This window comes from Passer montanus, unplaced genomic scaffold, assembly GCF_014805655.1.
Source record: "Passer montanus isolate IOZ18808 unplaced genomic scaffold, ASM1480565v1 scaffold17, whole genome shotgun sequence".
Taxonomy (NCBI): domain Eukaryota; kingdom Metazoa; phylum Chordata; class Aves; order Passeriformes; family Passeridae; genus Passer; species Passer montanus.
This window is the reverse complement of record NW_024364270.1, coordinates 9,851,937-9,996,115: the sequence shown is the minus strand read 5'-3', so window position 1 is coordinate 9,996,115 and position 144,179 is coordinate 9,851,937. Positions and strand designations below refer to the sequence as shown.

The 144,179-nt window shown below is 38.5% G+C and overlaps 1 protein-coding gene across 10 annotated transcripts; it reads left to right on the top strand.

Annotated features, from left to right (window-relative positions):
• Positions 1-70,991: 70,991 nt before the first annotated feature.
• On the top strand, positions 70,992-131,682 carry ATP2B1 (ATPase plasma membrane Ca2+ transporting 1). 10 transcript variants are annotated; one of them, XM_039703839.1, is made up of 22 exons: positions 70,992-71,120; positions 97,170-97,581; positions 102,318-102,515; positions 103,335-103,589; positions 103,670-103,795; positions 104,174-104,317; positions 106,780-106,818; positions 107,161-107,322; positions 108,672-108,886; positions 110,087-110,329; positions 112,894-113,135; positions 115,801-116,038; positions 116,914-117,093; positions 117,182-117,269; positions 117,598-117,704; positions 119,236-119,427; positions 119,629-119,842; positions 119,975-120,186; positions 122,069-122,176; positions 123,996-124,178; positions 124,410-124,568; positions 128,764-131,682. In XM_039703839.1, exons 2-22 carry the CDS (start codon positions 97,377-97,379, stop codon positions 129,073-129,075), a joined length of 3,822 nt encoding a protein of 1,273 aa, XP_039559773.1. In that variant the 5' UTR covers positions 70,992-71,120; positions 97,170-97,376; the 3' UTR covers positions 129,076-131,682. The 10 variants fall into 10 exon arrangements, with proteins under 10 accessions (XP_039559773.1, XP_039559774.1, XP_039559780.1 ...); XM_039703840.1 differs by lacking the exon at positions 70,992-71,120 and adding an exon at positions 71,149-71,268; XM_039703846.1 differs by lacking the exon at positions 70,992-71,120 and adding an exon at positions 71,166-71,363 and having other exon boundaries at positions 124,410-124,633.
• Positions 131,683-144,179: the final 12,497 nt, after the last annotated feature.

The window sequence follows — 144,179 nt, the reverse complement described above, 5'->3', positions numbered from 1 at the left end:
TGAGCATTTTCCATCCTTAAGGGGATGTCAGAAAATATAATTGTTAAATGAATATTTTTTCCTAATGCTCTATATTTCCAAGGTGATCAGAGATTCTAGAGAATATTATGGACGTGTCCAGAGCAATGCCAGCAGCATCACACAAAGAAGAACTTTGTCCAAACCAGTGGAGACCTTTAACCAAACACTTGAGTCTCTTAACTGTGAGGAATAAAGAGCTAGAGGCATGATAGAGGCATGATACTGGAGGTGAGAAGGCTACTGAAGTAGTTCTTGGAGATGATCTTTTATATTCTCCTAGAAAATAAAAGGCTTCCAGTGGGGGGAAACAAAAGACCTGAACAGCAGGAATATTTTGGGACTGGAGCCAGGAAAAAGAGTCAGTAACAAAGACTGGTAATTTTGCATGAATTGCTGTTTTGTGTTGTTGAGCACCAGGACACAGCTGGTGTACTGGCGAACCTGAGGTTTTGTATTAACTGTATTGAAATGATAATGAAGTTTTTATTTTATGATTGCAGATGTTAGTGGATTATTGTTATTAAGCCTATTAGTGTAATAGTACAAATATGAGTTTCTTTTTCCTACAGTCTTATTTGTTGTAGGTTAAATTAAATTTAGATAGGTATTAAATATTTTAAAACAACATAAAGGTCAGTTAAGGAGATAAAAAACACAGAGGAGAAGGTAGTTTGTTTCAAATTCTTGCTAATTTGGAGTGAACTTACTGCTTTCTGCTATTAGACTCCAGGCATGCACTTAGTGATTCTGTATGGTGATCCCAGCTATGGTTCATACAAGAAGATTGCTTCTTGAAACATTGAAAGAACAATGGTCTGTTTTGCAAATTGGTTTCTCCCTGTGCTTCGTTCGAAAAAAAAAGAAAACAAAACCCAAAACAACTAGAACTGCAAAGTATCTGACTTCCTGGGACGTCTAGATTTCTGCCTGCCTAAGGTGGAGCATCTCAGAGCTGCTCCATTTGTAGAGAGGACAGTCTTCCTGTTCACATTTTCAGTGAATTAGCCTTTTTTTTCTGAGTATCTCAGCTGAACACCCAACAGGCTAACCATGATTGTCAATATTAGCTTATTCCATAAGTGAATGCATTTTTAAGTTAATTCAGAATAGAATCATAGAATTATTAAGGTTCGAAAGGACTTCTAAGATCATTGAGTTGAACCATCAAAATACATCACTTATTATTCCAATTATTTATTGGCATAATGATACGTAACTCATTAGTCACCATGGGTATAACATAAAACACATCAAATGGGTGTACCATGACATTGGACTCTCTGTATGCCTTAGGTATGCATTACTTACATTAAGGCAATTCACTGCCCTTGTGAACTTGCAATCTCTGTGTCTGTTAGAGAACAGTTAGGGATTTTCCCTGTAAGACCCAGTGGGTGCTCCACCCTAGGCAGTGGGACTTTTTCAAACAATACTTTCTGCCAAGTCACACTTACAAACATGAAGCTCTGTTTTTCAATACACCTTTCCAGGCTGTTATAGGGGCCTTTGGCAGCTAACCCACCAGGCAGTGACAGGTGGTGGGGCAGCAGAAGAAAATCATGCTGCAATACAGGTGAGCACTGCATTCGAACATAAGAATCTAGTATATGAGTCCTCAATTGTGTTCAGAGCAAAGAAAATTGCAAAAGGATCATTTCACCCCCCTGTTTGGCTACAGTCATTTGGCTGTGGATGATCCAGTGTCTGCTGATGCCCCTGAAGCCTTACCTAGGGCACAACAACCAGACAATGTGTAAGTGTTACAGGGAGCCTCTCTCTTTTCTCATGTGTGCAATTAGCCAGATCAACCACAAAATCATAGTAACTGATTTCTCCCAGAAAGTGCTATTGTTTACTCTTCCTCTGAGCTGTGAGTAAAGCCTCCTTTCAAAAGGAGGAATAAACTCTTGGCTTTGAAGATCTTGGGAAAGAACTTAAAACTCTTGTCTGTCTATGTGTGTGCTTTGAGACATATAAACAAAAAAAACCAGTCATTGAAAACTCAGTTCTTAGAAATCATAAAATAAATATTTTTCACTTCCTTTTAACTATAGGAATTTATTAGATGTACTTTGTACAGCACTCTCACATGAAGAAAATTCATAATGATAAATATTTTGAAAAACATCTGGTTAGACACAAGGTTTACAATTCTTAATCTTCCTATTTGTTTTTAGCTGCTCTTAATTAGTTATATTCACTTTGCAAAAAAATGTTATCCCGAAAAAAAAAAAAAGGAAAAATGTTGATTGAGAGGTGATAGCTGTAAGATGCAGAGAAAGATTGGTGAGACTTTTGTTTATTTTCTTGTAAATCCCCTTAGGAGCAGAGCCATTTATGAGAGTCTGTATGTGTGTACTGTGCACATGTGTGCATGCATTTTATATATAATTGAGCATTTGTACAGATATGCACACACAAACATTTATCCATTCTTAAAGAAGCTGTAGCAGTTTCCTACTTGAAGTCAGTCAGAATAAAATAACCATTAATCTTACAGCACAGCATAGGCAGTGACAGGGTAAGCTCCCACATTACGCTGCCAACAAGCTTCCTGCACTGAGAAGACCTTTCCTTTTTTGTCCTCTTGGCTGAGCCTACCTATAGACATGCCAACAAGCCTTAAGAGTTATAGTGCTTTCTGTTATGACACCTGACTCATCAAGGTACTAAACCACCTGCTTGATTTTGAGCATGGGAAACATTTCATTATTCAGACACATTCTCAACTCTCGTAGCTGAGCAGGCATGGGATTAGTCAGAAAACATAACTGGCAGGACTTACTCTCTCATTTCACATAGATTAACAAACAGTGACAACAAATAGTCGCTGCTTTCCTGATTTATATGTAAATTGTTGCATTGGAGTCAACAGGCAAATAAACATTTTCTGTAAGTCCTGGACTCTCAGATTTTTTTAGTTCATTTTAATTCAGGACAAATTTCTGTATCCAGTATGTTCAGGCAGTTCCCATTGCTTTATAAGAGACTGTATTTACAAACATGGAATGGACATATTTTTCACCTCTTACTATCAGCAATGTTGAAGCTGCACTTTACAGTACCAAAGTTTATGGCTTTTTAGCAGGTCAAAGCCTAACAGTAAAGTGCTATAACCTTAGTTAGAAGAGAATTTTAAAATGCAAGTGGAAATGGGAATGATCCTTTCCTTCAAAGTACGGAAAGTAATATAAAGATTAGTGATTTCAAAAATGTGGACAGCATTGATCTTCCCCTGAAGCATGTATCTGTCAAGAGGCAAGGCTGAAAAGGATTACATCAATTTATTTCTTTCATACAACTTAGTACTGAGAAGCAGGGTACTGCTCAAAATGGTTCAACAACAAACAGAGTAGCTTAGAATACCCACACTGCAGAAGACAAAAGTAAAACAAAAGTTGTGATATGACCTCTAAGGTCACATGAAGAGATTCTGTTCAGTATTTAGGGTGCTCTTGCATTTGTATCAATGGAGCCTTGTTGATTTAGTATGATTATACTGATGCATAAATTAGTTGATGGTAGCTTGGAGCTAAAAGTGCCTTGTGATTTCAATGCATATCAAAGTATTGAAGTAAAACCAACAGAAGATTCACACAGCAAGCACTTCTGCAGGATCAAGTTATGTTGGTTCATTTTGGAAGTCCAGAAGACAATCAGTGAAAATATAAGGACTGCTTTCTGAAGCTCATGTTACATGACTAGAAACAGCATGTATCTACCTTAATATCGAACCCACACAAACGTTCTCTGTCACCATTTAAATTATACTTAAAAGCTTAAAAATTAAAATCTTACAAACAAGTCAAAGTAAATCCTCGACATTAAGTATACAGCTATTTCACTCTTCAGTTGTTTTGGTTATGGATGGTGGGACAAGAACATGCATCTGACTAACTAGAAATAAGTGGATTTCTTATTAAAACATATTCACAAAAAGTTCTGCAAGGAGCAAAACCTGCCCAAATGCAATCTTGACTTGGGCACATATGCACTAATAATTCAATTCAACAAGAAAATTATTTATACAAGAAATTAACCTTCATGGAACAATCTTTGAAAGCAAAATTTCCAGTTTCACACTATGGCAACATAAACCGAGAGACCACCCCTCAGTTATACCTGTAATGACAGTGCTGCTCTACCTTTTTCCTTAGCAATGACTTCTCTTCTGCACAGGGTTTAGGTTTCAGGGGGCTTGCTTCTGGCAGAGTTCACTGCCTAGCTAGAAGTACTATCTTTCATAACAAGGATGATGCACATCAGACTGTGCATTGCTCACTACTCATTGCCCTCAAAAGACCTGCTCAAAGTTTTCAGATTGATATTACATCTTTGTCTGATTTCTACTAATTATAGTAGAATAATTTCCTTTACTAGCACTGCAAAATTAGTCTTATATTTGAAAGAAGAAATATTACATATTCAAACAGATGCAAAAGAATATTCTGTGTCACATACAGCTAACAAACTTATCAAACAAATACATGTTAATTATCTTTTAAAAACTGCTTGAATCATAATTTTAAGCAAGTACAAAGGAGAAAATTAATGAACAGCAGCATCAACAACCATTAGGAACTGGGGAAAAAAATACTTTCATTTTGTTTTCTCCTAAATTAGCATAAAAATATAATCCAGCTTTAAAGAGCAAGCCAGAAAATACCCAGTGTATGGTCTTCTTCAAGACCCAGGATTCCTCAGAACAGCAGCCAGCTAAAAGAGATATTACAGCACCCTGAAATGCCACAGAGTTCTGTATTTACTTCTCTTTCTGAATAGAATTTTCACACTGGATACAAGTTGCCCTCTTAGCAAACCCTTTTCTCAAAAGAAATGCATTTTATTTAATTTTTTCTATCTTGATAATCTAGTATTTTCCAGTTTTAAAGCATTCCACTTACCTCTCTGCAGTTCAGAACAGTTTCTTATAAGCCATTCCATCACAATGCCAAAAAACCAATCAAACAGGTGGCCACCACATCAACATGGCACCAGACCAACAATCCTCAGGCCAAACTCCAGCCATCAGCTTAGCTGAAGTCACTGTGGCATTGAACATGAAAAATCACCTTTTCTTGTTAAAATAGAAAAGGTAATATACTACCCAATTTTCAAAAACTTGGCAATGACACTGCTTTGAAAATTTAATTCCTAAGTTTTTGTATAAGCATCTTCAAATCTCCAGCTCTCTGGGAAATTTTAATTTATTTTGAAGTAATCTATAAATTTTCTTCTATTTCTTCCAGAGCTGATGATACCATAAGAGCTACTGGATATGTGTGAATTTTTACAGTTTTCTTTGAGCAGTTTCTGAAGGTTGAGTTTATTTTGTTGACAAGAGACTGAGCATGTGCAGATGTTCCTGTTTTATATGAGTAGCAGCTTTGGAGTGTTAAGGCTAAATCCAGTTGTGTGAAGGATACAGGCAAAGCAAAACAAAAATGCATTTTTTTTTAATTCACTGCAGACAAATTGCTACTGACCTTGAGGAAACTGTAAGAAAAGTGAGTTTGTGGGAAATAATTTTTCTGAAGCACCATGTGTAATTCTGCTTATACTACTACAGAACCCTGTGAGGAAATCAATATGAACTAAAATTTAAGACAATCTGAGAACTATTAACATTTAATTTGGGATTATTTTGTATAGATTAATTTTGTATCAACAGTAACGAGTGGATTTTTTCAGCATGTGGCAGTGTTTATTCTTCACTGTACACTGACTGTAGGCTGATTGACAACTTCAAACTAAATACCAGTAGCCCAAAATAATGTACTCCCTCTCTCAGCTTGTGCTTGAATATTCAAAACTGCAGATGTAGGAGTAAAATACAAGACAGAAAAGTGCAAAAAGATTCAAGTCTTACTGAGATTCAAGGTGCTGGATGTTTGACATAGGCTCACCTCACTGCACTGTCTCTCCTTGGATAATTGCAACTGAACATTGTCATGCCCACAGAGAGGTTTCAAATTTAAGACTCTAGGCTTGCAAATTCTGTTCAGTAATCATTCTCATAGAGTAGACCAATGAACTACTAAGCTTTTCTCACCCAGTATGGATTTGCTGGATTAAATCCTGAACATGCATTTTTAAGAGATTCATAATAAATTAATTAATTGATTAATTTATTAATCATCTGATTCCTTAAATCAGAGAACTCAGTGAGGCTGATTTCTTTTCAATGTGAGGATTTTGACCAGAACTGTATCAGTAAGGTACATTGTGCATGTGCTTCTGCACATGTTCAATGGGCTGCAACCACAGCCTTTAGTCTGTGCTAGTATGTTAATATTAGGCAACATTAATCTCTGCAAAATGAGTTTAAGGTCCTATATCTTCCTTGCATAAGCAAAGTATTTGCTTGTGCAACAGTTTAGCATCTGGTTTTACAGCAATTATAAATTATTCATGTTCATTACTGCACTACTGCTATGGATAAAAAAGGAAAACCCACCTCAAAATGAAGGCAGTCTGCAGTTACATCTTAACAGCCTTACACTTAGCGCAGAATAATCTGTGATACTTACCACTCCTGTTGAGTAAAATGGAGGCTACCCAAAATGAAAGACAAAATGCTCCCCCACCCTCTATCATGGCTGATAACCTGGACAAAAGGCTTATCAGGCTTAAATTTTAGTCATTCATGAATGTGGGGCATCAGTCAAAAGCCTCCCCCACTGAAAATTAACTAACAGATATTTTTGCACATATTCAGGCTGTTAAGTTTTGCAGAAGATTGCAGAAATAGTATCAAGTGACTTCAGAGAGTCTGTAGACTCCATGGTCATGCAGCAAATATGGAATATTTGAGTCTTTCCATTTCTTAGTTAACATCTCCAGGAAATAAACGTCAGCCCATAAAGAAAGGATAGAAACAGGGAAGTACAGTGAGGGTGCCATGGATTCCTTTTCTGAATTGCTTTATCATGTTATGAAGACTAATAAGGCATTGTGAGAACCATAAAAATAACTTCCATCAATATATTTTTTCACTGCCATGAAATATTTCACCTTTATGCCTTCACCACAAAGAAAAAAAAGATTAAAATGCTGACCTGAAACAGATTTACTGGTTTCTTTGACATAGCACTATGTGAGTGGAATAAGAATTGTTTTGCACAGTAAGAAAAATGCCAGACTGCCTCCTTCCCACTTCTGTATTTCATCCTCCGGGTAGGGTGAGTGAATGTTCAGTACACAGAGAACATGCAAATTACAGGTCAGATTATCAATATATGTTATCTGGCCACAGCCCAGCACAATCAAAAGTTATTCGAATTTACACTAAGTTAAAAATATGTCCTAAAAGTAGAACTATCTAAAAGATTGAAATCTGTGTCAGTGGCAGAGCAGAAAACAAATAACAGATGCAAAATGGATAAAGTTTGTTCAGACTTTTTCTGTCATGTAAAAATTTAGTGAACAAAAGCAAAAGGTTTCAAAATGGGGATTTTTTCATATTTCAGGGCATCTTTAATGCAGAATTAAGTAAAATTTGGAAACCAGGCTAGAATTACAACAGAATAAAGGAGAAACTCAGAAGAGGGAGGTGGCAGAAGTGTGGACACTGTGATAGCTCCTCCTCTGGAGCCATGATGAGGGTCTAAAAACCAATCAAGCAGGAAGTGGTAAGTGTTCAATGCACTAGATAGCCCTATGGAAACCTTATGTAAATTAATTTTTCTCTCTATAGTGAGCACTGCTAGAGCTTTTTTATTCACAGGTAGGCCATGATTTGGGTGATAAAAATACCCGTAACCATGCTAGAAAAACTGGAGACCAGGCAGGTTGATTTTTTTCAGGAAGAAATTGTGCGAAACAAAGAGATATAAAAAAAAACAAGTAGTAGTGTTGCCATAGAAAATGCCTAACTAACAGAAAGTTAAGCATGAGTCATAACGTGGTACAGAGTGCTTTATATTTACATTTGCAGGGGTACATTCCAACCCTTGCAAACCCACCTAGTGTAATTTTAAATTTTATTACAGTCCTAATCTCTTTGGTAGAAGAGGCAGCCAACAGCCTGAAGAATGCTGCAAAATATGCCCCAAAAGTAGACAAATAAAAGGGCAGGTAGCTTGAGATGTCATGATGATGGTGTTAGCAGGTCCCAAATTAGCCACATAATTTCAGATTATTAGATATGTTTACCGTAGCAAACATATCTAATAATCTGAAAAGGCCAATGTAGCGGTAACTCAAAATCCACCAGGCTACAAAACAATCCCTCTCTCAACTAAGTACTGTTTTCACATTTTTTTCAGTTGTTGTGTGTATGAGGAAAAGGGAAAAAAAAGGTCATCTTGAGGAGGTAGCCAGTTTTGAAGGATTAAAGACTTGATCCTGTAAATTTTTAAGTTCAAAATGTTTGCTTTTTTGGGTTTCTTTGAGCAGCAGTTCCTAGGCATGTGAGTTAGCATGTACCTTTGCCCTGTGCAGTCCTGTATCTCAGTGTCTCCAGGACAAATGGCAGAACAATGGCAAGGCAAATGATCTGCAGTTGTTCCATAGGTGTACCAGGCACAAGGAGCCAAAGAGATTCAATTCCATATGGTATGGCAATGCAGAATTTCTGCATCTTCTAAGCCTTACGCCAGATCTGGGCCAGTATGAAAAGACAGCTGGAGACTGAGTGCTGTCCTATACTGTTAAGTTTGTTCTGAAAAACATTAAATTACCTATGTTTCCAAAATTAAGAAAAACAACAACAACAAACAAACAAACCAAAAAACCAAACAACAAACAAACATCACAAAGTGCTGAGATACAGAAAGAGAGCATGCATGTCTCAGGAATGATCAGTTTACAAACAGGAAGAGCAAAGAACCAGTGTCTTACATATACAGCTTTAAGTAGACTCCAGTTCTCATAGTTAATCTAGACTTGTCAGTATACTTTAATTCTTCAACAGAAGTGTGTATCAGCTCTCTAGAAGCACATGTCCTGATTCAGTGGGCTTGAAAATTAACACTAAAGCACTCAGCTAGCCTTCTTTTTTCTGTTTTAAGAAACTTTCAATTCTGCATCTCCAGGATATGTGACCAACTATCTTGAAATAAACATAATTCTTAATTATTGCACTGACAGGTTGATATTTTTAATGAGCATGATATTTCATTTCCATTAGCCCGATGCACTGAGAGAGGCTATGTCTCATCTTTATTTCAGAGAACAAGGGTCATCATCCAATCACCAATACATCCCACACATAGTTAAATAAGTCCACCACAGATCTTTCTCCTATAATTATAATGCAAGGTAACTATGGTAACGATAGTTGGCAAATCTTGCCTTTTAAATGGCTTCTGTTGCACAGGTTTTTATATCTTCTTCCCCCTCCCCCTTCCTACACACATTTTCTTATTATAACAAGAAGATATGGGTAACTCTTATGAGAGCTATGGATTCCTTTCCTCAGCATTACTGAATATCATGGCTTCATCAAGAATGGCAATCACATTTAACCCAGTCAGTTTATATTGCCTTCATATTTTATGTTCTCAAGAATCCTACAATCCAAGATTCCTGCTCACTAGTACCTTTACTACATCAATTTATTATTCCCCTTTTTCACCAAATTCTGACATTACTGAGCTGAATCAGCTTCAAACAAGATTAAAATCATGACATTTCATGAATGCTTGACATCTACATCTTAGAATTAGAATGCACAGAAACTTTCCTCCTTATAATTTATATAATTATGGCTGCTCATATTCTGTCTGAGCTAAGAAGAAATTAAAAGAAGGCTACTCAATTTCTGTGGTGTTGTTACTTACTAGCACTTGTACCTGAAGGGAGGACTGTGGTAAGAAGTTGCTGCACTCAAAGGTCTGTGTTGCCTGTGAGCTCACTGGCTGCATCTCCCATCTCAACTTTTTTTCCATTGACTCACCTGTGATTTTTGGCAGATTCTGAACACATTATTCATTACAACACTGGTGATGTGATCATAGAATAGATGGCACTACTTGCTTTTTAGAACAAAACAGTACTTTGTTCTTTTGACTAGTCTAAGATGCATTATGCTTCTTCCATCCATCAAATCACTTCGTTTTAATCCTGAACAGGGTGTCAAATTGTGCTTAAAAACTTTAGCTGTACATTACTTATAGCCAAAAGTACAAAAATTCAAGGGCAGAATCAAAGGGCTAAGAAAATATATTTATATTCTAATTATAATATGCAATGCTATCACTTATCAGTACAATGTTATCAGTTGCTTGATTATTGAAAGAGTAAAGCTTAAAAACATAAAAATAAAAATAGAATTTCAGTATGCAAAGAGATATGGAAAAGAAAATAGGTACACAACCTGATCTATTGAATTATCTTTATATTTGGCATTTTAAAAGGCTTAAATCACAGTGATAAAATTCCAGTGGGTTAAAAAAACGAAATCTATGGACTAAATTCAGCTGTGATATAAATCTAGGCTAATTCAACTGTAAGCAGTGATGATGTTCCAGATTTACACCAGTGTAATTGAAACCAGAATCAGCATCATTTATTAAACTCCAGAGGCCATGTTCGTCTCTCAGTATGTTTATTTAAGTCTCATTAGCTACTGAGAGGGAACTGTATACCTAATGGCATGCAATGGATAGCAGGCATAGAAGCAGGGAAGGCAAAGGGATTTTCAGGGCTCAAGAAAGGCAGTCTGCTCCCCAGGACCAAGGGACAGTTGTCCCTCACATACTCAATTACATTATTTACTGCTATGGTTCTGTTTGGAATAGAGATAAAGCTGGTATCATGTGGTGATTTGGATTTAGTGTGTATATTTAGTTCCCAAGCAGTGTTTAGACTAAGTCAAGGACTTTTTAGCTTCTCATGCCCTACCTGTGAGAAGGCTGGAGTGGCACAAGACTCTGGGAGGGGACGTGGCCAGGACAAGTGACCCAAACTGGCCAGAGGGATATTCCATGGCATATGGCATCATGCTCACCATGTAAACTGGGGGGTAAAGCTGGGTGAGAGCCACTGCTGCTTGGGAACTGGCAGGTCAGTCGGTGGTGAGCAATTGTGTTGTGCACCACTAGTTTTGTATATTACTATTATTAGTAATTTTATCAATATTATTATCTTCTTCCCCTTCTGTCCCATTAAACTATCTTTATCTCAATCCACACATTTTCTCACATTTGCCCTTCCAGTTCCCTCCACCATCCCACTGGGGAGGGCAGTGACTGAGTGGCTGTTTGGGAATTAGTTGCCAGCTGGGCTTAAACCACAACAGTTACAGAGCCACAGGAAAATAGCAATAACCACAGACAGGGAGATTATAAAGTTACAGTCGTTATATCTGCATGTTCAGGCCAGTTATGACATTAAAGTGTAGCTAAATAGTTCTAGTTTACTTTGATGGGACACTGCCAGTAAATGGTGCAGATTTTTTCAGAGAACTTTGGTCTCTTCTCCTACCTACACCTCTTTTATTCAGACCTGTAGACACCTGTGTTTCAGTGCCTATGTTGAGAACAACTTCTGGGAACAGGACAAAAAATATAATATAACAGTTGCTAGATAGACTCTGTACTCTTGGGTCTTGCTGCTATAGTCACGGCTCTTAATAAAAGAAATAGAAGTCATTTGAAACCTGTACTAGATACAAATACAGCTATGGTAAAAAGTAGGCTTCCTTCTTTTTGGAGAGAACCCAGGGAAATGTAAAATTAACAAACCTATGTGGCTAAAGAAAGACTCAAATTTATCATGAAAAATAGTGCAGAGCAATTTCAGAACTTCTTATTTTATGTACACAGAGACCTGAATTCCTGTATTTATGATGTAGGTCTCCATACATTGAAAATCATTCTCTGAATTTTGTAAATATGCATACATTTTATAGCATAACCTGAGCACTAAACTGGGGAGATAGAGAAGCCTTGTATACCCATTTCCTTCTTCATCCTGAGATCGTCTTGTTGTCAGTCTGAGTTAACCTAAAGATCCCCAGATGCTGTGGCAGAAGATAGGTCAGCCTTGCTCTTTCTATTACACTAGCCAAAAGATCACTCTTATCTGAAGATCTGGAAACCTCTGAGGACAAAGTTTTTCGTTTGCTTTGTATGAAACTCCATGGTTCATGGTAACAAAAATCACAAGCAATAGATGTGCCTCAGCAATGCACTTTCCCTTCCTTGGCTTAGGTTACTTTCATCTTCCTAGTACTCGGCATTCAAGAAGACTCCTAGTTTTTCACTCTCAGTCAATTTGCATGACCAAACTAAGGGGTTTGATATATATATATTTTTCTGAGCACATACAATTCCTTATGCACAAAAATTAAATTCAGTCACAGAAGCCAAAATAAAGTCCTGCAGAATGTACATACTTTAAGGAGGGCATTTTACTTCACTTTTTGTACAGGCATCAGAAATCAAAGCCCCCGATCTGCTATGAACTACTCATATTGGTGAAACGTCTCAGAAATTATAAAATATACATACATACATATATATATATAAATATATGTGTATATATAGATGTATGTCTGTATGTGTATATAAATATATACACACACATACATAAAAAGATATTTTTAATTTTTCCTTTCCTCCACCCTCTCTGAAAATTATGTTTCTGGGCAGTTAAGACTTGTTGGCCAGTGTGGAAGAGCTGCATTTCGAATTGCCTTCTAGCAAGGCCCAATGAGCAGAGAAATTCTACAAAGACCATCTTAATTGGCCCAGCTCAGGAAAGCCTTTGGTTCATTCTAAGTCCTGAGCTCAATAGAAAATTTCTTTAATTTCAGTTTCTGCAACAGGTATAATTCATCTAAAATGAGAGTCTGGCCAAGCAAGAAAAATAAAGGCTTTTAAAAATACAACTCCTCTAACAAATGTTTTGTCAGAGAAAAAATAATTTTATGAGATTCAGAATCAGAATCACATTTAATCCAAGATTCTTTCTAAATTTTTAAAGCTGAAATAATGTATAATAAGGAGAAAGACTATGGATCTCTGTACAACATGTAAAAATGTCAAAGCTGGTATTTCAGTTTTGAAATAACAGCATAATATCTTAGCATAAAGCTGGTGAGTCATCCACATGCTAAACATTTGGAAAGTCCAGATGCTCTTGGCAAATTTGTTTTTAATAACAGGAAAGATTTTGTTTTCTTTAATTTTTTTTTAAAGTGGAAGTAAAATTTTTATTTTTTTTCCTCCAGGTTCTGGACCTGGTTCACTGAGTTGTTAATTTTTTTCCTAAGGTATCCTAAGCACCTTGTACCAACACTTGAACAGAAACTGAAGTCATGCTGAAGTCTGCCTACGAAATGGATTTTTTTGCATTCGCTTTGACAAGAATAGCATCAGCATCCAGATAGAACTAGAAAAACATAATTGTTTTGTTGTTCTTTAGACAGTATTCCCACTTAATAATGGGGGGTCCTGAAAACAAAATTATTCCTGGGGAATGGATCTTTTGGTGCTACCTGCAACACTCTTGCTTCAGCAATCACTTTGATGACTTACCACACATCTTTCATATTGCCAGAAATGTAACTGGAATATTGCAGGACTCATAGGCTTTGGATTATACTTCCCCAATTCTTGATTAGGCAATTTATCCAATTAATAACAGAGATGTACAGATAAAGAATGGTGAGAAATAAGATAAACTTGTTAACCTCAGTACCTACACTGTACTTCTGTTACAGTCATCATTAATTATTTCTGCCTTCATTAATTAATTACTTGAGACAGAAACATAACATCCAGTATTTCTAGTGCTTAGACGTCATGCAGGAAGGTATGCACAGCCTCTCTGGGCTCTGCTCAAGGCCTGACAGGACCAGCCCAAGGCTGCCATGAGTGACTCCCATCCTGCTGCATGGCATGACACTATGTCATGTTACATGGCTGGTGTGTGCCTGGCATCACCAGAAAGACAAATAGATTTGGAACTTAAACATTTTCCTATTGCATTTATCATGGAAAGCTTATTGTCTCCATTTCTTAGATTACAAGGGAGTAGAAAATAATCAAGGAAGGAGATACCTTCTCAGTGACATGGACGCAAGACACAAGCTGTCTAGATTAAGGAGATATACTGGCTTGTAAATCAGGCATGTTTTTCACTCACTCATAACCAAGCCTTTGTTAACATTAACTTTTAAAACGAATGCCTTGCAACCATAGGTCCAAGAAGTGCTTCAAATGGTATGTCAGGATATACAGGCATTTTATACTATAGGAGAACTAACATACCACACATGAAGAGTTTCTCCAATCCATTTTGGGGGGAAAAATATGCACAAGTCTTTCAAACAACCTCCAGATTTTCTCACATCCTAACAACTATTTTGGTTAATGCTCCAGGACTTAACCAACTATTTATTAGGAAGTCAAGCCAATATTTTCTACTAATGGTAGATCAACTAACTACTTTCAGAAGTTCATCATCATTCACCTTTTGCATTTCCAAATCAGAAGAAAGCATCATTTTTATACAGTGTCATTAGACTTAGCATCTTTAAATGCCAAAGATGAAAATGAAACCTTATCTACCAGAATACACTGTAAATGATATCAGTATCTCTCCCATACCCTTAGGATACAGATAGAGGGAATTGTTTTCCCTGTTAAGTGAAACACAGTAAAGGTTAAATTGGTTAGTGGCTTGAGGTGACACATTTTTCAGATGTTCTGGATGACATCATCCCTGAAATTCTATTCTAGAGGTCAAAGTCTCTTTTTTCCTTATGGTAAATAGTCAGTGACTAACTGAAGAACAGGCATAACACTCAGGTTTATTAGGTGTTCCACAACTACGTGGAAAATGTTTACATCTTTACTTTAAGTGAGTTTGATGGTGACTGAAGCCAGTGATCAAGGAGAGGATCTGGCAATGCAGAGTGCACTCTGGAGGAAGAACAGCACTGACTGGAACATAAGTGATCACTTGTGATTCTAGCAGAGGAACTGCTAGAATCATCATTTAGGTCATGTCATAATTTAGGCAATGATGTTTATTATTAACTGTGAAGAATGAGCTTTAGGCAGCAGAGTGGGAAATCACTGTGGGTGCAGTGGAAGTAAATGAAGATTTTTGTCCACTCAAGATAGGTTCTTAGCTGTTTCGGTTAATATTAATTTTTATCCTGAAAAAATAAATCGTATTAATTTAATTCTGGCTTCTGTAAATATAGCTGCTGTGCAGTTCTGGTTTTTTTCCTTCACCAGCCATTTATTGCTCACAAACCTACTGGCAAAATAGGATTGATAAATGTAGTGTAATAATTATGAAACAGTACAATGGGAAAAAATTTCCTTAATTACACTGTTAAGGTAAGAAAACACAAGATGGTCTCTGCTTTGGTGAGTTATGTTATTTACTATAACATAAACAAGTTTTGGGAAGGTAGCTTTGTTTTTTGCATCTTTGTTGAGCCATATACTATTTGCATCTAGTCCACTCAAGTGCAATCCATGAGTGGAGGACTTCCAGACTCCAGAAGGTAAAAGCAAACCAACAAAGATGATGCACATTTTCCCTGAGCCTCTGTCCTTAGGAAGCATGAAAGTCAACTTGTGCCTGTGCCTTATTCAGAATCATTTTTCTTTTATGCTCCACTGTACTCTGAACAATTTCAGTTATAATGTGATACATTTTCTCAAAGTCAAGGGGACATAAAACAGTGAGTGTGTTTCTTAACAGATAAATCCTGTCCACTATAATGTCATATTAACATTTTGGTTATCTACCCAAAGTTCAGGGACCTATTTAAATTGAAATTATCCACCAACAAGATATTAATCAGTGGAGAAGAGATACCACGATCTAATATCATTCAAATGCTTTAGTGCTTTTATGTTATAGCAGCTTTATTGCAATAAATATTTTAACTGTAAAAGTTATGCACTCAGCTGAAATTTTGTATAAAAGTTTTCCTGTTTATGTTTCAAATATCACAAATAAATAAACATTATAAACAGTATCATTCATTTTACAACAAAAGTGATTGTTGTCGTTATAGCTTCACAATTACTAAGCTGCCATGGTGGTAGATATTCTATAGCTATATAAAAACTACAGAAATGGAAAAAATTATAAGATTCAGCCTCAATATTTCTCAATTATTCATCAAAAAAATCAAAGCTACTTCCACTTCAGGTTTGTGTAAAGAAATACTGCCCTAATGGGAGTCACAGAGTTTGCTGTGGAGCACTTTAAGTATAAATTAAATCAGATGGCTTCTCTAAGTTGCACCCAAAATCATATGAGTTCTCACACTGGCGTGTGATTCTCTCACAAAAGAACAAAGATGGATATTTATACAAAACTTGGGAATTACTTAAGGTCTACAGTCTCAGGACTTAACAAATCTCAGTCATTATGCCAAGCACATGATCCGAATAAAAATATATCAGATGTTTCCTAAGCACGTGGTTGACAGGCACCATATGGGAAGTGGGCTTGCCCATGTTCCCATTAGTTCCCATGGGCGTTTTGTCCCTTGGTTTAACTGCAGCAGGGGGAGAGCCTGCTCCAACAAGCGTGAGGAGCACGGCACAGCACATGTCCTTGGGACCCTTGTGGATGCTGCCTGGAGTTATGTCAGAAGCTGGAGCCTAAGGTTTCTCAGCCCCTGCGGCTGCTGATGAAGCCACAGAGAAGTGATGGCGGTGAGCCATGGCCGCCTCCGGCAGACACACCTCACTTCACACACAAGGTTTGCAGCATGATCCGCGCTGTTCGGTTTATGCAGCACAAAGCCAAGGTCTCCATCCCACTCCAACACTCTGTGCTACTGCTGGTCAGTCTGGTCTGTGGCTGCTGACCAGCCGCTGGCATCACTGAGCAGAAGCAGACATGCTGACCAGTAGATGCATACCTATGAAATTCAACAGGGTCAAGCGCAAGTTCTGCATGTGGCTTGGGGAAATCCCAAGCACAAATACAGGCTGGGCAGAGAATAGATTGAGAGCAGTCCTGAAGAGAAGGACTCGATGAGAAGCTCAGCATGACCTGTCAATGTGCACTGGCAGTCCAGAAAGCCAACCGTGTCCTGGCCTGGCAGTGTGAACAAAAGGTTGAGGGAGGTGTTTTTCCCCTTCTACTTTTCTCCCATGACTCCCTGCTTGGAGTACTGCATCCAGCTCTGCTGCCTCCAACATAAGAGAGATGCCAACCTGTTGGAGCAAGTCCAGAGGAGGGCCTGAAGATAATCAGAGGGCTAGAGAACCTCTTCTATGAAAACAGGTTGATGAAGTTGGGGTTCCAACCCCTGGAACAGGGGTCATTGGGTCTAGAAAGGAAAAAGCTCCAAGATAACCTCATAGCAGTATTACAGCACCTAAAGGGGCCTACAAGAAGGCTAGAGAAGGAGATTTGACAAGAGCATGTAGCAACAAGACAAAGGGAAATAGATTTACACTGAAAGGGGACAGGTTTATATTAGATATTAGGGAGAAATTCATGACTGTGAGGGTGGTAAAGCACTGGAACAGGTTGCACAGAGAAATTGTGGATGCCCCATCCCTGGAAATGCTCATGACAAGTTGAGTGGAGCTTTGAGCAATCTGGGCTTGTGGACAGCATTCCTGCTCATGGCAGAGGGATTGGAACTAGGTGATCCTTAAGGTCCCTTCCAACCCAAACCATTCTATGGTTTGTGCCTGGACACCTGCCTAGAGTGTCTAGCAGGCAGCTGTGTGGATGCCACTTTACCTTTGGCTGCCCATTTATTATAGCTGAGGTTTTCCATACCATTGAGGCAGAAACAATTTTTTTTCAGGATGTACCAGTCTGCCAAGAACCATGGATGCAAACTCTTGAAATGTGCCTTGAAATGCCAGCTTTCACTCCATCCGTCAAAACTGTATATATAAACAAATTCATGTTTGTTCAAGATGCATAGCTGCAGCGAGCAGAACTTGCTCAATTTGCCAGGAAACAGCTCAAAGCAATGAGAGCAAATGTGACAAAATATGTCTGGCATGAAGAGCAAAGTCAAAGACTAGAGACCCTGCAGCACACCTACCCCTTTTTTCTCAAAGTGATTGTAAACCACTTTGCCTTGTTTTATAAATTCATTCAAGTACCAGAAATGTTTTTTTCTTTCCAGAAACAATGCTGTTGAACATATAGCTGTTGAGCATGTTTTTGCCTTCAGTGTGATTTCTGAGAAATACTGTTTTAAATATGAAGCCTAGACTAAAAAGACATTTGTATAGGAGCTATTTCTTCTCTCCATCTTTTAAAGAATTGCCTGTTGAAAATATGTTGGGCCTCTATTTACTTGTACCTTGAGTACTTAATCATAAAGGAAGCTCAGGTTTTATTGGACAGCTTCATGGAGGAAATATATTGGCACAACAGAGGCAGTAGGCAATAGTAGGAGAGGGACAGATTTTATAGAATTTTAAGAGAACTGAGACAGACAGAGTGAATATCAGATACTTCCACTGGCAGGTTCATTTCCACCATTGCCAACTCACGTTAAAAGTCCTTCTGAAGCTGAACTCCCTCAGTTTCTCATCTGCCCTTCTACTCTCCTTTCTTGATGTCCTACGATTGTGATGTCTGGTGAGGGGATGTTTGGCCTGCAGGCTGTTCTGACACATCTGAGTGGGATGAGTCAAGGCACATGAGCCAGGCAGCAGCCACATCACTCTTCAACCTCATCTGCGTTTTACTAGAAGTAAAGAAGCAAACTAGAAGGCAGAGCTTCTGCTCATCTACAGTTGTCTGCATATCATGTGGCTTCAAGCCTGAAGCAGGAGAAAAGAAGATTATCTAAGCCTTTCTGGGTTTGGGTCCTTTCTTAAGGATGCTAAGGTAGGTACCACCATGGTCCACTGGAGCTGATCTCTTCAGCACAGGGAGATTCCTCAGGAGACTGACAGCAGTGATTCTTACCAGCACATTTTTCATTCACAACATGTGGCATCCTCACAACACACACATGTGCATCTCATGCTTCACTGGCTTAAATAATTTTTATCATTTTTACCATTTGGCAATAATGTACAATGTCTATACTCTGAGGTCCCTGTAGGGCTGGAAGAAAATCGCTAGCCAAATGGCAAACTCCATGGGTAGCAGACAAGCATTTACAGTGCAAAGGAGGTTTCTAGAAGGCTGCCAGCAAAATAACACTGAGGCTTCTTCCTCTGCATGTGCTTAGATTTGCTTCCCACAAGGCAGTACAAGCAGTGGTGGAGTGGGCTGGATTAAGAATGAGCAACAGTGAGTCACTAATCATTGTCAATTCACTGATAATCACCAGAGCACCACTCCACAATGACAACCTGGCATTGCCATTGATGTTTCGCTGTTGTTGAGGGGATCCTTCACAGGATTTCAAGCAGTTTTGCAGCAAAAATCAGGTAGCTGCAAAGTAAGATTAAAAAAAAAAAAAAAAAAACCAAAAAAAACCACAACGGCACTTTTCCTAGCCAAATACAATTCAATTATAATGAGTTCACTTTGTGTGCCATTGCTAAAGGAAAGAACAGTCTGCAGTGTGATACATGCTGTATGTATCCTACTTAGTAGCAGCCTAAGATTTCTGGTTGGTCTCCCCTTCTGATTTTTTTTTTTTTTTTTTTTTTCTGTTGTTTACTCTGGTTTTACACTAAGTGCATGATGAATATACCCCCAATTAAGAGCTCTTTAACTAACCCCCAAAAAATCTTTTAAAAATACTTTCATGCGATCCTAGCCTTTGTCCATTCTGAATTTAATATAAACTCCAGTCTCTCTGATGTCATCTACTAAACAGTGTCAGACTGGGGCAATGCTTTAGTGAGAAACTTCCAAGAAAAATCTAAGTGCTGCAGTGACTCATTCTTTTCCCTCTGACTCAGTACTAGATTGCTCTCCTAAGATGCTCTCCTGGAGGTGTTATCTTTCAGATGAGATAAAAAACTCTGATTCTGACCACATACAGCAATTTTTTTAAACAGGGGGAGGAGATGCATGCTGCATTTTGCTATATATCCCCCATACCCCAACGGAAATTAACTCAGAAAGTGTCTGGAGTGGATAGGACACTCTCACCTCAGATGTTTGTCCACTCCCCCGATGGAGGGTTAGAGGACAGAGAGATAGCTCACATACTGCTTAATCTCCTTCAGCCAGAGGCAATTTTAAAAAACAAGAGTAGGTGATTGTTAGCTATTCCAGCTTCCTTCGGGTGAGTCAGATAGGGAGAGAATTCACAAGTCCTCCCACAAAGGGAAACCGGGGCAGAATGACCCCCAGTGTTACTGAGCCCTGATAAGGGTGCAGAACAGCGATGTGAGAGATGTGGGGATGAAAGTCGCTCTGGAGCCTCCTAGGTGTATCCCAGAGGAGAGTTTCTATTTCTACTGGCTTTGATTTCTTTGTGACAGTACCTCACACCATTCACATAATTTCTTTCCACAGGCAATCTGTGAGTGAGGAGTTGCCCGATCAGCTAAATCATAATAACTAAATAGATTTCATTTTTGCCCTCTCAACCCATTGCCTTTCTTCTTTACCATTTCTAATTTGCACTTCACCCAAGGCCTTACAAAGTATCTTTACTCAAAGCTTAAGGCTTCCAAACCAGGCCTAATGGGCCAGATCACAAAATATCAATGAGTTGTTGTTCAATGAAGCTTCCATTCCATGATCCCAGATATTTTCCTTAAAAAAAAAAAAATAAAAAAAAAAATAAAATAAAAAAAAAGCAGCAAGCTTTTCTCCTCCACCATCCCAGAGAAACCGAATAAACTCCAACCCTCAGGGTTATGTAAAAAAAAACAACAAACCCTAGTGGTCGTTTTAGATAAACGGATACTTTTAATTGCTGCTAATAGGCTGAAAAAAAACCCACTCTGAAAATGGAATGAGCCACTCTAGCCATTACAATAGGTGATGATGATGATAATGTCTTGACTTTTCAGTCTCTGTTTGCTAATCATTGTACATCCATGTGGGAAGAAAAAAAAGAGAAAAACAAACCTCACAGGTATCTACAGGTTCTAGCCCTTCCCAGAATTTTTCTGCTTAGGCAAGCATTACTATTTTCCTTTACTGCCCTAAACTTTTACCCAGGGCAGCAATGCAGGAGAAGAGCCATGGGTGCTGCGGCACTCTAGGAAAAGGAACAATACTGATGAATCCCCTTCCCCATCAGTGCCTCAGGGATTAATCTCTGCCCTTCTGAAAAGCAGCCAGAGCATCTATTCATCCCGCTGTGTGTGACTCCTCAAACAGGCAGAAAAGAAAGAACAAGCAGAGTTTGGCAGGGTAACCCTGCATTTGCACCTCTCCCAGTTCAAACTTAGTAACTACGAATGCTGCATTTCTGCAATGAGTAATGAGGAATGTGCTGTGCACGATGATTCATTTCTTGAGTCTGCCTGCAGCTTTGAAGTCTTTCATTAACTGTGTGATATGCATTCAACAGATTAGCTAAATGATCTAAGTATTATGTAATTAATCAGCAGAGTGTAGGATACCCCATCTGACATTTAGTTGGGAGCATTGAGGTGTTTGTATTTTCTGGCCTTGCACAGGCAACTCAAAGCAAATATTCACTAAGTGAATAAAATACCTTCCCTAATTAAAACAGCTCTGGTAGAACTCCTAAGTATCACATTGCATCAGTCTGATGTCAAGCACAAGGCTAATGTGATGTAATGGTATGCCACAGAACACCTTAGGTACAAAATAATTAATTGTATCCAAGGCAAATAATAGGAATACTTTCAGATAAATACAGCTACACTGTGTGGGTAGGCAGAGCCCTTTTCCAGTTCTGCATTAAAGCAAGCTACTAGCAGCTTCACTGGTCTCCAAGGAGCCTGGGGGAAAAGTGTTTCTCTCATCTGCCTCCAGTTTTTCTAAGTACAATTTTATGAATAATGGCCTTTTAGGTTTCATGAAAAAGATTGGTTCAAACTGGCTCGGAACACAAATATGTTTATGCCCTTGTTTGTGGAATCTCTTTTCTTTGAATGAAGAAATCTTTAAAATAAAAAAAATAATTGCAAAGTGCAAAGATTTACAGACTAGAAAGGCATACATAATTCTTTAACTACTGAAACAAGTATTTTGGGGTTTTCTGTCCCCTCTAAGACTCTTCTGTGAATTTGACACATAATTTATTTCCCACAAACATTCCCACTGTGGGTTTGGTTTTTTTTTTTTTTTCATAGACATACAAAATAGTAATAATTCTAAATTCCCTCTGTGGTTTTTTTTTTTTTTTTTTGGTTTTTTCTTTTTTTGTCATACACATACAAAATAGTAATAATTCCTCTCCTGCATTGGTTTTGTGAGACTTAATATGACCTCTAAAAATTATATAGTCCTTAATATTCACTATTATATTAGATTCAGGCATCTTTGAGAGAGTGAAAGGGAGATGGAGGAAGAGAGAACCATGAAGGACTTACTCTTCATAAGGAGCAAGTGGCAGTCAGGAATTAACTGTTCCCATAACCCTCAAGCCACATCCCTCCTCCTGAGATTAGTTGTTGAAATGACAGGAAGGCCTTTAAATAGAATTAAGTTTCTAAGGGAAGCAAATTCCTTCACAATATTTTGTTGCCTTCATTCCTAAGAGAGCAGATGCCTGCTTGTACTATCTTCTACTAATTGCTACTTATCACACTTTCAAGTAAGTGGCAAATAAAAACTGCAGCTGGACAGATGAACGAGGAAAGAGGAGTTATCCTTAAGAACACCTGGTCTGAAAGCAGGCGTTCCTCTTCTCATCTCAAGTCAAATCTAGCTCATGTCAGAGACACCAGAAGCAGCAATCAGCAGAGGTGTCAGAAAGGCCACGGGGCTCAGAGCATGGATACCCTGTGCCAGAGGGCTGGAGACCAGGCTGCCTGCTGCAGCCAAGGGAGGTGTCAGAGCATGGGGTGAGAGCTGTGAGGATTAAGCCAAGTCCTCTAAATTTTCCAGCCTTGCTCTGTTCCTTCTTGCTGCAGACCCTGCTCTGACTGTCCTTCCCACTGCACAGAAATTTTCAGTTTTGCCTCAAACCCAGAAGCTGTGACTCAGCTCTGGTCCAAGCCTGGCATGCACAGAAGGAGCAATTTATACATATTGAGGGAGGCCTCTCAGAAGGTGCATTTTCTTCAATCCTTACAGATCTGACACTAAGAAAAAGGACTGAGTTGACAAAATACAAATATCTATCATGCAAACCTCCCCATCTGAGCTTGTAGGCAAATGAGCCTTTAGAGCTAAGAGGGAGAAGCAAGCACTCTGAGGGTGTAACCTCTCTCATCTGAAAGGAAATGGCTAAGATAGGGCAGTTCTTTCCATTGACTCTAAAAGGAGTAGCATAATTTGGTCAAAGGAGTTATCTACAGTGTGGGTGTTTACAGTTGGGTGAGATGTCTCATATCTCCATCTAATAAAGAAAGATAGCAGAATATCATAGATTTGAGTTGCAAAAATCATCCATACTTCCATTCCCTTTCCATGTGAATGAGTACTCTAGAATTTCAAATTTATGTGTTTCTTTAATGGTATTGCCCAGATTAAAGCTTTCCAACAGAATTTTGCAGTCAGGAGAACAGTAGCAACCACTGGCATGAACACAAAGCAACCAAAATCATCTCTGACATCTCACAACCCATATAAAACCCTAACAAAAAGCCGTTATTTCTGTATGAAAGTTGTGTCCTCTGTAAAGCTACAAACATAGATGCTAACAAGAATGAAAAGAAAAAACAAACAAACAAACAAACAAAGCAAAAACACTGAAAAATTAACTACCTTGCCACCACAAAATTACATTGCAAATTTGCAGTATTCTTGTTTTTAACTATTCCCTCATGTGGTATATTATCTTAAACATGAATCAAATTGCTTGATATGCTTCTTTTATAATTTCTGTCTTCAGTTCTGCAAGGACACAATTTGCCATATTAGAAAAATACTTTTTTGCTTATTTCCATGATAATATTTAACTATTGTTAAAAAGGTATATTTTGTATGGAAAAGAAGTGGGTGAAAATTAAATAGCGGGATTGCACTGAAGCATTGTTCATAATGAGTATTCTGGTCTCTTTTGCTTTGTTTGTATTGGTAGGACCTAGGAAAGACAATTTGTCATTAAGAACAGGCACACTTTTACAATACTGGTCTTAATTGAAATGCCTTTCTTATTATGGTAATGCCCGAGGACAAACCAAGATTTAGTCTCCATTATTTGTACAGCACTTAGCTGCAAACACTGCTCAGAGTATACAGTCCAAGTAGACAATACAAAGGAGAGGAAAAGCATGAGGTATGTGAGCAGAGCTGGCAGCAATAGCAACATCAGGTCAGGTGGTTTTCTGGGTTTTTTTTGTTTGGTCAGCTGGGTTTTTGGAGGGGGGGTTTGGTTTGTCTTTTTTGTTTTGTTTTGGGTTTTTTTTTGGTGGGGTTTGTGGATTTTTTGTTTCTTTGTTTGTCTTTTTTGTTTTGTTTTGTTTGTGGTTTTGGTTTGTTTTGGGTTTTTTGTTGTTTTTTTTTTTTTCTGGTAAGAGTAAACAAAATGGAAATTTGTTCAGTAACTGAAGAGACCAAGGAAATATGGCAGATCAAGAAGGCAAAACTAAAGAACTGCGAGGATAATAGTGAGGGAAGTTTGGATCATAACATTCAGCACAGGGCACAGCAGGACAAGGTCTCAGCAGGCCTTCAGCTTCCTTCTTCAATTGCTCCTACTGCACATTGCTGGCATCTAGAGCACTCTGCCTTCACATTTCCATCTGAGGCTTTGCTGGCAGGGGGACCCTAACGCCGCTGGTGGTGGAGGGAGAGATGGACTTGAACTGTGTAGCCTTTCCACATCGAATGGACTGTCTGCTGCTTTAATTGTTTCTGAGCAATTCCAGCAGGTTAAACATACCTCTTTAACCAGGTGCCTGTTGGCAGGTTCGAGTACATTAGCAAGCATAAATTAGCATAGCCTTACTGACATTAACAAGATGGGACTGATTTACAGTCACTAAGCAGCCTCAGCTTTGTATCCAGGTAGCCAGTAACATTCCTGAACCTTTCCATAGGAAAAGAGGGCTTCTCTGCAGGAACTCCTTCAGACAGCATTTGTCAGGAAAGAATTGTTTTGAATGTTAAAAAGTCTAATTTGTTGTTCAGAGCTGCAGGGAAGAGTGATTAAGCAAGGAGACGTACAGCATTTTTTATCCTCGTTGTTCTGTTGGCTCACTTTGTATGAAATATGTAGTTGAGGAGTTACAATATCTTCATTGTCATGTGGGTTTGAATTAAAGCTATTTCAAATTTTATCTGAACCTATGGTTCTTTTTTCATAGTTCTTGGGAACACTCTAAAACAATAGCAATTTCTGTCCCTCCACTCACCCTCTCACCCTACATTTAGCACAAAGAAGAGCTGCAGCATGTCTCTGCCTGTGTGTGTATTCCAACAGACGAAGTGTAATAACAGGTCAGTTGCACAGCCAATTTACTCTTGCCAGGATAAATGCAATGCTTTCATTCCCGTGGGGTGGTGAGGCTCAAGGAGCAGGTAGCCATCTATTGGTACAACACAGGGGGCCTTGTACCAGCACCCCTGTGCTAACCTGCAGCAGCTGCCCAACGTGGACTGGGAAGCAATGTCTCTGGAAGGAGACAAACGCTATCAGACAAGGATTCCCTTCTTGCGTTTTGCACAGGTATGTGGGTAATTAATTCTGCATTATCATAAAAACAAAAGAAGAAAAAGGCTTCCTGGATTTATGGCTAAGACTATTAGCTTATTGTTTCCACTAACACTTTACTTTTGTACTTAGTGGACAACATGTAAACAGTGATTTTTGTTCTTTCATAGCAGCAAAACCAAATATTCAGAGAAGTCCTGTACAGATATTACATTTCATAAAACAATCATGGCAACTTATTAAAAAAAGACATTTAATCCATTACTGTTGGTACCGTTAACCAAATAAAAAAGCAACATGTGTTTGAGGTTTTAAAGATTAAAACCTCAAACACTGAAGGAGTTAAAAGGCAGAATGGTGATCCCTGAGAGTGGATAGCAAAGAAGCTAGGTGAGCATGAAGCATGTGTTTTCCTACTCACCCTCAGGAGTTTGTGTGGGTGTGTATGCCACTTAGTAGTTTGCAAGTCCCAGAGATAAGCTAAAGCCGGGACATTTTAGGATCTATTGCTATTATTGTGTCATTGTTATTTATTTGACAGTCACGGCAGCTTCCTATCTCTTTGTAAATTAGTAGTTAGCATCTGAAAAACTCTTGAACACTGAGTGTCTGTAAGATTCTTAAGAGACAGGAATGGGACTGTCATTGTCAGACTCTGATTCCTCTTTATTCATTCCTGGGAGCTAATGGGTTCCTGCGGTTATGGATAGGAGGGGTGAGCATTAAAGTTACGGCAGCCACGCCGTGTGTCAGAGCCCACCTTGTGCCTCTGTACTGCCAGTTATCAGTCTAGCCCGTAATCCTTCGGCTCTTTTATCACAGCAAACATGAGTTCCTCTCACTTTGGAGTCCATCCAAGTTATCTAAGGGTGCTCTGTGCTATGGATGCACATGTTCTTGGTCTCACACTGCTCCAATTTTATCTCGGGTACTGGGAGAGGCATCGCATATGTGAGCACAAAACGGATCAGAGCAGCCCTGCGACTGAAGCACAAAATTGTGTGGTTCACACATACCTCAAGCACATCGCTGCTCGGAGGTCTTGGCAGGCAGCCTTCACTCCTTCCTTCCCCGGCAGCCCCACGTCCCGCAGCTGCCTTCGCTCCTGACATCTGCCATTCAGAACTTGTCTTATCTCGCTCGGGTGAGCTTGGCCAGTCACTGCAGAGTCTTAGCCAAGACTGCTGCTTGAGAAAAGGCATTCATGTTTATAGGCGATTCATGCAGGAAGAAGCGAAATTCTTTTACCAGACCTTCATCATTAAACAAGTTCTGTGCAAACATGACATTTCACAGCCTGTAACAAAATAGATGCGTAAGTATTTTATTTTGCAGTCAGTAGCCTAAAGTAGTGTTGGAAAGCTCATTCAGTTCACTGGATGGTTTTGCAAAATACTCTCTTATTGATTTACTCACAAAAAGAAAGGGAGAGTTTCTTCTCAACTTCCATCCCTTTAACCCTTCCCACTTTTTCTGTAATGATGAACATTTTATACATATATAAAATATGTAATTTCTTTCTTCCTACCTATAGAATAAGTTATTCTTGTATGTTTGTACTTCCTAAGGGACATTTTTACATATTTTAAGACACTTCTGTGGTTGAGACTCCTGAACCACATAGAATTTATTGCCAGAGACCTCTAAGTGGTCAGTCAGTACTCACTCAACTGCATTTGGAATATAATGTGTTTGTGATTTCTTGCATCAGCCATTCATTATTTGCAATTTTTACAGCCCATATTAGTCAAACATGACTGTGTATCCGTACCTTTTCAAATTAAAGGGGGAACTGTATTTAAGACTGCCACTATTTATCTGATTGGGATAAACCATGGAAACTTTTTATCTCTATATATCAATGTTCTCCAGTAGACTGATAATATTATACAGCAACAACAAACTGCCAAGTAGCCGTAAAAGAGAAAATTGACAATTTATACCAACCCACAACATTTTGCTTCATTAGAGGATCCTTCACTACATAGTCCTGAGTGATATATTTTGAATAATCATTTTGTCCACCTGCTCATCACCTTTTTTTAAGGTGTCCATTGATGGGAAAATAGGTTTCAGTGACCTGAAACATTATAAGGAGAGTTCTCAGCTATCACTTTGCTAATAGCAAAGGGAAAGTTTTATCTCCCAGGCGATCCCAGGCTATCCCAGGCAGGAGTGATGTGTGATTACAGTTCAGACAATTCCATGACATTACCAACAGTGATCTCTCTGTATCTAGAAGGCCTTTCCTATGTGAAGATATCTACCCCAATGAAGTGTCAATCCATGTTCTTCCCTACCCTCCACATCCATCTTGTCTGGAAGAGTGTTAGGGCTACTTGTACTCCATGTGAGAATTCCAAAAGTAGTTTTCTACTACCTCTTTCACTACAGAAAAATTCAAGCACCACGGGGTTAGACCTTGATTATTTGCTACACCAGGTGCTTGATGCCTGTGCAAAAAGTCCAGTATAGAATACAGGATAAAATTTCACTAGGGCTAGTAAATATCTAAAATCTACTTTACTGTCAGCTTTCAGTGTCACAGGTTGTCATTTAGTCATAGTGAGGCCTAAGAAATACCGTGTTGTCAACACTGAGTTTGATTTGTTCATTCATTTTGTAACAGTGCCCATCTTTTGGAATAAGCTGCACAGCATTTCAAACTGAAAAAGACAGCAAAGATCTCTCAGCTAATGAAGGAAAAAAAATATGGTTTAGAAAGGAGCTTAGTCTGGATATAGTTTAGGAAAGTTTTAACCTTCTATATCTACTATCCTCCTTAATGCTTAGCTTATCTTTTGACTTAATTACAAATGGATCCATTATCTACAGATTTTAGCTCCCAGACTGACTGTCAGGGATTGCAGTTTTGGTTTGCAGACATCGAGGCAAAGGTATATTAATAATTTTGGCTTTCAAAGTGTATGCTTTATCACAAATATAATATTGTCATCACATGAACCCATGAAAATAAGATTCCCAAGATTTCACTCCATTTCCCTGGATTTCTTCAGTAGGCTCTTAGTAGCCCAGAATCCAAGTCTGAGTTGCAGATATTGCAGTAGAATGAAGATACATTTAATTCAAATAAAATTGTAAAAGACATGTTTCTAAATCCAGCATCCATCTGACATCCGTTCTTGACTATGTCTCATGTATGCACCAGGTACGAATACATTGGTGCACCATTGGTCTTACCTTGGAAGGAAAAGTGGGTTTGTAGGCCTTCCTAGGCAGCTTTTGAACCATTCCTCGTGAAAGCACACCAATTAACACTATCTAATCTTCAAATGGTACAAGAAAGTTCTTCCAGATGTTCAGTGTTGGTTAAATGGCTTTTTCCTTTTAGCTGTACTTAAGTATTATTTGTGAAATAAGACCTCAAAAGGTAGGGGATTATTCTTTAGTCATGCTAGATCAGAACAGATATTGAAATCCTGGCATATCATTCAATAACTGCAACATTAAATACATTACATTCCATATTTATAGAAAGGGACAATCACACAGATCTCTTTTGTAAAATGCTTTGAGGACAACTTTGTGTAAGCATCCGGTATTATGTCTTTAGTAAGAGATAGCCTGTGTAACAGGTAACCATATGAAACAAAAGAAATTAGACCACCTCACTGAAAAACTTGACAAACCACATGTTGATTACGCACCAGTGTTTTACTTGGTGCCCAGTAGTTCTTTCTCTATGTCAAGGATTTTCAGTTTCCCTTGCCCTGACAGTGAGCAGGTGCATAGGATGGCAGGAGGGAGCATGGTCAGGACAGCTGGCCTGAACGAGCCAGAGAGCACCACACTCAGCATATGAACTGCAGGAAGCTGGCAGGAGGGGCTGATCACTGCTCGGGCACTGGCTGGGTATCAGTCAGCAGGCAGTGACAAATTGTACTGTGCATCATTTGTTTTTCCTGGGTTTTATTCCTCTCTTTTTTATCTCCCTTTTCCTTACTATTATTACTAGTATTAATAGTATTATTTTTGTTGTTATCATCAGTATTATCAGTATTAGTATTATTTTGATATATATATATACTATTTTATGTAAATTTTTAAGCTGTTCTTAACTGACAGATTTTACCTTTTCCCAATTCTCCTCCCCATCCCACTGTGAGGTAGGGGAGTGAGCACATAGCTGTGCAGTACTTCACTTCCAGCTGGAGTTAAGCATGACACCACATTTTATTAATATTATTATAAGAAATACATACTTTTGCTGCAAAAATAATTTCTTTCATGATATCTGCCATCTCAAAAAGCACAGGGCTATTTAAATCATCTAATCATCTTGTCATACTTTTCAAACTGAAGCATTAGTAGCTTGATCAAGAGTTTGAATGCAGCTGAGACCTTCAGCCTTGATTTAATCTGACTCCCTGCTGACACTGAATGGAAACACATAAATCTTATTAGGCTTAGAGTGATTTCCTTCAATCATGAATTTAATAAAGAAGGTTGGTTTCTTTTAGTGTGCCAAAAACTGTAAAGTTCCAAAAGCTAAGCACCATTCTATTAAGTAAACAGGAAGTCAGTATGAAGTTACCTACTACGAAGTTAACTTCTTGAAGGGAAATACTTGTGTAATGGCAATGAAATCCTGTTATCAAATCTGGAAAGATGTTCATTTTTTATTAACTGTGCAAAATTAGGTTAATATTAAAATATAATCTAACCTACACAATTGTGTGCAACATTAGAACAGGCACAAAAGTGTTTCATACTCATCTGTAATGTACCAAATAGAAGGACAAGTTGAGCATTGAGGGATCCCAATTCACTCTGGTATAGTGTGGGACAGGTTTTCCCTTAACTCTTGGCCCCTGATGTCTATGCCTGTGTAACTTAGGAGGTCATATAAAGGCACAAGATGCTGGCTTGACTGGAGCTGAATTTTTTAATGGAAAACAAAAGCCAACCTTCTCACAAACACAGAAGTGAGGAGATAGAGAAATTAGGTTTAATATCTTTTCCCCTTTAACTTCAGCAGACAGTTGCCACTCGTGTATTTGTGAGTACTGTACCAGGTGACAAGAGACTGATGCCTTTCTGCTGCTTGGTCTGTTACTATAAATGGCTCTGTGTCTGCACTTTTAACTGGAACAATTAAAGTTAATCTAAAAATCCTTACAATTAATTATTAGAGGACTCATTTAAACCTCAGGTGAACTTCATAAGCCCCACTGAAATCAGACAAAGTGGTATGTGTGTGTCCCAGAGGAAAGCTGTATCCTTAGCTAAGTACTGCTTTTATTTTCCAGAAGAGCAGACCTACTGACAGCCAGAAGGAACAAATTCTTCACAGTTCATGACCTCAGAAAAAATGTCTGATAGATTTACCATTAAAACTTCTGACCTATTTGAATAGATGCTTTAGCAGAAGTTTTATCAAATCTGACATAAACGCCCTGAGCAGTTTTCTTCATCATGATTTGCTGCAGCCACTGTGGATCTAAGCGGGTGAATCCTATGATGTCTAGTCAGATTAGAAGATTGCTTCCATATTCTGGCTGCATCAAAAGGGCCGTGGTCAGCAGGTCTAGGAAGGTGATTATGCCCCTCTATTCTGCTCTCCTGAGATTGCACCTGGGCTATTGCAACCAGCTCTGGGTGCTAAGAGAAGGAAGGCAGTGGATTCACAAAAATGATCAGAGAGATGGAGCACCTCTCCTATAAAGTAAAGTCTGGTGGAGTTTGGGTTGCTCAGCCTGGGGATGAGGAGGTTCCAGGGAGATCTCATTGCAGCCTGCCAATACTTAAAGGGGGCACATAAGAAGGATGGGTGCAGACATTTCAGTAGGGCCTGTGGCAATAGGACAAGGGATAATGGTTTTAAACTAAAGGAGGGTTGGTGCAGACTAGATATCAGTAAGAAATTTTATTTTATGAGGGAGGTGAAACACTGGAACAGGTTGCCCAGAGAGGCAGATCTATCCTAAACTTTTTTCCTTTAGAAGATATATTTATTAACAAACATGTAAAAGCAGGACTGCATAAATGTGAGAACACATATTTGTGAGTGCTGAAAGCTTGAATTCAATATAGAGTGCATTACATGCATTTAAAATGACTACATATATTACATTGGAACATGATTTTTAAAACCTTGCACATGGTTAAGTGTATACAAAAGTATGACTCCATTGTTAAAATGGAGGTACTATGCTATTGATGACCAGTTATTGTCATCAGTTACTTGTTATTTTTAATGGCATTTTCAGTGAAGAGAAGGGGCACATATTGCAGAAGCTATCTATGACATGGATAGGACCTGATGAAAAATATTAGCTAAAAAAATCAATAGAACTCTTTAAAAGCCAAAATATTTTTGAAATTTTTATTTTGGAAGGGTCATAATTTTTCTTTCCTTTCTATGCTTCCAAATTAGAAGAATTTATTGGTAGATTAAATGAGGAAGAAGGGGGTTAAAAGTCTTAAATAGCCCACAACCAAATTATCTTTTATATTAAGGTTTTTTTGACTGATATGAAAATGAAGCAGCATGGGATTTCCTTTAATTTTGCAGATATCCTCCTTTATCATGCAAAGTTTATTTTGCCTTGAACTGGCTTAATTTTTTCAATGTTGAGGGTTCAATAACTGCATTTATTTATATATAGCAGTAAGTTATATCACAACATTAGCATTACAAGACAACTGTAAATTTAATATCTTTGAGAGTCTAAAGATTAAGGAACTACATATTCTTCATTCTCTCTTTCTACTGAGTGTTTGCCTTGGACTACAGAGATTTGCCTTTTGTTTTATTTGCCGTTTTATAACATAAGTGAGAAATAAGTAGCTCAGACACTTCTTCAGAACCTTATCCATTTTAAAATAAATATGTATTAGTTTTCATGATGTGCTAAGCCCACTGCCATGAGCCAGAAATAGTTGAATGCTGTTCCAAGGTGCTCAAAATCTAACAGCCAAGAAGACAGAGAGAAGGATGGGAAAAAGAAATGCCACTTTAAAAGGAAAATTAGTGGACATACTTAAAGTGAAAATATAAAGTGCATCATATAGACTTCCTCACTTTATATACAAATGTCAGAACGTCTAAAGTGTCAGTGAAAAGGTATCACCGAACACAGATGTCAAACATCTCAAGATGTTACACAGGCAAAACAGCCCTCAAGTTGCAACAAAGCAAAATAAGAATAATCTCACTATTCTGCTGTGGGGACTGTGCAAGTTGTACTGTTAGACAGCTACAACCAGATTCAGGCCCACGGGTCCTCTGGCAGAATTTGACAGACTGAGGAAAAGAAGTAGCAAGTGAGTTAAATGGGAGCTGTGTTTGTGAGCATGAGCAGATACAATGCCTCAGTGATTCACCTGAACTCCACATGCACACACACACACACACAGAGCATGTAAGCCCCAGGCCAGATCTGACTGCAGCAGCCACGTGCATGCCAGCAGTCGCCACACCATTTTATTCCCAAGGCATTTCACAAACTGTGCCCATCAGATCTGTGTGGGTAGTACATGTGGAGGAGGTTCTTTTTCTTCCTAGTTATTGGTATGGCAACAGCAACAGTTAGTTATATCTTGGTTGCATTCACAAAATGATAGAAATTCTTTGGCTGGATCACAAACAGGCAAAAAATGTGACAAATGTTAAAAAGTGTTTTTATCAGATCATTTTTAATTGGATAATAACCTACTGCATTATGGCAGGGAACTAGTTTTTTCCCCAACTGTGTTTAACTGCTTGCTAAATAGTGTCAACCCTGTGACATAAAAAGACATCTCAACCATGTACTGTCCTAGAGCTCCTATTGATACAGAAGGTTTACGCCATACAGATAGCTTCTTTCTAAGACTCGCAGAAAAACAAAATTAGATAACTTTTCCACTTTGAACTTAGGCACCTCTTGGAAACCATGAAAGAGATCATCCAAGCAGAGCGAAACCTGAGTTTCCCCTCCTCATGCAATGCTAATGAATCAAAGCAGATCCAAACGTTCCAATGTTATAAGAAACTGAGCATATTTTTATGCTAGAAGTAGCATAAAAATCCTCACAGAATCATAGCAGATATGTGATTTACGAATAAGGTCTCATAAAGAACTCTGTTTTACACCTTGCTTTCTGCAGATTCCGTTTTCTGAAACATCTCTGCTGAAGACGTTTCTTGACCAGCCCAGTCTGAGATAACAATCTGCTGAAGACGTTTCTTGACCAGCCCAGTAGTTGAAACACACGACTGTCATCAGCCCTGATGGAATTGAAACAGAACATCCATGAACTCTGTGGAGGGTTGGATCCAGGTATAAATTCTATCACTGAGAGGCAGCTGTGCTAATTATTGCCTAGCCAAGCACTGATAGCCACACTGCTGTAAAGTGCAAAGCTTGTGCACGGCTACCTTTCCTTGACCATCAGGGCATTTATTTACTTCCATTTATAACACTTTGGGGAAGCTGAATCTTTTCTAGTGCTTACATCCTAGATCTTGGGATATATCCAAGATGCATGAGCATGTATGTGTGTATAAGACATTTAATCTTAGTCCCACAAGCTGTTCCAAAAATCCTTTCTTAAGAGCATGTTCTATCTGCAAGGAATCATCCTGCTTTCTGATTCATTCTGTGAAATTGGCTAATCAAACTGTAGATTTTTATTCTGTTATTAAGGAAGCAGTCCCTTGTTATTTATGCCTAATAACACCCTTTTTAGATGACGCCGTAAAGTCTACCCTAAGAATGAATCAGGAAAGAATGAAGAAAATACCTCATATCTTCTGCAATGAAAATTCTTGTTCTGAAACAAGATGTTTATGGCATTATACATCTTTTTAACTGTATGACCTTCAGAAACAAACACAGATTTATCTTCTTCTCCAAAAGCATCCAGCACTCCACATCACTGAGTGAATTCGAGGCTTACTGGTGCAGTTTCTAGGACCACTTCTGCACTGGAAAACATATTTTTGTAATATTATTTCCTAGAGAAAATGGTGCTTATCTGCTAGAACCAAGCCAAAATCATAAACTATGACATAATTTGTTGGATTCACAAGTTTTGCTGATTAATCTCCCCAAAATATGTGAGATGGATGTATTATTTTTAGAGAAACACTTTTCTGCATATCTAGATATTCAGAACATCAGAGACTAAAACTGAAGTGAAAAATACTCTCATATTACTGGGAGCCAGATAGTGAGGTCTAGATAGCAGTGATCATGACAAGTAAAATCCATGTTTAGAGAATCCTTTATTTCCTACAGAATTCTTGATCATCTCTAGCTATAATAGTAATTCAACTAGCCATCTGCAATGTTCTTCAGGTATGGTTTACAATTTTTGGTTGAGTAGATCACTGGTTGTAATAGATGATAGAGGGTGGCTGTGAAGGGAATAAAATTTATTTCCTAAGAAAAATGGAAATCAAGAGAGAGGTCATTCCTCAGGTATGATTTTTCAGATTGTTAGATCCTTGACTACACATACTAACAAATACAATTTCATAAAACAAGAAAAAGAAATCAGACTAATGGGCATTAATCATGCAGGATGGCATTAGTTTGGTAATAAAAAGGGTTGGTGAGGTCTTTAAACCCTTTAAACATGGAAAGATTGTCCCCAACTCTCACAGACATATAGTGACAGACCTGAAGAAGGTTTCTGAAGTGATTCAAAACCAGATATTTTCTGCAGTGTTTGTCTGTGTAACCCAGACAAAGGAAAATCTAAAACAGCTTTCCATGTGTAGTGTTACTTGTAAGGGTAGTCTGAGGAGCACAAACTCTGAGGTACATCACATCTGATAATGACATTGTTTTCTCCTGATCTATTTCAAAAACAGCTTGGATGACCAGTCAGGTAACTGTAACTGACATTCCTAGATTTATGAAGTATTCCTCCCTTATTCCTGTAGAAAATCTTAGACTGGTTGGTCTCTTGCAGAACTGGTTGGGAAACAAAATTTTGTTCCATAGAAAATTAGTTTCTACTTCAAGACAGGATGAAAAATTCAGGTATCAAAAAAAAAAAAAAGACACCAACACAAAACCAAAAAACTAGGATGAAAACTATAAGAAGTTTCAAAATGAAAATGTCAAAGTGAAAAGTTACCAGACCTCTCATTGGAATAATAGTTCCTGGGCAACTTGACTTGTTATTTTGTTTGTTTGTTTTAATTCAAGCAATTATTTGGAATAGAAAAGTATCTTTGTTTCAAACTGTCACTTTGAAACATGGAGGGCTTTGTTTTGATTACCCAAATTGTAATGTAAAAAAATATGCATTGAAATTGACATTTTCTCACAGAAAGTTCTTATTTCAGCAAAGCCACATTTTCCAAGAGGAAAATTTTTCAACCTGCTTTACTTGCTTGCCAGGAAATATGAAGCTGTCTAAAACCAGCATCTTACTAAAATTTTTCCAACATGAAAGCTGCTGCAATTTTTCAGTTGAAACTTTTAAAATGTTCTGTTGATGAAGAGAATTTGGCCATGAAGCAGAACGGTGCTTATTATAGCACCAATGCTCAGAAGTCAGCTAGCACACTTCATGGCTATCACATGTTCAATTACAGTGGCAAATTCTAAGCATGGGTCAAACGCAAATAAACCCAAGCATTTACATTTCTGCTCCTTTAAACTTTCCAGATGTAGGAGTTTTCCATTTGCTTCACCTCAGTCAGTAGAGTTCGGAGTGGTGGGATAATTAATTCCCTCAAGTGTTCTACAAATATTTCAGCCCAGATATAGCTTTACCTTTTTGTGAGTGTGGATATACTTTCTAACAAAGGTACAAGAATAAAGTGATCTAAATCCGATTGACAGATTAGAATCAATACAAAATCTTACCAAAAAGTCTGTAAAAAAGCAGAACATAAATAACATGCTTTAGAAATGTTTGCTGTTACTACAAAAATGCAATGCTGCATAAGCAAGATACAATCTTATTTGCAATAAGACAGTCTTATTTGCAATAATTTTCTGGGTGCTAATATGTAATCAAGCATAACCTGATTTATGCTTTCATATACCCCAGTGTTTTGATATCCACACTGAAAGGTTTTACATATGTTAGTTTTCCATAAAGTGATGAAGATCTACTCTCAAAAAGTAGGTCTATTTAAGGATCTGAAAATAGTTACCTCAAAATTACAAACAGCATCATTCTTCCAATTTTAAAGTTTTGTTTCTTCTTTGTACTTTAGCTCCATAAAAGACTGACCAATACTATCACAAAGAACTTAGTTTTAAAAACTAGGCTAGTATTGGGAAGTTTAAACTCTGAATTTAACATTCCAGTAGTTACTGAGATACGTTGAAATCCTTTTTTAGCCTCCTTTGTATCAATGTTTATAATTCCACCACTACTGAAAAGTTAATATCTTAATATGCACATACACACATTTACAAACAATTCTGCCAGTATGAATTCCATCCAGAACTTAAGACACCAGTATAGGAAAGAAATACATATTTCAAAATAAAGCTTTGACATTTCTGGATAGAAGCTCACGTGTCTTCTACATTGAAAAGCTGCCTTGGTGCTGTGTTAACATACAAGGTTAAAGAAGAGCTTCTCAGTCACTTAACATACTTTCTGTGGTCAGAGCACAATTACATGGCCAATTCAATAATATGTTCCTGGGAACACTATGTGTTGAAGCCTTGGAAGAGATCTTAAAACAAGAATCCTATGCAGTATGGAATATGAGGAATCCTTTTCGTCTCCAGGATACTGAGATTTCTCACTCTGAACCAATTCTTCGCACACAGTTACCTTAATTCTTTCTCCCATGAAGTCATTAGGCTAACCTTTACAACATGAATAGAGGAAGAGGGATCTTTGTTTGTCAGCAATAATAAGCAGAGACCCTTAATTTCAATTATGTGGAGAAAACCATAGAAACAGAAGGAATGGAGCAACATTAGCCTAGGTAATATCAAGGTCAGTTGGTACCAAAAGCATTCAGTTTCTGCTTACATAATATTACAAACCTCCTGAGGAAAAAGCAGAAGCAATGGAATATGGCATACTAGGGGGTTATTGACTACTTTCTCAACTGGTCTAGAATTATTTAAAGAATTATAATATATTCAATAGCACCATAATTGGGGCAAGTTCTATATACAGGTAAAGGAGTAAGTTGTCCACAGTAATAGAGCCAGGGACAACAAATGCGTATTAAAAGTCATAGAAATCCAGATCTGCAGGTCTTGCTAAGAAGGAAGTATCAGAGGATGCTTTCAGCTGTGGCTCCAGTCATGAAGGGATGGGAGAACCTGGGATTAGGAACAGAAATGTAAGTGGCACCATTTCCAGGCAGAAGACGACACTGACAAAACTGATACTTTATAATACTCCTTGCATTAAAATGGTGCACCAGCTTCAAAGCTCTCCTCTGGAATCTTGTCTTTACATGGATGAACTGTCCAAGTTTGAATGCTTCCAGGGGAAGCAATTCAGATATTTCCACATTCCTGAAGATCTTTGAGCTATTTGTGATTGTGGTTTACACAGGAACAGGCTCTTAAATCACCTTTTTTGTCTTCCTCAGTCTGGGATCACCTTGGGCAGCCAGTTTCTCTGGCTGCCCAAGACTACAACAGATTCATGAGGACCACTCCACCAGCCCAGAAGAGGATGAATCCATAAGGCCAGAACTCAGATTTCCTCATAATCCAAATCTTCAATTAAGACAGCTCTCTCAGGCAGAATCATGGATATGAGCGCTGTAGAAGCTGTCTATTCCCAATTTAGTATTTTCTGGCTGTAAGGAGAAGGGAGTAGGAGTCTGTAACAACAGGGATTAGATTGTACTAAGAGCAGGTTCCTCATTGTCTTGCACTGCTTGAAAACCTTAAGGTGACTGGACAAGAGGCCAGGGACCTGACCTTTAAGCAAGATGGAAAATCACATAATTACTGCTCTGTGTAAATCCACTGCTTCTCCTCTCACAGCTTTTTCACAAGCTTGGCTGGCTAAGGATCTACTTTGAGATTTAACACATGTTAAAAATATTGTATTGTACCTTACACAGAAGTTGATTTACTCACTTTGACTAACTCATGTTCACATAATCACTTTGCAGGTCTCAAGCCATCCTCTAGCTGGACTGCTTTTTAGGAATCACATGTTTCCAGTTGGAGTATAAACTAGTTTTTAATTACTAAATAATGATTATATATCTATATAGATATGAAAGTAATGGTACAAAACAAATTGTTCAGATTTTGCTAGCTCTGACCATACAACTATATACAACTCTGAGAGTATCAAGTCATAACCTACCCACAATGGACAAGAATCAAAAATATCGGCTCAAATAAAACAAGCATGTATATAACTTCAAAACATTCAGAAAAACATCTGGAAATTAACAAGTAGAGAAAGTAAAATCTAATTAAATTGCTATCCCTGCCTAAAATAAATTCTTTGAATTGTCTTTAAGTTTTTTTATTACATATTTACGATACAAAGATAATATAGAGAAATAAATAAACAGCAATATATGAAATTATTATGAGTTATACAGCATTAAAACTCAGTAAGTTACGATACAGAATATCTTCTCTAAGAACAATAGCAAAATACCAAAGTACTTGTGGTTCAGGGGTCATCATTGGTTTATCTTACAATTAATTAAGTGACACTATTAATTGACACGTACACCTCATAGGCCCCTAACTCATTGGAGGAGCCTACATTCTGAAGGAATGGCTCCATGTTAAATTACTAAACAGCCTTAGGAAGCCATTGCCTTAGTTTATGAGTCCAGGTTGGAGCATAAGAAGCAAAGAAGCAGTGAATATTTTTGGAGCCAGTCAGACGTAATGAGGCCTGCCACTTAAGCTTTTATTGCAAGTCCTTGGTGAAGCCCACGCCATTAAGGACAGAACGAGGTGTAAGGCAGCGGGCAGTGCTGGAAGGAGCCAGTCCCTTCTGTGAGAATGTCTCATTAAAAAATTAAAAAAAAAAAAAACAAAACCCACAACAAAACAACTCCCAAAACCCCCCTCTACCAAGAATCTGAAGTGATTTCAGTATTAAAGACTACTTTGTTGAGCCACAGCAACATCTTGCTCACATGATCTAAGCTGGGTGGCATCTGTTTTTTTCTGCGCTCTCTACAGATGAAGAAACATCTGTCTAGCACCCAGATCAGTGTATTAATCAAGTGTGTTAGTGACAGCATTACCAACCTCAAGCATGTAAAATTTATGAATCACTTATCTCAAAAAAATGCCGCAACTATTTTTTAAATTATGTATGTGCATACTTTTATCTATCACTTTCTTAGCCTTCAGGGTGAAACTGCATTGTTTTCAAGTGTCTCTTTGAAAGCAGGTTAGGAAGATATTGGTTTTTCTGTTTTAAGAAAAGTTGAAAATTCCAGTTATTGGTTTACAAGAATTATGCTCTGAGAAAAATACATGCAATGTCACTTAGACCCATGATGAAATATTGATACTTGCCATTGCTTTTGTAGCAATAGAAATTAAGGGCTGATGTCTCTTATTCTTCAGTTCTATCATCCCTGTGAGCTGAGTAGGAACAGGATTAGCATCCTTCTCTACTCCCACATTTCTCCTTAGTATAATAAGAAGTTATGCAAGCTAGGAATTGTCTAGCAGTCCGCCAAGTGTAATGACTGATATTTCTGATCCCTGATAGGCTACAGGACTTTTCCTAAGTTGTTCCTGGTTTAATTACAGCATGTCTAAAAACAAAACCAAAACCAAACAAACTATCTCATAAACTATTTTCTATTTAAGCTTTAGTGATGAAGAAAACACCTTGGTAAATAACTCTGATATCTAATTATCTTATCTGAAAAAAAAAAGCAGAACAGAAAAACAAAGCAAACAAACAAACAAACAAAACAAAAAACCAAAACAAACAAACAAACAAAAAAAAACCACAAACCCCAAAGCTGACATGGTCATTAATTGAGAACTGAACATGTTTTACTTCAAATGCAGACAAGATGTCTACTGAAAACTGCCTTGCACAGGCAACACATTTATCATTCTCCCAATAACTGTTCCTTTCACTCGTTCTCAGTTTCCAATACTTCTCTTGACTTCTGGACACATGAAATGGTTACATTATTCCAGTAGATGTTGCTTGCACGAGCACCAAGGTGATAGAGCCTCCATGGCAATGAGATCTATTTCTACTGTTAAGGGCCACACCAGAGTTTTTACCTACACTGTCACAATGGGGGCTCATCTTCAATGCCTATAATTCTGTGTAAACAAAGCCATCAATCCCTCTTCTACATCCTTCCCCTTCCTCCACGCAGGTTATCAAAGTAATCTCCAGGACGATTCTAATAATTTCTTAATTTACTTAGTCCTTAAACATAGTATGATTCTGTTACATATTTTCTTTAATTTTAATTTCTTTAAATTTAATTAAGTGTAGGTCTTCAATTACAAAAACAAGACAACAATATCACTCCTGTCATGAAGAAGTCCATGTACACAAAAAAGCACCTCTAAATAGCAAGTTTTATTTGTGTAAATACTTGTTGCATGAGTGGTTAATCATATGGTTAATAATTTTACGTATAAAATTGCAAATTTGACCTTATTTTGCACTTAAAACAAAGTACATGGTGAAATTCTTTGGCATAGCACTTCATAATGATTTTGTAAATTTCTAAGACAGAAGCCATAAAGTGTCATAACAAAAGTAATTATTACCACAGTTCTCTTCACTTTAGGTAGCAGCCATTCTTGAAATTGAAAAAGAAAAGAAAGATCACGTCAGGTATTTTGGAAGTTGAATGATATAACATATATTAGCAGAGCACCTCTATTACACTGTAAAAACTTGTGTTTAAGCCAGCATTAACCTACTACCTATTTTAGTTGACAGTAGTCACCTCAATAGAATAGCATGGGACACTTGATAAGGTAATTAGATTATTCTGAGCTCTGTGCTTCTGTGATAGGTTTTAAAAGAATAGGAGCGAATACCTGATGAGGTAAATAGAAGAAAACTCATTCTGTAGCAATGGACAAGACAATAGCATAGAAGGTGTTCTGGATCAGCTGTAATAAGAGGAAGAAGAAACAATGACAGAAGAAGAAGAAACAATGACAAACTGGTTTTCTTCATCTCAGCAGGCCAACCATTTGGGAGGAGGAGGTTCTACAGATTCCAGGCAGAATAGAAATGGTCAAAATTTCCCTGGTGAAAGTAAAATGACCAGGAACAGTTGTCAGGTAATCAGGTGCTGACATGAGGACAGCTGAAGGAAGAAACTAATTCCATACCAGAATGGGTAAATTGCAAGACTGTAGAGTATTACTGGAGATCTAGTGAAGAGACAGATGGTTCACATCATTGAAGAGGACTCAGTTAGCAAACAAGGAACTATTGCTCTTCTGTTTTGTTCATTTGTTACATATGGCTTTCAGTGGATTTTAAAACTGAACAGAGGTTAGCATGTATGAACCCAAAGACCCCTGTGTAGAGACATCTCTAAGGAATGTCAGCTGATTAATTTAAAGGCTCAGCTTAATTGAAATATGGATGTCATACATAACCAGCCATCTAGCTAATCATGAAAATTCTCCACAGGTAGAGCAGTCTTTTCTATGTGTTTGTACCTACAATGCAGAAGATACCAGTCTTGTTTGGAGTGCATATACTCTTCTAATAACTAACCATAAATAAATGTGATTCTCACCTAGAGCTAGAATAAATTGAAAGCACACTTATGATAATATGACTATCAGAAATGAGAATATATAAATGATTGGCACAAGTTAGCCCCTCTCTAGAATAGAACATGATTTGATCCTATTGCCGAACTATTTATGTATCTTAAAAAAAAAAAAAAAAGAAAAATAAGAAAAAAAAGTCTTTTCTATTAAAACAACAGCTTTAATTAAAGATTGTTTTCAGTAGGGTATTTTGGGCGCAAGTGTGTATCTTATCAAATGAGAGAACTGAAAACCTGTGAGGACCATGTCTTCACAACTAAATTCAAAATAGAATGGGGCCCAAGAGATCTGAGTTATGTCCCTCTGCCACAGATTCACTGAGCAACCTTGAGCACTTAACATCACTCTTACCTGTTTAGTAAAGCAAGAAGCACACAGATATAGACGTTTGTTCAGAGAGAAATTTCCTCTGAGAAACATCTTTTGTAATCACAGCCAGAGCACAAGAAATGTCAGAATAGTCTCCCATTTTTCCTTTGATGAAGTAGGGCTTAATTAGAGTTCAGTGTAGGAAATGTGTTCATCCATGTAGAATCAAAGAATCATAAAATCACTGAATAATTCCAGTTGAAAGGTTTCTCAGGAAGTCTGTTGTCCAAACACTCGCTCAAAACAGATTCACCTTTGAGATCAGACTGCATTACTCAGAACCTTATATCTAGTCAGGCCTTGGAAACCTCAAAGGATGGAGACTGCACAACCTCTGTAGGCAAACACTGCTTGACTGTCTACATGGCAAAAAAAAATTTATTAGGTAGAAACCCTTGATAAACAGCCACTGGTTTTTGTCCACCCACCACATACCACGATGTAGAGCCTTGCTCTGTCTTCTTGATGCTTCATAGGTACTGAGCATTGTGGGAGTAGAAGGCAGCTGCTGGGTCTCCCTGAAATCTTCTTTTGAATAGGCTGAACTAGCCTTGGTTCCCCAGTCTCTTCTCACAGGTTAGATGCTCCAGCCCCAACCAACTCGGTGGTCTTCTGCTGAACTTGCTTATTATAACTTTCCTGTATTGGGAGGCCTAAAACTGGATGAAATATCTAGATGTGGTCTCACAAGTAAAAGGGAAGAATCAGTTCCATCTACTGCCAATGCTGCAGATGGCACAATCCAGGATGCTGATGGCCTTCCTTTCAAGCAGGTCATTCCACTAGCTCATTCTCAATCCTTAACAGGTTGATGCTGCTAAATGTGTTTTCATCTGTCAGGCTGATCCATCTTCTCATATATACTAGAATGTATATGCAAATGTGAAAACAGTAAGTATGTGTAAGTTTAAAAGCACAAATTTCCATCTTTCTGGTACTTCCAATACTGCCTCTCTCAACAGCATTAGTAGTGCCAGAGGAGGCCCATGGGACTACACAAGGATAATATGAAACAGTTTCTGCTTGTATATCTTAATTATCTGATATAAGATGGGGTAGAGATAGTGAATATAATCAGTAGTTCTTAGGCAAGGACAGCAATGCAGCAGCAACAGGACTCCATTATTCCTTTGGGTGGCTACCAATATCATGAACCAAGATAGCAGCAGATAAACCAAACATGATTTGGTTGAATCTGTGTCCATCTTCAGTTGGATGAGGATTTGTAAATCTTCTCTCTTGACCATTTAACATCCAACTGTTCTACCATCAACCCCCTCCAGTGGCTGAACATTTTTTGTTCCTCTGGATTAATTTTTAGGCAAGTGGTCTTGTTCCCTTTTAGTGTACTTCCAGCGAACTCAGTTATCAACTGGGCTTGAGGAGTTTCTTTTCACATGTTTAAAGATTGCATACATTTCTGAGTAGTTAAGATGCTGACTATTGCAAAAATAATATCATTTAAAAAAAACAAGTAAGGGGAATTACAGCTTCATATGAAACTCCAGTTCTTGTGCCTGTCTCATCCATGCACAATGCTGTTGATGTTAACAGAAAAAAATAAACAAGGAAGTGAAGATGAGAATAAGAGGAAGAGAATGTTGGGTAGGAATGAGATAAGTATTGAACTACTTCATAAACACATGGGCCATATGGTGCAGACATAAACAGTGTGAGCTTTCTTTACCAACATTATGCAGTCTGTAACCTCCCTTTCAGATAACTCCTTTCTGCCAAATGTTTTTCTTGTCTTTAATACTGCAGACTCTACAGGCATGCTTATATATACCAGAGCAGATTAAGCAGACAAACTTTTCCAAACTACATCCAATTTATGCTGAGTACCAGTAACAGCTGTATTGCCTTAAAACAAACAAACAAACAAACAAACAAATTTCTTTTGCCACTTAAAAAAAAAACATTAACTTTTACTGAACTTAATGTGTAATATCTATTAAAGATATAGATTTTTTCATAGGTTTCAATAATAATATAGCCATTGCCAGACCTGATGTTTGCCATGGATTGCAACTTCAGGGACACATTAAGATTTTTATCTGGTTTTACTATACCTATGGGTTTGAAAATCCATGCCCAGCTATTTGGCAGCCTATTTTTGATCTCTAGATTTTTGTGGCTAATTTGCTTTAATGGCTTTTGAAGACCCAAGGATTGCAGGAGAGTACTTTCAGAAGCAAATTACATGCCATCTCAGTCACTATGCTGATAAATATATAGATGATGATGTCGAACTATCAAGTGTTCTTAATGTAGCAAGCACCTGGTTTTAATTCCATTATCTAATACATCATTTTGTCATTAGCCTGTCTTTTACAACTCATTTTAGCAGTATGTACATTGACACTTTGCAAAATTAATGTAATAATCTTACAATGTTTTGGCTTTTTTCTTTCTATTGGCCTGCTTGCATTTTCCCCCAAGAGTTCTGCAGCAGTGCAGACTTCTGCAAGAAGATTTTCTTTTTCAAATGACACCTTCTCCATAAATCAGCCTATTTCTATTTCAGTCAATGAGTGTTATGCCAGTTTGCACAGTATAATGGCCTGCTGCAAAAATGCCCTTTTAGGACTGTCTGAGAAAAGTCTTATGCTTCATTTACTGTGCTAGTAAGAATGAGAGGACCGTTCTAGAGTAGTGTCACGTTATTACTCTCTCTACAGACAGATTGAACAGATAGATGTCTTCATCTGAAGTCTGGTAGCTGTATGGTTGAACAGAACATGACCACTGGATAACGAGTCAACATTTCCCTGCAAGCAAGTAAATTTTAAGGACCTAGTGAGGTTTTGTGTAGTTTGAACCCTCATAAATCAAAGCCACTGTAAAAATAAAGTTCTGCTAGACAGGTTCAGTTCTTACACACGCCCCGACTGCTTCTGTTCATCCTTCTGAGAGCAACCAACAAACTTATCAGTGATTGCAATGAGGGTAAGAACAATCTGGAAATACCATTAGGATTTACACAACAGTGCCTGTGACATTTTGTCCTGTTGCTTCACTTTCATTTCAGCTGCTGCTCCATTTTGTTTCTAAATCAACAGCATATTGTTTGAAGGATTACTATATCATCTGTTTCCAGGAAACTTTCTGAATTTTACATTACTTTTCATTCCTGCAATGTACCCGATGGGGAGCTGAAGCTGAGTAGCTCCTTCCCTCTCACAGGATATTATGTTAACTACCAAACTGCATGTCCCTGCATGGGACTTTTTTCCAGGAAACTTAGGTTCATTAATAATTTGAGGACCCTTTTCAGGTCATATTTGTCTATTTCTATATTATTTATTTTAATTTATTCTATTTATTATAGATATCTGAGCCTACACTGCATTTCAAATGCCAAACTTCTGATATTGCTCTTCGTGTCGATTTTTTTGAAGGTACTTACTTTATTTTCAGATTGTGAAATATTTGTAAGTGGAAGCAGCTCTACCATGTATACTGAGTGCTAAGTACATCCAAACCAGGTTAAACTAAGGCCAGGCATGCTCTGAAGATATGGTAACTCTGCCCTGTTATCAAGGTTCAAGATACTAAGACTATTTGGGGACAGTTGTGCACAGTTTGTGTTCTGCAATTGCTATTTTAAGACATCTTTCATTCCCTTTTTCCCTCAAAAAATGCAGAGCCAGATCCCATTAATGCCCCAATGAAATTACAGTAAGGTGTAAACATTATTCTCATTTGCAACATATAGAACTTTACTTACTTACTATTTCAGTTATTCCTTTTCCTTTTTGATTAAACTCAGCAGTTGTTCAGCAAAACACTAATTGTAGTTTAAGTCTCTGTTCACCTACACAACAGTTTCTAGAAACTGTACATAGAAACAACTTCACAAAACACTGAGAGCTGATAATAACATAAATGCATTTACCCTAACAGGCATTATATGCTCACAGCCTGTAACCATGCAACCAAATAAGTGTTGTCAGTTTCTAACCACAATTCCTCATTTATGTTTTCAGCTTTTTTTAGAAGACAGGAAAGGTGCGGTCAAAACTGATCAAACAGCATTTTGCAGAAAAGAGTTCACACATCTGCAAAATGAATTCTCAGTCAATGCATGTTTTCTCTATTCTTTCTAGCACAAGTGCTCAAGACCAAAAAAGCCATTAAAGCCACTGAAGTCTTAGTAACTTGAATTTTTTGTGCTTATGAGCATGCACTGCAGTCTTATTTTATACCCAGCTGCCTTTCCTTTCCTTCAAGCTACCCTGCAGAGGCCACAAACTGTGCACTATATGTCTGAGGGTAGACATCACAGAAGTTATTGCAATCAAGAAATTATACTAATTTATATATGACTTACTGTGGACTGTTGTAGAAAAAGCAATATTGAACATTCAGAGGCCACTCAAACTCAGAATTCTGCGTCAGCTCAAGTCCCATTTCTTTCTTCGTGGCCTTTATTATGATAGGTAAATCATAGCAGAAAAGAGGAGTGTTCCCCTTGGACATTTAGCAATTACACAGCTTATGCCAGTCAAACATAACTGCTATAAATGTATTTTTCATAATCTCTTGAATCTAGCAGTGCTTCCTCACTGCTCTTTTCTCTCAAGTCTGAACAAAATCATGTGACCTCTTCAGTAATGCACACAGTAACTGAAATTCCCATTGCTATCACGTCTTAGGATGTATTCCTAAGAGTAGGGAAACATGCAGACAATCAGATAATACAGGAAAATGTGCCCTGTTATAACTTTTAAATTATTATCTTATGTATTAGTTTTTATCAAATCTAGCTTTATTTTATTTGGCAATATGAAGCAGTGCAAACCCAGATTAATCAAGCAGTTTTGCATTGTTGAAGAGTAGTGGTCAAGCTGGCTATGTACATTAATTTCCATACCTTACTTTTGTCAGGGTGGCACAATTCTCATACACTTACAGAAACATGGTTTAACTTACTGTGACCAAAAACTTAGTCACCCAGCTGGAAAGAAATTAGAGCTGCATCTCTTTTCAGGCTGATTCCTGCCCTGTCATTGTACAGATCTGAATGTTGCTGTCTGAAGTTTCAGGAAAGCATGAGAAGAAGAAAAGATGAGCTGCTGAGTTTGCATGTTATGTGCAGTCAGAGAGGATTCTCTCCCCACAAAATATTCAACATAAGAAACAGATGCAAGATATCTCAGCAGTGTCAAACAAAATGGGGGGAAAAAGCCCAAACAAACAACTAATTAATGAACCTAAAGCTGAAGGCTAACATGCAAATAAATCAAGCACATGGAATTGATGACAGACAAGCTAGATTTGTCTGCTCTGTGAATGACGCCCCAGCTCTCACCCTGCCTTTCCCTTTCCCCCTTTCATTAACAAGTGGAAGGGATGGTGGCTGTCTTCAGGGCATTAGCTGTACCAGTTATTTTGTCCAGTGAAAAGACTGGCTCAACAACCTATTCTCTCTTTGTTCAGATGCCCAGATTTCTGTGACTCCTGTGCAAGATAGTTAATTTATTGCCTATTTTTCCTAGTACAGAATACCCAGGCTTCACTCAGCCTTCTTTCTCCTGCTTTTCTCAGATCTGCTGTCTGACATGATTGGCATTCAAGTGTTAGGCTTCTGCTAGCACGGTAAACAGATTTGGTGCTGGTGATGGGTCCTTAGGCCCAATCTGGATCCCAGAGCAGGAGCAGCCCCAGGACAGCAGGGCATCCTGGCATCCCTCCCTGCATGGCAGCCTGCAGAGCTCAGCCCCAGGCAGCAGCAGTACACACCTTCCCCTGCCCTGAGCCTGCCAGAAGCATGCAATCTCAGAAACCATTTTACAACTCATTGCATCTTCGATTGCTGCGTGTGGGCATAAAAGATACAATGGAAAAACTTACTCATGAGAAACTATCAAGTAATTTTTTCCCTCCACAGCCAGTCATTGCTGCAGTAAACAAAATGAGTTGGTAATAATAACTCACCTTTACTCCTTGCTTTTGATATCAATATTCCGTATGACTACTTTCATTTTGGAGCATTATTTATGACTTGCTTGTGATTCACTGCAAACCTGTGCCAGTTTACACCAGAATAAGTGTACTGACTTCAGGGACAATTTTTGCAGTTTGCATTTATGCTTAGGTTTATTTTATTTAAATTTTGTTGATGCCGACCTATTCTTTGCAGCTAGATATAAGCAGATTATTGTGTGGACTCTGTTTACAAAACAAATATATTCACAGTGATAATCTAGGTCATCAATTTTAATCCAAGTAATTTCTGGATAGAGCTTCTGATTGGACTACTTTCATGTCTATGAAATATAAAAACAGTCTGTAAGAGTTGAACAGAAAATCCACTGTCTCCTTTGATAAATTATTCTAATAGTCCATCAAGCTTGCCTAATAGATATCTCTGTATCTTGGATTAGTTTTGCCCTCTTAGGGAAAAGTAGTGGATCCAGTCCAGTAGTGTGCAGAATGGGGATGGTGGCCAGAGCAATTGGAGTGCCTTCTGAAAGGAGGGTGGTAGGAGGCTGTGGTTGTATAATCTGGGTGTTTCTCAGTTGTATAATCTAGGTGTTACTCAGTAACTTGAAACTGCAGCAGATTCAACAAGCTTCCTTTTAGTAAGCGGATAATGTCTGCCAGGATCCTCTGTATATAAGAAGTAGCTATATGTGATATGACACAAGGGTCCTTAGTGCTGCAGATGACAATAGGGTAAGCCAAAATGACTGTATGCTCACAGTAGAAGGAAGAAGAGTTCCAAGTTCTTTACTGTGCCAGTAAAGAGGGTGGCTATGGGAAGATATAAAATGGAGTTATGCAAGCCTGTGACTTCTAACCTGCTTTTGGTGTCACATACCCTTGAAGTAGGTATTCACGAGCTCCATGCTCTCATCTCTGTGGCAGTCAGAACCACATAAATCTACACTGATTTAGCAACATGCAAACTTTATCACCGTGACACATGCACCACCTCTGGAATCGCTGACTGTGAAAGTATGCTGAACTTTATGTTTCCATGAACTCACAGGACACTGATATCACTGAGAAGTGAAAAAGTGCTGATTTTATTATCTCTCTTGTGATTTTATTAGAAGAAAAATGGGGAAGTAAAATTGAGGTAGCTCTTCCCTTTCCATTGCACCCCAAGTGAAATCTGCTTGCAGTCATATTACAAGTGACTTCAATTGTGCAGTTCCTGTGCATGTCTATCCACAGGGCAGCTATAGCCAACAGCAGCCAACTTACTTGTTGTAACAGTCTCAAGGCAGGATCTGACCCTGCTTTGGGAACCTAAACACATAAGCAGGACCTTGCTTATCTTCACAATAGCTAAAAATGGTGCCTCTAAACACCCTAAAATTGTTTCCTCTCAGCCTTCCTTCTGCCTTTCTGTAGGCCCTGATGCAAATACAAAAGCAAATTTATTAACTTATTGAAAACAGGAAAATCAAACCTAAGAACTATACACACAAACAACTTTGCCTTTCATTTAAATCACCAGAATATGTTTCACTGGAAAGCAAACACAATACAAACAATTAGAAGAAGACTGCAGATTAAATCAATTTCAAATGTTGATGTCCTTAGTGATCTCAGCCTAGTGCATTGACCACACATAGCGTGACACTTATGCAGATTATTTATTAGGTATGATTTAATTAGAAGCATCTCTAAGGTGACTGAAGTCAGAAATCTGGTATCAAGAACCTCACAGCTTTTAAGCATCATTAACAATACCAGAATAAATCCTTATTGTTCAGAATAACTGACAAACTCCTATCACATGTAAATAAGTTGCTATGAACTTCTGACTTCAACACTATCTGCAAAAAATCCACCCTGTTTAAAACCTAGAGGAAGCAGCATGCAGTGTAAACAAAGATGATGTTTGAATATCAATATTTAATGAAAATGTAAAACCTGCCAAGCCAAGTCTCAGATCAATGTATTTTTTTTTCTCCCAACTAAAAAGTAGTTGCTATTCAGGTTCTGAGTCACAAGTCTCAGATCTCAACCTTGTTCATTTTGGCTTCATGAACAAACAGAAAAAAATTGCTTTTACCTTCTCTTCCACTATCAGGATAGAGAAAAGAGGGATTAGAATTGGTACTGCCTAGTGGCTTTAAACACAAATATATTGAAACTAGTGTTTAGTACATAACTCATTCCAAAAGGAAATAAAAGTGGAGAAAGACACTGAAAAGATAACTGAAGAGATGGACATTCTGACAGGGTAAAAAAATCAATAAGTGTAATAAATAATAAGTGCAATAGAACTGTAAAACTTCAACTGACCCTTTGTGTCTCTTCACTCAGCTTTGGTTTCTTCCTTTATTTCTCTTATCTTTCTGCCACTTTCAGCTTTTACTTTCTTTAATGTTGTTTCCTACCTCACTCAGCCAAGCATCTTTCTTTGTTTTCAAGCCATATCTAAAACTCAATACCTCACTGCAGCCTTACTGCTTTACTGCTTACTGCTTTTGTTCACACCTTCTTCTTCATGAACTTCTTCCATTATCTGTACTCTCTAAAGCTTACCTTTGGAAGACCTCCATGTTTGGAACCGGACTTAGGGGTTGTTTTTTGTTGTTTTTGTTGTGTTATTTTTTTTGCAAAGCATGGAAGAACAAACCAATTACTTAACCTTCTGAGTGCTCAAGGCTTTTTGTGGAAGCATTCTGCTACTCACAGATTCTTTCTGAGGTAATTGCTGTGCCAGTAAAGGAGGAGGGGAAGTCAACTGGTGCACACTTTTGCAGGTAAAATATTCATTCATCAGACCAGCTAGTGACCTTTTTTCCCACTTCTCCATTGTTTTCCAACATCTATTTCAGGATGAGCAAATTGACAGCCACTACCCTGTGGTCTCACAAAAATCTTTGCACAGGCTATAAAAGAGATGTTATTTGCTCCTTCCATACCCTTGTCTGTCTTCTACAACCATGTAAGGGAGAGCAAGATTGCCTCTTTCACATCTTCCTTCCTTCTACCCATATTAAGTATTTTTGAAACACAGCTGAGATAATACCTACAATATGTTGCCAGAAATTAAATACTGCTTTAGTACCCCACAAAGCATGGTTAGAACATTTCTGTTTTCAATCATTGCACTAAATCTAGTCAGAAAACAAAAGTACAAGGAATAAGTGAAACAATGACACCATATACGGTGGTGGGAATTTAGCAACAAATTAAACTTGAAAAGACAAAAAAGGCAACTCTGCAGTACTTTGAACTTGGCGGAGTAGCAATACAAAAGGTCAGTGACAAATCATTTCTGTGTAGACTAAATCTCCATTTTTAGGAATGTTATCCTAAACTTGAAAGAGAAATGCCAGTTGAAGTGAAATGAGAATTTCCCCAAGAATCTTTCATAACAACCTAGAAAAAATTCCAATCAAGACTTTAAAGTTTACATTCTAATAATACTATTACAAAATATAGTGTGAAAGATATACAAATAATATTAAGACAATTAAAGCTTAAAATAAAATCTATTAATATATTAATATTAAAAGATAATAAATAATCAGTAAAAGTAGGATAAAAACCAAAGCAAACATAGCAAATCAGACGCCAAAGTACTAACAAAATAGCCAAGGACCTTCATCAAGCTTTGTATCCTTATTATCCTAAGTTAAAATATATTTTTTTATGTCGTGAAAGGCACAATAGAGGGCCCCTGCAGTTTTCCAGTAGCGCTTTATAACACATTTTTATTTATCTCTGATTCTTAAAGAGATTTTTTTCTACTTTGCATTACAACGCATATTGAAAAAAAAAACCCTGTGGTTTACAGTGCAAAGCACCATGTGTGAGGATTTACAGATCAAAATATGATTTATGTCACAGAAGCTAAGACTTTGACACAGGGAATACAAAGATTTTAATAGTTATTTATGGTTTACAACTGTGCAAGTGTGTTCTGATACAACTGAAATCCACAAGACTGTATGCATACAGTCTGGTTTATTATCTACCTTAAAGTTAGGAAGAGCAGCTCATTTACTAACTTTTGATTGAAAAAAATACACGTGATCATTTTTATTCTGCTATAACAGAAGATGCGTGTTACATCATTGATGATGACTGATGGCAATTCTCAAATAGTAGCCTCCTGCCTGGATACAGATTATGATCAGGTTTTCCTCAGGGCACACCACATGACACCCCTTGTATTCCTTCCAAGCCTCCTATGGTTCTCACCATCACCCCAGCTCTTAAGGAGTAGTTAAATGTGTTGCTACACTCTGTAAGCTGTAAAGGCTCTAAACCATGTCAAAACCTAAAGTCTTGACTGATTTGTCTCCTCAGTAAAGCTGGGAGCTATAGTACAGAGTACAGAAGGCCTTTAGCATTTTAAGCAGTGTTGATTAGGTCTGCTCTAAGTAGATAACAGTGTTGAAAATGCTGGCAGGTTTGTTTACCCCAAGGCTCTAAATGCTGCCAGCACCTGAGGACCAAAACAATTGTTAGCAGCGCTGGGACCAGTTTGCAGCATTTTCTTGTCTGAAGAGAGCTAGATCTCTGGCAGTGTTTGACCCACCTCCCTCAAGCAACATCTGCTACCACATTGGAGGAGAGTTAATAGTGCCTGCAATCCTTTCATTTAGATTAGACTGTCTTCTCAGGTTTATTTTGGCTTTGAATGAAACACTGATCACTTGTTTTTATAAACGCAAGGAAAACAACCAACCTATCTCAAATAATAGTAACATTCCATAATACTTTAAAAAAAATTAAAATCCTCTTGTAATTGCAAGAACAGAAGAAAGCCACTTCTGGGAAAGACAGGACAAAGAAAGTCTCATATCCTTTGTGAGAGAATTGATTAATTGAAAAAATGAAGCAGCCCAAAAAATGAAGCAACCCACCTTATCAGCCTGGGAGGAGAGTCACAGTACATGTTCAGGCACCCACCAGTGCTGCTGGACGTCCATCCTGGATGTGGCCTCATCTAGATGAACACCGTGTTTCCACAGAATTACTTTTCTTTCTTATTTTTCGTTAGAAGAGGCTGCAAGAACTGAATACCAAATACCTCAGGGGTTGATATTTCACCAGGAAGTGCAGGGCTGAAATCTCCTAAAAAAGGAAACCAGAATTTTGTGCCCTATCTAACAGGTTTAACCATCAGGTTAGCAGTTAAAGGAGACTCATCACCACAGTTAGAGTTTAGAGCAGGTTTTCTTCAGTCACATTCTCTGAATACATGCAGTGGGTTAGATTATTTGGGAGCCAATTTCTAATTTATGTATTCCAGTGACCCTTTCAGTCCTGTGAGTCCTTTCTCAGTATCTCTGAGCACACTCAAGTCAGACCTATACCCACTTGCAGAATTCTGCTAGTAAGAACAAGCAACACAGGTGACAGGCAATGGCAACTTCAAATTTCCATATTTTGGAATTAACTACCTACTATCGCAGCCCATAAATAGCACTTCAGCATTGATTCACTTTCCAAACTCCACAGGAGCAAAGTTAGCCCCTGGGGAGGACATTCATATCTTACAGAATGAAGCTAGACTCTGACAGAGTAAACCTTAGGTATATGCAATGTAAATGGCTACTAGATCTTGGTAGTTACCAGTGAGGTCAAATGAACAATCAGTGAAGACACACATAAATATATGCTTTTCTGGATCTGGGCTCAGGTAACACAAAGAATCTAGTTAAGGGATCTAGTTAAGATAATTATTGCATAAGTTGCACATTACCACAAGCCCATTTCAAGTCTGTCATGCTACATACTATTTAATATGTCATATAAGGTAACTGTCATGTAACAGTTTCTTAAATTGAAGGCTTCCAAGTTATGGTCTACATATTCTGCTTAAGCTGGTACTAGCATCTTTAACAGTAGCAAACTGCTTATTGACAGTCAGCTTAAATCAACTGTGCAAAACCTACACTGCCAGTGGAGCCAAGAGCACAAACAGAGGCTGAAAACCTTTACATGGGTGACTGCTTTGGATCACAGGCAGGAGGGTATGTTCAATCTGACACTCCAAAATCTTTTTAGAAGGAGCTCTGACTGCAGATGCTGAAAATCATGGTATTTTTTTTTTTAATCCACAGTGCAGTTCAGGACGGTCTACTCAAAGCAAGTGTTTTTTAAGCATGATCACCAATGAGATTGCCACAACACTTCAAGGCACAAAGAAATTAAAGTCATGTAATCAATGCATATATACCTAATTAGAACATATTTACATCAAACCAACCTGCATATTAGGACTATTTTAAAAAAGAATTGACTCTTCCAGAAAAGGCCATTAGTAGACTAAAGGCATTTCAGACTGACAAGATGGATGAGTCCTGACTCTATCTATTTTGTCAGCCACTAAACCCCATGCAGTATGGCTAACAAGGTTTCAGGCTGTCCTTACCTAACCTAAAAATTCCCTTTAAAACTGGTTTCATTTTCTTTTCACCTCACTATTGGCCCTTTTCAATGATCTCAGCTCTTGTGTTCACTTCATTCCATCTGAAAATTGTAATTAGGAGTATGTACTAACCCTCCAATCTGTTAATTCAGTCAAACTTCCATTTCAGAGTTCTGTCTCAATTTCTTCTTCAGGATACAAATTTTAGGTCTTTTCTTTCCCATCAGTACATGAATATGTCACAGACATTCAGCTTTCAGTTGCACTGATCTAAAAGTAAGTGTTACTACATAGGTGGAAAAATGTTGAAGAAAAAAGTACATTGATCTTTAGAATAATTTTTTTATCAATATGATATTTATCAAAGCTATCATTATTTCATTATTGCATGTCCCATCTTACATCTCAAACTATGTTTTTCCATAATTTCATGTTCAAGAGAACATTAAATTTGCTTTACCATCATATGACTGGAGAAGACTATGTAGTCTTGATCTATCAACCCTAATTTCCTAAAGAAAGACTTTGTTTGTGCTTAAGCATTTACATATTTGAATTGTGATAGTTTCCCTGATTTTCTGCACATCATTTCTTAAGGCACTGAAGCTGGTAACTTACTTCTTCTTGGGAGTGGCTCACAAATAACCACAGAGGAGCAGGTCCTTAGCAGAGAAAATAGCACAAGGGCATAATCTGTATTGTTCTCCACCCAATGAAGTGCCCAGTTGTGGACACTCTCATGTAACTGAGCAGTTAGTGACTCCCATTTTGAGACTTCCACCATCTGGGTGGAATCCAAGTGCTACTTTCCCAGTTAAGAACATACACCAGCTACAACATTTCCTCCAGGAGCCAAAACCCAGATATGTCTAATAAGATCCAGTTCCAACGACCACCATAAGCTTAAACACACATTTCTCACCAAAAAAACCCCAAACAAACAGAAAATAATTATGGGCAATTGCCCTTCTGCATGATCCTCGCAAGCTCACAATTTCACCTGCTCAAAGGAGAAAACAAACATAGCCAGAGATTGCCATGTAAGTGGCAGGCCTACATACAGGACTTCTAAGCCCACACATCTCAAAAACCCTGAAGACCCAGCAGTCAGCAACAAGACAGGAACATTTCCTCTTCCTTCAAACTGCTCTAGCAGAAAATTTCTGCTTAAATAGGCTGACCAAAAGAATGAAAAGGTGTTTGTATTTACTTTAGCTCCTTCTGTTCTATGCCTTTCAGTCTGTTTGTCAGACAGGACCCATCAGATGATCACAAAGCTCTGCTGCACAAATCTGTTGACCGAGTAGTCTTTACAGTTCTACTTTATTCCATAGAAACTAACTCCTTCCTCTATGACTACAGTGTTTCAGTTAGCTACACAAACCAACTATACAGATAATTCCACTGAAGTTTTACTGCACTGAAATAATGAAGCACCATGGGAAAACAAGTACTACCATACAACCCTTATAGACAAAACAGAGTTGCAGTCTGCAACTGAGCTGTGTACAACTTGCAGTATTAGTGACACAAATCATCAGAGATATATGCTTTTATATTTGTACTTGATAATTAAATGCAGAAGGAAAAGAAACCAAAAACCAAGGATGTACACGACTATTGGAGATATGAACATAAAACTGATATCCCAAAGGGAATTTCATAAGCCCAAAAATAGAAGAAGCAAAATATATGGTACAATGAGAGTTCTCACAAAAGACTGCTTATCCAATTTAACTTCTCTATTGTACCTTGTAAGAGGAACTGTCAATCAACCTTTCCATAAAAATTGTAAGTAGGGTAAAAGAAGACATTGCTTCCTTGCAATAGTGAAGAATGTGCAGATACAAGCTGCTTGCTCTTTCCCAGGAAAATTGATTTTAAGATTGCTAGGAAAGAACCACAATGCAGAATTTGGAAGTGGCAAGCAACCAAGAACACGTTGTAGCCCGCTTTGCTTTGTAATCCCTCTGTCTACGTGAATAGGAATAACTAACATCAGAATAGGCTTTTAAAAGCAGGTTGGAAAATGCAAAGTTATCCTATTAAAGAATTAGTGATGCAGAACTCAGAATGAGGCATATTATCCTCCAGCTGAAAAGTACTATGGTTTTTGCACCCATACTATCAATAAAAAAGTCCAATTTTATGAAGTTATTTGGGAAGTTATTTTTAGCATGTTGTGGTGAGAAATATTTTTCATTGCTACTGAAATATTGTTTCCATGGAAATTTTCTCACTCAATGTCTCTTTTATTTGCCCTTACACAGAAGAACAATTCTATTAACATCTGGTTATATAGTTACAAACAGTTCAAAAATCTTACTGAATTCCTTAGTGGTTCTACAGATAGGGAAGAAGAGAAGGGAAAATAAAGAGAGGAAGAGTGGAACAAAAGGGAGAAAGACAGGAGGAAGGGAAGAAGAAAGAAGAAAGGAAAAAGAAAGGAGAAAGGAGAAGAAGAAGGGGAAGGAGAAAGGGCTGCTTTTAGACTCATTAAATTTCAACATCCTTCTTTGATCTCTACAAATGAAAAGAAAAAGAAAAACCACAGGTGTGGCTAGACACACTGTCATAATGGTCTATTGCCATGCCTGATGAATAACCCAGCTGGAAATAAAAATGCAAGAAAGGAGATAGTAGTTTGAAGAAAACATTAAACCAAATAAAAAATAAGATCACATGACCTAAGAAAATGCAGAAATTGAAAATGAGACCTGAAAGATGGGAAAGTCACAAAACTTTCCTGTCACAGATAAGGCATATCAAGCAGAACTTTACATAAAGCCTGAACTCTTTCCTCCTTAACGTGATTCTGTTTACTGAAACTATAAAATCCAGGTCAACAAGTTTGTATAGGGTTCATATGGGGTGCTTGAAACTATGGGTTTCAAGTACCTGCTGTGCACTGAAGTGCTGTAGAGCAAAGAATGATTGTAGCAGCTTGGTTCAGCTGCCTCTGTAGATGGTTAGGATTTGATTTTCATGCTTCTTTCCAAAAGCTGGGAGAAGAAAACTCCTTACCACAGTCAGATCTGCACAGTAAGTAAACATGCATGGGCACCAGCCTAGGAGGGCTGAGTCTGTGACTTGCTAGCTGGGCAAGATTTGTGCCTGTTTGGTTGTGGTGGGTTGATCCCAGCTGGATAACATGTGCCCATCAAGTCCCTCTATCATTCCCTTTCCTCAGCAAGGCAGGATGAGGATAAAATAAATTAAAAAAAAAAAAAAGCAGAAAAACCTCACAGGTCAGAAAATGGCAGTTTATCACTGAATGTTCTGTGAGTTGGAAGAATCCCAAAAGAATAATTGAGTCCAGCTTTTAAGTAAATGGTCCATACAGGGATCAAATCAACAACCTTAACATTATTAGCACCATGCCCTAAACAACTGAGCTAATCTCAGGGTGGATAAAGTAAAGGCCAAGAACAGAAGTGAGGGGAAAGAAAATATTTCTTCTCTTCTTCCCATCAGATGTCCAGTCACTTTCTGGGAAGTAAAAATGGTTCCTCCAAAAGACCAAATCTCATAATAAATGCCTCCATCCCCATTTCCTTAGCTTTCATTGTTGAGCAGATGTCACGTGTTATGGAATATCCCTTTGGTCAGCTTGGGTCAGCTGTCCTGGCTGTGTCCCCTCCCAAGAACTGGCCCCTTCTCAGCCTGCTGGTGAGGGGACAGCATTGGAGACACAGCTTTGGTGCTGTGCCATCACTGCTCAGCAGCAGCCAAAACACCTGGGTGTCATCAACACCTTTCCAGCACCAACACTCACCACAGCACCAGGGGAGCTGCCATGGGGAAAAGTAACATCCCATCCTATCCCATCCCATCCCATCCCAGCCTGACCCCATGCAACATTAAATCCTGCCCGCTCGCAACTACTGATCAGCCAGGCTGAGTGCAACTGAAACACTGTAGGCATGGGTGGGAACACTTTTAATGCCTCAAAACACAGGAATGTTGCATAAAGAAAAAAATTGTACCAGGCCAAGAATACATAAGTACGGGTTAAAATTGCTGCATTTCACTAGTTGCAAGTTCTTAACATTTCCTGGGTTAAAGTGTTCCAGTAGTTCAGATATGCTTTCCGTATTTCTTTTTTCTCCTGTGTCCACCCATCAGACAAGATATTTAAAAAGTCTAAAAGAGTCCCCAGCATGACCTACTAGAACTTTGGCAATTCAGAAAAATTACAGAGTAATTTTTCTGTATGGATTTTGTTTTCCAAATTATCAAGAAAATGAAACAAGATTAAATGAACCAAAGACAATATATCACAAGACAAATAACTTGTGATGCACTATTTAAATCAAAAGTAGTATTTCACAGGTAAATAGTAACTATCCTAAACTGCATGGAATAAAAGCACAAAAATGTCATCAGTGACACTTCTTTTCTTTCCCCCCTCTATTTTAAATATATGATGAAAAGTGACAGAGCCATTGTTTGTGTAGTAATTACGATATGTGCTGGTTAGCTAAGCATGTAATAAAGTGGTTATGGTTTCCCAGCAAGCTGACAGAAATTTAGGTGTCTGAAAAATACATTGCAGACTTGTGGCTATGAGTTTTCATTTCAATTGCTTCTTACTTTTCTTTCCCTCATGATAACTGAACATATGGAGATTAATTTAAGTGTGGGAGTGACATTGTAGATGCCTAATTAATTGCCCTAGAAAATAAAAAATATTTCTGCCTTACCCATAGAGGCAATTTGCCTGAAGTAGTGCCTTATATTATCAAAATTTGGATGTAATATGTAGTATTTGATGTAAAAACTGGGCAAAAGGGAGAAAAACTAAGTTAATAGCCCATCCTAGCCATTAGCAAACATTTCAAGTTGGAGTAGGCAGACTGTGCTGATATGTATGTGTTCTGGTTACTGCTTGTTGGCTACTGAAGAACTACAAATATGAACAGGTACAAGTAAAATAGCAATGAATTTCTAAATAACCAAATGTTATGGTCAGATAAACATACAGGCAAGTTTTCCTTCTCAACTTTAGCAGAGGATGCTTTCAGCAGAGATAAGGGTGAAACAGAGCTAAGCGTGGTTTGTTACCTTCATACAGCTCTGGTAGACACGGGATTTACACTTTAAGGTTCAGGTGTTCATGCTTTGCCAGTTCTTGCCTTATTCTTTTCCTAGCATTTCTTTCCCCATAGCATAAACAGTCTGGCAGATATTTTTTAGTAAAGTATTCCCTGAAAACTATTCAGTGCAATGTTACCTACACTATATGTTTGTTGGGTTTTTTTCTGAAGAGGAGCTGATGGATGTTGTCATCACACTGTACAAGTCCCCTCTCCTAAGGGGAATACTCTAAAGATTTTCAAGCTGCTAGGGTAGAAATAGTTTTTTCATGGATAAAGCAGCTCTGACAACATACAAGGTGACAGTGTCTCTGAAAAGCCTCAGAAATATGCAGTGGTCTCTGTCAGACAGGCTGTGATGCTGATGTGACACAGCACTCCAAGCCCTTATACAAGTAGTGCTGATTACAGATTTGATGAGCAGACAAGGGGCTACAGACAGGACACTTGGATGACTATGTAAGTTAGTAGAGAGAGGTTACAACACTTAGTAGTAAACAAACACATAACTTACTTTATAAGAGAGGTACAATTAAAGGAAGACAACCATCCATAATTCAAAAACAAAAACTTGAATTGTTGTCCTGTAAAGCATCTCATCATTATCCTGCAGAGGCATAGCCCTCATATGTTTATATAGGCTATGACAGACAACTTACATTTGATTCAAGTCTTATTTTTTCTTATGTGTTTTTCATTTCCAAAGGGCAAGGCCCAGCAAATCAAATGTTTTGAACCTTGCAAACCTGTCATCAAACATCCAAAGTTCAGGAGAACACTTAAGTGGGCAATAAATAAAAGGATAAGAGAGTACAATGGAAAAAGCAAATAGTTTCACCAACAAATTGGCAGCAATTCAGTGGACTCAAAAAAAAAAACAAAACTATCACAGAAACCTTTTGTGGGTAAAGCAAATTGTTTAATTGAAAAGTTATACTATCATTAAATAGGGCGTAGCAATTGTATCAAACTATATTAATAAAAATACAACACCATTATTAACTTGTAAAATTAAATTTAATGAGTGAACAATAGACAAAACAAAGTGTAACAAAAAACCAAATATCTCTTTGTAGATTAGATTTGATCTTTAAAAATGAGGATTGCAAACTTTATTAAGGACATTTGAATTTTGTAAATTAGAGAACGATCTGATATGAATGGTTGATGCATATTTATTTTCATTATATCTTCTCTTTGTCAAAGCAATATTAATACCATTGTTAGGATAAATATTAACTATGAAGAACAGCAAATATCAGAGGAGAAAATAATAAAATGTGGATATTTTTCCCCCAGCATTTATTTGGACTGTAAGAAGCTTGACTCTGCCATGCTCATTCTGGTGAATATTGCTTTATTTATTTATCACCTAAACTGGTGCTATCTGGCATTTAGAGAATTTGCTTTTTTAAAAGCTCTTTCACTGAGAATCCATTAGAAGGCTCTTGCCTTTTTAACCACACTAAATAGTAAGCATATTTTCTTACCAATGCACACAAACATTATTTAGGCTCATCTAAATTCTCATGAAACATCGATATGTCTTCCAGAATTTTCACAAATATCACCTTTTACTTCTTTGTGCATTTGATTTTGACAACATAAAGCTCCTCCTTCATAAGGGACACCTGATTATATTTTTAATTTTTTCTTTGTAATTTGATTTATGCATATCCTAGTATAAGAACACTGTAGAATAATAAAATGAAAGCACCAAATACTAAAAATTATTTCTCTTAAGACATTTAATATACAGCAAATGACAACTATTATTTAATTATTGGATTAATTAAACAGATTCGCCAGTCATCAGCTAAATGTACACAATTTAGAAATAACAATAGAAAAGCAAGCCAAAAGTAGAAAACAGACAGTCTCTATCATGAAGGAAGAAGCATTATATGACCCGCATGCAGAAGAAACCTCATGAGTCATGTTTAAAAACAATCATCAAATCATCATCATCATCATCATCATCATCATCATCCTCCCCCAAAACTTGTGTCACTGAAGCCAAGTGGAAACATACCATACCATACAGATTATGGTATACCAATGAAATATTTGTCTTAAACACTAATAAATTATTTTTGATATCTAATTTAGATCCATTTGGATGTATCACACCTCTTATTTCACTGATAGTTCAAAATACAAACTAAAGTAATTGGAACACAAGTGAATGCATTTTATGTGATTAATTATTTGTACTGTTTGTTTAGTCAGTTTTTAATTCCTTTAGACTGATAAAGTTCCTCTAAAGGCAGCCCTGAAAAATAGGAGATGGCTGGATTGCACCAGTCCACTAATGAATATCTAAGATACAATGACTCAGGAGCTGCTTGAGCTCCATTACTTCTCTAATTTACCCTTACTCTTAAAAATTAATAAATGTCTTTCTAAATCTTTATACTCCAATAGGTCAACATATTCAAAGTGCTAGCTGAGTAAGGGAGTGTGGAACCAGGACTTCATTATTTAATTTTCTTCCTTCCTCCCTCCTTCCTACAGTTTCATTAAAGAGGTCAGCACTCAGAAAAGTTGTTCATCCTTTCCACCCAGTGGGCCACAGGTAAAAAGTGAGGAAGCTGAACAAAATAAGTTGGACTTGCCTGGTGATTTCTATTTTTAAAAACACTTGCTGATCCTTGTAACTCTGATGAAAATTATACACACTATGAGGCTTCATGTCACCATGCTTCTTTGATGTATTTCAGGCCTGCAATGAGGTTGAAATGTATTAAGAGAAAAACCCCAACAAACACTCCTTTTTCTTGTAAGGGTGGTATATAAGTGCACTTCTTTAAATTTGCAAAGGGCAGGTTGCAGTTTTGGAAATTACTTTTAAATACTGCATATGGAAGATAATGTCTATACTGAGAGATACAGAAACTCCCTGACACAACACAAGTAATATAATTTCTTGAGTTCCTTTAGGCAGTTTACGTCCTAAACCTGCAAAGGCATGCACAAGTTCAAGTAATCTACAAACCTGTTCTGTTTGGAGCTTGCAACAGAATGACAAAAAAAAAAAAAAAAAAGCCCCATCTAATACAAGTATGAGATATATATTATATTCATTGATTTTCTCACACACCTGTATTTACTTTTGTCAACAATAAACCCAAAAATATTATAAGAATACATCCCAATGTGAAGAACACATTGCAGGAGAAAATAGAAATGTTGTAGCAAACTATTAAAAAATTCTACTCCTCAACCTCAAAAAAAATTTTGTGGAGAGGCAAAAAATTATGTGATTTTTTTTATCTATCTCAGCCAACAATGAGAAAGTCCACACTCTAAAAGTACTGCAGTATGGGGTAAGAGTATTGTTATAGCTACATCTCTGACTTTCCTGGCATTATGGGTTTAAGAGAGGTGCTTTATCTTAGCTTTACTTGCCTGCCAATTTAATGTTTCATGGCGTTTTTTATCTAATTTAGAAAAGAGGAATAGATCAGAGGAAAAGGGAAAAAAGCCAAACAAACCTTATCTGTACAACACTGTCTTTTTTCTGGCTACAGAGGTCTTTAATTCTTGCTGATTTCATTTCTTGTGGTTAAGTTCCATGGTTTAGCATAAGAGTTCTGGTTCCTTTTTAAAAACAAACAAATAAACCAATAAAACAAAAACAAACAAACAAACAAAAGCCAACAACATTTTGTATGGTTCCCATTTTAAACTATCAGATCTCCTAACTTTCTTCCTAAAATGGTTATTTTTGCTTGTTGCCACAGTAAAACTCAGAGGGATAGGGATATATGCATAGGGAAAGAAACAGTAATAAGGAAAGGAAAACTTTTGGCTTGGGTAGCAAGGTAGATTTTCTAATATTGATGGAATTTATGGTGATTTTACTGTTTTCTTACAATTTTTAATTTTTTGGGTTTTTTTAAATTATAATACTGTTCTAGAGTTGTAGCTGCACATCTTTTTAAAGGAGAGTTTCCTTCTAAAGCAAGATCTCTATATGTATATGTATGTTTTTATACTTATTTATACCTACCACATCTTTGAGAGGGATTCTTGAGCCTTTTCCAAGCACTTACATTTCCCTGTAATTTGACAGAGCATCATGAACTTCATCAGAACCACATAAAGGTGGGAGGCAGATAAACACACAGTGTTTACAAAGATCAAAGTTTTTGACATTTTCAAAACAGGTTGTGATAGTTCTGGCACTTTGAACCAGCAACTCCAACTTTATTCTTAAGAAACTCTATGAACCACATCTGTGAATGGACCCACATTAGTTTTCTTCCTAGGGCCAGTTGGTCTTGCAATACTTTTAAAGGCCACCACTTATGCTGTAAAGGACATCTCATACAATTACTCCTAACTAGTTTCACAGAGCAGCTGTGGGTCCTTGCTGCTGTCCTGGTGGACCACTCTGAGTGCATGGCTTCATAAAAAAGGCACTGCCAGGGCTTGGGGCTTGAACATGAAAGGCACTGAGAAGTGGTTGAACAGTGAATTAACATCAAGCTGAGTGAAGCAAAATAAAGAAACAAATTTAGGTTTTACTCTAGATCTAATATTGAATAGATCTAAAAGCCTTTTACATGTTTTATTTTAAAATACCTTTTAGTAATCCTATTTTATTTTTACTAAAATAGACATCAGCTCTAGTAATTACTAAGCATTTGCAGCTCTCACTGAATCCAGTCAGAACTGAAGGCAACAAAATTGCCAATGTTTGGACTGCTGTCACAAACAAAATATTTTTCCATTTTTTAATCCACTTCTCTCGTAAAACAAACTGCCTTTACTTCTGCCTAACATGTTGTAGCCTGAGGATAACCCACAGCAGTACTGTTACTAGAAGTACCCATAACATGGTATATTCAAGCTCTGCTAGCTCAAGACAAGTCTGCCATGTTATCCTATTGACAAAAGGGAACTTAGAGGAAAACCCTATTGATCTTTTCTACTGCTACGTAATAGAAATATAGTTTGTGTTATAAGAACTTAGTTAATTTTCCTCATTTTTATGAGTTGACAAGCAACATTTTGAATTATTTTTAAAACTTTTTTTTCTAATTACCTTAATATATATGATTCTATTGTATTCTATTACCTGACAATAGAAACAACACTCAAGACTTCTTTTGACTGCCCATAGTCTACATTTAAACACTGTAAACATACTTGATTTTATATATACACAAATATAAACATTTTTAAATACTTTTGCTATAATTTATACAACTGTAAAGAGTGATTTGTTTTGAAGCTTTCTTACTAGATATTTTATAGCCACAACTTTTCATAGATATCCAAATTTTGATCTTGATAATCTTCAGATCTGTATTTATAACCTGCAAAAGATTATTCTTGAATAAGTCTTGCAAGGCTGAGCCCAGAGGTTTAAACTATTAAAAAATGCATGTGAAGTAGTCCATTAGTAATATTCTTCAAAAGCAATTTTAGGTAGGTGGGATAATTTCCTTAGTATCTTGAAAGCAGACAAGATGATTTAGAGCTGTATGTGATCAACAAAGTAAACAAATAATTTATTTCTCTATGTTCTGGTAGTCATTTATTATTTGAATGATTAATTCTTGACTAAGGTAGTACAAATAAGGTAGTGCATCTCTACTGAAAGAATGGGAACTGTTTCCTCTAATGACTCTAAAATGCTTCAAACCACCTTGAAAAATTGCTAAGGGGCAGAAATGCTAATGTTTGCTGAATGAACCTAATACTTAACTGAACTATTTTCTTACCCAAAGGACTTAGAACTAGCATTGCTAAGAGAGCTTTTTTTTTCCTTAAGAAAATTACCCAGCACTGATGAGATCAGGGAGGGTCTACATTTATTCTTTGTAAGACAAATTTTTGTGAGTCAGGAGTGTGACTCAGGCTGGTCAGGGATGTTGATGACAGAGAGATAGTTTGGTTACTCCTTTTGCTTCTTATCTTGGGGAGAGGAAGAAAAAAAATAAGTTCTTTGTCACTTGATCACAGAGGAGAGGAACACAACATTACAATTTACAAACAAGATATTCAGTCAGTCAGCATGAACTGGAATAGGTCACAAAAAGGAGTGAAATCAATGAAGCCTCACAAACTATTATCAGCTGAAAAGAGGCTCTCAAAGATAAGGCCACAGCTTCATCAGACCAGTTAGAAGGTTTAAAAAGCATCATATCGATAAACACCTACAGTATCATCAACCTAATGAACTAACATTTTTATTTCAATCCAGAAGTGTACATACCATAAACCCCCAAAAGGACTTTTCTGGTTTGGTAATATAATGGGCACTCCCATCATTTTGAGTCTTGGGGTGGTAGGTGAGCTGCAAGAGCTATGTGTGTCCATACAAAGGACAGGTACTGTGAGTTGATGCCTAAAAGCAATTCCTGGGAAATGAAAACAGTAGCTTATTAACAAACCCTTTTAGTCAACTGGACAAAACTGCTTCCAGTTTCTGCAAGGACAGCCTTGCTTGAAACTTTGGCCATCCTTTAGGAATTAAAGAATGAATTTGCCATGGGGAAGAAAGTATCAACTACAAATTGGGGAAGTTCTACATAGGAAAAGACACTTCTGTGGAGGTAGCTAGATGCTCACTGGATGTATTTTTAGGGAGACACAGTTATTTAATGAGTGATAGCATACATCCATTCACCAATTATTTCTCACTTTCACGTGGAGGCAGCCATGGTCATACTATGTCATCACTGTCCATACTTGGTTCTAATGATTTATATCTTATCATGAAATCTTTGTAAATATTTTTTCCTGCTCTTTATAGATGTTTCAATTATTGCTACCCCACCCAGCTCTATTTTCCCCTTCTCTCTCATGCCTGCTTGATCCTTTAACTGATTGAATTCTTCATCAATTCCAGGATTTATGCTTTACTGTTTTGTTTTGTTGGTTTTTGGGTTTTTGTTGGGTTGTTTGTTTGGGTTTTTGTTTCTTTGTTTGTTTGGGGGGGTTTTTTTGGTTGTTTTTTTTGTTTGTTTGTTTGTTTGGTTTGGTTTGGTTTGGTTTGGTTTTTTTTTTTTTTTTTAAATTTACATGTAGGCATCCTGCCCTTGCTCAGGAAATACCTTTCCACTCTTTCACTTGCTTTGGGACTGTAGTGTTGCTGAGCTGCAGATGTGCTTGAAAAGAACAGGTAAAGAAGGAACAATTAACATATTAAGTCCAGTGTATCTTTTTCTGATACACATACAACATAAAATAACAATATTATATATTGTTAATATACAACATACATGAAAACCGATTTGTGTAATAACTCTGTTACTCTTCATATTTCTTTGTTTATTCTTTTAATCTTCCACCCTCCTGATCCTGCAGTATCACAGTAAAACATAAAACCGAATAAAAAAAAACGCAAAAAACCCCAAAAACCAGATGATCCAAAATTGTTGAGAGGCAAATTGAATACAGAAAATAAAATCAACTATTTGAAATTATCATATGCATTCTCGAAGGGAAGCACATTATGCACAAATCCTGAGTTCCCGAACAGTCAAGAGGAAGAATTTTGAACTGATAAAAATGCAAATGTTTACAGATAAGCCTCTTTCCTAAGGGTGGGGTGGAAGATTTCAAGATGAAATGGAAATACTGTTTTGTTACGCAAGGTCATTGTTAGGCTGCATGGGTGAATGACAGAGCAATTTGGTCATTGTGCCACCTAAAGATGAGTGAGTAGTCTATTGTTTGCCTATCTTAGGTGGCTGTTTAGTGTTTTAGGAAACAGATTGATCTTTTAGGGTGGAGGATACTAGAACAATCAGAAGACATAACCTCCAGGGCCTGTCAGGAACAAGCTCAGCCCATCAGCCAGGAGCATGGAAAACAGGGATCTTCTCCATGGTGGACTGAAGAGATTGGTCAACCAGTAGTACTGAACTAATATCAACTGGGAAACGCGTGCCTGGTACAGAAACTTTTGGTTCTGCAAAACCCCTGGAAGCTTAAGACACTCATATCTCCTTGCTCACACAAATATTCCCCTAATTCCTCATGCTGTGTCTGTGCTCTCCACTTCCATCCAATCTAATAAACTGACTGAGTTTGAACAGGATCAGTAGAACAACAGTCAAGAAAACAGTTTCAATAAAGTTAAGATCTATACACAAACTATGAAAAGCCTGTTTTTTCCCTTCTCAGATCGAGCCCATAGTGAGATTTTGCCAAAAATCCCCTAGTTAATACAGGATGGTGAGGTGGGCATTTAGATCTTGGTCACCTTAATAATTTTTGACCGAATATTGTAATGATCCAAATACTCTAATTCTTACTCTTATGTTAAAAGTCTCATAGTAAGTAGATTAGATACAGGCAATCTACTTATATTTGCTGAGACACATTTTCTGTGTCTATTAAAATGTTTGATGCTTGTGTTGTTAGCATGTTGGTCATGGAATGGGCTGAAGTACTGGCACTGATTCATCAAATCTGGCCTTTCCAAATGGTCTGCAAACCACTCTGAATTTTCCTGAAATGATGCCGTTTCTCCAAAAGTTAAATGAAAGATCTCCAGAAATAGTCCTTTCTGCTTCTCGGTTTTGCTTGCTTTATACTGTTGGTGACCTACATTATGGAGAATGTTTTCTGTTAGTCAATTATATGTCCTAATCTTCAGAAACAGCAGGAGAACCTCTTTTTCGCAAAAAGAAAATAAAATTTAAAAAATCATGAAGCATGTTGGATACTGAGGATTAATTTGGAAAATTTTTAAATCCTCAGGGAGAAGATTATGTGGAGATATAAGAAATTCCTCCTTATTTTCAGTCAATGTGTTGCATGTTTTTATGCTATCCCTGTGTATCAATGAAAAGGAACATTAAGTGACTATTGTGTGCCTTGAAAAATGTATCCACTTAGAGAATTCTGTCATAAAAGATAATGATTATATGTACCCCTCCTACCTTTGCTCCCTTCCTGTGAATAAAATAGGACATTATTCCCATTTCATAGAAAAAGTATTGAAGCACAACCTACCCACCTTCCCTCAAGACAAATGGAAGCAGGTACAGACATGCACCCAAACTGCAGTGCTTTAAACACATCATCTCCTTCTTAGCTGTACCAAAGCTAATTTTATCTGCCTGAGAGCCAGGAGATATGACAGAATTGTGCAGAACACATCTGCCAGTCTTATAAAGCTGTATTGAGAAATGTAATTTCCAAATGCCTGGGGAAGGAAGCCTCACTGAGCTACAGCCATAAGTGCAGAGGAGGGTGCTGAACTGCAAACAGAATGCAAGAGAATTTGTTTTATGTATGTTCACATAGTTTTATATTCTCCTTCTGGGAAGAAATGCAAGAAATCTCCTCAACAGAACAGTCTGCAGGATTGCTTACCTCATTATTTTGATTTTTCAATTGACCTCTAGATATGGAGAGGTAAGATAGTATTTTTAGCAACATTCAAAATGGGCAGGAGCCATTTACTGCTCACAATCCCTTTTGATTGCTTCTCTTGAGCAAGGAGAAGAATGTAACAGACATTCAGGTAAAAAAGAAAGAGACAATGAACCTCAGGCAAGCCATAATAATAGCGTAGTTAGGATGATTTATTTATTTGCCAGTCCTTGTGGGCTGCTTTGTGCTGACTTCATCCTGTTGCTTTAACCCTCTAGGCTCTGCATCATCTCGGGTCTGCGACTGTAGAGCTGCATAAGCTTCTCCATTCATTTCCTTTGCAGCGCTAGGATTTGAACGATAATGAAGGTGAAGCAGGGTATTTATGGCAGGCTCAAAGAACCTGACAGCCTGGGATGCAGCTGGCCAGTCACTCGAGCGAGATGTCCAACAGATGAGAGTGGAGGGTGTCAAAACACATCTCAAACCCCCACACAAATGGGTTACAGAATGACATAGTTTATGGATGGGTATTTTTCGTTGGGGGGAGGGGGCAGTGGGAGGTCTACTGCATTGGAAGAGAACTGAAATCAGGGTTTTCATTTCCAGTGTAATTCTCAGTCCTGTAATTCACCACCAGCGTCTCTCCGGACAGCTCACTCGGGCTCAAACCTTGATAACCCCATTTGTTTTCCTTTCTCCAATCAAAGAGCCTTCGGCTGGAGACTGGGAAGCGCTGAACACCTGCGGCCCCTACACGTTCCCCGTTCTCCTGGGGGAGCTGCCAGGGCTCCCCGAGAGGCGGACACGCCTGACGGGAGGCTGGATCCGGAGCTCCCTAATCCCCACGGTCGGCAGCGAGCGACACGCTGGTTCCTGCCTCTCCGGACCCGCCAGCGGCCCCACGCAACAGGGACCTCCTGCTGCAGCGCAGCCCGGCACACAGAGCGGAGCCTCGCCCAGGCTCCGCCGCGCTCCCCGCGCCCGCTGCTCAGGAGCCGCCAACGCGGCTCCCACCGGCTGCTCTCGGGAGGGGGAGGCCGTGGGGCGACACCGCCCCTGCCCCGGCGGGCACGGCCCGGCACGGCACGGCCCGGCACGGCACGGCGCCCCCGCGCCCCCTGGGGCAGGGGAGGACCGCGCCCCGGGCGCCCGGCGGTCCCTTAGGGCGCCTCCCCCGACGGCACCGGGCACGGCCCCGGTCCGGACGGTGGCCGCCCCTCCCTCGTGGGACCGCGGCCTCTCCGGCCGCCGGGGGATCCCCGCCCCTTCGAGGCGGCCCGCGTCCCCGCTGGCGGCGGCCCGCGACCCACGGGCGGAGGGACGCGACACCACAGCCCGCCTCGCTCCGCCCCCGCCCCGCCCCGCGGGAGCCGCTCGTGGCAAAGTCACCGACCCCCGAAGCCCGCCGGGCTCCATCAAACGCCGCGGCCCCGCCCGCCGACGTCATGGAAACAAGCGCGTCAGCCTCCCGCCCGCACGTCGAGACCCCCCTTCCTCGGCCGACAGAGAGGCCCCGTCACGTGGCCCGCGCTCCGCAGGCGGCGAGGGAGGCGGCGGGGACCGGCGGCCGCGGCGCCGGGAGAGGAGGGGGCGGCGGGCGCGGGCAAGTGAGTGACCGCGGCGGGCGGGCGGAGGCGGGAGGCGGGCGGATCGCTGCGCTCCGCCCCGCCCCGCCCCGCCCTGCCCGGTGGCGCCCGGCTCCTGTAGCGGTTGCTCTGCGGCGCAGGGGCTCGGCGGCGCGCTCGGCGCTGCCCGGTGCGTGCGGGGGAAAGGAGGCGGGCGGGCCCCGGGGAGCGGCGGCGGCGACGGTGGGAGCGCCCGCGAGGAGGGCGAATCGCTGATTCCTGCCGGTGAGGCGACGGGGGCGGGGCGGGCGGTCCGCGCCCCCCTCCCTCCCTCCCTCCTTCCTTCTCCTCCCCCGGCTCTCCCCGCGCCGGTGCCCCCTCCCTCCCTTCTTCCCTCCCCAATTCGGTCGCCGCTTCACCCCCCCGCCCCCTCTCCCGCCCTCCTCGCGCGGCCGCAGGGCGGGGGGGGCGCGGGGACCTTGTGCGCTCGGCGAGCGAACGAGCGGGCGGCGTCAGGTTTACGGGCGCCTCGTCCTGGCCCCCGACCGGCGGCTGTGGCGGCCCCACGGCACGGAGGTAAGCGCGGCGGCGGCTCGGGGCGGCCCTACTCCCGGCGCGCCGACAGACCGGGCAGCAGCGCGGCGGCAGGTGCAGCGTTGCTCCGCTCCCGCCGCGGGGCTGCGAGCCGTGGCCGGGCTCGCTCGGGGGGGCGGCGCGGCCGGAGGGGCTGCGTGCCGCGCTCCTGGGCTTTCGCCGGTTCTCCCCGCAGGTAACCGGAGCGTGCACCTGGCCGCCTCCGTGCAGCCGGGGCACGGCGTGACCTTGAGGGCAGCGGATGCGGGGCTGAGCCGCCGCGGGAGCGCACAGCCACACCGTCGGGGACCCCGACGTGTCGGCTGGACACGGCCGGCACGCCACGGCCCTGCAAGCTCCTGGCGGGCGGGCGCGCTCACGTTGTGGATTAAGGTGGTGCTGAGCCCCCGCCGCCCGCCGGGTTAAGTAGCCGGGATTAGCCCGCTGCGGCAGCACGACACCGACATCCCGGGCACTTCGCCGCCCCGCGGGGGCTGGGAGCCCGGCACCCGCGCAGCCTCGCCCGCCCGCCGTGCCCCCAGGGCGGTGTTTTTGACCGCGGCTGAGTCGTACGCCGCTTTCCGTCGGAGCGGACGGGCTGGTTTGATTTATCGATGCCTAGCCGGGCTGCTCATCGACCGGCGCGGACGAGGAAGGGATGCGGCACTGGTTCGGGGGCCGGGAGAGCGAAGCCCTCGCGGGCGTTCCGCCGCGGGTGAGCCCGTCCCCGCGCGGGGCCGCTCCGCGGTGGGAAGCGCCTCTAACGGCGGTGTCATCCTCGTCCCGGCGGTGCGTGTAACCTTTGGCTGGTGCACCACGTGAGTTTGGGAGCGGGCTGGAGCCTCCGCCGGGGATGGCTGGCCGGTGCCGAGCGCGGGAGGCAGCGCTCGCAGTGGGGAGGAGTGGGGTGGGTGTCCGCGCCGCCGCCTGCCCTGGCTTCCTGCCGAGCCCCTCGGTCAGTCGGTAAAGGCTGAAGTCGGAAGGACTTATGATTTCGAGAGGAAGATCTCTTGAAAAGCGGTCTGTTGTCCCCGGGAGCGTTTCCTTCAGAGCGGCCGTGCGAGTGGTGTTCGCCAGGGGCAGGAAAGGGCTCAGCCTGAGCCCGGCGAAGCGTTTAGGAACGGAGAACTGTGGTTGAGTCTGTCCCAGGGTTCGCAGCCTGAGGGACAGTGTATGAGTTCAGCTGTAACAGGCGGTTATGTGGTGCTGTGCGTGATCCATACCCCACAAAAATCTTTTTTACGTTTGACTTATTAAACTGTAGGGGCTGGTGACGAGAACAGGAACAAAATTTCGGGGGCTTTTTTTCTTGTCATTTTAAGATCCAGATTACAGAAATCCTTAAATACTTGTTATGTGTGGCATTTGTACATTTATAACTTCAGTTGCTGAGGCTTTCTTCTCAAGGTCTGTTCAGAAGGAGCTGGTGACAGTATCTTATGCTGTGCCTGAAACCCTCATTCTGAGAATGTTTGCTGGTCCTTGAGAGGTGACTGGCTAGGTGATTATTCAAATCGTGTCCCTTCTTAGAAGGCAAGTTCCAAGCCCACCGTACTTGTGATATATCTTCATCATTAGTGGTTGGCAATCTTGACTTCCTGGTGAACCAAGTGAGTGTGCCTTTGGAAAACTACCTCCTGTAGGATAGCTACTGCATCTCTAAAACATTCCTGGGTCCCAATGAATTTGGGTTAAAATAATGTGTTTCGGTACTTGGAAAGGTGTTGGTTAGATAACTTTCCAATTCCTTGGTTCTTGATAATGTGTGTTCAGAAGGTGGTAGCTGTAGCTGTAGCCGGGGCCATTTTTTTTGAGCTGTTTGTTGGCACTTTTCAAGGATTTCTTCCAAACACCACAAATTGTGAATTCCAATAGAAGTAAACTTGTGTATCTTTAAACTGTTGGCTCTTCTGGCAGGAATAGCTTCCAATGTACTAGGGCTTTAATACTTATGGCATAATGAATGGAAACTCTTGGTGTCAGTGGAAAAAGTGGTCACTGAATTCAGTGAGGAAAAAAACTCACACACTTCACTGTGAAATTTTTGGTCTGGAAGAGCATCATTGTGTGGTTCGGTTTATTGCTGCTCCTACTGATGATTATGGTAACCGACCCAGGCTGAGTTTGCTGAAGGAAATGTGAATGCTGTGCTGTGTACAGATATTTGCAGGTTTTCCCAATCAATGTTCCTATGTCAATGCTAAATTGCAGCATTATTACTTCTATCCACTCAAAGGAAAACACATGGAAAACTGTGTGGATCATTCAAATGATACAAGTCAAAACTAATTTTAAAGGGAATTGTGAAGGTGCTATTTGTAAGCACACATGCTGTAACATCTGCATATGAAGCAAATGGTTTTGGAAATTTAAAGAGAAAAACAAGACTTCTGTCACATTAGCAGAGTAAACTGTGTCTGTTTCTTACACAAATTTGCATTACATACAAATGTATGGTGGTACAAGGAAAGGATCCCCATTCGTGTAATACATATTCTGCTAATAATCTGGGGGTAATCCTGCAAATTGAAATCCACTGTAATCTAAAGGAAGAGTCTCATTTAGGAAGTCACTCTTTTGTGGACCACAAAATATAGAGAACTTCTGTCAGCTGTTAAAATTGCAAACATCTAAACTGTTTTGTAGAAAGCTTCCAAGGAAATTCAGAGGCTTGAAATTGTCCTGTAGCAAAGGCACAAAGGTCTGGTAATTACTTCTGTTATCTTTATTTTTAGCTGTTTGAATTTACTAGGAAAGAAGAATGTGATAAATGGGTGGTAATCATGAGATGATACTAAGAAGGAAGAGACATAGGCTGGATCTGCTAAAGCCACCTCAAAAACAGATGCTTTGGAAGAAATTAGCTTCACCAACATTTAAGATTTTAAAACTGGGAACTTACTGGCAAGTTCAAAATGTATGTGGCAAAACAATCAATAATATGCCATAGCAAGAAAGTCTCCCTTGACATGAGGGTGGACAAGATAACCTAAAGTATCTTCTAACTCGAATTTCTTCCATTAAGGTAGACTAAATATTAATGGCATTCTTTACCACTGAAATGTGACCTCACGAATGTCTTTCAGTGTTTGAACTCTTCATTTTTATATATGTTTTCTCTGTTTTTAAAGAGAAAATAATACTAGTACAAAAAGGGATTCACACTTTATTTAAAGGTGAAGTCAGATTTCAGTTAGCCAAATTTAATGCAGAATAGCAAACAGCTATGATAAGTCCTGGGCATTTAAAAGTAAATATCTTTTGAGAAATAAAGAAGACTGCTTGAATCTGTAAAAGATCTCTAATAGAAATGCATGCTTACTTTATTAAAAAAGTATCAATAAAATAGCAGTAATAATATTAAATTTGTATTCTCTAGTATTCTCTACTCGTCTTAAGTAATAATACGAAGAAGACTTGTTAAAAGTTGCAATTCAGCAGATAAGGATCTTTGTCTATAGAGTATTTTAATTAAAAACCAGATAAAATCTAGGAGTTGCAGAATTGTCTAAAAAGCTAGGATTAGCTCTGCCTACTGGTTTTCTAGAGTGTGTGCAATGGTCTCAAGCAGGTTTTTTGGCTTTTTTATACAAACCTGTTAAATTTCCTCTGAAGACATTTTTATTTCTTGCAAAGTTTAACAGATTGAAGAACAAGGAAGGCAGGAAAGTTGAGGTGATACTGTTGGTGGTTTGAAAAAGAAAAGTGAACCTATGATACTTTATATAGAGGATGGATATTTCTCACAAGCATTAAGATTTGCTAATTTGTTCAAAATAGCTTGCCTTTATAAAGATTGGATTCATCTACTTTTCAATACCTAATATTAGGTACTTTATCTAAGTTCTCCTAACTTAGGCTTTAGCTAGCTGAAAAGACCATGTTCATTAATTGAACAGCAGAGTGATAAAAAAGTAAGATTTTTTTTGTTCATGAAACATCTCTTAATGCATGTGAAAAATAAAAATGGGTTCAGCAGTTTCACACAGAAGATGTAAGCAGTGATAATGAGCAGTATAGAAGGAGGATTTCCAGGAGGTGACATGTACAATGAAATCAACAGGCAAAATATTAAACTAAGACATCTTGCACCTACTCAGACAGAATGTATTTCTACACAGACACATGGTATTGTCCAGTTGGTGTTTTATTTTTGAATTATCAGGCTTTCAAATACAGTTAAAGTGAATTTCTAGTTTTTGTGACAGATTTCACTTGATATGAGCAGTATCTTTGAAGGAGCTGTCTGTTCAAGGTATTGGTATTCCAGTAAACGTTATGAAAATTATTTCTGCTGCCACTTATAAATCTTACTCTAACTGACAGATGACAGCAGGAGGTGTTATTAGATTAATTTTGGTGAATTGCAAAGTAGGTATGAGGCTTTCTCCATTGGTATTTCAAAGGTCTTGTGGGAGAAGAAATCTAAGGAAAATGTAGGAGGCATTTAAAAAAGAAATCAGAAGTAGCTTTGAAAATAAATATAACTTATTTTTTTGTCCAGTAAGAGATAATATGTAATTGCTGTTACAGAGCAGACAAATAACATCTGCCTTGCCTTTGAAGGGGAATGGACTGAGAAAGAGAATATATTTCTGCTTTCATGTTTGCAACTGCACTGTGCAGTTAAAGAGTGTATAGATCCATTTTGAGGATGACATTTGATAAACTGGTGCTGGGCATTAAATCTGGCTGGTTCTGCCACTTAAAGCATGACGAGCCTCAGCGCTAGGGTAGGTAGCCCTGGCTTCTTGCTGGCTATAATGTGATGCTGCTTTTTAGATGAGAGTTAGGTAATTTTCTGCATGGCTTCCTATTTACAGTGAACTTCAGTGGTTTGCATGTCTCATTTTTCATAATATTGTGTATGAGCTGGATGTTGTCTTAATTCTCAGTGAGTACAGGAAACACCATGTTCTTAAAACACACTTCTGGGAGCCTATCACTTGTAATCTGCTACCCTTACTTGTGCCCTTATATTCACAGAAAGATAAGGTAGCAGCAGGGAAAACAACACTATTGGTTTCTCACCACTTGGTGTACAGTGTCTGGTCCTGTACAGAGGAGGCCCAGGATGTACCATGCTCTGCACAGTTGATAGCAACAAACCCCAACTCAAGGCAGGAAAGATGATTCAGCTCACTCTGCTTTAAGCAACTATTTAACTTCTGGGACATGCCCCAAGGGTTGTAGTAGTGTGCTCTTTTCCTGCTTACATCGTCATTAAAACTTAAACTTTCATATTAATTTTAACATTTTGAATCAAAGATGAACTTAGTCACCTTTGCATTACGTACACCAGTGAAAGAAACAGAAGTGCTCTTCAGTGGGGGGTTACAGATATGCCCTTATGTAGAAATCACATAACTTTTTCTGCACTTGTTATTTGACCAGTGACTGGTGGCTTGCCTGCATGACTCTTCCAGGATTGCCCATGTCTCAGCAAATACAAGGATGTGTTGCTTATGGTGTGTATTTTGGCTTCTGTCTAGATTTTAAAATTAAACAACTGGTGACTCCATATGGGGATAGGAGGAAGAGTCACTAGCTGTGTTTGGTGGAGTTTTTCCACTGTAGAAAGAAATAACCATAGTGCTATGGTCTTTATTGAAATAAGGAACTTAGGCCACTAGCAATAAAGAAGTCTTCTAGCTAGAGCACACTTTTTTAAAAGAAAATTGTAGAGTGTGCTGAAAAGTTGAAGGTGATCACTGAGACTCTCCAAAAGCTTGGAAAACATTTGGTTTTGTATGGTAGGTGTTTCAAGAGATAGGAGTCTTTCAAGTCCCCATCAAAAGATGTGTTAGTCACTTCTATTAATATGTTTGATGCTTTTTTAATATTCTAAAGTTGTGTGAGAGTTTTATGATGGCCTTCTGAACCTGCTGGTTTATCAGCATAATCCAAGAGGCTGGGAACAGAGAGAGCATAATTTGTAATTGCCTATTTGGCTTGTCACTATGAGTGCAAAGTTTCACTGGCTGGCTGAGGTGACCTCATGGCTACTTTCATTTCCATCTTAGCCTAACTGCAATAATTCCCCCCTCTTTTGTGCCATCTCTGCCCCTGTGAGTCTACTCAGTGCACCACTAGATGGTTTGTTACACAATCTTTGTGCACAAATTGGTCTCTCCAAGGTGAGAAGTAAAGCTCACATGAGGAAAGCAACATGAATCTTTGGATTGATGGTTGGGAATGTTCCTCCTTGTGCAGCAGTCACGTGAAACCATTCCCTGGAGGGTATTAACATTTTCACATGGGAGAACTTGAACTTATTGCTTTGATAGGAGAGAGGTTTGAGTGCCAGTTTTCAACTAATGGCATTCTATAAAAGTATATTTGGGTTTAAACACAAGAACTATATGCCTGATATATGCCTGATGTGGTTTCTGATACTACAGTGGAGTTAAATAAGTTTTGCTTGTGTTGAGCATCCAGACTTGGTTTCTGATGTTTTTACATAGAGAAGCCTGAGCAGGTAGTAACAATAAATAGGTAGAAAAGGTGGCAGGTATGGTTAGCCCTTAAACTGTTTAAGAAAGGGTGGTATTTTTGAATCTCTTCTGGTTGTTTAGATCTAGTAGACAGTAGATCAGGATCTCAATATGCATATTGAACAGGAGTTTTTTCACTTCCATCCAGGTGCTACTGCTATCAGTATTGATATTGCACTTCAAATTGCTTTGTATTGTTTGGATCTGCCAATTTTTCTTCACTTGGGAATGAAGCTGGTGCAGAACTTCATGAAGCCTATGGAACATAATACAAATCAATACTTAAATTAGAGCAGTGTCTACCAGTCTCACTCAGTTGAGATTGTATGAAACATGAAATGATTTAAACTGGCTGTCAGGGTCTGTTCCAAATGGCTTTCAAATATGCATAGTTGAGACTGACAGCTGGAGAGAGTAGAGAATGTGCTTTACCACTGCTAGCACAACTGCTTTACTTCTGCTTTATTAATAACACAAATCATTACAGTTCGTGTTCACCTACTTCTGCTCTGCAATCCAAGTAGTTAACATTGACAGTGATTTTTCTTATTCTGAAATGAGCTTGCTTTGCATAGTTGAACATCTTGACATTTTCATAAAGTCTGCTTTCAGATGCATTTTGCTAATAGGTGGATCTTGTTGTGATAACTGCAGATCTAAGGATTTGTTCCTGAACTAGAGCTGTATTTCTCAACTGAGTTAAAAGAGATTTGGGAATAAAGGACTAAATTCTCTGGGATTTGATAAAGGCATGGTCTCTTTCTCTGGGTTTTTGTGTGCTGTTTACTGGTAATGGAGGCGCTTACAGTGGAGTTATCCTTCATGTAAGAGTTACTCACTGCAATGCATACCAGGTTACGGGAACCTTTTGAAAGAACTTTGGTACAAACACACACACCAAAAATTAAATGCCAGCATATAACACGCTAAGTCTTGTTTGTGAGTGAGTGATTTGTGTATGGCTTTCTTTTTTTCTTGTTGATCCTGGTGTTGCCGGGCACTGGACAGCAGCTCCCCAAACCATATTAGCAAAATGGTTTAGAAAAAGTTGTCTTGGTTGAGAGAAGTCTGACACCCTAAAGCTGTGTTGTGCTACCTTCTAACACTGAAAATTGGTTTACCAGATGAAAAAATACAAGGGATGTATGCTTGAGGGGAGCACTTAATATTTTTTGGGAAGATAGTTGAACATTCTTGACAGATGAACCTCTCATTCCGAAACTGCAACGCTGAATTTGCATATGCTCAAAGCTTTATATTTACCTTCTATTGATAGTCAAATCTAAGGCTACAGAAATTGTTATGGAGAATAAGGTTATATATAACCCTGGGCAAAATGCTTTGAACTGGACAAAGTTCATACATGTTACTTTGAGGCAGCCATTGTAAAACAGGTCAATTTCAAGCTCCTGATGGGGAGCTGCCCAAAGTCCCTCCTAAGCATTATTGAGCTGGCAAAGTAAAAACATTTCTGATGGGCTTTCCCCTTCACTGTCACAGTTGGCAGTAGCTGAAAATGGTGACATGATTGTAGGGCTACTGCATGGCCTACATTCCTGGAGTGAGGGTGAACAGGAGAGCTGAGGCTGGCTGGCACCTCTACCCTACCATGGGGACAGGGATGCCTGTAGGAAAGGTCTTGGCCACCCTGCAGCACAGGGAGCCTGAGCCAGCTGCAGGGCTCTCCTGTGCTGGCAAGGACTGGCCCGTGCTGGGCAGCACGAGCAAGAGTGTGACCAGTGGGTTTTGCCTTCAGTCGTTCTTGCGAGGCCACATCCAAAAATGGTGCCTTGTTTTGCACCTCTCCTGACAGTCGATATGGGGCTGTCCTGTGGTGTGTGGAGAGAATTAGGGCGAGGTGGCTTTGCTTGACCTGGAAGGGGGAAGGCTGAAGAGGGACCCTGGTGATGGTCTGTAGTGGGGCTTTGCAGCAAAGGTGCAGCTAGTCTCATCTTTTTCCCAGGATGAGCGTGGGGGTGTGGAGAAGAGCTTCCATGATTGACTTGAGCTGGTGAGGCCTGTGCTGGCTGGAAGGGGCAGTCCCTGTCACTGTGTGACCTTCAGGAGGAGCCGCAGGTGTTGCTGCTGTCTTGCTTGTCACCGGTTCTCATCTAGGGCTGTCCCCTGACCTTGAGGTCAGGTGAGCGGCGGTGCTGGCGCAGGGCTGTACCTTCTGGCAGTAGCACAGGCTTGGGTATTCCTAAACTAACTGTGAAGCCACATCCTTCCTCTTGCTCTGACATGGTAGTGCAGCTGCTTGATATGTGAGTTCAGCCCAGCCGACTGTGCTTAACTTTGGCAGAGCAATCCTGGCCACTTACATAAGCGTCTTAAAAAACTGAAAGTAGTCACTCTGCGCTGCTTCTGTTGCTGAAGCGACGCAAGCGCATCTATGAGATGCATGTGGCTATTTTAGATCATGTCCTGGGTGGCTAAATATAATATTTTGGTATATATGTTTTAATTTATCCATTGCCTGTTTACAAAAAGTGCCCGAAGTGCCTATTTCAGAGGTAGGTGTTCCCATTTGGTCAGGTGAATCGTGCGTATGATGGAAGGAATGTAAAGTTTTAACCCATGAAATGCACACAGGCTTCAGAACTTGAGATAGACCCTTCCGGTGGTGAAAACAGGTGATGTGGAAGAGCACAATTTCAACACTGTCTTCTAAAAAAGCTCTTGCATCTGCTGCATGCATACCAATTATTGAAGTACTAAATCATGGGGCGTGATTAATGCTAGAATCAGTAGTTGTTCAGCTGTGTCCTATATGGAAGGGTTTCAGGTTAAAAACTGAGATAACAACAAGCCTCTGTAGATCCTTAAAGGTAGCTGTGGTAATTCTAAAGTAGAAAATTCTGTGGAATTTGCTGTAGAAACTTCACCAAGAGGAATGATGATGCTCATGTTTCAAGGGGCTTTTCAGCCCTTTCCCCCACACCCTACTTACTTTATATAAACAGATCATGTGTCTTAACTTGCTCATTAGAGCCCTAATGTCAGCCTCTCAAATGTGAAGTGTGTTATAAACATAGTTAGTTGGGAGCTTAGCAAGGTGCTAGTTGCCGGATGAATTAGAATTTGTGGGTATTTCCTGCAAGTGTGGTTTCATATTTGCTTCACTCAAACAGGTTCAGTGTAGTTCTCTGCCGTGTTTTGAGTTGGCACTGGCATTGGATTATATGTGTGGTGAATCTGGTTAGATAACCATTCTGCCTGAAAAGAAAAATCATTTTTACTATCTGTATAAGCCTCCGTGTACCCGCAGGAACTTCACTGTTGTCACAAGAGACTGCAATAACTTGGGGAAGTAAGGGATGGTCAGAGTGGTTGGTATGCGTCCTGACACTTGATCATCAGCATGTTTGTGATGGAAGAAGCATGGCTTTCCTTGCTGTGGTTGCTCTGCATATTGAGTAGAGCAACGTATTGTGTGGCCTAGCTGGAGTCCTGGGAACCACCCAGGCGCAGCACACAAATAGAGAGCACTGCAGGAGCTCTGAGTTTCAACAGCAAAACTGTGAGGTGGCTTTGTTGCATGATAGGGGTAAACCTTTTTAGTCATTATGAAATATCATGTAAGCTCTGTAAGATGGAAACCAGCTCAGCCCACTCTGACTTACTAATTTTGTGAATCTGCCATGTGAAAATGAAGCTGAAAAGTGAATACCACTTTCTTGTAGATGGGGAGAAGAAACAGCCATCTAATTTGCTGAAGGGTGGTTCTTCTATTTTTAAAACCTGAAACAAGTGAAGGCTAAATTATGTAGCTACAGGCACATTCTTCTTCGGTAGGTAGTAATCAAAATCTAATGATTAAAGCTGTCAAAGCTTTTTAAAGTTCATCTGAAGTTTAAGATGATGGAAATTTATCTTTTCTTTGGGAGGAGGAGTGTTTTACTGCTGTTCTAGAGGAAACTTTAAGACAAAGGCATTCATTTATTGCACTTGTATGCCTTTCTCATATACAGACTTCTAAATAGTGAAACTTAAAAATAGCCACCCCAAAAATTATTTGATGAATGCTTCAGATTGGAAAGAATTGTATATGAGCTGAGCCTTGTACCAACAAGTTAAGAAATGCAAACTTTATTTATGAAAAAAAAATCCAGTTGGTTTTGTAGACTAAAAAACGTGGGTGTCTGTGGAGTTTTTGGCAGGAAGGTATGTTGTCTCATGTTGGCCTGTAGTTTTGGGTTCACCTCCATGAGAGCATGGCAACAAGCTATCAATCTGTCTGCTCAAAGCCTATTTCTCTTTCCAAAACTGTTTCCACACCCGCCACTGTGTCAACACTGTTCAGTCATAATTGTCAACTCCAAAGCAGGCTGATCAATGGAAATGCTAAAAAAAGCAGCAGGGCTCTTGCCTCAGAGGCTGTGTAAAACCAGATTTGCCAGGAGGTGCGTGCCTCTGTGAATATCAGCAGAAAGGCTCACTGTTTGTTACCTTCTAGTCCAACACTGCTATGTGCCTTCAGGGCTCCTTTGCTTGAGGTTGTCTTGAACTCTTGAATTTTTCACCTTGTCTTCCAGGTAAAGTTGTTTTCTAAGAAATGGAACAACCAAAAGGGTTTAGTTTTTCAGAAACTGTGAAACAGTGGAATCCATAGGAATAAAAACTTGAATTGTATCTATATGATGGTTTTGGTTGTTGAGTTTTTTGGTTGGTTTTTAAATTTATTTTTTTTTAAAATGCATTTGAAGCATCAGACCTTATGGTACTCATTAGTACTGTTAGAATTGCTCCTGCCATTCATCAGGTATGAGACTTTTAAGATGTGACAGCTGGTTGAGGATCAGAAGTGAAATACCAACTCCACTGCCCATTGACATACATGTCTATGAAAGACCGAGGAAGTTCTTGGCATGCTTTAAACTAAGTGCATTAGATTTGCAGGCACAGCTCTTTTAGTGCTTTCTTACAAGGTGTCTTTTTCACAGCTGATAAGTAAAATGATGTCTGTACTCCCTCTGCTGGCTCTGCAAAAGTAGCTTTCATGAGCTTAAATAGCTGAGTAGCACCTCTTACAAGTATGCCTGTGTGTAATTCTGAGTTAAGAACAGTTTAATAAATAGAAGAGGGATTTTCCTGAAAAATGGGTCAACAAATAGTTGCTGAAAGCCAATCAGGTGTCTCAGATGCTATCTCATGCTATAATGGTAAACACTGGTGTTGTATATACCTTTGTAATTGTAGTCTGATCTGTTTTTGTGTATCAACAATCGGATGGGGCTATCCATTAAAATACTTGTACATCTAGTTCAGCTAAGCTCCTCTCTTATAGGTATTGTGTCCTATATGTACATGAAGAGCTATGATTAGCAGCCTCACATGGGGAAAGTAAACTTATCTACTTCCATAAATTTGAGTGCCCATATACCTTTATTTGCTTATTCTGAGACTACTTGTTTCTTTCTGTGTGAAGAGATATTCAATATAAAAATGCTCAGCCAGAATGGAAGAAGTTTGGGCTTGAACAAAGTCTTGGTATACATAGGTGTTCTGAACATAATCAAATAAATTGCACTTAGTAATCATTAGACATCTTTACATGCCAATGTAGTTCATTCTGTTATCTTGTTTTCTGATATTATTCTATTATAGCACTGCTCTGGTTATCTTTAGTTTGTTGAATTCAGTGAGAGTTTAACAGTTTCAGAGAACCAAAAGGGTAACCCACCCTAATACACTGGGCAGTAACCAGATAAGTGGAATAATAACCCAAACTGTCTTTTTAACATTTGCCAGTTTAAAAATCTCTGAACAAGAACCTTTGAGCCTTGTAACATGGAGTCTGGCTTCTGGTTGGGAAGTCTAAGGAGATTTTCTGGACTTTTGACCCTGGAAGATACATTTCCAGTCTTTTGTCCAGTCACTTTACTTGTATAATTCATAAATGTCAAATATTCCAGAACAGTTAAAAAATCGAACAAACTCAATTAAGAATTCAGTGCAGCCACTATAGTTCCTCCTGTTGAATTTCTCTTTGGGTGTACCCGTGGCTCTCTGCAGATGTCTTTAGGCATTGCTGTATTGAGAAGGGGCTTTTTGGCTGCAAAAATCCAGACAGTTGCCCAGTCCTTCACACCGAGGTTAGAACAAGTTATCTTCACACAGCAAGTGTGTTCCTCCTACCAAATATGCTCTTCTTCCCCCTGCTATGGTGGATTAAGTTCTTGAATTTTATCCCCATGACTTGGCTTATGATCAGAATGCAGAGTTTTACTGCCAAAGTTCCATTTTAATAATCAGGTAAATGGACAAGTAAACCAAAAATTGTGGACCTCCATAACATAGGCCATTACATTTAGCTTGGCCATGTCTGCCTTCAACCCTGGTCTTGTCAAACAAGAACAAATGGAGGATTCTCCATGCACAGGAAAGTGCATCAATTTTTTAGGAACGTCTAATAGTACATTTCAGAATCTCCAAATTAAAGAGTCAGAGAATCCTGATCTTAAAATATCTTAAAATAATAAAATAGCTTGTTTTAGGCTTCCTGTGGGCAATTTTGCCATTATGTTTAAATACTTGAAAATATTTGCTCTGTGAAAAATACTTTGTGACAGCTGATGGCTTATTTTAATAATAATTGCTCAACAACAAGGTAAAGTTTTAGTAACTACCTACTTTTTCAATTTTAAGGAAGAAAGCTGTCTTGAAAGCTGTTTAGCTTAATTATGTGCCTGAAGCATCACACGTCAAACTAGATTGTTACTTTGACAGACAGCCGTGTAACTGCCTAAAATTGTTTGTTCTTTTACACTTAGTTTGATTCTGGATTCTGACTGTATACTCTTCGATCACATTGCTGGCTTCCTTTATTAGATAACTGTTCAAACATCAACAAAATTAGTTATTCCACCACTCCCCCAAACAAAACCCCAAACAAACCAACCTTTACCCTAATTTCATGCTGTGTTGGTTAGAGCAGAAGATATCAAAGGCAATGGATACATGTGCAAAAATCTGACTCCTGTAGCAGGGGTATGACACTCGAAGTAGCAACTTGCTATTAGTAACCTAGAGCAAGCTACTAGATACTGGTAACAGGTCTGAGTGCAACATGCAAAACTACATATAAAGGTTCAGCATAATGCATGGCTTTTGTCTGAAGGTGAACTGGGAACATTTTTTATAAGCTGTGCTGCTATGTTTGAATAAACATGAAGGAGATTTAGGAGTCCATTGGTATAAATTTTTGTCTCTCTTAAAGCATCCCTTTCCTTGAGAAAAGGAGGAAATGGAAAACAAGTGTTGTAAAATCAAACAAAAAAGTTAATAGGTTGGAGACCATGGTAGAACGGGGATGTCAATCTGTTTGTCATGGTGTACAGATTTGAATTTGTGTGTAACTCAAATAATCCAAATTCATAACAACTTTGAAATTAAGTGTATGGTTGGTTTTCACTGTGTAGGACTTTTCATTAAGTTTCATTTCATCTTCCTTACCAGTGTTTTCCTTACCTCAGGTCTGAAAGTGTGAATAACAAGTCTGCTACTTGTTACTAGCAGATTACATACTTGCACCAGTTTTTTCTAAGTCTTGTCTATATCAGGTAGGATTTTTTTTTTAAGGCTACTAAAATAATGCTTAATTATAGAGGTTTTCAGATGGCTTCTTTCTATATTTCCCTTGATAAACTAATTAAAGTAAATCATCCTTAAAGGGACTGAAAAGCAGATTTTTGGAGAGCAGTCCTAGCACAGCTGCTTCCTAGTAGTCTGCTTTCTCTTCTCCAAATGCTACACATCCTTCATGCTTAAGAGTCTATTGAAAGTGCTGAGAAACCAGCTGAGGTTTCCTTTGAGGAAAACAGGGATACAGGAGTTTGCTTAGAAAAGTGGAGCAATAGGACCAGAGAAGGAATCTCCTAAAATTACCTTTGGAAAAACTGACTCCCTAACTGTGGGAGTTTGGGTAATTTTTGCTGCATTTTGCTTCATAGTGCTGTGTCATTTTTTGTTTGTTTCATGATACTCGATCTTCTCAGTCACTTCACTGAGTATCACTAGCCTCAGTTAGAGGAAGCTTTTGTCTTCCTTACTCTGCTTTGCCTGCATACTGCATAAGAGAAATTTGTGAGTTGCAGGGTTTAGATTAAAAATATAATTGGCTTCTTACTTAACAAGGTCTGTGAACCCCTACTCAACTGTACAGTGAAAGAATCTCATGCTGAGCCGAGGTGTGATACAGTCAGACGTGCAATGGTGCTGGTCCTTTGAGGAAGTCTGTTGGAAGCCATGAGCTGAACGTACAAATCTTGGTCATTTAAAGAGTTTGTGTCATCAGCAGTTATAATGCACAATTTTAGCAGGATGCTTGAAGTTTGTCACTTGAGTGCAGAAGCTGATACTGCCTTTCCCAATTCCCTTTCTTCAGAGATATGTATGCCTTTGGTATCACTAGAAACAACATGATTGCTGAAGCTGCACACTGGTACAATGTGCCACTGTAAAACAAACACTTGTGGGAAGTAGCTTTCTGTAGTTAAGGAACAAAATAGGTCTGACTTTGCTGAGACAGAATGATGACCTGTAGTCTTTATGGGTGGACTGTCTCTTGGCCCTGAGGGTCAGCTGCTGCTGAACTATGAGCATTGAGCTGTGCTAAATGCATTAGGCTCTCAATCCAGATACCATCCTTTGGAAGGACAGATATTAAGCTTGTTAAACTAGCAATTGCTACTGAGGATTCAGAGCTACTTTATCAGAAGACTGACACCTCGCTGTGCGTGCCAAAGGTGGTTATGCTGCAGGCATCTGAGTGCCTGCTGGTTTGCCACTTCAGTTCTGCTGGCCTTTGATAGGGCAGGGGAGCAATGGGAATCTGGTAGCTGTTCCTCAGCACAGAGTAGGTTCAGCTGGTTGTGATGAAGTTCTTCAAGGCATGGCCTTTCTCTGCCTAGGGGAACTGTGCCACAGCTAAATTAGACACCTAGCTCACCTCATAATTTGAATGATTGCTGATTAGACTGGAAGCAGAGCTGTCTGCAAAGTGCGTTAGGATCCACTGATGCTGGTGAAGACTTAAGGCCTTTGGCTTATGGGAACTGGAGATTTCCTTTGTTGTGTGGCATAGGACTTGTAAATATTATCATCGAGCATGGTATTATTTTTGTTTTTCCTGAGTAATTAATCAACCACTGATGTCTTTGTAATCTCAGAAACCTAAAGAGTTATACACAATTAAGTACTTAATAAAAGAAGACTTCAGACATGAAGTTGTGATTATTATTTGCACATAGCCAGTTTGTATGGCAATTTTATATAGCCTACCAAAACTGAGAAATTAATTGAATTTACTAAATCTGTTTGAGCCATTGTCTGGCAATCATGTGAAATTGCTGTTCAGTCCAAATAAACAGTGTCTGCCCTTCACTGAAAAGTTAAGTACCATGCTGTTTGTTTAGTTGCCAGTGAGTTGACTTGTGCCCTGGGTTTGCTCAACCCACTGCAACTTGAAATAACCGAGGGAAGAGGATTCTCCCCTTGAAGGAAGATTTAATGTTATCTTAAAGGTGGCAGCCATATAGTTACATGATAAAGATGCTTCTAGCATTAGCTGTGTGTCTTGTCCCTTAAGCTGGCATATCCACATTACTTGTGTGACTTTACAAATAAATCAGCCCCTCCTGGTGTCTTGTGGAAAAACTTGTTCAGACAGTAGAAATGCTGCTATGTAAATATTTCCACTGAGGTGGGGGAGATCATTTTTTGGATGACAGCTTTCTGCACCACACAGCAACAAGTAGCCCACTCACAGGTGTAGAACCATGAAATACATGGCTACCATCACAGCTAGTGGGAGGGTGGAGGCTTAGGACCACAGTATGGTGCTTTCTTGTTCCTTGGATCCTGGATGGGGGCAGATTTCATGGCTAGGAAAAGAATTATTTGTTTTTAAAGATCATAGAAGTACATAGAGAAAGAAAAGAAAAATAAAAATAAAAATAAAAAAGCAATAGTAAAGGAAGAAGTGCCAAAACCATTTGGAGTGCTGTGTATCCCATGAGAGATGAACTTAGAACAGGACCCAAAATGAAATTCCTTCCCTCAGAGGCTGAGGTGCTGTAAAGAAGAGTAGAGAAGCACACAAGAAGTGTGTGTTCTGGGCCCGAGGCTGCCTGTGTGCCTGCTGCAGCAGCAGAGCTCCCATACTCTGTTACTTCATTAATGCACTTGGCAGAGTCGGTGGCTTTTCCCAATGCAAAAGGATAAGGGTGGCAGGTGTAAGTTGCAGTGTTGTTAGTGTCAAATAATGAGAGCTGCTTCAGGACCTCTGTGAGTGGGAGTGTTACACCATGTCACTGTAGCACAGCCATACCTTTGGTCACCTGAGGATGTGACAGACTTGCTGCTTTCTTAGAGTTACAAAGTGCTGTGGTGGGAATCTCAGCTTTGTGCATTCTGTCTGCTAACGCTGCTTATATATTCCCTGTGTTAAAGAAACAAACTCCCGAGAGAAGTATTGGACATGGGATTGTCATGTGTGTACTGATCACAGAGCAGTTAATTTGCCATCATTCTACAGACAGCTATAATGCAGTAATGCTTCAGTATGTGTAAAACAATCCCAGGCCAGCAACCAACCCTGCATAAATGAGAAACTTTGCAGTAGCTAGAAGTGCGTGACAATGCAGGGAGCATGACAACTTAGCCTTTAAGTGGGTGTCAGACATCAGAGAGATGGAAAAGTATTATCACTAGTTTTGAAACTGGAGATGTCCCTGAAGGATAAAGCAATATGTAGCCTTCAAAATCATAAAAAATGTCAGATAATACCATAACGTGAAGCCTACTGAACATGCTTACACTGTACCAGAAAGAGGAGGCCCAGTAGAATGGATTGGTGAGTTAAACTCTCAAAACTTATCAAAGAGAGCTAAAGAGGTGGCCAGTATAATCATAGTAAAGAATTCTGCGTGACATTTCAGTCTTGTGTTTCTGCAAAGCCATACACTGGATTCTCAAATTTAAATATTGAGGTAAAAAACCCCTTACTTCTTACAAAAGAAAACACAAACCAAAAAGGGACCCCTGAACCTCTTGACATAACTAGCAAGAGCAGCAAACTTGTGAAGTATTTCTTGAAGTGCTGCTCAAGTGTGGACTAGTTATGATAGTTGAACTTTAAAACCCTCTGTCTCCTTAGGAAGAGAAGATGGCAAACATAATTGCAGTTTTTCTCAGAATGACTCTTTTAGCCAGTTTATTTGGTGTATTTCTGGCAGGCAGGAATTAATGACATTCAAGCTAGCATAGCTTTTAAACTATAGGTTTCTGAAGAAGTAAGGCTCTTTAAAGGTTTGAAGATAAAGGTATACTGTAGTCTGGTATTTCCAAAAGGCTTGTGAAAAATCTGAAGTTGAAGGTTCTCAAACTGCCTTGTTACAGGCCAAGAGGGAAGCTTTTTAAACTTTGACCACAAGAGGACAAAACAAATACCCAATTTAGCATCGTAGTGTGGGCTTATTGAGATGGGTGACCAGACCTGAGGTTTTTGTTTTATTTTTCTTACATTCCAGACACTTTCTTGGTTGGAATGATGATTTTGAGGATCATAAATTGATCCTTTACCACATTAATATCACAATTTGTATATTACCTACATATTTGTATATGAGCATATAGACTATTTTGTGGTACTGTTTGTGCTTAGCAGTAAACTAGTCCAAAGTAGCAAGAAAAGCCTTAAAACAGTGCCTAAGTTAATTTTATTGCTCTTAATAGAAAGGAATTGGTTATATATAGTGTCTTTATGGAAGTAATTCGGCTCAATCTCATAGGCATAAATATTTCCTAATAGTTTTAGAGACTAACTTTAAATATCTTTTTGAAGTTTTCTGAATACAAGAAAAATCAGGTAAGAGTGGACTTCTGCCTTTTGTCTGAAGGCTCATAAATCTAAAAAGCTTTTTGCATCTCTTTGATGTCATGAAGCATGATCACAGTCAAAAGTCTACTGCTCTGCATAAATGGATACTAGCATAAAAGAATACTTTCTGAAATAAAAAATGGGGAATGTGCAAATCAGGATGAAATGGTAAATATAAGTTCTGTGGGGAAAAAAAAAAGGTGAATAAATTTCTCAAGACAAGTCATATACCTGTAGGAATAACTGATGAAGTCAGCTGCTGGTTTGCTGACATTATCAGAAGTGACCAGCTGGATGCTTTGCGCTGAGCTCTAAATACAACAAGTAGCTGAAATCCAGGAATCCAGCTCCATCTCTGTTGGATGAAATTTGGTACCATCTCACTTTACCTTTACTTGAAACTTAGTTGCATGCAGTGATGCCTCATTTAACACACACCTGTCAGGATTTGTGACCAGAAAACATTTTGCACTTTGGGAATGCCAGTAAACTCTTGTAGTCTTACGATGCATAATTTTAGTGAGTTGGTTGCCATGCTACTACCCTATCTCTTTTTGGAAAAGTTCAGCTTTGTCTTGTCATTTTTGTCAATATGATTTTGACAAATGTTGATGGGAAAAGTGTGGTAAGTTGTTAATGAACCTAGTCATGTGAATATTTGTTAATGGATTACTTTACTACATATTTAGGAAAAAACCACTTCTAGGTTTATATAGTTAACTATTAATATGACAGATCTGTTAAGAGAACTTAGTTTACAGCACAATTATCCTAAACTGTGCAGGATTAAGAGACTTGTAGTCCTTAGTCATCTTGTTTAGAACTCAGTGGATCTGAAGGAAAGGAAAATATTGATGGGCTTTGGGCAAACTTTTTTTCTTGCATTTTAAATACCAGCAGGTTTGCCTTCAGCCATCAGCTACCTTAGTCCAAATTTTGGCAGCTTCGCTTACCTCAAGTTAGATGAGGAAGCTGACACACACAGTAAATGCATTTTAGGTGTTTGAACACACTCAAAATGATTCTGCATGAGACACAGAGTACCATCTAGAGGTTAATTTTTTTTTTCCACTGGGATTATAATCCTAAACTAGAGTAACCTTTTATTGCAAACAGTCCTCTTGAATGTGGCCTTTAGTTTTTAGTGTCATCACAGAGCACAAAGTAGATGAGTTTAGGAAAAAGAAGTACAGAGAATGGGAAACTTCAGGGCCTGTGGGTAGAGAAGACAGAAGCTGCCTGAGTGTTGATCAGGGCTGTGGACTGCAGAAAAGTGTTTTAAGTGGTTACAAACTTGACACTTTTGCATGGTTTTGTCTTAAGTGTTTGTCATCTTGTGGCCAAGCCAGCAATGTGATATGAAATAGGTGACTATGAAACCCTAGTAGTGCCAGCACAGAGAACACTTGTTGCTTTCTTTAATGATGATCACATTGGTTTTGTCTTCTGGGACTTTCCAGTGTGTCTCAAAGTCTGATGTTCCTTGAAAGTGGTCATAGTTTTTTCTGAGGCCCTTCTTGTTGCATTAGTCTGTCTATTTTTGGATCAGTAATATCTATTTGATTACCTCAGTAAGGTAATGATTACTTTAAACACTTGATAAAATAGTTTCCTACTCAGACTATTCTGTACAGCACTTTCTGATTTTGTTTCTTAATCCAGGTGTCACTTCAGCTGGAGCTGAGTTGTTTAGTGAGTGGGGAGAGGCCATGGCTTGGACAAGGTAGGGCAGTACAGGTCTGGCAGATGGTTGATGGCATAACAAAATGTCTGCTTGCTTGCTGGGCTCCTGGCAGAGGCTGTGGACCAAGCTGCTTTGTAAGAGAAGCTTATGTCCTTTGTGACATAATAACTCACCTTCAAGGCTTGTAGAATTTTTCCTTGCTACTACCAAAACAGGAGGAAAATTATGCAGAACCAGCGTGTGAACACTGCTAATTTGTACTACTACCAAACTGACTTCAGACTACTGAAGTCCCAATTTGCTATAATTTCAATAAGAAATAAATTCAGGGTCTTAAAGGAAAGAAGCCACCAGTGGATGAAACGGTTTCTACAAGTGTCAACCACAGTAGGCAGCAGAAATCCCTTAGATTAAGTGCCATAAATCACAGAATAATTTGGGTTGGAAAGGACCTGTAAATGTCATCTTGTCTAACCTCCCTGCAACGAGCAGGGACAATACCAGTGTTTAGATCCAATGCAGAATGTAGGCCAGTTTTTATTTCAGATAGGTAAGTACATCTGCTTCCCAGGAGATTAGGCTTCAGAATTAAATCAGATTTCTCTTTGAAAACTAAGCAAAAGTCGTGACCTTTGATGAATTTACTGTTTATAGCACATAAGCTGTAATAACTGAAACTTGCCATTGCAACACTGTTGGGCATAGGTTGAAGATGGTATGCTAAAAACTTTGTTCATGCCCTTTGCCTCTTAGTTCTTCAGTCTACCTTTACATGTCTCTTCATAAACCAGGCTGTCTGAGATATTTGCTCTAAAACAATAGCATGGCACTGAAGTTATTAAGTCCTGTTTGTCCAGTTAGGCACATTTTAACTTACAGAATAGTGACTTGTAAATGCATACTGTTCTGTATTTATGTTTTGCCTCTTTAGAATTCATTCATATTCCTTGTGAAACAGCTGGTGAGTTTCTGTAGCCTGTCAAGTAGGTGGGACGATCTGTCTCATACAGTAAGAAGTTTGACCCTTCAGAGCATCAGTCAATTTCAGCTTGATTTCCAGCTTACTTTCTCAGTTACAGTTACTTTTCATTGTAATAATATTCCATTATAATAATATTGCAGACAACTTCCCTTCTTTCTTCCCCCCACCACTGCAATGTTATGTGATGGCTTGAAGCTGTGGATCACACCCATACTGAAGTATGCAAAAGCATATTATATGTTTTCAATATCTTTGAAGCTGTAGGCAGGTTAAAAGGCATGACAACTGAAACATATGGGGACGGCTTTTATCTCAACAGCTTCTTGATATGCAGATCTGTCTGGTATTCATTGAACTAATTAGATTAAACAAAGGCTTTCCTGAGATAATCACTTTGCAAGCCCTTTCCTATATTACAGGGCCCAGTTTTAGTGTGTTGCTGAAGGTCAAATGCTATCAGCTAATGCTCAATATCTGAATGCATACTGTTCAAGCAGATGTATAGATTAAATTGAATGACACAAGATTTATAATTGCTGGAGCTTTGACTCTTGAGATATGAGTGTGCTTAAGTGATTTAATATTAAGAAAATTGTGTTTCCTTGTAGGTTAGTGAAGCAAGTATTAAATGTAAATGTAATCATAGGAAAAGCTTGGATAGGGGTCTAAGGTAGGCGAGGTCCTGTGCATCTGGGCAATAGTAATTGTGCCACCAGAGGAACACTTCAAAAAACATATTGCAGCTTCTAATTTGGTCAGTGCAGAATATTCTGGTAGCACTAAATAGATAAGTAATCTATAGTTTCTTCATGCTTTGGTGAGCATCTTTACATGTAGACTTGTGTTTAGAGCTTTTCCATTCTCCAGTCCAACTACAGAAGCTTATGATGTTGAACTCCCAACACTGGCAAAGTTGTCTAACCTTTGTTTAATAGGTTATGGGTTTGAATTAGTGTCTTTGTCTGGTAACAAAACACAGTCCCTTAGCAATAAATGATGATTTGATTTGGGTAAGGAAGTTATTCTTCATAAGCAGCTACAATGATATGATGTGTCAGTGAAGTTACTACAACCAAAGGGCAGCAAGGTCTTCTCAGAGGTATTGATATAAGTATCTGAATCCTATCTATGAGAGTATGTGCTGCTACTGAAATTTGCCTCTGCAGTTCAAGTTTTTTAGTCATTTTTGTGTGACAGAGAATAGCTTTTAAGTTATTCCTAGTCTCAGTGATATAAAGGGATAAACCAAGTGTTGGTGATAAAGTATTATCCAAAAGTTGATGGATCTAATGAAAGGTAAATGTCTTAATAATCTTGTATGCAGCTTGTTTAAGCTGGACACTAACACAAAACTTCAACTGAATTAAACTTTAAATAGGCTAGAACTTCAGCATTGGTGTATAATAAGTTTGATAACTGTTTCCTGAATTTAAAATTTGAGATATTAACAGATTGGAAGTTTGAGGTGAGTTGCTTTAAACTATAGTGCTTCAGAGCTTATGCTATTAATTTATTTCAAATGACTGATGCAACTGAGAACTGAAACACAGGTCAAAACAAATAAAATATTTAATTAGTTGAGAAGATAAATATTATTAGATGGTCTTTTAGCTTTAAAATGCACTTCTTTTTATGCTACTAAATTTCAGTCGTAATAGTTTCAATATGCATCACCACTAATGTTACAAAAGTGGACTCTTGGAACTTGCTGTAACAGGAACTGATTGAGTGTTGCAAGATTTTACATCAAAACTGCATTAAGGATATTTCTTAAAGAAAGTGTCTTTGCTCATTGCTACAGAAAAATCTGTGTTAGACTAAGTCCATCCTGTACCTGTATGACAAGAAGCTCTTGTGCTCTCTGTTGAAATGTCTGGTAAAAATGGACTACTGAAGCAGATCCTGATGTGATTTTATGTAAAAATTAATAATACTTAATCAAATTTTTATGATCTGGAGCAACACTGCACTTGTTCAATATTCAGAATTTGAAGTCTTCACACTGTTCCTTTCAATTTTCCATAGTTCTTTGCTAACATGGATGTACCAAATAATTTGTGTCACTACTAGAGCTGATCTGTATAACTGCACTGTTTTTGTAGTTAATGAATGCTTATTGAATTTGCCTGTGAACCCTAAGGGACCATTGGTATGTTACGATGGCATTTAGAGCACAGGAGGACTCCCTTCAGTATAAACTTATTAATTACTAATTTGGATTATTGCTTAATAGTAAAAATTGATGTAGATGCATGGAGAGGTTAGAACTGGAGTGCAAAGCACGCTGAGTTGTGACTAAGCAGAGTGACTGCTCTTAAGTTTAGTTGTATATGAAAGCAAGTTTGGCCCCCTCTATTCATATATATGGAGAGAGAAAATCCTAAAACTTTTTGATGACAAGTGAACAGTGACTAGAGCTGTAGCCTTTCCTATACTTTTCTCTTGGATTTAGGTGTATTTGGGCATCAAGTACAGGGCCCCTGCTAGAGGCTTGAACAGAGCTTTGCTTAATTAAAATTAAATCAAGTTTGATGTAATTGGTTGTGGGGCCTTCTGCTTGGTCTATTTTTGCCTAATTAGCAGCTGCAGCATCTTCTCCATAGCTATACAGACTCATTTGCCTGATCTGCTTCTTGTTATACTGTCATAGCTTATGATCAGATGCCAGCTGATAAATCCTCCTAGGCTACCAGCTGGACAACAACATCTAGCTTTTGGGTATTAGATAACAATGTGGCATGTCTTTTAAAGAAAACTCTTTCATACATGGTTTGCATTGAATTCTTCACTTGCAGGATACTCTAACAGAACTCATTAGAGTCTTAATCAAAACTTTATCTTAGCGTGCAGGTTAACACTATCATCATGCATTCTTCAACTGTTGCAACATTTTCTTGCAAGTAACAGAGAAAACAATGAAGATTTAAAATTAATTTTTAAATTAAGAGCTTTTTTTGATGTTATAGAATGTTGGAAGTTTTATACATGTGAATATTGATTGCTTTATGCTTTTTGTCACTCTCTGAAAAACAGCCATAGACAGTGGTTTTCTCAGAATCTCCTGTGACAGGAAGAGAAGAGCAGTTGCAGTTGTAGATGTTGTAGTTCTGCCAGAGATGGGCCTGTCACTTGTGGTTAGGTGGCATCAGTTCAGGGGTTTACAGTGTCAGTGGTTGTTCTCAGGGCAAACAAAGTAGTGTGGCATGGTGCTTTAAATGGTAGATTTAGTATAACTGCAACTGATTATTTCCAGAGCAGAAATCTGAGTCTTTCCTGGAACCAAGACCTTAAATTTCTGGTAATTGGGTGCTTATATCTTCAACATAGACTCAGCAGTTCAGCCAAACAGTCCTCTAAGCTGGCAGGGAAGTAACTAGAAATCTTTTGTTTGCTGATGCTTTGCCTTGATATTTTTGCCTTTGCTAAGCATATTACACCTGAGGGTCTTGTTGACCTGAAAGTGTCCAAGTTATTGTTCATCCGAGCCTGGCAGTCATGTTTTGTGGGGGAATATGTTGTTACACATGCTCATTGCACTTCATTATGCCAATAAAGCTGATTTTCGTGATCAGAAGTCTGGTTTTGGCACACAGCAACTCTTCACACAGGCATGAGGAGTTTGTGTGTGCACTGCACTGTTGTGTAGCTACATGCGTGTGTGCGAGATATGGGGATTAGGAATAGGAATTAGGTATAGAGTCCTGTGGCTAGATGACAATTACTCAGCTACAATACATTGATCATCAGATGGAAGAACTGCTCTCAGTCTGCTCATCCCTTGTGCAGAAAGGTGGTATTGTGCAATTTTTTCCCTCTCTTCAAAGAATTAAATGGAGACCCTCTGCAAGGCTTGAGCTGTGATGAAGTGGGCTAGAGCAGGGCTAAAACTGTATGGATGTGAAAAATTCATTAAGAGCTAGGTCTGCCTGAAGATATAATCCTACTTAGAATACAGAAGTATTTCATGTGTAGGCTAGCTTAGTGTTGAAGTTTTTTCTTGAGGTTTGCACAAATGAATTAATGGGAGCACAAAAAATTTGCTCTTCCCAAACTCTGAGGTGAGGGCGTCATTGGAAAGTGGGAATTTTTGACTTGAGTATGTTCTTTCCCCACGTGACGTCACTTGTGCATGCTACAAGCTCCATTTCCCTGGAAACAGATTTAATTTTAGGTATTTTTAAAGGTTGCTGCTTGATGATGAACCATATGGACATTTGAAGGAAAATGCCAGTGTTAAAGGCAACAGTTGTTACAAAGTTAATGATTTAAGGAAATCCAATAATACAAGGTTGTTTTGGGGTGGGAAACATCCATTTTCCTCCTTGTCACTCTTGCCTCTGGAATGCAAACTGAAAATATCATAGGAAATTAAAGAAGAAATTTGTTCTGTAACCGTAGTAGAGAGAGTAGGGATTGTCTTACAATGCATTTCAGTATAGATGTTATGTAACTGAATGTGTATTTTTTCTCTCCCTAGACTGTACATGCCTTTTGGCTTCGGGGAACAGAACACACCATGGGACAACCTCAAAGACATCTCTCCAGACGGGCTCTCTTGCTTGGGTGATGTGTCTGCTCTCCTGACTGTCTTCATACCCAAAGGATTTATTTTCCTTTTGGAAATATTTTAAGTTGAAATTTTGTTCCTTGCTGGAAACTGTCTACGCTAAAGACTGCATGCATCATGGGTGACATGGCAAACAACTCGGTTGCATATAGCAGCGTAAAAAACGCTGTGAAAGAAGCTAATCATGGAGATTTTGGAGTTACTCTTGCAGAGCTCCGTTCTCTTATGGAACTTCGAGCTGCAGATGCACTGCATAAAATACAGGAATGCTATGGTGATGTACATGGCATCTGTACAAAGTTGAAAACTTCACCAAATGAAGGTAAGTAAATTTTAACACTTATTGAGGAAATTCCATTTATGAAAAGCCTTAGTCAGCAAACTGCTTTTTTAATAGAACAAAATTTGTAAAAGCATTTTAGTGACCATAACAAAATATTGCGTTCTTTTAAGACAGACGTATTCCATGGTAATAAGTAAGCAAGAGTTTTTTTTCAGTTGTTCTAGCTGCATGTGAGATGTTGTATTAATGAAGCTGCACTTGGAACAGAGTTCATTGATGTAGACATCCACATATGAAACAGCAGTGCAACATAGCAGTGTTCAACTGATTGTGAAAGCATCAGTTTTTTTAATAGGTCATATGACCTATAGTTCACAGTTCAGATCATGCTGTTGTAGAGCCCAGGGTTTTAATATTCTAATGCAGGGCTTATTAATGCTTCTGTGTGGCTACCTAGTTCTTGGATTTGCTAATGCAGCAATTTTTAAAACTGATTACATGTTTGTGTTACGTTGGATTCTTAATAGCAGGATCTAGTTTTTAAATCCACAGTATTTCTGTAGATTTCATTTGAGCTATGCAAAATAACTATCAATATAACTTGAAGCATTGACATTTACTCTTAGTGGAAGGTTTGCAAAGTGATTACACAATCTTACTCCCTAGAAATAAGCATCTCTGATGGAGTCTTTGTTTGACTAAGTGGCGTTCTGTAAAATGTGGCTACATCATGCTTTTGCTATCTAGAGTTATTACTCCAAGATAGACTGTACAAATGTGAAGAAATAAGTAAATAAATTTATTAAGTCTCCTTCTCAAGAACCCTGCGGAAGTTCTCCTTAAGACCTGGCTTTTTTTTACTGCTTTCTTCCAATAAAGTACTGTAGTGTCTACATACTGTAGTACTTGCAGTAAACTGTATTTAAAAAAAAAATGTAAAAACATTAACTGAAACTTACTGTGAAGTCCTGCTGTTGAGAGCAATTGAGAATTACCAAAATCAAGATTTTGGCAAATTGTAGTGTCTCTGCTTTTAAGGACTCACACAGATTTTAACCAGTGTGGTGTCATGTCGGTAGCAGCAAAGTACCTGCTGTCTTAATCCTGGAGAGCCGTTGCTTTCTGTTCTTCAGAAATGCTATGGAAAGATTTGTCTTCTTGGACCAAGAACAGCCTACTAATGCCGTAAGGTACCTCTGGGTACATCTGCATTTAGCATGTTTTGGCTTGATCTGCTTTTGAAGCCAGATTTCCAGACTCCTGAAATTATCAGTAGATGAATTGTGTTCCTCTTACCAAACTGAAAGTAGCCAGCTGACATGGCCGAACTACCAGTGAATGGGAGTAGACCAATTTCAGGATGAAGAAGTTTGTAAATCACAAGGAGTACAAACTTCTGTCCCTTGGCCGTTGTACAGTGCATGTGTGTGGAGCACTGTAGTGTATAAGCAGTGTAACACATCTCAGGAGCAATAGGCTCTCGTTGCCCTGTTGACCTGTTGCACAGTATGGAAAGGCAGTTTCCTTTCTCCATGAAAGGGATATAGTTTTCTACAGCTGGGAATTGAACCGAGAGTTGAATTCTGTTGTACAGTGATCTGCAAAGCTAAAGGTCCATTATTAGTGCAAGCTTGGTGGACATACAATTTTACATGACCACAATGCACTCAGCACCAAATACCTTGTATACTGCAGGATTCACGTTGTCTCTTAATGTAACAAACATGCAAATTACTAAACATGTCACGTGTCAGTGTACTAAAACTCAAGGGTTGTATGCCCTTTCCTGCAGATTGCTTGTGCTGTACTGAGGGCTGTGTGATCAAGGCCTTTCACTTTCAAAAGGATTTGACATTTAGATGTACACTAAAATCAATTACATACAGTCACTGACTTAATAAAAGGGCACCATCCTTTTTTAAGTGTGAGACAAGCTCATAAACACACTACAGACTCAACTGTTGAACATGTTAACAGGATCAGAAAAGGTTAATTGAGTTAGAACAGCATCCAACAGAGGTGTCATTTTGACTCTAAACCACATCATGAAATTTTAGAGAATCAGCGTCTCTTCTAGGTAACCTGCTATAAACTTTCTGGAGGTAGTACTGGAGAGCTCTTGTAAAGGTAGAACTAGGTCTCTGCTTTTGTCAAATTCTAACCATAAGTATAGAAGGGAGACAATAATAACAGAGAAAAGTCTAGGGAAGATCTTGCAGAAAACTGTTATGTATTATGCTAATACCAGCTCTCTAAAACCTCGTGTGTATACCTGCAAGGCCCTAGGACACTTTTTCCTAATCACGTTTCCTTTATGACATGACACTCTTACCACTATGTAATTACCAGGGGCTTCACAGGAAAAGTACAGGTAGTTCTGACATGGTGCACAGTGCATGAGTTCAGCTTGTTCCATTTCTTGCTGTGAAGTTGTTGACAATGTAAGACAACATCTATTTTCAGGCAAAATTTGCATCAGACTTATCTGATTTGAAGTGAGAAATGGGAACGGACCTTTAGCAGTATTACTTGAAAAAAGGACACTGAGCAGACTTTACTGCTTACAAGTATGCAAATATGCAAAAAGAATGTTTGACATATCTTTAGTAGCAAAAGTCTGTCTAATATTCTGGACAGATATAGATACTTATAATAAAATTTGAATATGAAGCATTAACTAGTCCCTTGTATAATATTTTCCAAACTTAACCCCAATTAATATAAACTGCCCTAGTTAAGATGCATAATTAAGAATATAATGGCAGTAGTTTTGATCTCAGGACTGTAGATTGTGAATTGTGAAATTGCCAGCTGTCTGGTAAATGTAGCAAGTTCAGAAATGGTGCATGGTGTATTATGGTGTATATGAAAATACAAATGGTTTTTATCTTTGCTAGGCTTATTTACTAATCTTCACTAAGTGGTTCTGATAATAGCTCGACTTTATATAGCCTCATTTGGAAACACTTTTCATTTTCAAAGAGCTTTGTTGGACACTTCTGATGTTGTGTACTGTAGTACCCTGGAAAGGGAGGAAGAGAGTGATGTTGCTATTATGTAAATAAATTTCCAAAGTCTGCCATGTTAAAGGAATAGAGAAGTAGTATCTTTTGCAAAATAGCAATATGGCCCAGCCTTTTGGAATGACCATGCTGTCCTGAGTTTCTGTAGATACTGTAATGTATAGCTTGATTTTTAAAATAGTCTTGCAGTGCTCTTTGAGTTAAGAGTGAAAGTAAGCACCTTAAAGCTTGAACTGCAAGTGTAAGGTTATGGCTAATGAGTACAATTTCTCCTTTCTATTAAACCTTCACAGATGTGCATTCAAGGTGAATTGAAGACTGTTATGATAAATTACATTTATTCTATACACAGAGTATGTTTAATGAATTTATTTTTTGAACAGATCTGCATATAGTTTGCTTTTCAGTTAAGTGATTCCATAGCAGTTGTTAGCATTTAAAATTGAGCTTTGCAGTTCAGTAACTTTTGCAAAGTGTCTCGAAACATGTGATGATTCTCGGAAATGTCTGTTAGATATGTTAAATACTCCCCCTTATTATGAAAGCCAGCAGCAGTGGCTACTGTTCTTATTTACTACCTAGCATGTTTGCAATGCCTTTATAACTAAGCAGTTGGGTTAGCTACTAAACAAATTGCTACTAAGAAAATAATTGTCTTTAAGCTGGTGCTAATCATAACCTTGGGGTCAATATAATTGAAGTACCCAGACCTTTGCTCTGAACATGCCTTGAAGTTTGGCAATTTTGATTTGAAAAATTAGCTTAATTCTGAATGGTGGGTTAGTCAGCTGGAAACTTTTTGGAGTAGCCAGGAGATGTGCTCACAGAAGACCTTGAGTGCATGACCTTGCCCTGAAAATACTTGGCATTCCATTATTTTTAAGATCTTGGTAAGCTCTTAAAACATGCTGTAGTCTTTCATGTAGACCCCTCACTCCTGTCTGCTAGTGTCCCTTAAGGATGGTATCAGAATCAAGACAGAGGAGGACTCAGATATGGCTATATGAAAGAAGATAGGTACAAAACGGAGGTGACAGACATGGCATAGTGCTGAGCATGGGCTCTCTCTGTGTGAGAGGAGATAGAAAGGGAAGCTTCAGAAGAGCAAATAACTAACACCACTCCAGGTGGAAACAGCATCATAAAGTGGTTGCATCTTTCCAACATGATGCCTGAAGAGAGCTTCAACAATTTTTATTAGTTTTTTATATAATAATTAGTCTTGAAATATCATAATGATAATAGTTACATTTTTAATTATAATAAGCATCTCATTATAAATGTTACATTACTTTTAGGATCCTAGGATGTTGTGTCTGAATACAGAATCCCTACACTGGGAGCCAGAGCTGCCTTCACGGGCTGTGGTCTTGCTAAAGCTTTATGGTGCTACTCAGTCTCAGTAGTAGTAACTCTACTAATGATCTTGTCTTGCAAACTTGTTTACTTTGAACGAAGGTATGTGTGTTGTTATTATTACTCTGTTCCTATGTCATATTAAGTGACATATTAAGCAGGTAGACCATCAACTTTATTTTGGCAAGGTGAGAATTGTAAAACGTAGCTGGCTTTCTATAGTGACTCTGATTTAAGGGTATTACTTCCATAATTATGTTTGAGATGTGACTTTTTTGGTTTTGTTACTGAAATATGGAGTGGGACTTGATTCCATGAGTGGGAAACTTCAGTCACTTCTAATGTGAGAGTGAAATGTGTCTGAGTGTCACTAACTTTGTCTTATTGTTTAAATAGGTTTAAGTGGAAATCCAGCAGATATAGAAAGGAGAGAAGCAGTTTTTGGGAAGAACTTTATACCTCCTAAAAAGCCAAAAACATTTCTTCAGTTAGTATGGGAAGCACTACAGGACGTTACACTAATTATATTAGAAATTGCAGCCGTAGTATCCTTGGGCCTTTCTTTTTACCAGCCTCCAGGAGGAAATGAATCATGTAAGTAAACTTCTTCAAAAGTAGGTATCTACTATTATTATACTACTGACTTTCCTGGTTCAACATGGCTATACTGTAAACCTGATGGGAGACAGTAAGTCAGTGGAAAAGCAGCTTATTGTTCCTTATTGAGAGCACATTATTAAAACTCTACCATGCCTTAAAAGGGCAACATGCGATTTCCTTGGTCGTGATCTGGTATTATTCTGACCAAAGGTAAATTGCAAGCAGCAGGAACAGGACTTATTTGAAATCAAGTCTCTGTGCTAGTGGGTTTTTTTTTAGCTTTGCCTCAAATATTTAAGCAATTTATAATTTGCAGTCATGGTCTTTCTTTGGGGAGTCAGCAAGTCTTAAATTTTCCTTTATTTGTGACATGACACTGGTAACTTTATAATTTAAAATGAAGCTATATTTATACTTCTAAACAGAAAATGAAGGGATTGGGACTTCATTTAACTGAATTTTTGCAGTGATACCTGGTTTGTTAAGAAAAATGTAAAGTGGGATATGTTGACAAAGCAGAATGTTGTTTACCAGTCTGACATTCTTATGCCATCATTTAACAAAATAAGGACAGGAAACTCTATATCAACTTCTCTCGTGTTCAGATAAGCAGCATGGTTTAACTTCCTCAAGTTGCTCTAGCTTTCAGGTTCTTTAGCTTCTTTGTGTGTAACCCTTGTGGAAATAAAGGTGAAATTGCAAAGAAAAATAGCATGGAAAATGTTTAGCAGCTATGAGTTTTTTGTTTGCCAAAACTTTCTTTGCTGAAATATCTTTGTGAACTTTCTTAAATCTAAAACCTGTTTTCTGCAGTATGTGGATCAGTAAATGTTGGTGAAGAAGAGGAGGAATCTGAAGCAGGTTGGATTGAAGGAGCAGCAATCCTCCTATCTGTAGTTTGTGTGGTATTAGTAACAGCTTTCAATGACTGGAGTAAAGAGAAACAATTTCGGGGATTGCAGAGCCGTATTGAACAAGAACAGAAATTCACAGTCATCAGAGGTGGCCAAGTCATCCAAATACCAGTAGCTGACATAATTGTTGGAGATATTGCACAAGTGAAATACGGTAAACATATTTTTAAAGTTGAACTTTCTTTTATTTTTAAAAAAGGAACTGCAGTCAACAAACCCAGTGATCTCTCGTAGGTGACCTTTTACCGGCTGATGGTGTACTCATTCAGGGAAATGACCTCAAAATTGATGAAAGCTCGCTGACTGGAGAATCTGATCATGTTAAGAAATCTCTGGACAGAGATCCTATGCTGCTGTCAGGTGTGTAACATTTGACAATTTTGTAATAAAGTAGTTTGTTTCAGCAGTAAGGTGGTTATTAAAAATTTTGTGGTTGAAACTAGCAAATTGGTTCTTTATCTAGGTTATCTCCTAGAACTATCCCAAACCAGTCAAAAGAGTACAGAACTTTGTTGGAGTGATCAGTCTTGTAAAATTGACAAATGTTTTGTGTAGTTGCTTATGGGTTTGCTTTCCAGATAGCTTTGGCAGCTAAAGCTTTAGGGGAGCAGAGTGGTACATATACACAGCTCAGAGTTTTATCAAAGTCAGGTTTAAAAGCTTATTTCTCCAAAGTACTTGTATGCCCTGCCATATAACTGCTCACATCTCAATGGAAATCCTGATTCAATCTTTCAGGTACACATGTGATGGAAGGCTCTGGAAGAATGGTGGTTACTGCTGTAGGTGTGAACTCTCAGACTGGAATCATCTTTACCTTACTTGGGGCTGGAGGAGATGAAGAGGAGAAGGAGAAGGAAAAAGAAAAGAAGGAAAAGAAAAGTAGGCATATTAATCTTAAATACCTTGGTTGGGGGTGTTGGAGGGGGGATGGTGGTGAACTTTTGAATATTACTGGATAAAAGCATGTTCCAGTTATCCTAAGCCAGAAAGCTTTTTTAAAAACTCATACCTTCTGTAGGTTTCACAGGAAAAACAACTTAGGTCCAGTGACCTGAGAGTGCACCACGACTACTAACTCTCGTCACGTGGAATTTAGTTAAACTTCAGATCCCACCGATCAGTCAGAGTTCGGAAAGTTTGCAATTGCTAACCAGCTGTACATACTATGTATAAATGGTTAAACTCTCATCTTGTGTTACATTGATGTCTAATAGCAAATACTTGTTTATGGAAAACAAATTATTATGAAGTTCAACCTAATAAGTATCTAGTGATACTTATAAGTGATCTTTTTATCAGAGGGATACCAGACAATAATGGAACATTCACACGGAAATGTGTTTAAGATTCTCAGGGACTTTCAAACTCAACAGGCAATTGCTAAAATGTGTGCTCTGTGCAGGAATTGAGATTGAAGTTTTTTTGTCATGTCCTAACCCACAATTCTGACCCTTCTTGAAACTTGAAAAAAACTAGAGAGTTTCTTTAAAAGTTAGAAAAATTGTTACAAGAAGCATTGAAAGTTCTAAGTTAGTTTCAAGCTCAAGTTTGACAGTGAAAAGAAAAAGCTGACCTGCAGCACTTGCAGTCATTAGTGTGAAAGTTGCCATCCTGTGCCTTCCCCTTACAGAGGAAGGAGAAGGAAACAAATAACAGTACCAGCTGCTACAGGAGATACGGAGTGGATTATAGCTTTTATTAATATTCTGCCAGTGTTTATTATTCTAGAAGCAGAAGTGTCTTTGACAAGTAGTGTTTTGGTGTATCCTAGGACCCAAACACTACTGGGGTTTTTTTGTCTCCCAAGATAGATAGGTTCCTCTTTCCCTTGAGTTAGGTGCCTAATAAGATTCTCCTTGATAAAACTCAGGTTAAACTAAATTAACTTCTCCGTGAATGTTAAGGAGATTAAAGGGACTATATTTAGCTGGCTGTGTATGGCACGATTCAGAGTGAAAGCAAATGTATGTAGAAGGAGTTACAAGTAACTCAAATGTAGAATTTTGCTCTTGAAAGAGGAAGAGGGGAACTGGGGAGAACAAATACAAAATCAGGAAATGATGATGAGTTCTTAAGAAGTCTGAGGTGGCATCTGGACAGAGTGAACATACTTTTTTTTTTTTTTTTTCTGTTCAGCTGTTGTGAGAACACTGGGGGAAATCCTACGTATAGAAATCAGACTGTGTCTACAGTAATGGTGTAGTGGAGATATTAAATGTCATGCCAGACAGGCTGCTTAAAGGTTGGGGGGGGCTTTGGGCAGGGGGAAAATATTTTTTTTTTTTTTTTTTTTTTTTTTTTTCTTCTGTTCAGCTGTTGTGAGAACACTAGGGGAAATCCTACGTATAGAAATCAGACTGTGTCTACAGTAATGGTGTAGTGGAGATATTAAATGTCATGCCAGACAGGCTGCTTGATAACTTGATTTTCTTCTACTTGAGTACTCTTGAAAATTTCGGTCTACATAACCTAAGGCCAGAGACTTGGTGAATTACCAGTAATACTGAAAATGTTTGGGTTTTGTTCTAAGTTGCTCAATTTTGTGCTTTCATTTCAGTTATCACAAACAGTAATTATAACCCTTGCTTTCTCTACTTAGAAATAAAGTTGGTCACTTTCTAAGCCCCCAAAAACAGCGCATGATGTGTTAGTCTTCCAACCTTTAATATTTCAGTTGTTCAATTCTTTCATTATTTCACTGTCCTTTATGATCTCTTGTTGAGCCCCATTTCTGAACACAGGTAGGAGTGATATTTTATTATGCACTTGAGCTATTCTCACTATGATGTATGGTATATTGCTTACAGGTTTGTGCAAATAGTAATCCAGTAATCCAGTGCTGTGCCTCCACTAAGCTTTGCTAAGGATTTATGAATATTTTATACCACAGTAGCTTCTGCAATGTTGTACAAAAGCACTGATTCTCAAAGTGAGACCTTGCAGTTTAGTTACAGAGGTAGTCAGGTACTGGTGGCAAGTATTGGAAGATTACAGCAAAATAGAGGCTTCCAAAATCACTGAATTGTCACAAATATCTTTCCTAGAAAAGTGTGTCAGGAAGTCTTTTGTAAAGCTTTCTTCACAAGCCATGTCAGTATCAGTAATTTGTGCAACCATGCTCAGCCATGGTAGATTAACACTGCAGCAGTCTTGTATGGGAAAAGTAAAGTCCAAAGAGTGTCATGAGCAGTTTCTGTGAGCTGACTTAAATGTTTTTCTTTTTATTTTTTTAATGCAGTTTCCTGTTTTAGCAGAGTAATGTAGTTATTATATAAAAACATAAATAAAATAATGAATTCTGCACAGCCAGCTTAAACACAACTTGTTTCCCTCTCTGACAGGTAAAAAGCAAGATGGAGCTGTTGAAAACCGTAACAAAGGTAAATGCAGGTTCTCTGATTCTTTCTTACAAGTCTCTTTTCTAAGAGTATAGACAAATACAGACTTCCCTATAAAAATGCATATTGAATGCTTATATCCAAAGTGCTTATGGTAAAGATGGCATAAGTGAATCTGCCCAAAACAAATGCTTCACTGAACCCGATATTCTATCACCAATACACAATACACTTATTTAAACATTCATGTGAAGTGTGGCCTCTCTGGATACAAGATCATTCTCTGTGCTATTATATTTAGTGGAGCTGTGTATTAAGCTTTTTAGATATCTTTGATTTGGAAGACTCACCAATGATTAAACTTTTTTTGATCTTAACTTCTAGCTAAAGCTCAGGATGGAGCAGCCATGGAAATGCAACCACTGAAGAGTGAGGATGGTGGAGATGGAGATGAGAAAGACAAGAAGAAAGCAAATTTGCCAAAGAAGGAAAAGTCAGTTCTCCAAGGCAAACTCACAAAGCTCGCAGTTCAGATTGGCAAAGCAGGTACAATGTCTCAGTACTCTCCTCATGATGATGTCATGTTAAAAAAAGTTGGAACATGCATAGTTTGGGAGGAGATAAAATAATCAAACCACTCAAGGCTGGCTCCTTAAGTGCAAAATTGTAATGCATGTAAGTATGCTGCTGTGCCTGAGTATGCTGATGGCCTCTCAGGCTCTGTCATGTGGATGGCTTTTATTTTTCCCTAATTTAAAGAGAGTCAGGCTTTCAAGTGCCAGCTTCTAGGAGGGAAAATTCCAACTTCATAACATTGGACAACTGTTATGAAAGATCTTTTTAGGTTAGATAGAGCATTTAGCAATGTACCAAGAGAACTCTAAGTTGAGTGAAGCCTGGAAAATGTGGTACAGTCAACGAGGTTGTGTCTAGTACTTTCAGAGGCTTAGAATTTTGCATTTAACATATGCCTTGCTGATACATAACATGTTTATTGACTTCCTACTTTTCTGCAGCTAATATTTAGCTGCCTTGTCAAAATATTTGGTAGATTGTTGCTGCTTGAAAGGCTAAAACAACAGTGAAGTTCAGTATAAAATGTAGGCTATATTATCTGGTGTATAGTGGTTTAATCAAAATATTTCAGGATTTATTTTGGTCCATGTAGAATTGTTGAAAGGTTTGGGCTGGAAGGAATTTCAAGAAGGCTTGTAGCCCAGCCCACAGCTCAAGAAGGGCTGACTTTAGCATTTGTATCATTACACAGTTACAGTCTGAAATGGAGAATGAAACTTTTAGCTGTAACACTTTGCAGTTGTGTATGGTGGTATTAATTTTTCAGTGAGATTAACAAATTCCATTATATGTCTACTGTAAACTACTGTCCTGGTCAAAGATTTTTTTTTTTCATCTCTTCCAAGAGGTTGTTTTCCTTTATGTACCTTTTGACCTATTGTAGTTCCCCACACAGCCTTAATACTCATCTACTTCATGCATGGATTTTCCTGTCCTCCTGCTTTGAGACCACACTGAAGCACTCTACTGAATCAGTCAGCATAAAATTGGTGAAGGCCTCCTGAATTTTCTCACTTCTTGTTCTGCTTAGTCAATTGACTTTACATATTGGTCTGTCCTGTTACTAATTAGCTCCATGCTTTTCAATTAAATTGGAGAAAAAAAGATTTCTAGGCACTTCCAGGTGAAATGCATGGTGAAATACTTGCATTGGAAACTGGAACACCTCTGAGATCTGCCTCCGTGTTTTGACTTGCCTCTTTGAAACCTTAGTCCTAATCTAGCTTGTATAAGGGCAGAAGTATTTGCATGTATCTACAGTCTGTGTTGCCAAATATTTGAGATAATTTCTTAAAACTGTTTATTCTCTTTTTAACAAGGTTTGTTGATGTCTGCAATCACAGTCATTATCCTTGTGTTATATTTTGTAATTGATACCTTCTGGGTTCAGAAGAGACCTTGGCTTGCTGAATGTACCCCAATTTATATTCAGTATTTTGTGAAGTTCTTCATTATTGGAGTTACTGTCTTGGTGGTGGCAGTACCAGAAGGTCTTCCACTTGCAGTCACTATTTCTCTGGCTTACTCTGTTAAGGTAAGTAGGTAGAGGGCAAGTAGATTTTTTTTTTTAAGGTAGGTGGGCATATTCATCAACTGTTAAATACAGAGTTATGCTGCATTACAGATATATATATATGTATATATGTTAGACTGGGAAGAAGCTTTCCTTGTTTTCTGAACTGCATAAGAATTCTGCTGCAGTACTTTTCTTCATCTTTGAATGAATACACACTGACCAGAACAGTGAGCATTGCCAGCCTGTTGTCACTAGCTAAAGATGAATGGGTTCAGTATGTACCATTGTAACATTTGCTTACAATAAACAGATGTTTTAGAATTTGTAAATAACAAACTTTTCTGTAAATCTGAACTTCTACCTAGCTGATGTGTTAAACAATTGCTATGAAAGCTTCTAGATGGATTTTTTTTTTAAGACTGAATAGTGTAAAGCATTTTGTTTTGTGCTTACTATGCAGCATGTTTTTTAACTTAAGCTCTTTGTGTTCTTAATTTTCTTACTGCATCCACATGCTGAGAATGATTATTTGTCTAAAATCTAATTGTAAATGTGATGAGTGCTTAGGCTGTGTTCTCAATTCATAGCTTACAGCACTTACTAGTAGTGACCTTATTATATAATTTGAAATTTGTCTTCTGCTTAGAGATGAAAACACTAAAAACCTGTTAAGGAAAGAATTTTAAACTATATTTAATCTATGTAATTCATGTAACCCTCACTATTTTAGTTGAAACATTAGGTTCCCACTTTGATTATAAGTCTGAGTCTAGGTTCCTTGAAATCTGTATTATCTGATTTCTGACAGATCAAATAAGCTGCATTAGACTTGTAAGCAGAAACACTTTTTAATATTACATTACATTTACCACATTGTATCTGGTAAAGCTCTAAACCTTGCCTCTTCTCATTTTTTAAATATTGTTATAAACTCTTTTCTCCTAACAGTCTGAATAGTATCAATAGTCAGTGTGACATGCAGGTACAGGAGATTGACATGTATTATATAGCTTGTTCAAAATGAAGTTTACTGTGACATAATAGACTTAGAGAAATCTATACAGAAAGTGACAGCTGCAAGTTCTTCCTCTGAAATATGCCAGATGAATGAATGACTGTGTTTTCTGAAAGTGCTGTGTAAGACTCGATCCCATAAATGAGAATTTCTGAAGTGAAGTAATGGTCATGGATTGCTGTTAACTGCTTTTATTTCCTTAGAAAATGATGAAAGATAATAACTTGGTGAGACATCTGGATGCATGTGAAACTATGGGCAATGCCACAGCTATTTGCTCAGATAAAACGGGAACATTGACTATGAACAGAATGACCGTGGTCCAAGCCTACATCAATGAAAAACATTATAAAAAAATTCCAGAACCAGAAGCTATTCCAGAGAAAACTATGGCTTATCTTGTGACAGGAATTTCTGTTAATTGTGCTTATACTTCCAAAATACTGGTAAGTAGATTTCTTCATTCCAATCAAGATAACTGAGTAACTTCCTTAAAAGATGCAAATTGTCTGATGGCCACAGGCAGTTTCAGTGTAAATGGTATTTCATACCTGCTATAAATTGCTCAACCATTCACTTGAAACTCAATTGGAAAAAAATAGCTTATTTCAGTTAGAACCGATAATTCAAAGACAAAATCTCAAGATAATTTCCTTTCAAGTTCAAAGCTGGTTTTTTGTATAAGTGGGGCTGTTTACGACACTTGAAGGGTGTCTCGCCTGGATTTGAGCACTACTTAAAAATAAGCATTAAACAGTTTAAATTTAAGAGTAGTACATTAAATAATATATAATGGAAAAATTTAACTACAGGTAAGGATTTTAATGGATTTTTATTCCAGATACTGCTGTATAAGTTTGTAAGCTTTAGAATTGTAACATATTTGCCAAAATCTTGTTTGAAACTTGCAAAATGTTTTGAAATGAAAGACTAATGAACTGTTACACATTTTACATAGTGGATTATTTAACATTTTGTGTTTAGTATTTTCTAAAACTCTAAAAATACCTTCCTTGCTGTAGTTATTCCAACGTGTTGTATAACTTCTATTCTTCAGGCAGTAAAAATAATAAGTAGGATTTAGTAAATTAATTAGCATTTCAAGATTTTGAAGAAGCCCCCACTATGGATACTTTGTACACAAATAGCAGTGAAAACTCATTCAGAAGCTACTTATCAGCCAATAAAAATGGTATGTCTGCAAGAATTTCCACAACAGCAGTACATAAAGTTTGACAGCTGATTTCTCTGAAACAAGATGGGAATTCTAGAATGACTTACAGCACGTGAGGAATTTCACAGTCTGTTTTCTAAAGCTCTTTCTATACCAAGAACAAGGTAGCTATATGTAAGCTGACCAAGTCCTTTATTGCTACCATTTTAACTGAATTATGTCCACTGCAGTAGAGTTACGCTGCTTTACAGAATCAGAGAGGGCTGAAAGGGACCTCTTGAGAGAACCTCCAATCAATCTACTCCTCCTGGTCAAAGCAGAGTCAACCAGAGCTCGTAGCTCAGGGCACTATGTAAGCTGACCAAGTCCTTTATTGCTACCATTTTAATTTTAATTATTGCTACCGTAATTCCATTTAAGTGTAATTATGTCCACTGCAGTAGAGTTATGCTGCTTTACAGAATCAGAGAGGGCTGAAAGGGACCTCTTGAGAGAACCTCCAATCAATCTACTCCTCCTGGTCAAAGCAGAGTCAGCCAGAGCTCGTAGCTCAGGGCACTCACTCAGGATCTCTTTAAGGATCTCAAAGGATGGAGACTTTGCAACCTTTTGGACAGCCTGATCAAGTATTTTATGACCCATAGAGTAAAAGGTGTTTCCTTATCTTAAAATGGAGTTTCAAAATCTTCACTTTGTATCCATTGCCTCTTGTCCTTTCACTGGGCACCACTAGGAAGGTCTGGCTAGACAGACCTTGCCATTGTTCCAACAACGTGCCTTACTCAGGCATTCAGTACACACCAAAATGTTTCTCTCCCAGAGTGTTGTCTTCTCCTGACTGAATAGTCCCAGCCCTTCCAGCTCATCCTCATATGTCAGGTGCTTGAGTCTCTGTATTATTTTTGTGTGCCATGGATGCACTTACTCACTGATATCTCTCATACTGGGCACCCAGGACTGGATGTCTTAAACTGCACATTAAAGTGAATGATTTCAAAGTGTGAGTATTCAGTACAGCCAAATTCAAAATCTTGCAGCTGTGAACAATGAAAATGGACCACTGATTTATGTTTAATGTAGTTCAGCTCTAGTCACCTGAGATATGTCAGATGAAGAAAGTGCTTTTCCATATTTTGCTGCAAAAAATACTGTAGTGTTATGAGTATACAAACTCAAATATTTTGAAAGAAATACTTCTTTGTTTATAGGACTAGTATGTGCATATCCCACATTGTTGAGATAAGAAACTTTTTTCTGGTATTAAAGGATTGGAAACTTGTTTCTGAACTCTTTCAAGTTAAATAGGCCATGGCCTGGAAAACAGAACTTGTAGTGAGACTTAAGAGGCTTAAGGACTTAGTTTGTTCAGAAGAAGGCTAACAGGTGATGTGGTCATAGTCTAAGTCATTGAAGAATTATTACAGGAGAGGATACTTTAATTTAGCAGAAATAATGCCATTTAGCTTGCTGAAGTCAGTACATGTGAACTTATCTGTACTTTTAAAATCCGAAACATTTGTTCATGGTCTACACTCAATTGATCAGATAAATATTTAAAGTAATGGAAAATGTCTTTTAGAAAGGTCATGTTGGGATTTATACAAACTTAATGGGTGGTTTCTGAAGGATTGAAAGATCCTAAATAGGTACAGAAGTTACTTTTAAAAAGCAGCAATATGACTTTGGATTATGACTCATAGGAATTTATGAAGTAATTACTGAAAAAGAAAACCTCCCCATCCCAGAACTAAGTTTGTCCTTCCTTGTGTTCTAAGTGCTGTGCTTCAGTGGTTTATAAGTTAACCTAATCAGTGATGGCTCTTGTTCTTCTTGCAGCCTCCTGAAAAGGAAGGTGGCCTACCGCGTCATGTTGGAAATAAAACTGAATGTGCCTTGCTGGGATTGCTCTTGGATTTAAAACGTGATTATCAGGATGTAAGAAATGAGATACCAGAAGAGGATTTGTACAAAGTGTACACCTTCAACTCTGTTAGAAAATCGATGAGTACTGTGTTGAAAAACTCTGATGGCAGTTTCCGGATATTCAGTAAAGGTGCCTCTGAGATAGTTCTTAAAAAGTAAGAACAACTACTACTGTGATTCAGCACTTGACTTTTGCTAAATGTTGTGATAGGTGGAGAGACTGACATGCTAAACAACATGGTGACATAGTCTGTGGAATGCTTGTCTCTCTAATCACAGGTAGTTCTATACCCTTGTGACTGCAGCTTCACAGCTTGTCTCTTTCAGTTGTTGGACTTTCTACAGTAAGATGGGCCATTAGCACTTTAGTTACTTTACTTCAAACACCCCAGCCCTATCCCTCAAAACAAAAGAAAAAAGAAAGAGATGGTCTCATGCTTTAGTTAAATTCTTTTACTTTTAGGTATGGTTGATCAAAATGCTCACCTATCTTACAGAAAAGTCCCATCAGTTGATATGCCTAAATTCCAGGAAGGGCTTGTACCTTTGAAAAGTGATTACTTTTAGCATGTTACTGCTTAGACTGTAACTTTCTGTTGAAGTTGTTCATTTTTACAGGAGGTTGAACTTGAAAGTTCGATCAGCTTGAGGGGTTTTAATGTGACAAAGCAATTGCTTCCTTATCCATCTGCCCATCTAGAAAGGATTTATTAGGATGAGATTAGACTTAGTGAGCGATTAGGTACCACTGGGACAAACCTTTATAGGTGTGAAGTCAGCTGTGGTAACTCCTAACTAGGTGAGGAGAGACTCAAACATGTATGCATCTTGTTCTCTAGGAGCAGCAGTTGGTAGGCAGACCTGTTTTGGTGCTGATGTCAAACTGTTTCTAGTTTGAGTAGCACACAGATTATATTCATCAGTTAAATGTACTTTTTTGTTTGTTAATAGCTCCCCAAATTGTTACCTAGGAAGGTACTAATGTATTAAAGAAAAAATATGAGTTCTTCCTTCTCCTCAGCTTTTGTGCTGAGAACAAAATGTCAGTCTTTAAAGGACTCTTGTTCTTAATATGAAACTAAAATCTTTTTTTGCGTAGCTACATTTTAAGCCAAACTTATCAATGAATAGATGTGCCTTTTATTCACATTATTTCCATCTTCTGAGATATTTTGTAACTCATAATACTGGACAGCTGAACTGTAGAAGTTGCTAGAACTCGGTCATCCCAGACTCATGTAGTCCACTTGACTTAGTAATTGAAATAACAAAATAGATGATAAGGACATTTGACAAAGAAGAAGAAAACCTAGACTGACTTGGATATTATAGGAAGTGTCCAAATAGGAAGCTACTTCAGAGTATGCACTGAATAGGACAAAGATTTAGCCATGATAATCTGCTTCCTATGCAGTACCTGTAATCTGGTTTGTCAGGTGTGCTGCTACTTCCCTATTATACCATATATAACTACACTTACACTAAAACTTAAACATGAAGATTTATTACATGAAGACACAAATGAGTCACTAGCAATGCAGAAACATTTGCAGGTAGAGCATTTTCTTTTTTCTTTCCGTATCACTAGGTCATCTTTGAAGTGAGTTCCAGTGTGGTTTTGAATAGAATTTATTTATGTGTATTTAGTAATTTTGGAATGTTTAAATTTGTCACCAGCCTTACGACTGCAGCTAACATTAGATATCCTTAATGATTGCTGACATTTTAACAGATAAGTAAAAAATTCACATAAACTTCAAATTTCAGTTATTATATGAATGTCCCTGTAAGGGACTGCTTCATTTTAATTTTTCATATGAGGTGAAAACTTCTAGGGAATTCCCTAAATCCTTGGACTATACACTTAACTGTAACACTTGTCATCTTTGCAGGTCTGCAAGGTCTGAATTTGATATTTAATGGAAGTATTGAATTATATTTTTTTTCTGGTGCTGTAGTAGTACTAATTTGTAAAACTAATGGATAATAATGTTACTTTATGGGAAAACTTTGTAAAGAGCACATGAGCAAGATTTAATTTCTTGTTCAAAATCATTGGTAGTGTGGTATTCATGGTATCAATATTACTAAAGGATATATGCTCTCTCTCTGTGAAAGCAGGGGCATCTTTGGCATGAAGAAACAATTAGGAGAGCACGTATTGAAATGCTAGTGTGCAGAGTGATGAATCTAGTCTCCTATACAAACATTTTAATCAGTTTCCATATTTGGTTTTCATTTTAGATTTCACATTGCCTCACATACCAGATGCTCTCTGAATTCTCTGCATTTAAATTGGGAGGGGAGGGAAGGGGAAGGGCTGTGAACTTTTTTGTTCTTAAGGGTAGCAGTACCTAAGTTTGCTTATAGTGCTTTAGGTTTAGTGCTTGCAGCTGTTCAAGCAGCTCATGTGTGTTCTGAAAGTGTGCTTACTTCTGGAACTGTATTGCTGGTAACAAGGTGAGCTGAGCTTGAAACTGGATTGTCTGACTCAACCAGTGCAGACACCAGTCTGTTTACATACAATGGAGAAATGGATACCTCTGGGAGGTAACTGATGTTTGTATGTGAAATTGGTCGGGCATTACTTTCATCTCAGGATGACTGGCTCAGTTTAACTTTCTACAGAAAGTATGTTTTGCAACGGAAGAAAGTGCATTTGGAGAAGATTACCTTAGAGATACCCCTACTGGATTATTGTGCCTGTGTGTTTGGGTCTAGCAAAAACACAGCTTATAGAAACTTATTGGAGTTGACTGATAAGCTAAAGAGTCAAACTTCTGGTTAAAATTTGGTAACTCTTTAAACCTTTCTTTCCAGGTGCTTCAAAATACTGAGTGCTAATGGAGAACCAAAGGTATTTAGACCTAGGGACCGCGATGATATCGTGAAAACTGTAATTGAGCCAATGGCTTCTGAAGGTCTCAGAACCATCTGCCTGGCATTCAGAGACTTCCCAGCAGGGGAGCCTGAGCCAGAGTGGGACAATGAAAATGATATCGTTACTGGGCTGACATGCATCGCTGTTGTTGGGATTGAAGATCCTGTGAGACCTGAGGTAGGGTCACCAGCTAAGCTGCAGTGATTCTGTTACGTGGGATTCGTGCTTTTCATCATGCAGAGTACAAGGAACTGAACTGCTATTGTATGCCTTAAGCATAGTTAATAAATGAAAATCTAATTTCTTGAAGGGAAAGTTAATGGAGCTATAAAAGCAGATTAAAACTACTTAATGTCACTTATGCTGTGTTGCTGAAGCTCTGTACAAACTAATAACTTAAGGTACTTACTGTGCGGGATCTCAGTAAATGAAACAATTTGTTATTATTTTACCACTTGGGGTAGCAGGACTTTTGATTTGGATAAGATTAGCCATTGAGCTTGTTACCAGCTTCTCATGGGAAATGATGGAGAGAGCTGAGCTTGTCACCTGAGAACTGAGGGCAAGAAGTATGGCTTGTGGTTAAGGTGTAAGGTTTTTCAGTAGTGAAAGCTTTTATGCCACATGCATGTGTGAAATTGGGGCTGCTCTATTGTCACTTCACAATAAAAGTTATTGTTGAAGTAATGGGGTATAAGCTGTAGTTTATTTCACATAATTATAAATAAAATGCGAGTACTCAGTACAGCTTAATATGTTATGAGGATTTTTGTGGTATTTTGAATACTGCAGTACTTGAAAAATTGCAGGAGAGAGGGGAACAGACAAAGCAGTGGCACAAGCCTCTTGCCAGAATTGTAATTTGTGTGGTTTTTACAAGAACTGTGGTATGCTACTTAATTTTTTTTTAATGTTTCATAACTACAGTCTTCATTTTAAAATAACAATTATCCTGTACTAGGAGCCATAAACATTCCTTTCACTCACGTGTCTAGATTTATTTAACTAATGTACAGTCTCTGAGCCTGTGGGGTTTTTTTTCTTGCTTTCAGGTACCTGATGCAATAAAAAAGTGTCAACGTGCAGGCATAACTGTACGTATGGTCACTGGTGATAACATTAACACTGCTCGTGCTATTGCATTGAAATGTGGAATTCTGAATCCCGGTGAAGACTTCCTGTGTTTAGAGGGCAAAGACTTTAACAGGAGAATACGCAATGAAAAAGGAGAGGTAAGCATGCTGACTCTCTCATTAAGTAGATCAACATGTACTCTAAGTCTCCTACATGTGTAAAATATGACCAATGCTCTTCCTGCAGATTGAGCAAGAGCGAATAGATAAAATTTGGCCAAAGCTTCGTGTTCTTGCAAGATCTTCTCCCACTGACAAACACACTCTAGTAAAAGGTAGGTAAAAATACTCTGAGCTTCTAAGTAAAGCTAGATTTTTTTTTCCCCCCTGTGCTTCTAGGGAAAAAAAATAGGACTTGAACAATGGGAAATGTCTGTGAAGTTGTTTCCAACTGGTTTTTTTCTTTTCTGCTTGAGAGATTGAGTGAATGAAAGGGTTCTTTTTGGTGACTGTTCTTTTTGTTAGTTTGGGGTTTTCTTTGGTTTTTTTGTTTGTTTTTAACTGATAGAGAAACCCAGTTTTTGTCTTTTTCAGGCTAAGTCTTTTCTGTGTTGTTAATTTAGAACTGTAACTCTTGTACACTTGTATGTCATTTCATTTTAGGTATAATTGACAGCACTGTCTTTGACCAGAGGCAAGTTGTAGCAGTAACTGGTGATGGTACCAATGATGGTCCAGCTTTGAAGAAGGCAGATGTTGGATTTGCTATGGTAGGATTTTTTTTTTTTTAACATCCTCAGTATTTTATCAATGACTTATCAAATCACTTCAGATTAAAGATCCTTGTTTCATGAACAGGGAGACCATAATGAAAGAGACTGCCAGTGAATGTTCAGAATGGCTTAGGAGGCCATACCTTGTACATCTGAAGTACAGTTGAAGCCAACAGCGTTTTATGATAGTGTAGGATCTGCACTTGTTGGGATTATTTGTTAGATTACATGGCTTTCTCAGCTACCCTTTCACGTGGCTGCCAAACAGTCTTGGCTTTTAAGTGCTTATACTGCATAGACTCATGCTTTGAGTATGTGGGCTTCAGCATTCTTTCAAGACACAGAGTAAGACAGATTCCTCAAGCTTCCTTTTGCCACGGGATTCCTCCTCAGTCTTAAATGTAAGAGATACACTTTGGTCACGACAGCTCACTGTAGTCTTAAAGCAGTTAAAAGGAACGAATGAAGACCACACTCTCCTATCCATATGCAGAAAAGGAAACACTGACTCAGATTCTACTCCTGAGAGAAAAGATGGGAAAGAGATTTCATATCATTCTCAAGGAGCTTTTTTCAAAAACATAACTTAAAATTAGACAGCTACATATGAAATGTTCTCTAGACTGTAACAGTCTTGTTGTAACAAGTATCTTTGTATAGCTGCTGTAGTTGCCACTGTCAGGGGCAGATTTGTTTGTCTGTTTTGAATGTTTCCTGCAGTTGCTGTCTGTGTTCATCTATGTAAGGAAATATCTTCTCTAACTGTTTACCTAAATAGCACTTAAAATATACCATATGATATCTAAAGGTACCTTTTAAGGTGTACACATAGCTGTGCAGGTGACTAATTTCCTTGACAAAATAATATATCAAGAATAGGGATCATTAAATGTGCTATTGAGTTAGTGGATTTGGAATGCCAAAAGAAAAATTAAAATTTTTTGAAGCAGTTGTCTTCAGGCATCATTACACAGAACACAGCTGTTTGGGTGCTGTAGGAGACTAGAGGTGCTTAAATTTTAAGAATGTCATGTTGCTTTGCAATGCATATGCAATGACATTGCATAGTCTACTGTTCAATGCTAATGCCTTTCTGCAAAAGGTTTTTGGTAGTGTTTATCATCCTACTGTGTTGCAAGCACATTGCCTGCTGCTGGAATCCATACAACAAAATAATTAGGGCAGAGCTTCAACTGTAGCACTGCACCATCTGGTGGCCTTCAGCTTGAACAGGGTTCAGTAACATTTCTTTGTGGGAGAACTTAATGTGTCTTTACTGTCAACTCTCAAATTTATATTAAGGTCCAAATTTATATTAAGGTCTTTATTTTAAAGAGATCATTACTTTGTTTTCATTTTCCCAAGACTTTCAAGTAGAACTTGTTTCAATAGGCTTTATATGCTCACATTAAAGGAGTCCTTCAGATGTTGTGCATCCGAATGAATGCTGACCAAGGACATAAGAGCTTTTGTCATAAAAAGTCAGTGCATCCTGTTATATTTCATAATGTCTTTCTTTTTCTCTCAGGGTATTGCTGGAACAGACGTAGCTAAAGAAGCTTCTGATATTATCCTTACAGACGACAACTTCACCAGTATTGTTAAAGCAGTTATGTGGGGACGAAATGTCTATGACAGCATCTCCAAATTTCTTCAGTTCCAGCTTACTGTCAATGTAGTAGCAGTAATTGTTGCTTTTACAGGAGCATGCATAACACAAGTACGTACCAGTGGGGAATTGTTTCAGCTAATAAAGGTTGAAAGAGTCATGATTGATTAATTCTCGAGTTCAAACTTTCACTTAAACAGTAGTCCAAAGATCATAATGCTCTTCAGAACATGTCGGTATTGTATGATAGATGCCTTTAACAGCTGTAAGTTCTGCACTTTTATTGGAGTGTTTGTGTATCTATTTTTGTAGGATTCTCCACTTAAAGCTGTGCAGATGCTGTGGGTAAATCTCATAATGGACACATTAGCTTCTCTTGCCCTGGCAACAGAACCACCCACTGAAGCTCTTCTGCTGCGGAAGCCTTATGGTAGAAACAAACCTTTGATTTCTCGTACAATGATGAAGAACATTTTGGGTCATGCATTCTACCAGCTTGTAGTGGTCTTCACGCTCCTGTTTGCTGGTAAGAATACTGAGGCTTTACAAAGTTATTCTGAATGTTGTAGAGAGGTGTTTTTTAATTTTTTTTTTTTTTTGCTGTAGTGTGTGTGTAAAGACACTAATCAAGCTGTTCATAAATGTCTTTTATATACAGGTGAGAAAATTTTTGATATAGATAGTGGAAGAAATGCACCTCTGCATGCTCCTCCTTCAGAGCATTATACTATAGTATTTAATACATTTGTGATGATGCAGCTTTTTAATGAAATCAATGCTCGAAAGATTCATGGTGAAAGAAATGTTTTTGAAGGAATCTTTAACAACGCTATCTTCTGTTCTATTGTGCTGGGGACATTTGTTGTGCAGGTAAGCAGATTCTTGGAGGGTGGGGGGGAAAATGCATTTAGTGCACTGATGTACTTGCTGACCTAGCCAGTCAGCTAGTGCCAGAGATCTAATTTCTGCAATGTGGAAAACCTCCAGGGTCAAGCATACAATAAGTAAGTTGTAACTGCAGCTTGATGGAGTTTTCAAACCTCTTTGAAGTTGGCAATGCTGGAACGTTGTATTTGTATGAAAGTATTTGTAGTTACCTTTTGAATTTTCAACTTCTTGAATTTTATCTTAGTATTCTAATTTCTTTGCAAAATATGAAGTTATATGTGTCATCTGTTCATTCACCCCTTGCCCCTAAATCTTTCTTATAATAGGTATACCTGTATATCTGAATGAGAGTCCATTTAAACAATTATAGAAAAAGAATGACTTTTTATTTTCTTAATGAGATTAGGACATGAATAAGCTTTAGAAATTTAAGTACCAGTTTCTACCTTGCTGGTGCAGGAACCATTGATACCTACCTACTGGTATATATTATAGAGGTGCTGTTTTAAGTGAAAAAACCTGATGTCTAGGGTCCTTCTGTTCCAGCACATAGGGGAACTCATAAAAGCTAGTTAGTTAACTCAGTGCATGTTAACAAAGGAAATGATCTTCAGTTGATCGGGTTCATATGCTGGTGTTGAGAAACACTAATTTAAAACTGAATCTACAGAAAATAGTTTACAAGAACTATTTTCACCCTCTAAATAGCCTTCACTTTAATTAGTCAGAAGAAATAACAAACAAATCAGTGTACTATTTAATTTCAGAACCCATTTTCATTTTGGATTAAGTTATTTGGGATATATAACCTACATATTAAACTTCTCCTTAGGCTTGATAATTCATTAAGTTGATGGAAGTTATACCAGTTCAAGCATTGGAAATGTATACACTGCTGCTTCACATTAAGTCAGGGAACTTACTCTCTTACGTTTAGATTTTTATAGATGACACTCCTTCAGAAACTGCTCTTATTTTTGGGGTTATGAATGCAGCAGATTGACTGTTGTTGTGCAACCAAGCCAAACATTTAGAAATTACTCCTGACTGCCACTGTGTTTGTTCCCTTTATAAATTTGGCAGACTGAATGCCTTCCCGATTCCTGATTTATTATATCAGTGTTTTATTCAGAGTTAATAGCAGAAGATACTCCTTGGTTTTTCAGCTGTCAGGTGTCCTACTTAATGGTCAATACTGTCTCCTTTTCATTCCTGCCCTGCTGTTTTGAATTGTTGATTCTCCAGGGCAGACTTTCATGAATATAATTCCTATGCAGAGGGATACCTTGCTCATTAGGGCCCATACAGCTTGTTGTAATAGTTAAGGCAGTAAGAGCTCATTTATATTAGCTTTTGAGATCTCTACCCTCTTCCCCCAAGATTTATTACATGTGGTGATTTTTAGTCTGATATTTAACACTGATGGGATACATAGTAATATCCTGTAGAATTACTTCTGAGTTATTTAATGTCTTATGGATCTATGAATTCTATTAATACATGTTTATGAATCTTGGACATAGTTCCAAGATGGGTGTTCATAGCAAAAGTAATCACTGTATATTTGTAGCATCAAATACGTGCTGTGATTGTGAAATGAAGGGAAAAAAACTTCAAGCAAAATTGAGGAGTCAGCAAGTTTTCACGAGTGTGACATTTGAAGAATGAATGGGTAGTTCTTGAAATGCTGAAAAGTGGAAGAATATGGCATAGGTTTGGAAACTTGCTCAAACTGCTGAGACAGTGAAAGGAAGATGGGAAATCCCATGTTCTCTTGCAGAGCAGTCTGTTGTGATCTTGAAGCATTAGGGAATTTTCTAGTAACAGGTCACTGATACATGTTTAATTGTGCTTTTCTCCACAGATAATTATTGTGCAGTTTGGTGGAAAGCCTTTCAGTTGTTCAGAACTCTCAGTTGAACAGTGGCTGTGGTCCATTTTCCTGGGCATGGGCACACTACTTTGGGGCCAGGTAAATTAGGATTTTTCAAAATGCCAAATATCTACTTCCAACAGTATATTTTAAATGGAAAACCCCAACACACTGTCTTTAGCATTCAGATCTTTCAAGTGGACTATATGAATGTATGAAGACTAACAGTAAATATTAATCAAAATGGACTTCTTCAATAGATATAGAAAGTCTTACGTTTGAATATTCCTTCCTCAGAGTGGGTCAATTATTAACATTTCATAACTAGATCCTGTGGCTGGTTTGTTTAGCAATTTTTAACTAAAAGCAGCTGTAGTTACCTTTTAAATTTGAAATTATATCTTCAGCCAGATGTGAGTACTAGAAAATGTGGTAAGAATACAAGATGCAATGAACATGATAATGTTAAAATACATTTAACTTGGTGCTTACAGGTTTTCTTGAAAAATCAGAATTGCTAAATTTGACAATATTTTCTTGATGTAAAAGCCTCCTAGGGTAGCAAGAAATGTAACAAAACTCAAACCAACTTTCTTTTTAATCTTTGTTTAGTCTTCCCACCTAGTAAGCCGTTACGCTTGTACTTTTATTTCCTTTCCCCTCCCCCCAGAGTGTCATTACTATTGCATGCACAACAGTGCTTGTAAGCAGCAAGCTTATTTACGTGAAACTTTAGAGCTACAGAGTTTTCTATTATTTAATGACATAGTTGTCTAAACTTTTCATACCACATGAAGAGTTTTCCATTACAGTTTCTTTCCTTCCACTAAGTAAAAGACACTTCATGTTTCACCATAAAATTGGTAGGATGAGTTTTAGTTGTAAATACATGCATACGCATGTGTTCTAAAAGTGACTAAGCTTTTTAACAAGGTTCTCTGGAAAATTAATTATTTAAAAAAATCAAATAGAATCACTCTGAGGTGACTCCTAGAAGAGAATCGAGATGGCTTGAAATACCTTTGACCCAAAGTATCTTGCAAGGGCAAAGCTTCCCTACTGCCATTCATGCTGCTCTAGCATCTCATTAAAGTCAAAAAGCTTTAATTTTCTGAGAATAATAGAAACTGAAGTGTGAGCTGGGAGCATTCACAGTAGCAGTTTCAGTATAAAGGGCTGTTTATCTTGCTTCTGGAGCAGACTGTTTTTCCTCTGCAGCTGCAGAAATGATCTTCTAGGTTTGTGATGATCAAGGAAAGCAGTCTTGGAATTTATCTGAATTGATCTGAATGTGCTAGATATAATGTACCAAAAGATGAGTTCCCTTAACCACATATCTTTTGTTTAAGATATATAAATTGCTATACACCAAGTGACAAAGTAACAGCCTGAGATACATAAAATTTCAGAAACATCACTTGCCTTGGAAATGGATTGATATCTCCCAGGTCACAAAGGAACGAATGGCTCTTCTGTATTTCTGAATTAACTGTGGTTACTTTAGGTGATGGAGGTCCCACTTGAGGTGACGCGCCATGCTCATCAAACTGATGAAACTGTAAAAGCTCTAGATACAAGTACAATCTACAGGATTAATGGCTTTTGTAGCTTCAGTACTGCTCTTCCTGGCATTGTAAAGTAATGTTAATGTGGAATTCTTTGTCCTGGCAAGGCTGTTTTGTAGTCCAAGTTTAATTTCGCACTTTGGTTGAGGTAGTAAGTATATTCACAGCGTTGCAGCTATTCAGCTTGGGTGATCAGTTTCACACTGATGCACTCATCAGTGTCTACGTAATTTAGTTTTTTCAACTTTGCTAATTGTATGCCGGATATCTGTCAAGCCTGAAGAGTGGTATTACTCTTTTTTTTGTTGTTAAATAAAGAATAATCCTGATTTATGTATTTCATCCATTGTTAGTTGATTTCAACAATTCCAACCAGCCGACTGAAATTCCTTAAAGAAGCTGGTCATGGAACACAAAAGGAAGAGATTCCTGAAGAAGAACTAGCAGAAGATGTAGAGGAGATTGATCATGCTGAGAGGGAATTGCGTCGTGGTCAGATCTTGTGGTTTAGAGGCTTAAACAGGATACAAACTCAGGTATGGTCTTGAAAAAGGTAGGATGCAATGGGTGTTATGAGGGAAATGTCTCCATTTTTGACTAAGGTGGCTGTTCTAACTGGTCTGACTGAGACTGTCAAAAGGGGGTATGGATGGATGTGTAATCCCTCAGGGTCCTCTGTTTTCTTCAGCTTTAAATGCAACTCTTGCCTTTTTATCTGCTCTGTTTTTAAAAAGTGCCTTTTTTTCTTTACTTTTTGTGTGTTATAGATGGGATGGTCCTTTCTCTTGTTCTCTCTCTCTCTTGCTGAGCAAGCTGTCACAATCTCTGATTCCTTGCAGATGGATGTAGTGAATGCTTTCCAGAGTGGAAGTACCATTCAGGGGGCTCTAAGGCGGCAACCCTCCATCGCCAGCCAGCACCATGATGTAACAAATATTTCTACCCCTACACATGTAGTGTTTTCCTCTACTACTGCTTCTACTACTGTGGGGTGTGAGTGTGTGTTCCTAAAGTGCATGAAATTAACATTTCCTAATTCACGTACCTAACGTTTCTCATTTTCTCCTTAGTACTTAAAATCACCGTTCAGGCTTTTATAGAGCTCTTCCACAAAGTGGAGTCCTCAAGACTTTTTTTTCTTAGAGGGCTGAGAACAGGTGGAACAGTTTCAACAAAAGACTTTATTGCGAAAGCTGTGAGCCTGCACATCCTGTGCCTTCATCCATTCGTGTACAGAGGGATTTTTAAGATAAAGAGGGAAAACTGTTGTAAATTTTCGAGTATATGCCTCTTAGGGTGACTTATATTGAATAAGTGAATTAACTGTATAATCATGGACCCAGGTCAACAAAAATAGATCTCCTGCACTGTAGCACAAGCAATACTTAAGTAAGCAAGCTGATTTGTAAGCAAACGGTATGTTGAAGATATCAATGTAGTTAGAACGTGGAGCACTAAATGCATTTTCTTTATACCCTGTAAGGAACTTTATAAAACTCTGCTTTCATTGGACCTTATTTACTGAATAACAACTTTTTCAACATCAGGATTTAGGTGGCGAAACAAGGCTTCTAAAATGCATACAATTCAGAAGAAATACAAATTAGCTGATACAAAAAGGAAAAAAAAAATTAAGCATTAAATGGCAAAACTTTCATTCAAATCTGAAGGGTTCTTTTTCCTCTCTAGGTTCTTCTGGGAGCAGTTCATAAGCCATCAGTGACAGCAAAGTTTGTCTCACCTCAATTCTACCATCTCTATCTTGTGCTCTAAGTGGCATTTCAGTTTCAGCCTTCCTCTCTGTAGAGGCAGGAGATTTATTTACTCTTGGATGTAGGCCTAAACTGTGGAGCCAGAAGATGCATAGTAGTAGTAGTTGAATGCTGATAGCCAATATCTTTGTTCAGAGTTTTCTATCTTAATACATGTTTAACTTTCTTCTCTAACTTCCTAGAGACAGGTTAAACAATTGGTTTTTTAAAATAACTCTGAGAGGGCTTCTTCTCCCCGTTCCCCTCCCTGCTTAAACTTTCAGATTGCCAGATGGATGAAGACCCTTAATTTCAGGAGCTGTTTCAAGCGAAATGGTGAAATCTTCAGACTTTTTTTTTTAAAGTTATTTTTTTATTATTTTTGGGCTTGGCCAGAATTCATGTGTGAGCTTACACAAGTATTTACCTCCGTATTTGTTCTTCAGTGCTGAGACAGGTATTTCCCTACCTTGCAGTAGTACTGAGAGGCTCGGCTCACAAATTTGCATGCCTCAAGAACACAAAATGAAAAGTAGATTTAACACTTAAGGATGCACAGGATTGCATCTCCTAGTTAAAATGCTAATTAGTAACCTGTATCCCTAACTACACTCCAGAACATTAATTAGACATTCAGAATCCTCTAGAGAGCAATGTCATTCCATGCTGCTATTTGAGCAGAATCTACTGGGCACTGCAGCATCTCATTGCATCAAATGACCAATGCAGATACAGAGCTACCATAGCAGAGAACTAGGTTTTTTATTCTCACTATTACAGCCTTCTGCTACATCCTCCAGAAGAGCAGCTTTTTGAGAACTAATACAGATTAATGGGAAGCAGATGTGTTATTGTCTCTTTTTTGGAGCTGCTTGTTGGAAAATAGTTCCTATAAAGTAAGGTTGCAACTCTTAAGCAGCCATCTGGATAGGAGGATTTGGAGTGCCAACTGCATTCCTTGCTATTCTGGTACTAATATGAGGAAGGCCTGATGACAGTATGAATTACACTTAACAAATTGTCCTGTTTGCACTTCACTTACATGATTTATTTATAGTTATCCCTCTAGTTTAATTATCTTGAGTGGTTGAAAATAGAGCCTTCAAAACACTAGATTTTCCCTTTTTAAAGTGCTGAAAGTTTGATTTCTGCCTTTGTGGCTGGACTCTTGAGCATCCTGGCCTTGCTGTAGTGTCTAGTCCACTTGTGTAGTATGCATCCTGCATGGGAACCAAGCCTTTATTGTGGGTATGCACTTATTCTGTCATAATTACAGCTGTCCTCTTAAGCCAGAATTGTTTTTCATTGCTGCTGATGTTCCAAATTCTCATCTGTAAGCAATGAACAAACAGTCCCATGAGACATTCATATTTCATTTGCCGCATAAATGGCATAGTGGGATGCGACATGCCATATAGAGTCATTGCAAGCTTTCAGTCTGGTATTGTCACTGCTAATTTTCTTGGTAAGTGCCAATCCAGTTTAGGCAGCTGGCTGGACTTATTTAAACCTTGTATAATGTGTGCTTGACAGTGTGCTCAATTCTTTTCATGCAATGAACAGTAAAGTAGTAGCTGCTGTTGTAATCTTTTCTCCAGACATTGACTCTCTTTTCTGTCCTCCCCTTACTGGTAATTATATCCTCCCCCTTGATCGTTGCCCCGTCCCTGTTTCCCCTTATTCCCTGTGCCTTCTTCCCTTGCCTCCGTGGTTAATTTGGCTCAGCATGTACCTGTAGTATAAAAATGGGGACATGATCACTTTGCAGTAAAATTCTTCATGCAAGTGGTCTGAGGGTGCAGAGGTGGGGAAATGATGCTACTTCTAGAACACAATTGAGACATGAGACTTTATCATGTGCAGTGGTTTTATTTAACCAATTTGATTTAACACATTGCTTTTGGGGAGCCCTTCTCTGTTTACAGTGAACTTCCCTGGTGTATCTTAGCTGTTTTGAAATCTCTGCTCTTGATCTGCTTGACCTCCCAGCTTAATTCCTTCACCTGGAAGTCACTTTATTTTTTCTGTTGAGGAACTCTGGAAGCACTAGTCATGATGTATTTCTCAGCTTGAAGCAAGTCATCTTGGATGCGCTAAAAAAAGCTTTAAATTTGACTTGCTGTTTGTAACAGCAAGTTCTTGTTTACTACGGAGTTGCTCTGCTGCTTAGTATTTAACACTATTTCACACTGCTTTGCTGGAGACTTGCTCAGGGTAGGGATGTTGAGAATTGAATAAGGAGTCAACAGGAGGGGAAAACTGTCTCTGGAAGAGTGTTGGATAAATGAGTGAATGACTTCTGCCTCACCTTACTTGTTTTATCAGTTCAAGAATGGATCCTCAATTTCTCTGGTTGATCCGGGAAACACAAGGCATGGGAGAAGGGGGTGTGGGCAGCTGGTTTCATCCTTCAAATAATAGTTAGGAAAGCTTAAATTCAAGTCAGCCTGGACATGCACAATTTGCAAAATAAAGCTGTACTTTGTTTTTTATCTGTTTTAACTATGAAAGGTTTATTTATGAATTCTGTTAGCTTAGCTTTCTGATTAAAAAAATACTAAACAGCAAAAAGACACGAAACAGTCCTCAGCCTGGGAACTGTGTCCATGAATTCAGTGTGAATCGAAGACTCGCGCAAAGGCCGATCATCCTGCTTTTCTCATACTTGGCGCTACTTAAGTAGTGTCTTCAAAGTTACAGCCTGTCCTGGCTACTGTACTGTACAATACCGTATTCAATTTCCTAGTTCTGGTCTTAAGTTTCCAAAGCACTGTTCACTAAGGAGCTTTCTCTAGAGTGGAAAATGGCTATATACTCGAATATTTACAGCTGTTACAGCGGTATCCTTTTTTTGCATGACTTCGTAAATGTTCGTTCATTGTGACATTGGCTTACACTTGCTTGGCTTTTTCATAGTCAGTTGACATCCTAATTCCTAGCATGAGAATTAGTGACCCTTTTATCCCCTAATTTATTTCAGCCTCTCCCCTCCTTCCCTCCCTCCAATCTCACCAAATATTCAATAAAACACTCATTGAGATTTATTTAATTTTTGAATAAGTAAATATTTGTTGGCCTCACTTCTGAAAAATGCTTAGCCCATGTTAAATAAGTAAACAACTGTAGTGCCATGTCTGAATTTTAGGGCCCTTCAGCTTTTTGCAGTACTTTCACAATTTCTATTCCTACTGTGTAGACTGGCAGTGCTCTACTGAAATGCTCTTCATTTTTTACAGTTTATTGCAAGCTCCACTGCATCATACAAATTTGATTCACTCATGTCTAGCTGTTTGTGGATTCAAACTCATAAGAACCATGCCATTATCAGTAAATATGCAGCAATTTAACAATACTTTCTCTTCGTTTACAGATCCGAGTGGTGAATGCATTTCGTAGCTCCTTGTACGAGGGGCTAGAGAAACCTGAGACACGAAGTTCAATTCACAATTTTATGACGCATCCTGAGTTTAGAATAGAAGACTCCGAGCCTCATATTCCCCTTATTGATGATACTGATGCTGAAGATGATGCTCCAACAAAACGCAACTCTAGTCCCCCTCCCTCTCCCAATAGAAATAACAATGCGGTTGACAGTGGAATTCACCTTACAACAGACAAGAACAAGTCTGCTACCTCTTCATCCCCAGGGAGCCCACTACATAGTTTGGAAACATCACTCTGATTGTAAGCTGAATGTTAACACACTAGCTGCATTGTAAAGAAATTGAAACTGGGTCTCTTCACACATTATGATGGACAAGATGATATTCTTGTCTTGGACTTCAACAGAAGAAACACTTGTACGAATGTAGATTTATTTTTTTAAAAAAAAGCTTTCTGCCAGACTGGAGGGTGCTTTTCTGGGGGTGGGAGTAATAATGAACTCTGACAGATAAACAGTAACTCAGCATAAGTGACCTGTGGATCATCTGTTGTACTAAGAATGGTCCTGAAGAGTGTGTTAGCAGAGCTTTAGTTTATCATGATCCTTTTCTGAGGGGAAAGCTGGGAAGGGCAAGGAGGCCCTGGATCATTGAATTGATACTTTAATTTCTGCTGTTGGCTGTTAATAATTTGGATTATTTATGTTTATAAATGATACAGATCTGTTTACAAGGTTTGTAGATACTTTTTTGTTCCTGTTCATAGATGGGAAGCTTCCTTATAAATGATGCAGAGGAGACAAAAAACAAAACAAAAAAACCAAAAAAACTAGTCCTTCAAATACTGCTGTATTTTCAGGAAAAGGGTGTTTCTATTGAAACTGTACTAAATTTTGCCTGCAATTTACCTTGTTAAATATTGTAGATAAATTGCTACTACTAATAGCCAAATAGATAACACTAATGCTTTGTAAAAACATGAGCAGTGGTGTTCTAATGAAGTTATGGCCTCTGTCCTAATTAGTTTCTTAAATACATTTACTACTTAATGGTTTTGAAACAACTGTTTAATTTTTAAAAATTTTGAGAAACTTAATGAATAACTTTTGTTCAGAACTTAGTAGGATTGTTTAATGCAGGACATCAATACATGATGGAACTTGCTTGAAATATTTCTGTTATCTCGGGCAAAATGGATTAAATCAAAATACATCAGAATCTTAGTCCTTTGTTTTTGTCTAATCATGTTAGTTTAGTGCTGTCTTGGTGAACTGTGAGTGGAACTGTGATTTTTTTCTAATCTATAGAATCCTTCATGCAGCATGAGGGCTGTTGGCATTTTGAAAGGTTGTTAGTGGGTAGCATACATGTTCTCCTTTTTGTTTTTGAAACTTGTTTGTAAACATGAATAAATCTGCCCTTTTGTTAAAATAAAATTGCAGCAATGGTTTCTTACAGAATTTTTTTTCTCAGCTCCTTCACTGGAAATACAGAAGGTACTCTTTTGTGTTACTGGTTATCTTTAAACTACAATTTCAAGATGGTAACAGCCCCACTCCAAATAGCACTAAGTAAATGGAATATCATGATGGCTGCCTCCAGAATGAATGTAAGTTAAGGTACTCAAAAGTCTTCACTGATCCAAAAGGATACTCCTGGGGAATTAATAGGTCTGCCTGAAATTCTGAGACTTACTGTGAGTACCGTGTAATAAATGTATCTCTGACTGCTTAAGTGAGGGAGACTGAGAACTGACATAAAGCACAGGTGAAATGCACCAGAACTGATCAACTACAGATTGACTGAAGAAGTTATGGTCTGCCTCTGCTGTATTGTTCAGACAGCGAAGAATGATGAAACAGTACTTGCTGTTCTGGCACTTCCTCATGTTTTCTTGGTCCAATACTACTTAAAACAGCCACAGAAGACATGAGTTGTAAGATTTTCTTTTTCCAGCTTTGTATTCTTAAAAATAGCAAATGAATTTTTTTGTCAAATAATCCAGAATTATGGACATTTTTTAAAGTGGTCCCTTCAAAGGACTGCAAGAATTAAGTTGGTAATGAGGAAGGAAATTATAGTGGAGCTAACTGCAGAAATGAGCAGATTGGGAAGCTCAAGCACATCTTTCCCTTGTGGTGGGGTGCATGCATGCTTGGGATTGTCCTTTAGTGGATATTGTTCAACCTGTGGCACTGTATCCCACTGTCAACCACTCCTGAATTCCATCTTTTCTATTGTACTTCAGTAAATACACTGAATTCTGGGCAAGGGGGTCAAGGGTGGGGGGTTGCACTTGACACTTTGTATAGTGATTTCTCCCACACGTTTCTAGCACTTTTCTTACATCATAGTTCTTATCTAGAGTGCTTGGTAGGGGGGTCAGGTTTTATGTAAGCTATTTTCTCTTTGCTACAAAAGTCAGATAAGCACTGGCTTAAAATAAAGGGAGTTTTCTTTATCTGTGAAGTACACTGCCATGTGGAAAAGTATCTTCATTTAATTTTGTTAATGAGTAATGATTTAACTTCATTTCAAAACAAACTTTAATTTTCCCCTCTTCTCTAGGTGTGATCATGACTGCATGTTAATCTTTTTTGGAATAAAATCTACACTTAAACCTTTTGTGGGGGGTGGGATGGTGAACATAGGCTTTGTACATCGCTGGTCCCTCTTGATTCTGTTAACATCCGTGTGCTGTTCTTGCAGGAAACATCCTTACAGAAATAAGGAAAAGTTGTTTAAGAGGGGGGTATGCTTTCTTTGTGATCTCAAGAAATCATAACATTGCCTAGATTATGAAATGGTTTTCACTAAGCTCATGAGGCCTTCATTGCCTTTCTGGTTGTAAGGTTTACTTGTCTTTCTTCTTGTAACTGAAATAAATAAAAGTGCTGTTCATCTCAGTCTGTATGGGGACTGAAATTCTTGAATGTCAGTACAGTACTGATTTAAACCTGAAATGCATGCCAGTTTTATGCTCATTTGCTTTGAAGAGGTTATGGTATATAGTGTGATATATATACATGCTTGAGCAATAGTGACTTGGAACAAAAACTCAGTTCTAGACTGAGCGGCTTGAAATGTGGTTTGGAGTGGCTTAAAATGTGGTTTCCTGGGTGGGATGTCTGCTATAGCTGTGTACATGTTAGGACACCTCAACTTGGCTCTGAAGGAGGGCTGAAAACAGTAATTAATATAAGAGGAAAATGCTGCATCATGGAGTAGTCTGAAGAGAATAATGGAAACAAATGCCTTAATGCTAAATAAGTGGGTAAATGCAGGGGTCTATAGCAAGTACAAGCAGCCAAAAATATGAAATAACATACTTGAAAGCTTTCTTAGAATAACAGCAAAATTTCCAATGTGTTTTGAAGTAAGCAAGCAAATGTAATATTCATGGGAGTATAACTTGTGGATACAGAGTATTGGAAAGTGATTCCAAAGGCCTGATAAGTTCAATTTCTACTGCTAGTAGTTCTAGCCTCTGCAGAGCTCTAGAATAATCCAGATCATAATAAGCAGTACATAGATTAAAGTAGAATATCTTAATGTCTGTACTACTTTTCTGATGCAAATACTTGGTTTTCAAGGGTTGCTCCTTTTTTCCACCTCCACCCTCCCAGCAGTGCATTTCTTCTGATCTTACAGATTTCAAGCCCTCACTGAAGTACCTTAACTTTGTTCATTGAGCCTGGCCAGCATGAAGGGTCCAGCTCCAATTTATGTCCAGACTTATTAAGCCTGCTTATTCAGGACCATGTAATGAGAAATTCTGGGCCAGAATAAAGAGTCTTATAGCTGTTTCTGCCAATCTTTTTCCCTGAACTTTATCCAGAAATACCTAGCAGCCACCTTTCTCAGGAGGTTGCAGCATCCATCAAGGAGATGTGACTTAGATTCTTAAACAGAAGCCTTCTACAGGTACTGCTTGTCCTTTGTGCTCAAATATGAGAGTTTGCTAAGAAAATGATGGGATGGGCTTAGACAACTGAGAAAAGACAGCATGTAAAAGGTAGCACACTGCATAGTGACCCTTTACTACTGTTATGTACACCTAATGTAGAGTTTTTTTACAAAATCTATACAATTAGCAGTTTGAAAACGTTCCTTGGCTTGCCCCAAATAGAAGACTGTGGGAATTTAAATTTGGAAGAATAACTAACAGGAGTATTTCTGGGAATTAACAGCTTTTGGTGGAAGTGTAGATTCTGGAATACTGGAATATCAGCTCACATTCTGGAGTAATGACAAGTGTCAATCCAAACCTGAAGCAGCAGTTGCTTACTGAAATGGAAGTTTGCATTCTGGATCCCTTTGAGCCCTTGCACATGTAGCAGTATCTAACTATTCTGAGCATCTCCATTGGCTGTCCTAGGCTGCCTCTCTTGCAGGGCATGAAGCTGAATTATGCTGAAAGACTGTAAGTATGACCATACAGAAAACTTTTCTGTGTCTTCCTCCTTGGCAAAGGCACAGTCTTGGATTCACTCTATGGCAACTGCTCAGGCACAGAACGAATACTGGCTTTTCCTGTTTTAAAGCTCTGTCTCTTGTAGAGAGTTACGGTGTATGGTTCAAATGCTTTGTGTGAAAAACCTCCCAAAGCTTTTGATTTAAGATACAATAAAAACCACAAAGCCACTCTACAAATAAACCCTAGAAGATATGTTTGTTATCTTTGACAATTTCAGTATTAGAAATACAGGATTTAACTTGGCTTTCTCAGTTTTCCACAAGTTGGTTGCTCTGATAGCTGCTAGGTACAAAATCTCTTCAGTTATGACCTAAGGTTGTTGCAAGATCTGAAGGTAAGCCTGTGTTTGGCAGATATTTGTGGGGAAATACATAGCTTATTTTGAATACTGTGCTGGCAGCTACTGCATAGTTTTTTGGGGGTTTTTTGTGGTATTTTAGGAGAGAATGCAAAATGAACAATTTACAAAATTCAGATCCATGCAATAGGACCTGTAAAAGGATACATGAGTCTGGCACAGAATGCTTGAAATAGGAGATTCTTCCAACTGATATTTTGGTAGAAACCAGGATTTTGTTTTGGACAACAGTGCTTTAGAGATGGGAAGATTTAATCACTTGCCGTGTATTGGCCATTAATGTTCTGATCAGTGCAACAATTTAGTTCATTGAGGATCATAATTCAAAAAGCATTCTAATAAACAAATGTTTTTAAATAAAAAAAACTCTGGAAAAGGTACTTTTTTGTCATATTTTAATTTCCCCAAAAGATGGGTCATTCTTAGCTTCTTTCCTTTTGCCAAATCAAGTGGGCTCTGCTCTAATAAATCTAGCAGTATATAGACATAAATTACAACTTGGTAACTCCTTCCTGTCTTCACACTTCCAGTCTGCCAAGGATGAATATAGGGAGTCAGTGAAGGACAGATGGGGTAAGATGTGCTGTTGTGGATTTGTCTCTTTTATCATATTTCTATCTTGCCTTTTGATCTTCTGCTATCTTCTTCAAGATCTCATCCACTCTCAGTAAATTTTGGGAGTACTTTTTATATGGTAGCAGCTTTTGGTGCTGTAGCCCAGAGCAACTCATAGGAGAGCTCTTTTAACACAATCTGTGGAAAGAACTGGCTTTGGAAAAATAAAGAATGAGAGACAGACAGCTTTTTTCCCCAATTAGAAAAACAACAGTATAAGTTTCATTACAAAATTTTTAAGCCCAAAAGAATTTTCAGGCCAAATATCACCAGAGTGGCTTGGCTGGTTACCTAGCCCATAAAGATTCAGAACATAGATAAATTGATGCCATTATAAGAAATGAGTTTCTGATTTTCCCGGCCAGTCAAAAGTGACAGCACATGAAACTGCCTGAACACAAGAACACACACAGAGAGGTTAGGGAGTCTTCATCCTTGGAGACACTCAGAACTGAGCTAGACACAGCCATGAGCAATCTGCTGCAGCTGATGCTGCTTTTAGCAGGGGTTTGGAGTAGATAACCTGCAGAGGCCCTTGCCAACCTCAGTGCTTCTCTGATCCTGAAATTCTGTAATTCTATTGGGTTTCTTCATTATCCTCATAGATATTATTTCTATACATAGATGGAATTCAACAGACATAAGTTGCTGGAACAATCAAACCTAAAGCAAAGCAAGGAAGCAACTGACTATTTTCTTTCTCTTATCTTAAACTGACCTGACCAAAAGGCTTGCTGATATTTGCCTGCTGTAATGCTTACTGTGATAGCAGAGCTTGGATAACTTCTGCTCTAGTCAACCTTTTTGCATGATAACTGACTATGTGCAGTTCATAGGAAAGCCCACAGATTTTAACATGACCTATAGAAAGCTGCAGACCTGTGGAAATCAGCTTCTCTTCAAGGAGAGGATTTCTCAATTTATTTGCCTCTTTCAGGTGTAGAAAGAAAAAAATTGTAGCTGTTTCTAAGGGATATTGAACTCCAGCTTATTTGAAGATTTGTGTGGTTTCATTGCCCTGCTCACTACTTAGGATTTTCTTGAAAGAACCTGGTCCTTTTTCTCAAAGTTACTATTTTTTTTTTCTGGTTTCAAGTATTTAAGATCAGCTTTTAAAAAAAGAAGGTTCTCTTGCAGGCATATAAAGTTAATGAAATTTATATTATTCTAATGGATCAAGACAAAGAGCACTGAAAAGTATGTTTTTAGTCATAGAAGACTATAATTTAAGCAGAATTGAGAAGCAAACTTTTCTCCTTTTCTCCACTCAAGGAGTGGTGGTGTTATAGGCATTTATCTAATTGAGCAAAGTATAGATGAAATTAAATGAAATGTCATATTAGTTCTGATCTTACATACAAATGCTCCCTTCTTCTGCCTGGAGTTGCAAAAATACTTTGCTACACTTAAAGAACTTAGTGTTATATCAGAATTTGATTCTCTTTTTATTGGTTCTCACATAATTGTCTATAAAACTTTAATGCTAATGTAGGAAGACATTATGAAACTGCCATTCTGATCTTTAAAATGTTGCAATACAAAAAAGTTTCAAAGAGTCCATGCATAACTTGCATAGTAAAACTAGCTGCCTGGCTGATCAAATGTCACAGTAATGAGATGATTCAACCCAAAATTTGACATTCTAATGATTGAAAAAAATAGCTGAGTTTCTGCAAAACAGAAACATGGTCTTTTTTTGTTAGAAATAACATATTCATTTGAAACTAAAACACATTTAAAACAAGTATGTTTAGAGGATGCAGGGGAGTGCCTACAGCACTAACTTCCAATATGCTCTGTAATGGCTCTCTACCTCAAAGGTGCAGGAATCTTTAGAATTTTCATCTGTGGAGTCAACATATTGAAGCATGTTTCATTTCAAAAGTCTTAATGATTCAATAAAAGATAACTCTACAGCAGGAGGTTAAAGGTATTCTGAACTGCTGTTTTTAAAGAGCTTGGGATGCCCAGCCAATTCTGTAGGCATGTCAGTACTTGAATACAGTTACTATAGCTTTAAATCTCACTGATTCAGTCTTTTTCAAAACGGCCATAAACAGTCCAAGTCTGAATATCAACTAAATTATCAAGTGCCAGCATGATACCAATCAACACAATCAGCATTTTACATATTTGAATGAAGAACTGCTACAAGCTTTTTGATCGTGGGATGAGGAGTGTGAGCTGATAAAATACCACTGATAAAATACCACTTGAGAAAATGCTTTTCCATTGGTTTTCTTTATTACTGTTCCCAATGGCAATCAGCACAACCAATAGACCCCTCAGTGTTTGTTTTCCAAGGTCATGCTTCATCTCTGACAATCATTGTTGAAAAGACTGAAATACTGGGACACATTCATGCATGCTATCATACACCCAATTTGGCACATTGCACTTGGAATCAACCCAAGTCCAACAGTTAAGCCATAGATAGCTATTTCCAAACTGACTACATCTGAGATATTGCCAAAAAACCCCAGAAGTGCTCCTGTGGCTTTCTTGCTTTGTTTTAGTCTTGCAAGTCTTGATGATTTTGCTGTAACTCAGAAATCAGGCCTTAGTGGAAACTTCATGGAAAAATTTATTTACGTACTAAGTACCCTAATAAAATTATTCGGCTCAAGTAGTTTGCTTTTATGTTCTGAAATAAAAGAGCTTAGCCATTTCTAAGAAGGAAATTTGTTATTTTTCTGTTCATGTCTCTTGATCTACCATCTCCAAGCTTTTGAACAAGCTTTGCCACCTGCCAAGGAGGATCTGGTGTTGGGGATCTCTTTTGCAGGGAGCCTAGACAAGTTCAACTTACGAGTATCTGTACACTCAGCCTTGTCAGCTTTCCAGCAATACTATAGCTTTTATAAGCAAACTGCTCTGCCTCATTGCAGGGATGTGATTGGGTTGAAACTGAGCCTTTCACAGAGTGGAGGTGTAGTATATGTGATGCTGGGCCAGGTTTCCACTCCTCTCTCCCTGCAGCGTTCCCTCTGTCGTGCCATTTCAACAGCTCCTGTGACGGTGTGGTCAGCCACAGCGGAACCATTTCTGGGTAAACTGCTGCTGCAGGCTGCTGCTGTGGGTGGGGATCCTGCACAGCAGCAACTCCAACACCTGCTCCCCCTGTGACTCCTGCTGCCTGGCTCAGGGAACTAACAACCTGCAGATGAAGGAAGTAGGAATTGAAAAGGGAGAGTGGAAGGAAACACATGAGCAACGAGAAGGTTTTTGAAAACTTTCGGGGAAGAAAAGCTGGGTAACAGGATAGGAGCAAGAAGAGCAGAAAACATGAATATACAAGCTGAAAAGCTTGTGTTTTAAAGCAGAGTTATCCAGCTGGAGCCAGTAATGTCAGAAGCACTACAAATTATGCCCTCTACTTATGCTAGAGTATTTCAGTCACTTTTACTTCTTGTTTTGGTTGGAAGAGGAACTAATGATGATCTGTGCTGTGAATCTGAATATCAAAATTTGACAACCACTATGGATCACTCTAGAATTTCATGTAAGTGATGATAGGTTTGAGGGACCATAACAAAACTAGAACACCAACTGCTCTTGGTAAACTGATGCAAGAAAATCTATTGGTTTTTATTTAAAATACCAAAATTAAACATAATACAATTAAGTGGTATGTCACAATAAAATGTGCTTATCTGCAAGTGTTCACATATTTTTGGTGAAGACAAAGTTTCACGATCATATTGAATACTAATGCAGGAAAACTTCCTTTCAGCAGGAGTGATCTTGAAGGCAGCTTTTGTAGTAATCACGTAAGACCCTTTTCTGGCAACAGCTGGGAAACTCAAAAAAACAGTGTCTGTTTTATGGATGCAAGAATAAGCTGCTTACACTAATGACACGCTATGTTCATCAAAATATAAACGTAGTTAAAGATGAACTCTCTTAAACTAGAGTGAAAGTAGTCAGCAAACAATTTCTAAGTAATAATTAGGGGAAAAAATTAAAGACTACACACAGTAAGTTAGAGCTCTCATCTTCAACAGGCTTCCTTCTGATCATTTAACCTGAAATTAATATTTTGTCTCCATCAGAAAGATTGTGTGGTGTGAAATCACTTGTTAGGTTGCAGCCTTACAACATATTGATTGAAAACTGCCTGGCTTTGTTCTGAATGGGCAGAAGCCACCAAACCATGCTCCCCTGGCAATTCCTGCAAAAGTTGTGGCACCCAGGTATTCCTGGTAACTTTGAAAGGGAAGTGCAGCAATTTGCTGCATACCCTGTCTGCTCTGTGTCCCTGTTGGCTCTCCCTGCAGCTAGGAGCAGTCTCCATAGTACCTGTATTGCTAATTGCCACTGTAAAACACTTGGGAGAATTGCAACTGGATTGTAATGGAGATTCTACATACAGAGTGTCCATCTGTTGCAGGCTTGCAATTAGTAATGTGTAAGATGATAAAAACTGTTAATGTTCTGTGATACAACAGAATGCTACAGGAAGCCTGAGAGGTTTTTCTGAAAACTTGCTCTAATGAGAAAATTGGGGGCATTCTTCCTGGCTTCATTTTGTTATATTAAGCAGATACCTCCTTCTGCTTTACTCTACTCTACAGTACATGGCTTGCTCTGTCACTCAGGAATTGCCCTTCTCTGAAACAGGACTTGTCATTATGCTCAGATCAGCCTAAAATTTCATAGAATTAGACCCACTGCAAGAAGCTGACACATACAGCTATGTATGTATACAGCCTTCCTGCAAGAGAGGAAAGGGAGTTTTAAAATAGAATGCATGGAATGGGTAAGGTATTTGCAGTTTGGACTTTCTACCCCTCAAATGACCCACTATATATGTGCAAGCCTCACCAGTGGAATAGGGCCTATTGATTAGATTTTTACCATTTTATAAGCATGATTTGATAAGACGTAACAACACCACTCATTTTGGAATCAGACAAGTGTCTAGCTACCTCATCTATGGTGGCAGCTTTTGTACCTCATACAGGCACACAAGCAGAATAATGTATTTAACAGTAAAACAAGAGAGTCTGAAACTACTACCACTCCCTTCATTTTTCTCTCTGCATCAGCCACACAAGTAATAGTCAAGAGAAAATCTATATGGTAGCAGCAGGAAGCATCTGTGGCAGTCTGTCATGTTGTGGGTTTGCCAACTGTCATGTTGGAAAGTTCTTCCTGCCCAAGCAGCCAGTGCTGCAACAGAAAAAAAAGGAAGTAAAAAAATAAAAAGAGTACAGATGCAGGCTTTTCTTGACCAGACACAAGTCCCTGCCCTACTCTGGTAAAGTAGTGATGAACACAGATGTAATTGGTAATTTGTCTCTCATATCTTCTCTGCAACTCTCTTGAAAATGAAGCAGCTGCCACTGCTGCCTGAGTCCTGTCCCACTGGATGGGTAGCTAACCTAAGAGAATCAAAATCTCCTAGCTCTTTTAAACATACTAACAGAAGTCTGGTTCAGCCCTGGTAAAATAAACTGGCTCCTTAGATAGATGCCACAAAGCATGAGCAGAGGAGAGAGCAGTGACACTTCTGAATCAGCACCCAAGTAATTTCTGGAGCAGCCATGAGATGCAGAGTCAAGGATCCTTTTAGAGGATGCATAGGGGGTGTGGAGCTGGGAGACTTGCACTATGACCTTGCCCAACAAATGCATAGAGCACAGCCCCTGCTAAGCACCTGGAGTCTCTGGTGGGTCAGAACTCCCTTCAGAAAGCAATTAGCAGAAGAAATTAACATCACGGATGCCGTAGCTGTGGTTGTTCAGGAACCATTAAGTTCCTTATTTTTAATAATTGTGGCATCTTGTTTTTCCTCACTCGTTTTGTAATTACAATTGTTATCATTTGTCTTACTTTGTACCTGGCAGTTGCAGACATTGGCTTCAAGCACTTATTTTAGCTTTACTGCTATTGGAAGACTGCTGTTGAAAACATGCACTCTAAATAAACTAATTTTATGGAAGATTATAGAAAAATCAGAGACAGGATTAATGTCTAGCTCACAATTCTTATTTCAGCTCTCCAAGAAATTACTAGTGTGCTTCCAGGGAATACTTACCCCTGAAAATTATGTAGAAATAAAATTCAGAGTTATAAGAATTGGGTTTTTTTTTTTTTAAAAAGGCCACTTGCTAAAATTACCTTTATATGTGCATAATATAGTTCCACTTGGACAATTACATTTTTTCCTGAAAATTTAGATGAGCTCTGATATCAAGAGCTCATTTTTCTAGTTAGATTTCTTATTCTAGATTCCTTGCTTGTGTTTATTCTATTCCCTAGATTGTTCTCCTTTAGGTGAAATGTCCCCTTCTAGTACACACCTAAAGAGATACTTTACCAAACTAGGCATCTCCATACAATTCACCAGTTTTCATTGATTCACCTTTGCAGCTAACATCCACATTATAGCAGATGAACGATCCTGTTATAAGATGTACTAAGTGAAGGTGCTCTAAATCACTCTATACAGCACCTTCTGAAGCATTAATACATTTGTAGTAACCTTTGCTATGTTGTACTAAATTCTGCTAAAATTGATACAGTTCTAACAAACTCAATAAGACACAGGAATAGTTCTTAATTTTAAAGTGAACATTACCAAACAATTTGCTAAATTAACTTGATTCCAATACATTGAATTTTGCAACATGACAGAATTTCAGGTATTGTATGGCAGAGAGACACCAAATTACATATCTATTTAGAAAAAACCTGCTTTACTTATTTTTAGAAAAGCTGGATGAAAGTGCATAGAAATAAAAATGTATTTACTGATATACCCATGGCAACACAGGACACCTTACTGGTATTGATCATCCATTAAAACATTACGGGGGAAAAAAAGGAAGATGTTCTTTAAAGTTGGAATTGTATATGGGTATTCATCCACATAGCAATGCTACTGATATAAAACACCATAATAGGATTATCCCAGAAAATTTCATAGTAAAACTCGTTCAATTATCCAAAAACAATTAGTGACTGCAAACTTTATGAGATTCAAATAATGCACATATATTATAGAGGGCAAGAGTTATCATCTGGCATTTAAGGTAACACTAAGAGACTTAAATGCAGCTCAACACATGCTGAGTGTTTTTATTGCGCTGTTTGGGTACTAAGGGAGGAACATTAAGGGATTTAATCCCCATAGTCATTATGAAGATATGTATCTTTTACACAAAAGTATCTAATTAAAAGGAAAAAATAAAAAAGGACCTTTGGATAACACACCCACTTTTATACAAATTCTAATGACTTTAGGTTCTTTGGCAGAGTAATTGTCTCTCCCAGCTTCTAATCCAGATGGTTATTTGCTTTAAAGTGCTGGTCTTGAATTATGCAGTTTTCTGTCACACGTGTTTCCCTTCAGGCATCAGTAATAAGAGATAAATTCTCTTATTTATCCTTCCATACAAATACAATCCCTACACTGGAAAAGAAAAATCTCAAACATCTATCTGCATCAATAGACTACTAATCATTTTTGTGGTTCTCCTCTGGACCTGCTCCAGCAGGTCCATGTCCTCCTTATGTTGTGTGTCCTAGAGTTGGACACAATATTCCGGGAGGGATCTCATTAGAGCAGAGCAGAGGGGGAGAGTCACCCCTCTCAATCCAGTAGTCACATTACCTTTGATGCAGCCCAGAATACATTTGGCTTTCTGGGCTGGAAGTGCATATAGCTGGGTGATGTCCAGCTTCTCATCCATTGGTATTCCCAGTACCTTCTCCTTCTTTCAGTCCATTCATCCCCCAGTGTATATTGACACTGGGCATTGCCTCAAGCCAGGTGCAGAACAATTTTAAACTTCATGATGTTTGTACATGCCAATTCCTCATGCCTGTCAGGGTCTTCTGGATGGCATCCCTTCCCCTGGATCAAATGAACCACTCACCTTGATGTCACCCATGAGCTTCCTGAAGGTGCACTCAATCCCACTATCTATGTCATTAATATATTAAATACTATAGGCCCCACTCAGCACTCATTGCAGTCATACAATTCCTTGCCATCTAATAGTCCATCCATCAAATCCACATCTATTTAGAGGGAAAAGCATTGGAAGGGACAGTATTCAAGGCTTTAGAGAAGTGACATCACTTATCTTTCCTTTGTCTCCTGATGCAGTCACTCCATCATAGGCAGCCACTGGATTAGTTGGGCATGATTTGCTCTTGGCAAAGCCATGTCGGCTGTCTCTAATCACCTTCATACAATCACCCCTCCTATGCTTTGACATGACTTCCAGCAGGATCTGCTCCTTGATCTTGTTGGGCACAAAGGTGAGGCTGACTGGCCAGCAGTTCCCAGGGGCTGGCTGTGATGATCCCTACCCTTCAGTGCCTGAGATAGTTACAGGTAGTCAGTGTCACTCCAGTCACTGAATGGCAGTCATGGTGTGGTGATCCCTTCCCTTCAGTGCCTGAGATAGTTACAGGTAGTCACTCCAGTCACTGAATGGCAGTCACAGTCTGATTATCAAGGCTTTTCAAATATGATGGAGACACGGCTCTGCTATTACAACTGCTAATTCCCTCAGAACCCCAGGATGTTTCTTAGACTAAAAGTAACATCAGATGTATTCCAAATCATCCTTGTATTTCAAATTGTTATGTACCTACTTGATGTTCTTTTCTTTTCCATTCTCTTGCTGCTGGTGGCAAACAGACTTTAATGGGATTTTGATAAGAAAATTTCAACAGAAGCAAAAAACCAACACTACTCCACAAGTTATTTCATAGTTTTAATATTTATGTTATTTTCATAACAATTTTGCTGGAGGAGAAAAAATGTAGGATCAGAGGATGGAAAGATCATAAGGTATAATGGTTCTATGACAGCAAGACAGCCTGCAGTTAACATTCTCCTCTTGCATGTAAGTGCATGAATACCCACGTGGTGGAATAACACCATGCTGGCAAAGCAGATCTCACACTCCCCTCTAGTGACAGAGTACGACCTCCTGAGGCCTCTCAGCAGCCTGGACAGCTCTGCTGCTACCACAGCTGCTCCCAATAGGATCCCACATAACTACAGCTGGGGCTCTTAGTTTTATTTTAAAGTAGGATTAACACTAAGTTAATATACCTAATTTTAGACATGGAAGAATTTTTGGTGGGCTACTATACTGACGGTATATTTGCCCCTTGTGCTCATGATTGTTTTACATCAATTTTCATTATGCAACCATATGTGATTAGTGTAATTAATGTGTGCATTGCAGCATCATGCACCGAGGTCATCATGTCTGTCCAAGTGTCCTTGAATGCTACACATCCTTTTATTAATTCTTTTCCTGCAGTGGCCATGCAATCAGCACAAGACTGGAATTACCATCTTAAAGTGTTTTTCTCTAGATACAATTCTTGTTTGGACATATACTACCTTAACACAGTGCCTGAGGAAAAAAAAAACCAACTCCATAGCTGCTGAAACAGCAGCCTGCTGACACATGATGCTTGGAACATATTTTCTGAGACACCATTTATCATTGTCATCACAGTGCACAACTTATTGCAGTAAATTGCTCTTGCATATCACAACCTTAAAAAGACAATGCAACTCATAATTGTGTTATTAGGAGATTACAATAATCTTAAAATAATTTAAAAAATAAAATCTATACATACTAATGAGGGAACATAATCATCATAAAAACTATTACCTGCCAGCTTTATAACTACAGCCACTATAGCTAATTACATGTCTGCAGTAAAGGAATACTTCCTCAAAACACTCTCAGGTGAGGAGAAACAGCAAGAAACAGGTTAACTCTGTAAGCCCTACAACCTGAGAAACATTCATCTATCTATCTAATTGTAGAAAGAGGGATGCCAGCCTCCTTCTCTCCAAAATCACAGCTCTTCCTTTGCTTTATGCCTATCACCTGGCAATTTATAGTCCAGAAATTCTGTGGGCAGGTAGAGATTACAGTTTAGTGTTAGCATACCAAAATTAGTAAAAT

Bases quoted from the DNA above. Each gene is read 5' to 3' on its own strand.
- ATP2B1 (XM_039703839.1), top strand. From the start codon at position 97,377: ATGGGTGACATGGCAAACAACTCGGTTGCATATAGCAGCGTAAAAAAC. The intron at 116,039-116,913 runs GTAGGGTCACCA...TCTTGCTTTCAG, and splicing joins AAGATCCTGTGAGACCTGAG to GTACCTGATGCAATAAAAAA. The intron at 117,094-117,181 runs GTAAGCATGCTG...CTCTTCCTGCAG, and splicing joins TACGCAATGAAAAAGGAGAG to ATTGAGCAAGAGCGAATAGA.